Source organism: Synchiropus splendidus, chromosome 9 (genome assembly GCF_027744825.2).
Source record: "Synchiropus splendidus isolate RoL2022-P1 chromosome 9, RoL_Sspl_1.0, whole genome shotgun sequence".
In the NCBI taxonomy this organism is placed as follows: domain Eukaryota; kingdom Metazoa; phylum Chordata; class Actinopteri; order Syngnathiformes; family Callionymidae; genus Synchiropus; species Synchiropus splendidus.
Window position 1 is genome coordinate 13372483 of NC_071342.1, and position 141634 is coordinate 13514116.

At 42.5% G+C, this 141634-nt stretch overlaps 8 protein-coding genes across 19 annotated transcripts in view; 4 read left to right on the forward strand and 4 right to left on the reverse strand.

Annotated features, from left to right (window-relative positions):
• The first annotated feature begins 230 nt into the window (after positions 1 to 230).
• On the forward strand, positions 231 to 11210 carry zgc:172136 (uncharacterized protein LOC566376 homolog). 2 transcript variants are annotated; one of them, XM_053876024.1, is made up of 14 exons: positions 231 to 363; positions 2751 to 2904; positions 2970 to 3060; positions 5833 to 5912; positions 5992 to 6068; positions 6329 to 6524; positions 6917 to 7072; positions 7715 to 7780; positions 8342 to 8410; positions 8916 to 9090; positions 9158 to 9442; positions 9525 to 9647; positions 10112 to 10179; positions 10250 to 11210. In XM_053876024.1, the coding sequence occupies exons 2-14, from the start codon at positions 2824 to 2826 to the stop codon at positions 10523 to 10525; spliced, it is 1743 nt and encodes a 580-aa protein (XP_053731999.1). In that variant the 5' UTR covers positions 231 to 363; positions 2751 to 2823; the 3' UTR covers positions 10526 to 11210. The 2 variants fall into 2 exon arrangements, with proteins under 2 accessions (XP_053731999.1, XP_053732000.1); XM_053876025.1 differs by having other exon boundaries at positions 10115 to 10179.
• Positions 11211 to 11732: 522 nt separating this feature from the next.
• On the forward strand, positions 11733 to 22547 carry tarbp1 (TAR (HIV-1) RNA binding protein 1). 3 transcript variants are annotated; one of them, XM_053874897.1, is made up of 30 exons: positions 11733 to 12687; positions 12763 to 12857; positions 12922 to 12991; positions 13199 to 13347; positions 13672 to 13724; positions 13788 to 13885; positions 13947 to 14082; positions 14146 to 14242; positions 14439 to 14528; positions 14603 to 14738; positions 14797 to 15057; positions 15121 to 15218; positions 15288 to 15440; positions 15528 to 15748; positions 15835 to 16072; positions 16470 to 16658; positions 16940 to 17136; positions 17199 to 17270; positions 17351 to 17471; positions 18085 to 18186; positions 18268 to 18417; positions 18482 to 18568; positions 18636 to 18829; positions 18903 to 18984; positions 19058 to 19229; positions 19587 to 19772; positions 19925 to 20049; positions 20289 to 20425; positions 21375 to 21438; positions 22328 to 22446. In XM_053874897.1, exons 1-29 carry the CDS (start codon positions 11799 to 11801, stop codon positions 21403 to 21405), a joined length of 4629 nt encoding a protein of 1542 aa, XP_053730872.1. In that variant the 5' UTR covers positions 11733 to 11798; the 3' UTR covers positions 21406 to 21438; positions 22328 to 22446. The 3 variants fall into 3 exon arrangements, with proteins under 3 accessions (XP_053730872.1, XP_053730871.1, XP_053730873.1); XM_053874896.1 differs by lacking the exon at positions 21375 to 21438 and having other exon boundaries at positions 22328 to 22547; XM_053874898.1 differs by lacking the exons at positions 21375 to 21438; positions 22328 to 22446 and having other exon boundaries at positions 19925 to 20099.
• Positions 22548 to 22808: 261 nt separating this feature from the next.
• Positions 22809 to 25268, forward strand: LOC128764607 (beta-3 adrenergic receptor). Its single transcript, XM_053874512.1, has 3 exons — positions 22809 to 22987; positions 23739 to 23899; positions 24105 to 25268. Exons 1-3 carry the CDS (start codon positions 22837 to 22839, stop codon positions 25266 to 25268), a joined length of 1476 nt encoding a protein of 491 aa, XP_053730487.1. The 5' UTR covers positions 22809 to 22836.
• Positions 25269 to 25913: 645 nt separating this feature from the next.
• Positions 25914 to 80671, reverse strand: slc35f3b (solute carrier family 35 member F3b). 2 transcript variants are annotated; one of them, XM_053875863.1, is made up of 8 exons: positions 80542 to 80671; positions 78580 to 78794; positions 38338 to 38677; positions 34308 to 34527; positions 29711 to 29836; positions 29232 to 29424; positions 29074 to 29163; positions 25914 to 28514 (listed from the first exon to the last, which is right to left on the reverse strand). In XM_053875863.1, exons 1-8 carry the CDS (start codon positions 80637 to 80639, stop codon positions 28273 to 28275), a joined length of 1524 nt encoding a protein of 507 aa, XP_053731838.1. In that variant the 5' UTR covers positions 80640 to 80671; the 3' UTR covers positions 25914 to 28272. The 2 variants fall into 2 exon arrangements, with proteins under 2 accessions (XP_053731838.1, XP_053731839.1); XM_053875864.1 differs by lacking the exons at positions 78580 to 78794; positions 80542 to 80671 and adding an exon at positions 57002 to 57209.
• A 6848-nt stretch (positions 80672 to 87519) lies between these two features.
• Positions 87520 to 96290, reverse strand: kcnk1b (potassium channel, subfamily K, member 1b). The gene is made up of 3 exons (XM_053874597.1): positions 95784 to 96290; positions 92406 to 92801; positions 87520 to 89086 (listed from the first exon to the last, which is right to left on the reverse strand). The coding sequence occupies exons 1-3, from the start codon at positions 96136 to 96138 to the stop codon at positions 88830 to 88832; spliced, it is 1008 nt and encodes a 335-aa protein (XP_053730572.1). The 5' UTR covers positions 96139 to 96290; the 3' UTR covers positions 87520 to 88829.
• A 1882-nt stretch (positions 96291 to 98172) lies between these two features.
• map3k4 (mitogen-activated protein kinase kinase kinase 4) lies at positions 98173 to 114671 on the forward strand. 4 transcript variants are annotated; one of them, XM_053874591.1, is made up of 27 exons: positions 98173 to 98391; positions 102306 to 102502; positions 103090 to 104501; positions 105547 to 105807; positions 106400 to 106552; positions 106753 to 106910; positions 106988 to 107104; positions 107184 to 107283; positions 107397 to 107480; positions 107890 to 108159; positions 108225 to 108374; positions 108634 to 108795; positions 109052 to 109185; positions 109386 to 109464; positions 109552 to 109630; positions 109899 to 109992; positions 110194 to 110307; positions 110904 to 111004; positions 111077 to 111157; positions 111312 to 111503; positions 111566 to 111636; positions 111704 to 111820; positions 111882 to 112041; positions 112115 to 112237; positions 112347 to 112453; positions 112558 to 112737; positions 113602 to 114670. In XM_053874591.1, exons 1-27 carry the CDS (start codon positions 98360 to 98362, stop codon positions 113620 to 113622), a joined length of 4749 nt encoding a protein of 1582 aa, XP_053730566.1. In that variant the 5' UTR covers positions 98173 to 98359; the 3' UTR covers positions 113623 to 114670. The 4 variants fall into 4 exon arrangements, with proteins under 4 accessions (XP_053730566.1, XP_053730567.1, XP_053730569.1 ...); XM_053874592.1 differs by having other exon boundaries at positions 103093 to 104501; XM_053874593.1 differs by lacking the exon at positions 98173 to 98391 and adding an exon at positions 98503 to 98646 and having other exon boundaries at positions 113602 to 114671.
• agpat4 (1-acylglycerol-3-phosphate O-acyltransferase 4 (lysophosphatidic acid acyltransferase, delta)) lies at positions 111887 to 120966 on the reverse strand. Of its 2 annotated transcripts, none has more exons than XM_053874596.1 (9): positions 120712 to 120966; positions 119312 to 119509; positions 118312 to 118481; positions 118083 to 118244; positions 117863 to 118016; positions 117697 to 117799; positions 116817 to 116892; positions 116336 to 116534; positions 111887 to 116011 (listed from the first exon to the last, which is right to left on the reverse strand). In XM_053874596.1, exons 2-9 carry the CDS (start codon positions 119487 to 119489, stop codon positions 115923 to 115925), a joined length of 1131 nt encoding a protein of 376 aa, XP_053730571.1. In that variant the 5' UTR covers positions 119490 to 119509; positions 120712 to 120966; the 3' UTR covers positions 111887 to 115922. The 2 variants fall into 2 exon arrangements, with proteins under 2 accessions (XP_053730571.1, XP_053730570.1); XM_053874595.1 differs by having other exon boundaries at positions 119312 to 119537; positions 120712 to 120965.
• A 12306-nt stretch (positions 120967 to 133272) lies between these two features.
• Positions 133273 to 141634, reverse strand: part of thbs2a (thrombospondin 2a) — a 13263-nt gene continuing 4901 nt past the window's right edge. The window contains exons 6-24 of one of the 4 annotated variants that reach the window (XR_008415812.1): positions 141551 to 141634; positions 141387 to 141480; positions 141153 to 141323; positions 140203 to 140379; positions 139768 to 139941; positions 139421 to 139548; positions 139167 to 139319; positions 138005 to 138223; positions 137837 to 137944; positions 137609 to 137768; positions 136985 to 137103; positions 136673 to 136907; positions 135973 to 136200; positions 135627 to 135898; positions 135463 to 135560; positions 135135 to 135274; positions 134349 to 134379; positions 133976 to 134099; positions 133273 to 133627 (exon numbers count right to left, since the gene is read on the reverse strand). The exon at positions 141551 to 141634 is cut by the window's right edge and continues 57 nt beyond it. Coding sequence is in view for 2 of the 4 variants with exons in the window: in XM_053875401.1 (XP_053731376.1) it covers positions 134096 to 134099; positions 134349 to 134379; positions 135135 to 135274; positions 135463 to 135560; positions 135627 to 135898; positions 135973 to 136200; positions 136673 to 136907; positions 136985 to 137103; positions 137609 to 137768; positions 137837 to 137944; positions 138005 to 138223; positions 139167 to 139319; positions 139421 to 139548; positions 139768 to 139941; positions 140203 to 140379; positions 141153 to 141323; positions 141387 to 141480; positions 141551 to 141634 (2595 nt within the window). In the remaining 2 variants the exon portion in view is untranslated. Of the gene's footprint in view, positions 134100 to 134348; positions 134380 to 135134; positions 135275 to 135462; positions 135561 to 135626; positions 135899 to 135972; positions 136201 to 136672; positions 136908 to 136984; positions 137104 to 137608; positions 137769 to 137836; positions 137945 to 138004; positions 138224 to 139166; positions 139320 to 139420; positions 139549 to 139767; positions 139942 to 140202; positions 140380 to 141152; positions 141324 to 141386; positions 141481 to 141550 lie in introns of all 4 variants that reach the window. The other 3 variants (XR_008415813.1, XM_053875401.1, XM_053875402.1) reach the window with 3 other exon arrangements.

The following is a 141634-nucleotide window of genomic DNA, read 5'->3' on the forward strand; positions in this document are numbered from 1 at the left end:
GCGAGAGGGAGACAACATCTTAAACAGACGGGGGTGTAAATTCTATAGCATACCGTTAAAAGAACACTACTGCGTGTATATTGTTTGATCTACTTCTAAAACTACAACGTGAAGTATTATAATTCCGATATTTTATAACTTTAATCTATACATTATTGGTTCTTTTCTTAACCAAAATATAACGCGACCCCCTGGATTTCCCCGTAATGGTCCGCTCCACTGTGGTTGAAGTTTCAGCACGCGATGGGAAAGAGGCACTTGGCACTCAATGTCCACGTATTCACCGACTCTTGCTGGATAAATGTGCTTTTAACTAATGTTTAAGGACTCGAACTTGTACATTAACGTCTTTCCCACTTGTCGGTAAGTTTTTACTTCTCTGTGAGAGTGTCGAGGGTTGAAGATGCACTTGTTGCTGTGTACTTTCAACGTCATGTTACGTGTTAAAATTCATTATAAAAGATGGCGCTCTGTTTTTTTTATAAGAATATTCAAGTTTGTTGCACTGCCTAAAATGTTTTTTCTTAATCCCAAATGTTCTGTTTCATTTCTTCCGTGGTGAATTTGCATGAGCTGCTGGCTAACTGAGTGTAATGGGATGTTGTCCCAACAGCCAGCGATGTTCAAGAGCAGGATTAAAACTATTCGAAGGGTATTTGAAGGGCTTTGCAGATGGTTACTCACATGTCAGCCCAGTTTTTCACTTGATCAGCAACAAGGGCTGTTAGAGCTGTTCATTTAAGGCTGGCCAACCACTTTGAAATAGCTTCAGTTGAATAAAAGCACATAACATTACTGTCGTTCTTTAACGTCTTCTTGTTGTGTTGGACTAGATCTAAATATACTTCATGTATCACGTTTTAATAAGCATATGCTGTTCTGTTTCTCTGAGTCTGCACTTCTGATTTAAAGATACTGGTAATTCAGGTTTTTACTTACACCCATCTGCAAGGCCATGTTTGAACATGTCCCTAAAAATCACAGTTGGCTGTTGAAATTTCCTTGACTCACAGCCAGGGTGATCAAGTTCTGACAGTTTTGAACAATGATCCACATTCTTCCTCATGTTTGTGTCTGCAGTTTTGATATTTATCATTTCTAAGTGGTCCAAATTCACGCTACATTTTTTTAATTGACCTCACAAGTAAGTTAAAGTCACTGTTCTACATATGTATTGCATTTCATGCTCTAGTTCGATTCCAACATCGTTGACATGTTTTTGTGTTTTTCTTAACCCGTTATCGTCCAAAAGGAGATTTAAGGGGCTCAGACTTTGCGTGCGGCAATAATTAACCGGATTAATTGATTCTGAGACGTTAATCAGATGAGTCTCGCCCCAGTCGGGGCATCAGGTCAGAGTTTGCTGCACACTTCAGGTCAACCTGGGTGGCATCCTGACTTACTCCACTTCTTAGGGTTCATGGTTCACCTCTTTATGTTGCTGTTTTTATAGGAATTTCCCCTGGAAATATAGCAGTAGAAGCAGAGAAACGGAGACAGATTATCTGACTTATTGTTTCAGTTAATGACTCTCATTCGGATTAGAGAATGATAAATCCATGTGATTTAGGGGCTATTGTCACTTATTTGGTCGCTGTTGTTTACTATGTAATAGTTTATTGGTTGCTTCTTTGCTTCCTTACAGTTATGGCAGTTTGTAATTTCACATTTGTGTCCAAGGAACCAAAATCGATGGATGCAGAGGGATTTCCATAATAATACAGCAACATCATCAAAGTAAAAGTAGCTCATAGCTCCATCTAAACCAATGTGCAAGTGAATGTTCACTGGAAAAACTACCATTTTCAGTGGTAAATATGTCTAGTTCTTGTGTTTGTCAGTTGTCAGATTGCAATTCTAACCTCTGGAATCCTTCTTTCACTTGACAGAGTTATCACTGTTTACAATCTCAGCAGGTGTCTCGAGGCATCATTTGTGTTCCTAAACAAAAGCAACACCCTTTTCATCTACAGAAGCTCACTGTGTATAAATGAGGAGGCACACTTTATTTGGCTGTTATTGTGTGTTATGACGCTCAGAGTTAGGGTGATGGAAGTGCACGGATAGTAAACCAAATGACATGATGTGGTGTGCCACATTTAGTTTTGTCGGCAGGTCTTGATTTGGAGAAGTTATTTCAGGCTTTTAGCTAGGATGGGAGAGTCAGAGGGGTGTCCCATTTACCTGACTCTCGCGACTCACCAGGCGATATTTTATCATCAATAAAATATGGTGGCGCAGAGACAACCATGAGGAAGGCTTAGATAGGTGTGCATTATTTATTTAACTTTTTATTTTCAGTGGCTTAAAATAGGGTGTCCTCAAGGCACCCTGCCTAAAATAGGGAGTCCTCTTTTCAGTGCAAGGCGCCCCTAAGACCCCCTAGCTAAAACACTGTGGGACTGGGGTAAGCCTGGCATTGAGAATGAGGTGATAATAAATGAAGCAGAATGATGTCATATGCAGTATATGATGGTTCAACCTTGAAGTAACAATAGTGACAATAGAATAGACTAATTTGCTTCAGGTTTCTTCATGTAATGATAATAAAATGTATGGCCACAACCTTTAAGCAACATGACCGATCTCTTGCTGTTCTTCAGTTGTATGATACAAGTGCTAGGAAGTATGTCATTTTTGCCCTGATTTGCTCTTCACTTATCTGATGTGAATTCCTTTTCTTTTCAAATTGCTTTTCTGTTTGGTCTATTAATCACTGATCTCATGGTGATGGAATTTGCCTCCTGCAGATTCAGCATGTATGAATAAAAAGCCAACTGCAGTTACAAGAGCGAAGAATTTCTCTGAGTGATCTCACTTCACATGATGTCGGCCTTGGTGAAGCAGGAGAGGACTATCTGTGTCCTCCTGCCCAACAAAGAACAGCTGGATGTCAGCGTCGGGGTGAGTCCACACATTTTCACGTTCCACATTCCCCCGACTTGGATTTCATGTTTCTGTGTCTTCAGCCAAAGGCTACAGGGCAGGACGTTCTAAGTCGTGTGACGGAGCTTCTTGGAATTAAAGAGCTCTATTTCTTCGGCCTCACCGTTGTGAAAGGTGCGTTCACTCCCGTTCACTTCCCATCACTCTTTCAAATCAAAGACATTGCACACTTGTCTAAACAGACGCTGTTGTTATTTCAACACCGTCCCTCCCAGAACATTCTTATTTAATTGACGTTATCTAGTCCAGACGACTTTAATGTTCTTAACGTTAGAGCTTCTCTCACTGCTGACGCTAAATTAATTGCCAATTTGCTTACACCAGTGGGTTTAAATTACATCCATTACAGAATGCAAGTCATCATTTCATTATCATTTGATCATTATAAAGTCTCTTGTGGGCTTGACGAAAGGTTTTCTGACCATAAGAAGTCATTGCGACTCAGCTATTCAATGAAAATTCAGCCACCTTTATTAAACAAAAGTTAGCAATAACATACTAATTTGTCATTTCGTTTTGCATTCTTTCATGGTTTTGGGCATTCTTGTCTTCAGACGGCACCATTCCAAGTAAAACAATTTTAACTGTTAATCTTTTATTTCTTAAACATTTTTAGCAACCGGTTCTACGAGTTTTAATCCTTAACATGCCAATTTGATTACTCATATTGTTGTTATGTTGTTAATTATTGCAATTTATTCCAGGAAAGACTGTTGTCGTTGCTACATGATAAAAATGTGTTGATTTATATTATCAATCTCAACATGAACCAGGTATTTGTCAGCCAGTAATGCTGTCCTTTCAATATAATTTAATATTTTGACTCACCTTTTTGCTCCTGATGTCTCATTCGACACCAACTAGTTTTCGTACGTAACCAGTTGTCATTTTCTGTGGCAGCTCTTCAGCATGTTTATAGTCACCATTTAATTTGAGTAAAAATGTATTTTTATTGTGTGACATAAATGTTTTAAAGGCAAAGAAAAAACTGTTGCTGTTTTCATCCGGAGTGGTAATTAACACGAATGAAATGTCAGAATAGATGAAGTGGATAGAGCAATGAGCTGATACGAAGATGTTCTTGACAAATGCCCACATGATCCTTCCATCCTCCAAACCTTCACTCGCGGTGACACATGAGGAAAGTGAAACACAATCTGCTGCCAATTGTCTTCTTTGGTATCCTTGTTTGGTTGAAGGGATCCCCACAACAGGGCGCCTCAGTATCAAGTTAAGGTGGATATACTACCCTATGAAAGTTACATTTAAATTGCTCATCTTAAGCTGAAATGCACCTTTATTTCCTTATTTGTCTGATCATGACGTCACTTAGCAATACACTTAATATGAAAGGTGCCTTTTTCTTTTTCGTAGATGAATGGTTACACACAAGTTACATTACTTTGTCTGATCAATTGTAGTCCTGTCCAAGGTGGAAGTAAGAACCTTCCCTTAGTTTTTCTGTATCTCATTTATAAGTGAGGGTAAGGGCGGATGGTTGAGCGCTTCAATCTTGAGGTCGCAATATCAGTCACGGCGAAGAAAGAGCTGAGCCAAAAGACACTGCTGTTCTTTTATTGGTTGGTGAATGTTTCCACATATGCTCACTCTTCAGCAGTGTCTAGGGCTTTTAATTGGGACTCTGGGTGGTTGTCCCTTTGTTAGATATTCGTGGTTTGATATGCTGAAGAGAAGAAGTCAGGAGTTTTTTCTGTTGTGAGAGAAGTTGGGCCCTTGTAAATGGAGGAAGTGGCATTTTTCATTCTGTTGGTGATGAAAGCAAAACGTGTCGTCTAAAACGCCATTTTAATAAAATCATTGTGCTTTTCAAATGTACAGCAGAAATGCTTTGATGATTTCAAAATGTATAATCAGAATGTGTAAGAAATAATAAAGCAAATATTTTGCTTCATGGTTTCACCTAAATATCCTCACAGGCCGAAGCTGTTCCAATCGTTCAATCACCGTTTTACTGAAAACAAGGAAATGAAGTCCCCCCCTCCCAGTCTGCTTAAATTATTGCTGTAATCCACTTCAGTCATTGTGCAAAGCTCCTTTCTTTGTGTTCACGTTCTCCTTCCTTTCGAACAAATACGTCGAAATGCCTCGGCAATCTCATGCGGCTCACCTCCTGAACAAGCAGCCTTTGTTTTTGTGGTGTTGGTCCAGCGATCACTTGAGCCTGGATTCCTGCAATATTAACTTCATTAAGCCTGGAATGCACCCGTGCATTCTTCGGCTTCATGAAAAGGAGGAATGGATGGATGCTGGGAAGAGGAGGACTCGAATGGGGGAGGCTCCTAATGACACATGCTCGACACTGAAGCTTTAAGAGTGAGTCAGAAATTGTCCACATTGTTATTTGATTAGGCACAGTTGAACAAGAGATGAGTTCGTATAGATGTAATGAGTAACCAGGGGTGGGAACTTCAACTTAAATTGGCCATGATTGTACACCTCCCATCCATGCCCGGTGACGGGATTAGAAGTGATGTCAGAGTTGGCAATAAATGGCAATTTCTACTCATCATGTAGCAGGAATTCTGCTCTCATCTTCACATCACAGTGTGGAGATTGTGTTTTCTGGGCCTCAATAAAAGACATCACCACGAATGGAAAACCTTTTTCAGTCATCTCAGAACGTACACATCTATTTATTTATGTTCCAAATCTTTGTTCTAACCTAAGCCGTTTGTTTGAAAAAGACATGTCGGCATCGTCAGCTGCTTCCTCGTAGCCTGGTTGGCACATAAAAGAAAAAAAAGCTCTTTTCTTCTCTCACCCTAATTAATCCCATTGTTGGACATATTTCACGCTCGGCTGCATGGTTGTTTTGTTTGCTTCCTAACTGTCTCCTTGTTTCCCTGTCGTCTCCCCTCACCGCAGACAACGAGCACATATTTATAGATCTGGAGGAGAAGTTGACCAAGTACTTCCCAAAGGAATGGAAGCAGGAGTCTGTCAAGGTAGGGAGGGGTTTTAATTCTTTCAAATTGTAATCTACTAAAGACGCATCATTCACAGACACTGCATTTTCTCCTACAGGGATTCCAAAGGAAACCACTGCCCCTTGTGCTTTGCATTAAAGTGCAGTACTACGTGGAGAATGGGAGACTAATTTGGTGAGCACTCATTGAAAAAAAGGCAAATAATGTTTTTGTGTTGCCAGCCTCTCGTCACCTCTCACTTTGAACTTGTTTTTTTCTTGTTTTTAATGCACCAACTTAACTTGTGCTGACATTTTTGTTTCTGTCCTTCCCCATGTTGCTCCTGATCTGATATTACATATTTATCGTCACATTGCTGACTTATCTCTTCTCTTTTTATCAATCACCATCCTCCTCACCTTACACTCTGAAATATTGTGTTGTGTTGGTACCAGTGAAAGGAAGGCACGACGCCTGTACTACTCCGACCTGCGGGAGAGGGTGTTGCGCTCCGAATGCCGTCAGCAGGAGGAGGTGTATTTCCAGCTGGCTGGTTACGCCATGCAGGCGGAGCTAGGTGACCATCAGCTGCCTGTAGGGGAGTCAGAGATGAGCCCTTACTTTGAACCAAAGGAGTATTTCCCTCCCTGGGTACAGTACATTTTTATTGAGAACTTTTGGTTTAGATTTCAACAATCACAAGCTATATAAAAGTTGTCTGCATTTTGCCCAGTTGGTATTGACCAACAGGCCTGTACCTGGTGCTTGCTGACCTCTGTATGGTGTGCATGTCACTTTCTAGGCCTTTATATGTGGACCATTATATGTCCACGACTCCCACCAGGAGCCCAAGAATGCTCCGCAACAATTGATGCTCTTCAAATAGCTCATCGTGGTGTGTTAGAGGAAATTTATTTAAAGTCTGTACACTAATTGTTTCTGGTCTTCCTGGATGGATTTTACTGAATAAATGCATTTAAGTTGAGAGATGATAACTTTGTTTTTTCACATTAGCTCATATACCCTTGCTCACTCTTTAACAGATCATAGCCAAGCGTGGCCTGGACTATCTCCTCTGCCATGGACCAAAGGTGCACCAGGACCTCTGGGGCATGTCCACCCGAGACGCCATCCTCCTCTTCATCAGGGAGTCATGTCGGCTTGAGGACGTGCCGGTGACGTACTACAGGCTGCAAAAGGTCACTTAAAGTGTCAATGTTTTGTTCACTTCTTTAAGACTTTCATAACCACAGATTATTATTCTGACAATAGTCCGTATTCAAAAATCCAAACATATAATGACTTGTGTTTTGATTGACTTCTGAAACAAAAATAGTGCAGAGTGGTAACACCATTCTTCCAAGTCTAATTTGAGTTTGGTTCATTTCTTATGCATAAAGCTGGGCGAAGCCCTTACTTCCTGTCAGAAAGGAACCAATAAAGGAGTCTGTCTCTCTGCTGTTATAATTCAGTTATATCACTAGTACACACACAAAGTAATAGTTAGGTGTTGCAGTGATAAAGTCAGACGTGATAAATCCATTTGAAAAACTCTATTGTGATAATGACCTGTTTACACAGTGCTTCCTTACACAATTATTTCAGCCTCGTTTGGACTGGACGGATGACCAGAATCAATTATGCGGTTGTGTAACTGCCACTATTCAGCTTCAGCATAGTCGCTCGTCCGTGATATTTTTGATGTGGGGCCCATCTCTTATGTAACATGACTTTTAGTTTGTGGAGAGCAGCAGCCAAGTGTCTAAGTGACTCGGGATATGGTGAAGTGGGGAAGAACTGTGTTATCTGCCTGTCTGACATCTCATTACTCACTCGTGCAGGATAAAAAGGAGGAGAGAGGAACGGCGTTGCTCGGGTTGACCCTGCGAGGAATGCAGGTTTATCAGGTATGTGCAAGAGCAAGCGTGTTATTAACGCACGCCATCAACACAGGAGCGTCCGCGAGTGAGTCTGCGTTTGCTCACAGACTGAGAGAAACTCTGAAAGTTGACTTGGATGTGTGAGGAATGTGTGGGATCGTCACCAGCAGCAGAGCATCTGGGGATAGAGGTTGTCTGGAGCGTTCCTCATTTGTTTGATCTGTCCGTCAGGGGCCATCTGGGGGGGGATCAGGAGCTTTAGGCCTGGTGATTCAAGAGCCAGCGGAGCGTGAGATACAAGGAGCTGATGGCTGTGCGTCTGCACTGAATATAGACTGTTGAAAAATAGGATTATGTGTCATCAATATATCTGTTTATGTTCGCCTTTTGAGGACTGTCTCAATTTCACGCATGCACGCACACCAATATATGTTGTCTTAAATGTGTAGTCATCAACACACCTGGTCTGACTTTGTTTAAATTACATGTTCTGTTCTTAGCCTTTTTCCACTCAAGGTTTCCATCAAAACTCTGTAAAAATGTATCAAATTTCAAATTATTAACTCGCCTTTCTTTTTGTGTTTGCAGGAGGTGAATAACATTCGACAGCAACTGTATGACTTTCCATGGTCTAATGTGGGTCGTCTGACGTTCTTGGTAAGGGCTTTGTTCACTTGTGTTGTGATGTTCCTGCACTCCAGAAAATTCACACAATTCATGCTGAATTGTTTTTCATTTTGCAGAACTCTTACTCTCTCCTTATATCTTTATTCAATTTACTGTCACAATGTCCGATTGTCACTTTGTGATGGCAAAAATATGTATACAATAACGCTATTATCGCATGAAATTATAAATAAATAAATGAAAATTGAAGAAAAATAATACAAGTCAATACTAGTGCGCCACGACAGCGCTTTCATAGATGCTTCTTTCCGCTGCACTTGTAGAGGCTACTGTTGCAGGCCTGGTTTGACGATTGTGTCCCGGCTAATGCATCAAAATACAGGTGTATTATTCAATTTGCTTTTGTTTAAAAGCCACATCGACCCATTCAGCACCAGCTTTGTTTACTCCTTAATGAAAAACTTTAATATTAACTATGAAATTTGCCTTTTCTTTCCAGTCAAATAATATGGTTTAATATGCGTTTTCCATTCAGGGTAAGAGATTTGAGATCCAGCCAGATGGCCTGCCCTCAGCCAGGAAGCTTGTTTACTACACCGGCTCATCGTTCCGCTCCCGTCACCTCCTGTTACACCTGAGCAGCAGCCATCGCCTTTACTTGAGCTTGCAGCCGGCCCTGAAGCACTTAAGAAAGCTGGAAGACAGCGAAGGTTGGACAGTTAACGTGTGTCCAGAACCCATGGACTGTATTATTCATCGTCATGTCTTGTGCTTCAGAGAAAAAACGCTACAGGGAATCCTACATCAGCGATGACCTAGACCTGGACCCTCCTGGTAGTGAAAGCAGCCCAGGTTTATCCAGACACTCCACCGGCAGCTCGGGTATCGAAGCTGACGGCCGCCAACACAGCATCTCTACAGAGATGACCTCCATGGAGGAGGAGGTTCACCTACAAGCTGAGAAATGTTTGAGCTCAGCTAGCAGTCACATCAGCTCCAGCACCTCGGGGATTGAAACTGGCAGCAAAACTCGAACAGACGATGAGGAGTGGCAGGAGGAAGGTCAGAGTTGCTTTGTACCTTGATGACTGGACTTTAAAAGCAAAACAGCTGAGCTCTTATTTTTGTCTTTAATTGTGCTCAGAGATGAAGGCTGAAGGAGAAGAAGCAGCAACTGATAAACCTGGTGTGATGTTCCGGCTGGCTGATCTTCTCGATGGAGTATCGGTGGATTGTTCAGAGCTGCCTTCAGAGGAATCATTTACAGGTATATTCATAAGGCATATAAGTGTTTTGCAATTGTAACAATATAAAAAAGTGAAAATACTGTTGTTTTAGGCTTGTTTTTAAGCTAGGAAAACCTAGAAATGTCCTCATAGTCCTCATAACTTGCTCTTGATTGATATAGTTCACTTGTACCTCTGCCAAAGCTATATGCTTATCTGCCTGTTAGCATATTGGTGTCCAGGATCAGCTCTGCAGTCATAAATCGTTTTAAGATTCAACATTCTGTAGTGCTGAAGGAGCTGCTGCATGAGCTCCTATTCTTGATGTGCCTACTGTGTATATTGCGTGAGCTGCTGCCACCTGCTGCCCCAATGGTCTCACTGCGGTCAATGACATATCAAATGCTAAGAAAGGTGTCGAATTGATTAAATAAATGTTACACAAGAATAACTTTGTGTTCTAGTATTCCCATTTGACTTCTATTCAACATTAACTTTCACCCAGCAGCTAACAAAGATTGTCCAGAGAACAGCACTGAAGCCACAAAGGAAAATGAAAATGACTCAAAAGAGGTTTGTCTTTTCTTCTATTTTAATGCACCACATTTCATAGATTAATATTTACTTTTTGAATTCGTCACAGGCACAAGCCAGCGTGGATCGACAGAGCCACAGTCTCGATGATATCCACCTAGTTCCTCCACAAGCTCCTCTGGGCACCGCAGTGCCGGCTGATTCTTCACACAGCTACACGTTTGGCTTCCCAGAGGCCTCCACAAGCACCAAGATCCCATCGGAGAATTCTTTCTTCCCGTTTTTGGACTGCCAAGACAAACCTTCCTTCTATGGTCGCAGGTCAACCAACTGTCTCTCTCTGGACATGTTAGGAGATGAACAGTTCCTGGAATTCATACTTTGAGAAATTCCTTTTTGTGCTCATGGGGTCCTCACCCTTGTGTCAGCTGGTCAGTACTGCATATTTATTGATGTTTATATTGTACATATCCCTCTGCTTTACTGCATTTCTAGATGCCTAAAACATTTCTTTTTTATACCGATGCTGTTTGTTCAGGTGTAATACCAAATATGACCAGTTTGTTTGCTAAACATGCCTCAATTAACCTGATTGTAAGCTGAGAGGAATCGCCACATGAATCCATATACCATCGTTTTATATTCTGTTTTATTTTTGTAACTCGTGTTCTTTCTAGCCTGCTTGAATGGTGCTGCAACTGGTGTGGAATGTTTCTTTTCAGCTGGTAGCACATTCACCCAAAGCTCCCTCATTTTCGACTCACCTCCTGCCTTCACATTCGCTCAGCAAAGTCCTATTTTTGTACCCGCCATGTGTCTAATGACTCTGCAGTACTTTTTTTTCTATGTTACGTAACCTCAGTACAAAAGCGCCTTTCTGTCCGTGTATTCTCTGTCACAAATCATTTACTAAAGTGTAATTAGTATGCAAAACAACCAGTGGTCACTGTGAGCTCATGGAGGGCGGTTATACCCGATTAAACACAGCACTTATGATATTATAAGGTCATTTTGATTCGATTTTTGTCATGTTTTTTTATCTAAAGAATTGTTTCATAGCTAAAATAAATTCTTCACTTCAACGTTTCCTTCATTTTTGAGCTGTTTTAACTGCCCTGTTCTGCTCACTTGCAGGCATATACAAGTTACACAGCAAAAATGCCTCTCATGTTGGCGATGATATGAGCGTATCTTCATCACAAATAAGTGTGAGATGGACAGAGGGATCATGAGGACGCTGAAAGAACTGAACTAAGGAGCAAACCGCACATGTTGCCAAACTCAACGTAGTAGTAAGAACAAGATGGCGGTTATATATATATGGTGGAATTTAGTTTAATTTCGTGGGTTGGAAGACCGCTCACTAAACGGTGGTAAAATTCCCGGCCGAAAGTTTCGATGTCTAAAATATACACATAAAACGCCCCATGTTGACGGACTCAGAACTACCATTGTGAAGTAGGTACTTGTTCATTTATTTTGCACGGTACGAATGTCAGAGGTGTACTTTTTTTTTTGTTTACTCTACCGCAGGCGTCTCATGCTGCACGAACATATCGCGAGATTTTCAGCTGACGTATGCGGAAGTTTACGGTTTGTGTTGTGAGCGTGTGGCACGCTGCACACGCCGGTGTAGTTGCGGACGCTTAGCTGCCAAGATGAACTCCGTGTTAATGAACGCGGTTCTGTCCTTTTCTCCAAACTACGAGCTTTTCTTCGACACTCTGTGCTGGCCGGCTGGAGAGTGGCCAGAGACGGAGAGAGTTGAGGCGCTGACGGTTTTCATCGACGGACTCGGATCAACTCTCCGAGACTCTACTGTGGTGACACCACCGAGAAAATGCGTTCTCGATAAAATAGAGTCGGTAATTTGGTCCCACTGCTTCCCTGTATTTGTTGGAACACCAGCAGGTGGGGAGAGTGGAAGGAGGGAAACTGTCTCGTGTGTCTGCCGGCTGGTGAGCGCGTGTGTCTGGCTGTGCGAAGAGGACGTCGCTGGTCGAGTGGTTCAGACCGCTCTGCCGTCGCTCCAGTCGCTGGAAGACGAAACTCAAAAGCTCAGTGTTGACGTTGCCAGTGATGTTATATCGGCTGTGATACCCCGGATATCAGCGGACAAGCAACTCAAACTAACAACGTTATCATCTGCCCTGTCCTGCGTTAAAGCCCAGCCTGTGTCCAAAAGCACCGCCCAGCTGTTGTTGACGCTCCTGGACAGTTCCAGCGGTGAGATGCTGAGCAGCATCCGCAGACTGGTGCTGGATGACCTGTGTGGCTGGTACTCTGCCGACCAGAGCCCTCTGGTGATAGAAAAGTCACTATTGTGTCTGACTGCCTTGTCAGACCACATGATGAGCCCCTGTGAGTTGACGCCCTCATCCTCTGAGCTGGACCCTCGTTTGCGCCCCCAGTTTTGGAAGGTGGTTCAAGCTGGACTCACTCACAGGGACACCGTGACCCGTAAGAGGGCACTTTATCTGCTTAAAAGGTGTGTTGCCTTGTCAGAGGAGTTAAGAACGGACTGTCCCGTGTCACAGTCGGGAAACGGTATGGCTTCAGTCTGGCATGAGACTTGCAGTTGTGTCTTAGGTGGAGCTAACCTTCATCTTCTAATGTGTTTAGGTTTGATGTTCAGGTGGTCTGTGAAAAGTGGCAAAGTGCTGCGAGAGTTCTGGGAGGACTATGTGCTTGTGATGGAGACATTAGAGGAAACGCAGGTTCAAAATATAGTTTCTTAAATACCAATTAGAATCTCACTAAAATGGCTTCCTTTTCTTGCAGATCCATGTTGTCCGACCAGTTCTGAACCGAATTGATTTATTGATCCAAACAACAGCAAATTCTAGTCAAGGTAAACTTGAGGCGACATTCACGCATGTGAATAAATATGTCTTCACAACTTCTGTCTTCTTCTGTTGGTTGTTGCTTGTGAATATTACTTAAAATAAAGTGCCAAATTATATATTTTTTCAAGTCCATACACATTCAAATTGTCACTCTTCAGTACCATTTAAACTGTAATGCCTCCCATTTGATGTCTCCCATGTTATCTCCACAGGTCCAGGACTTTTCCACCCCTCATGGCTGCTGTGCGTGTATCAACGGATGTTCCACAGCGAGAATAAAACCCTAATGAAAGAAGGAGTCTCTCACCTGCTGGAGCTGCAGGTCCTGCAGCAGCCGGACTTTGCTGCAGCTTTCTCTGAAGTGAGTTTTTATTTTATTTTTTTAAGACTGGGAGCGATTGCGAATTCTAACCTTAATACACTGGTAAATTGTCGAATTATGAAATAACCTCATAGTATACAAGTACAAAGAAACATGGAGTGTAAGAACAGAAAACTGTTGTAAATGTGTGCTAGTAGAGTGAAAACAATCTGTGATTATTGGAAATGTAGAGAGGAAAAGGTAGATAGATAGAAAAAAAAAAATCATAAAAAGACAAGGTTCATGTTTTCATCTTTCAGATGTAAAAGAATATTTTGTGATCAGTTTCTTTTTGAGCCATTACAACAGATCTTTCCTCCGCAGTTTGTCGTCGGGCCATTTCTGGATGTTGTATCGGAGACATCACTCTATTACAGGTTGTATGTTCGTCATTACTTGCATTTTCCAACTTAGGCTTGACAGCATGTCTTTGTTTGCAGATCACCTTCTCAGAGTTTTGGAGACTGCCCGGAGCTCGCAGTCAAACTGCAGCTCTTTCTGCGGAATTTCTTCAGCTACCTTCCTTCTGATCGCAGAGGTACCCCAAATGCAGCGCTGTGCCGCTTTGATCGTATCTCATAGCTGTGTCCCTGTGATAGGTGGTGTCTTACTGCAGATGCTGCGGCAGCTCAGCACCAAACACTGGTATGCTGTTCCCATCCTGTTCATCACTCAGGCTTTATCAATGCTGCCTCCCAGTCCGCTTCTGGATGTCGATGGTCTGGTACCTCTGAGGTGAGGTCTGTTTTTCAGTCAGGTGTGTGGTCCTGCTGTGTTGACGTCTTGTCTGTTGTGTAGAGACATGCTGCAGTGCACCATGTTAAACCATCAAGTCCTGCTGAGAGGAGCTTCCCAGGGCTTCCTTTTGAAGAGCGCCCTCTGTCTCCTGGATGTGGTAGGACACGATGCCCTTTTAAGTGAAATAAATGACATTACTTTGAACATCTACGTGCTGCTGCTGAGATATTATTCTAACATCGCTGAAACACACATTACCTAAATATACAGTCTTACTTTTTAATGTGTGTTGATGTAAAACATCATTGTATTCCAGCTTGGCAAGTTATTCATCACTGTAAATATATATACAGAAATCAGCCACCTTGAACGATGTCTTCACTTTCCTGACTTATTTTCGGGCTGATGAGTCACTGAGCCGAGGAACCAAGCTATGGAGTGAGGTACTGTATGAAGCGACTCTATTATTAGTCTGGAAAGTGTCTTGTTTAATGCTGTGTTTCTGATCTGGCTGTAGCTGTGTGTCTGGCTGTCAGAGAATGAAGGCGGTTTTAAGACGATGAGACAGACTTGTGCTGACACCACAAAGAGCACTGTTCGGAGCTACGTTCAGGAGGAAATTAAAGCTTTTCTCAGAGTTCCTGCCAGCACTGGTATGTCTGAAGATCTTCCTGGTGAGGGAAATTGATTGTTTTTATTTAACGCTCACAGGTCATTCAGAAGGACTGCCGCCCTCCAGAGAGGCTGAGAAGATGGCCAGGTCCATTCTGCTGTGCGCTGACATGGAGAACAGTCTAAGTGGCGCAAATATTGACAGCTTCCTCGAGACAACACTGGCTCCACTGCTGGATACACTCAGTCGAGTGAGCACCAACATCTACTTGCCTCTTCAGAAGAGCGACAAGAGCCTTCAGCTGGTGCTTCGACTCCTCCAGTTTGGACGAACCTCGGGTGGCCACAGTGCCAGTCAAGGTTGGCTGTGAGATTAAGGCTGAAAAATATCGGATTACTGGCTAAAGAAATGTTCTTTTTCAGATGACAAGGTGATGGTTGTCATTGAGAAGCTGGTTTTTAAGTACGAAGAGCCAATGCAGGAGTTTATCTTGAGGCGACTTTGTGGGGAGCTGCAGGAGGTAAAGCCTTTTCTTTAATCCCCATTTGATTCTCTGAGATTCCTCATCCGTCTTCATCTGTGTTCACAGCTGTGTGACTTGAAGCGGGCTGACCTGTACTTGAGTGTCCTCAAAGAGCTGGTCATGTACAGTCCCTCCCAGCGCCACAGTTCCCTTCGACAAACCTGCTTTTCTAAAGTCATCAAGTACAGCCTCCAGGTTTTACAGGAATCAAGCCCGCAAGTATGAAGTCTGATTCCTCTGCCGATTTTTTTTTTTTTTTTTTTTTTTTTTTCTTCTTAGTCTGACCTGTTCGCATGGTTTGTTCAGATGCCATCTATTGCAGATCAAGTTGCTAAATTAGTTGCTATGGCAACAGTGGCTGTGGTTTGTCATCTAATTGAGCAGCAGGGGGATGAGCTGCAATCGGACCTGGTGCCACTTCTCAGTTCTCTCAGAGATTATTTCTACACATCACCATCATCCGCCCCCACACCTCTGGCTCACTTTAATAAAAGTTTGGTGAAGCCCCAGACTGAAGATGAATCCAGGTTAGTAACATCTGCCCTTGAACTTGACTACAAAATTGTAAACTAAAGTTGCTCTTGTCAAAAACAACATTCTGTCTTGTCATCAGTGACTTGGGAGCACAGGGTTCTCTGCTGAAGGACTGGGGCCGGACAGCGTCTTATTTCATGCGAGACCAGTGGGTCTGTCTGAGTTTTCTGCTGAGGGCTCCCGCAGGGTCGCAGTCTGTGTCCAAGTCCTCCGATATGCTGCCAGCTTCTTTGAGCTGCAGTGTGGAGGCGCTGTCTCTCATGTCCAGTGACCTGGTTCTGCCTGTGCTCACCTTCATGGAGACTCTGATACCACAAGTATGTCAATTGTCTCCAGTTTCATACTCCATTGTTTTAAATTGAAGGTGTTATTATGAAACTGCATTGTAATTTTAGTCATGAAACTGAATGTATTTATTTATTGTTTTATATTGAAGGTGTAATTATGAAACCGCATTGTGATTTTAGTCATGAAACTAAATGCATTTATTTATTTTATATTTGATGCAATAACAGTCCAAAACTTTATGATGTTCATTCTGTTATCATTCTTTTCAATTACATTTACTGGTCAACTTCCTGTTTATATTATTCTCACATGTACCAAACTAGTGATCAAAATGGAGTTCTGCATATCTTCAATTGTTGTTAATTTTTTATGATTTTTTTTAGACTCTATGCATTTCTCTCTAACTATATTTCTTCCCACTCTAAGGTTGTGCACATGGAAGAAGCTCTCTGCGTGGAGGCGGTCAGTCGGACCCGGCAGCTGGTGCTGGGCCGGACCTTAAACGCTCAGGACTTCTGGCCGATCCTGAGCGCTTTCATCTCCATGGCCTTCCATCCTCATCTGCTCAAACTTACAGATGCGCAGGCTCCTAAACTAGCGGCTCTCCTGAAGCAGGTACAAAGAAACTTGTCTTATGCCTCAATTGTTATTTATTAATGACTTCTATTATTATTGTTTGTTTATTTATTTATTATTATTATTGTTATTTTGTATTTTTATGATAATTATGATTGGTAATGGGATAATATAATTTTTTTTTATTATTATTACTATTGTTACTATTATAATTTATTTCGTTTCTTCATCATTGCATGATGTGCAATAAATATTGGATGTTGGCCATAAAGCTGTCTAATTCTCATTAAGTTTACATTATTGGCCTCCTGTTTTTGAAGATCACCACTGATCTGATGGAGGTGTCAGAGTCCAAGAACGGAGTGTTCAGTGTGCTGCTTCAACACTGCTGTGAGACATGGATGCCTTCACGTCTAGACCGCGGAGACTTTGACGACAACTTCTCCAGTGTTTTTAATCACGCCGACATGCTTACGGAGGCGTTTGTCTACGGACCAGTGTTCAGGCGAGATCTACGGTAAATATATCAGAGCCAAGTTCTCCTTTTTACCTCCCTTTTCTAACCACAGTCTTCTCAAGGCTCCTCCAAGACGTCCAAGGCTACGTAGAACAGCTGGGTGAAGACTGTGCAGCCAACAGCGTGGTCAAGAGGTGAGCAGTACTTTAGGCGGCCTGTAGATGCCGCTGTTGTCATAAGATTGTTCTCAGTAACAGCGCTGTTTGTTGTGCAGCGATAACAGAGACGATCAGCTGCCTCGCATTTGCTCAGTAGCTTTCCTCAGCCGCCTGGAACCGTCCAACCTGCTGCACCGGCGGCTCATGGAGGATTTAGTCAATGGCCTGTTGAAAAAGGTAAATAGTGCCATCGGAATCATTGACCGCAGATGAATATTTGACACACATCTTTGAATGGAAGTTATAATGCACAAATATAAATAAGAGTCTAGTTGACTTTTTCACAACTACATATCATTCAGGCTCATGGTTTATTAATTTATTTTCATGGCTGTAGAATTGTATAAAATCTGCTGACTTTAGCGAACAGAATTCTACCGTAATTGTAAATACATTTTCCTATGTTGGATAAACCTTTGAGCAGTTAGTGTTGTGGAATCTGTCGGCAGTTACAGGATCATCAATAAAGAGTTTAAACAATGTCACTTAACTCCACAAGGTCCCAGAAGCAAACCAAAATATATTTGAGTCTGTTTCATAAGAACTATATTAGAAATAAGTAGGTTTATGGCCCCCCTGTCCTTGTTACGAGGCCTGCTATGTGTACAATGGAATTCTGTGTCGCGGAGGGAGCATTTTGAGGCGTTTTCATGGGTGACAAGCAAAATTGCATTTTAGCTGCAGTGCAGCCCTAAAACTCTGAACACTATAAATCAGTTGTATTGTGTTCTTTAAAGTATAAAACTGCACATTTAATACTATTTTCATCTCCACACTTTTTTTTTTGAAGGACTCCAACATAACAAAGTCGGTGCATTACCAGTCTTTGCAGCATCGAGTGAAAAACAGAGTGTGGCAGACGCTGCTGCTGCTGCTGCCCAAACTCACCGAGGTGAAATGTCGACCCGCGCGTGTGGAATATAAAACAATACAGTCGTCATGTCAGAAGTGACACTCTTTGTTGATTTTTCAGGAGTTTGTTGCCGAGCTGTTGGACTGTGTTTTGGTCGCTGCGTTCTCCACGAACCATGCGTCCGTCAAGTATCTGATCGAGTGGATGATTATTCTGATCCTGGTCCGCCATCCGCAACACATCGATAAGTTTTGGGACTGTTTCAAAATGGTGATTTTTCCCCTTTTGAAAACGCCGTGAGGAACTGTGTTATAATATGCTGTGCATGTGGCAGGATCATGATCGGAACAAGGCCAGCATCTGCACCTTTCTCTCTGTCCTGGTGCATTTCAACATCATCCTCCCTGCTCTGCCGGATCCAGTAAGGACTGCGAATCCTGCCCTGCTTTTCAACACATCTCACCTGTTTATTCATCTGTGACGTCCAGGACGGACAGCTGGTCAAAGCACTGGACATCATCCTGCAGTTCTGTTTCAACCACAACTTCAGCGTTCGTCTCTATGTGCTGCTGGCCTTGAAGAAGGTGTGGGGCTTGGCGGAGGAAAGAGCCATCAATTTGGCAGGACTGTCCTCTATAATCCAGGCCTGTCTGCTTGAGACGGAGGCGCAGCATTGCACCGGGTGAGGGTCAAGTTCAAACTCCCGGAATAATGAGTCTATTAATTCATGAACACGTCTCCCTTTCATCCCTCAGGAATGCTTCGAAAAACTGGCTCAGAATTCAAGACCACTTCTTTTTTGACACATTTCACCCCATCAGGGATTACAGTGTGGAGGTGTGTAGCCTTTGTGGGTTTCTTTTTTTTTTTTTTCAAGGTGTGTTTTGACTCTCTCGTCTTAACTTCACAGACAATATTCTACACTTTCCCCCGTTTGTCTGGGATGTCTGACGACGAGTGGCTTCCTCCGTGGAAGTTTGAGAAGATGTCCTGCTTTTCTGCGAACCCTGACCTCCCTTTGAGGAACCCGAGCCCTGAACTGCGTCAGCTACCACCTGGAGACTGGATCCAGCAGGACAGAAGTAACATGCTTGGATGTATTTTCGTGAGAAAAAGTTGCCTATAACAGGACTTTGTGTGTCCTGTTTTGTCTGTGAAAGAATGATTCAGCCTTTTCTAAAAATACATTTAGCTTTAGTCAGCACTTGAATCTACAGAAACGTTCTTTGATGTAGGCGTGAATTGGAACCTATGACCCTGCTAAGATCTGAATTTGGCAGACTCTGCATCGGGTTGCGAGCCCTTGACCTTCCCTGAGTTTAACCTAGAGTAATTAGCTTTCACACAACCTTAGTTTTAACAACAATGGAACGTGTTGGCTTCCACTGCATTTATTCATTGAAGATGAGAAGCTATAAACCACAGTCTTGGTCTCACAGGTGAGGAGGATAAGGATGAGCGATGGACCGAGGTTCAGAAGAAGATCGTCCCCTGGAGGCTGGGGATCCAGGAGCAGGACCCCGAGCTGCAGCTGGTCCCTCAGAAGAGATCGGCTCGAGTGGGTAAACTGCATGGAGCCCTGCTGGTGGTCGCCTCGCTCATCGACAAACCCACAAACTTAGGAGGTGAGACATCGCACACTTGTTATGTACATCAGTCTCACCAAAATGGACTGCCAGGAGACGCTCAATGCGAATGTGCTCTCAGAAGTACAAGCTGAAGACTGTCAAATGCTAACCTGAATAGTGAACCGCTCAACTGTTGTTCTCTGTGGCAGGTCTGTGCAGGACATGCGAGATCTTCGGTGCCAGTGCTCTGGTGCTGGACAGCCTCCGCCACATCAACGATAAACACTTCCAGTCCCTGAGCGTCTCGTCCGAGCTGTGGCTTCCTCTGCATGAGGTGAAGTCTCCTCCTCCTGGATGAGAACTTCAAAAGAAAAAAGACAATGGGTGCAGAAGTAACTTAACAAAAGTCAATATTTTACCACTGCGTTTAATAAGTGAGTGTAGCTGATGCAACATTCATGAGCTCATGGGTTCAGCTGGTGCGCTGTGTTAACTTGACTGATGTTGTTCGGATCAACCTCTTGGTTGATCTGTGGTTCATTTTATTGCAAATAAGAAAAGATTTGCTGACAGGTGAAGCCGGTGGAGCTGACTGAGTTCCTCCGGCTGAAGAAGAGAGAAGGCTACTGCATCGTCGGAGTGGAGCAGACCGCCAACAGTCAGAGCCTCCAAGACTTCCAGTTTCCAGAGAAAAGCCTGCTGCTGCTCGGGTACGTCCGACCACCGTCCCAGTTTCTCCCTTGAGCAGCCCTCCAGTGTCTCTCGCACGTCCGTGAAGCTGTGAGCTGACAGGGTTATTTCATTATGTCTCACCTGTTTAGCCCGTCGCCCCGCGGGACGCGCTCCTCTCCTTTGCGCCTCGTGTCGGGGCATGCTGCGCTGTAATTATCTCCCCCTGCGGAGGAACCGGTGGCAAATATGATGCCCTAGTCAGTACGAACAGGATGATGCCACACGCAGGAAATCATTGTTTCAGCTTGGGGATGATGAAACGTCAAATATTTTCATTATGCTACAGTGATTGTCAGATTGGTTTGTGTTTTCCATCCCCAGTTGCTTATCGAAGGCTATTTAATAAGCCGCTGTTAGTCGATCATTTATGTCAAACTACAGAAGTATTGAGCTGTTATTTGTTCATCATTAGACTATGTATTTATATATTTAAAAGCCACTCCTTAAGTAACACAATGGTTATATGGAGTGGCCAGATTTAAAAGAAGAAAAAAAAAAGACACTGTTCATTGTCAAAAGCTGCAGATCGCAAATCACTAGCCAAGAGAGTTTTTTTGTTTTTTATTTTTACAACTTTCTACATTGTACATACATACTGAAGACATCAAATATGTGACTCAGGACATATGGTATTATGTAGCAAAGAAAAAAATGTTGTGTGTAAGTCTTTATGTGTCATATTTTAGATGACTCGAAGTAGCCTCCTTTAGCTTTGTTGGCCACGCTGCAAACCTTCGCCCTTCTTTATAAGCTTCATGATGTAGTCACCTGTTGGAAAACCAGGTGACTTCATCATGAAGCCCATCGCGAGAAAGTCAAGAGTGAGCAAAGTGGTCATCAAAAAAAGTCATCTAAACTATAAAGCATGTTTTGAGTGATGACACACTTCTTTGTTTACTGCTTAATTCCATATGTGTTCAATCATAGGTCTGATGTCTTCAGTGAGAAGCTACAATAGCAGTGGAAATTGAGAAAACGCATTGAATGAGAGGTGCCTCCAAACTTCCTCCTGTACTGAATAGTTTGTGTAATTTGAGGGACAGTGATTTTCTATCCAGCAGGGCCCCACAGGGTTTGGTTGTAGTTGGAGCAATGCATGTGCAGATATACACTACTGCTGCTCATCAACAGTGAGATCCATTTGCTACAGTCTCAGACAGAGAGAACGGTCTGTTATTGACAGACGGCGAACCTGAACTGCATCATCTACCTTTTATTCCCAGCACTTTCACCGTGTGGTATGAGACCCACCGCCGTCCACTATGCCACCCCACACAGCGTGACTCCATCCGCCCTGGAAGTGCTCCTGCAGCTGCTTCAGCACTGGCAGTGTCCTGTTTGGTTTAACCCCACTCAGTCACAGAGGTGTGAGCACCGTCAGCCGACACGCAGCGCGTGCAAGCAGCGCGTGCAAGCCTGAATCCCAAGCGCTCTCACAGCTGCGCTCCCCTCGGCACAGCGGGGCCCGCCTCTAATCTCCCGCCATTATCTCAGCCACTCGCACTCCAGATAAATGTAGCTCATCGACTGTTGCGCGGAATCTCTCATTACCTCCCCGTGTTTGCTGGAGCTCAAGGAACACTTGACTGATAACACCACGGCTCTTTAGCCATTCACAAGGAGTCCTTCTGATTTGAGGACCTTTTGGAAATGGAGGAGCCTCTCGAGCTTCAAGTGCTCCTTGTATCAAGTTGACTGAATTTTTTTAAATGTGGTTTAAACCGGAACCTAACTTAATCGTACAGATGAGGATGACCTTGAGGACTTAACCTTGAGGACATATAATGTGACTTCAGTTGGGACAAAGGTGCAGGAGCCAGTGAGATTGGGTTCATCACACTCTCATGAGCAGAACTGACTCGCCGTGTTCCTCTCGGCAGAAATGAAAGAGAAGGAATCCCAGCCAACCTTCTCCAGCTGTTGGACGTCTGCGTGGAGATTCCTCAACAAGGGATCATCCGCTCGCTCAACGTTCACGTGAGCGCGGCCCTGCTGATCTGGGAATACACACGGCAGCATCTCATCACGGGGCAGAGTGAAGCCTGCACGAAACAGCCATGAAAACACCACAGACTCTGCTTTTTTATCATCCTCAGATGTTCTGGATATGTGAATAATGTATTCTTTTTTCTTAAATAATTGTGTATTTTAATTGGTTTAATTCATGTACAATAAATACAGTTTTTAATTACTTGACTGAATTGGCAGAGTTGACAACGTTGTCAAGCTTCTCATGAATAAAGAGGCTTTAGTTTCCCTCCCTTCTCCACTCCCCTCCGAAGGAAACAGTGGTGGTTCACCTGGCAACCAGATGGGAATCGGCTGGAGGACATGATGTCTCTCTGCTCTTGTTTACCCGTGGATTTTGCTTGAACTGTGGCCACGCGACATGGATATCCACCGGATGGAATCAGGGTCACGCGCACAGGCGACGGCTGTCACCACGAACCTGACAGCGGGAAGCGACATGGACGTGTCCCCGCAGACGCGGCTGCTGCTGGAGGTGCTCATGGTGCTGATGTGTCTGGGGGCCGTGACAGGTGAGTTTGTATTTTGAAGAGTCAGTTTTAATCTAAATACTTTGGTGTGAATTAATTTCACTCGTCTCCTGAAAACACATTTCCTATCAGTGAGCTATTAACTCGGCAGTAGTTCAACAAAATTTCAGATGCCACTTGCAGAGCTGGACCTTTGATTAGGCAAACTAAGCTTTTGTTGATGCCTCTTGATGCTGTAAGAGTCACGATCAGTCACTTAAACCAAGTAGTACGTTCACCTTGGTATAAATTTTCATTGACAAAATCATGCCTTTGTACACTAACTGTTGGCTTTAATGCTCAAATATGCAAGTGTTAATTCTGTCAGTGCAGCATCAGGTTTCAGTGTAGTAACACTTCCTACTGCCATTGTGCAAACTATTTAAACCCTTGCTGGTAGATTTACCTTACAACCCTGTGGAGCTTTGTTATTCTGCTGAAACCTTGTTTGTTTGACACTTTTTACTGAAGTACAGTTGACCACTAATTGAAAAAGCTTTGGCAAATGAGAAAACAGAGACAGATATTTAATCCTCAAATAAACCTGAGGGACGTGTATTTGTACTCTATATGACAAGAATCTATGTATCATCTCATCACTCTTACCAAGTTCCCCCTTCGGTCCATTTAGCAGCCGCCTCTGAGTCGGCACTTTGCAAAGCTGAGAGTTCAAAAAGCTCAAAGGGAACATTAATTCACTCGGTGGCAGTCTTTCAGTGCGACCTGCTGAACGCTGATGTGCGTGTTTGTGTAGGCAACACACTGGTGATCGTCATCATTGCTGCGACCAAGAGCCTCCGCTCTGTCACTTCAGTGCTGATCATGAACTTGGCCGTCAGTGATCTACTGGTGGGCGTCGCAGTCATGCCTTTCGTGGCCTTGTCCCTCCTGAACAACGGGTGGTGGACATGCAAGGTAAGTGAATTTTCTTTGCAAAGGAATCCCATCACTTTCAACTTGTGTGTGATATTGTGTATTCCTCTTTTTTATTCTTTTATTTTAGGTCTTTTTTAAATGCTGTTTTTATTGCACAGTATTAGTGTGTTGTTTCTTTGTCGGTGAAGGAAGAGCCCTGTTCTGTGTGTGTGAAAAGAACCCTGAAAACTCTCCTCTGTGATAGGAACTTTGTCTGTATGTGGGCTACACCTCCACCGTCTACTGTACGGCCTCAGTGCTAACACTAGCTGCCATCGCCCTCGACCGATACCACTCCATCATGGACTGCCTGCGATACAGCTCCCGCTGCACCCTGTGGAGAACCTCCAGCGTGGTCTTGTGGATCTGGCTTCAGGCTCTGGCCACCAGTTGCCCTCCTCTGTTGAGCTGGAGCTCAGTCAGCTTCGTGGTGCCCATGTACAGCTGCGCGGTGAACTGGGCCGTCAGTCCCAGCTACACAGCTTCCATGGTCACCGTCTCTTACTTCCTGCCGGCTGCAGTTATCCTCTTCTGCTACGTGAGGATTATCAAAGTGGCGCGCGGCCATGCCAGGAGGATTCACACCCTGGAGGATTCTGCCCGGCAGAGCAGGCATAGATGCTTTCCAGCAGCTTCTTCTCAGCGCCAGGGCGTCCCATCGAAGCTGGTCTTTCATGTCAGCGGACGCTTTGTTTCTGATACCAGGGAGGATTCTTCAATGGAGCAGAGTAACCCTTCACCAAGACCTCTCCATGCCGTCCAGTCTCCAGTGCAGAGCTCCCAGCAGCACCACCATGGACTGCTGCGCCTTTTTCTGGTCATTGTCTCTTTCTTCTTGTGTTGGACACCTTACATTGGCGTTGCTTTGGTTCAGGCCGCAGAGAGCGCCCTCTCCGCTCCATCCGGCCTCATACCTTCGTCTGTTGTGACCTACTCTTACTGGCTGTTGCTGCTGAACTCCGACATCAACCCACTACTTTACGCTCTGCTCAGTAAACGTTTCCAGGGTGCTCTACGGGCAATGATGCTAAAGCTGAGGGCCGGCCTCGGGGGTCAGGTGGGGGCGGACCAGGGCGACCACGACGACGACCCCTGTACGCTGACTCTGACCAATCCAGGTCCTCCATCCACCTCAGAGAGCTTCATCAGTGACGATCGGAGGAGCTGCTCGCCAATGTGTACTGATGCTAGTTGTAAGTTTAGTTGTACAGAAAATTCTGTCTCAACAAGGCTGGACCTGGACTTCCTGCGGGTTCCCCCTCGGGCACAAGAGGGCAGCAGACTACCTTTCTCCGCTCTTACAAAAGCTCGAAGGGCTACTTTTTATTTTGGGAACATCACTGTCAGAGTGGAGCATGATATCTGTTAAATGTTCCCACACAATCCCTGCTCAATGATGACTCAAAAGTAGCATTACAGGTGGGTTACACTATTCTTCCCTTTAATATTGTATTACATAGAACCCCCTTCACATCCTAAATGCAACCAGTTAATAAAACGCTATTACGCAAAAATAAATTTCCAAAGCCATTTTTTTGAACCTACAGCACTGGAAAAGCACCGTCCAATCATTTTAACTGACCCGTTCAAAATGAGTCCTGCCCCTCCATCTCTACTTCAGCCTTAATACAATGGACTATTTGCACACGGTGTGTTGACAGATTTTCCAAAACATCAGGAAACTTCAAATGAAGACTTGAATGGCACTTTCTACCGCATGAGCAAAAAACGATCGACGGCAAGCAGGTTGCCAAGCACATATTCCACTTCCTTGTTACTAATACTGTAATACACGTGGTATAAACACAGAATCCTTCATTTGAAGTTTCATTAACTTATGAAAAAGTGTTGAAAAATCACATCGTGACTGCTGGATATGTCGTCATCGTCATTGACAGTGGAGGCGCTGAATATTCATTATATTCCAATTGCTCATAGAAATAAAGACACAGTGAACATATTCAAAAGAAGTCTTTTATATAGTACATGTGATTACACTTGAAGACAGCTCGACTCTTAGAAATCCCTCAGCACGCTGGTCGTGTTTCTTCCTCAAACGTGATAATCATATGTTGCATCTTAGTGTAAAAATTCTTCATTCCTTACAAAGGTTTACAAATATGTCTAGCAATAATTCCAGAGGAATACAATATCATCATTTATTGTCATAAAAAATGACAATGGGAAAACAGTGCTCATGTACTGCAAAAGAAAGAAAAGGCAGTGAAGTGAATCTTGTTTACTCGGATGTGCGCCTCTGTTTTCGACAGCAGCCAAATGCGGAAATATAAAAAAATATATTGCAATGTGTGGTGAGATTGTAAAAAGCGTCAGTCCGGGTGAGCGGTGGAGGAATCGTAGTAAAGAGTCTCTGCGGTGGCACTGTAAGAGAAGCGGGCAGATGTGGTGGAGTGATGGTTTTACATTCACAACAAGGCAACGTTTCCTCCAGCTGCATAACAAAGCACCGGCCGTTTCAGCTGTCGCCGCTTCGCTTGAAAAATGTTTTTGAAATTCCTTTATTTTATGGAAAAAGACCACTTATTGTCACACCAGTTTTCATTTGTGGTTGGCTGCTTTAGTCAAGAGGAAAAGGATTAGCTTGAAATTGATTCATCTTAAACTGCTAGCATCGAATCTGAGGGGCTGTGTCTTGTTTTCAAATACTAAACTGTACGTTTATTGTACCTGATCGGCCCAGTAATTTAAGAGTCTAACATCCACACTACAACATGTTTTGTCTTCAGGTTTGATCCTGAAAAAAGTGGTCCATGTTCCCTTTGAACACTAAAACACGGCAACTGGACACATGTTGGAAGTAGCTTACAGATGTAATCAGGATCAGCTCCTCTATCTCTGAAACCATGGTGGACTGGGTTGGAGTTTAGATCCATCACCAAGTAGAGAAGTTTAAATATTATGTGGTTTTGTACAAAGAATTTAGCAGGAGTGCATCGGCCAAGTCCAAGACCATCAAATATTGAGTATTTTCTCTTAAGGGTGATGCACATGTTGATGTGTCAGGTGTGAAATTGAAGCACGTTTCGTGGCGTTTCCTGCACTGTAGGCCGCAGGTCACATAAAACAAAGATGGAGGTTAGGGATGGGGTGGACTCCCCTTCACTCTGGATAGCAGAGTCATGTATTCAAAGGCGAGCTTCTGCATCACCATTGGACACAAAAGTCCACTTCAGAATCGTTGATATTTGACTTTTTATAAGTGAGAATGTGGTCTTTATGATAGAGCTGAGCCAAAAGGCAACACTCTCAACATATCCACAAATAACTCTACCGTCCAACCCATCACCTATCACCGCTGGAAACCGACTGAAAGTGCACAGAGACACAGCGTGTCTGGACTCTCCTTTTAAGACAAGGACCTTGGTTTAGATCCACTGATCCTCTCCAATGAAAGAAACCAGTTGAGGCCGCATTCCATCACAATTCTTCATGGACGCTTCCCTAGTGAGGTGAACCAGGCAAATAGAAGGAAAATCCAGAACATACTTTGTCTCTGTGGATTTGACAAAGACCTCCCACAAATCAATTCCTGATGATACACTCCGAGTCCACGTGCTACTACCACTGGTATGGGCCAACCTCCCAACTCTTCCTCTGCTATGTTGAAATGTTTCAAAGGATACTTGGACACAGAACAGAAGTAGTGTGGACGTAGAGGGGTTGTTATTCCACCGTGTGACTCTGTGTTAATAGAGTCCATAGTTAAGCGAGACTGCAATCTTTGGAGGGGCAATTAAGTGTGGTCAAAAAAGACCTGACCTGTCGCCGGCTGGAGTCATGCTCCGGAAATGAGTGTAGCTCAGATTGATCCTCAGCGGTCGAGACAGGTCCCCTCATCAGCGGAGCACATTGGGGTCGACAGCTCCAGCACATCCAAGGTGTGAGACACAGCTATGTACAGTGATGCACACAGATATTTGTCATGACACCTGAGAGACACCGCGGTGGCGCTCGTGGTTCAGCCATACAGCATTTTTAGGCATTTTTCTTTGGATCTTAAAGCGTGTAAAAGCAGATTTTTTGTTGTTGTTTTTTTGAAGTCCACAGGGTGTTCGGCCCTTCAAAAGGAGGAGATCGTGATCAGATAGCAGATGGTGCGAATGGCGGAGTGAATGAATCAGTTCTACCTGATATATTTTGAAGGGATTACAATTGTTGAGTCCATGCACCGACTGAGATAAACTCTGAATGGAATGGACAAAATCAAACGTGGTGTAAAATCTTCCCTCCAGATTGAGAAAATCAATCATGAGGCAGTTCAAGAGACTTTTACTTCCTCCTTTCTACGATGGATCCAGCCAAGGCGATCGAACCCTCCTTGTGTTCGTACTTGTAATTGCATGGTAGGGAAGTCAGTGCGCAAAGGTTGACATGGAGGTCCTGGATCTCCCCCTCCAGTTCAGCCCAGTACTGGCTCCTGCCTCGCTGCTGCCCTCTGCTGGTTCGTCACGTTTGCGTAGCTTCGTGCTCAGCTGGATGATGCACTGGTCCCAGTCCTCTGGAAGCAGCAGCATAAGGAATCCCAGGCAGATGATGAAAACAGCGATGAGGCGCACGGTGTTGAAGTTGATCTCGCACGTGTGGAGGTCCACCACTGTGGACGGAGGATGAAATGTTTGATGAGAGAACCAGGAAAAAAGGTTAGTCACCAGTCCATAGTTGGACTCCTATATCACTTATCACTCCCACGTTTATAGTTTGAAGAGGCATCTGTTTACCTTTTTTGTGCGTTTCAATTATATTACACTTATTTTTATTCTTATTGTAAAAATGAAAACATGGTTAGAGGTGGAACAATGTCATGGGAAGAGTGGTAAAATATTGCGTAGACTTCTCCAATCATGTTTTAAATCGAGCATGACGGTAACTTAAAATGTGGTTATTGGTTTTATCACTTTAAATTACACTCAGACCTTGAAACCCCCTTTCAGAGCCTATATGACGGTGTCGTTTTGATTTAAGGTGATGGTGCAACGCTCAAGGTGGTTCATGAGGTCAAGCTAGCCTGTCGATTTATAAACGTCTGACAGTTACCCTGCAAGCAAGCAAGAATGAAGTGTAGCGGTCAGCAGTGTTCACAGTGCGCAGCTCATTTGTTGCTTTGTGTGGATGCTGTGTTACTCTGTCACGGATGAAACGGCAAAGACACTTACTGGCATTAACAGGGACACTTAAGACGATGCCAAGCGAGATCAGTGTCGGGTATGTTATCGCAATGCCGAAATTCACCAGAATGTTGAAAGCTGCAAGAGAGCACATGGGTGTTGTCACACGGCTACAGTTTTAAGTCTGAAGTTTCCGGTTGTCGTACCAAATAACAGTCCAGCGACCCCACAGAGGTAGAGCCAGGGGATGTCTTCCATCGAGCCGATGTACTCCACGCCGGTGAAGTACAGGATGACCGGCACGAAGCAGAGGAATATGAAGTTGGCGCTGCCCACGATGCTCAGAAAGAGCGCAGCCTCTCCGAATTTGGCACTGCCGAGGACCATCTTGAAGAGGACCTGATGAGAAGGAGAAGACAAACGCACCTTCAGAATGTGTCGACTGTGCTTGTATGAGTTTCAGCTGGTGGTCACACCGGACAGCAGGAAACCACAGCCTGTCATTGTTGAGAAGGTTTATCCTGCTACCTTCTGAGCTCGAAGTCACAAACACACACTGACATGACAGTGACAGGGAATTTCATTTCCTCAAAAGGTGACAAGAGTCGGGAATCACCCGATCATCGGCGCTGTTCACCTGATGAAGTGACACCATCCATCACCGTGGTCAGTTACAAACAATTACCTTGTAAAGCGCTGACATGGACGCAGAGGCGACCACTAACGTGATGCCGATGACCGAGTGGCTGTGGAATCCGTCAGCGTAGGTCATCATCACGATGCCTGCAATGGCCAAGATAGCCGCCACTATCTGCGGGGGGAGAGAGAGAGGGGCATCAGCAGGAGAGTGCGGGGAGGGGGGGATCACACACTCGCAGAGAGGTGGTAAACAACAACAGTGTTAAACTGCTGCAGCAGGATTTCCCTCTTATTTTCTCAGCGCAGACTCAGATCTGTGATCATCTGCCTCTGTCTTTCACCAGTCATTCATAGATAATAGGATAACACGCTGGATACATGGTTTCATTTTGAGATTAGAAGAGAGGAACCCAAAGCAATCATCCCAGATTTTTGCCGATGGTTAAGAAATCCATTCACTCAGTCACACCAAACTGTGATCGGAGAAGCCGGAGCCAAGAAAGCGCTTTAGACTGGGGTGTTCCCAGGACAGCCAGGGATGACTGAGGATATGTGTTTGAGAGGAGGTTTTAATGGCAAGTGACTAGGGATGCGCCAAAACCTTCCTTTTTAATGTCCAAAAGGAGTACTGTGCCAGTGCTCGCATTTGAGTACTCACCGATACAGAGTACTTATGCCATTACACGTAAACTTACTTTGAGTTTTTTTCCATAAATATTGTTATTTGAACAACATTCCTCAGTATGTTTTTCTTGTACATGAGTGACGTTCAAGAACTGCGTGCCACCGTAAAGTGGTAACATTGGCCATTTTATGAGTATGAGTAATCGAAGCCCAGTATCGGACCGATACTGTTATCGGTGCGGCCCCACAAGTTACCATAGAATAATGGCGGTCTGAACGAAAGCAGCCCAGATGTCATGTCAAGTTGGGACACAACTGTGCTCCATCTCCATATTGTGATCGGTGGCGGCTGAAAATAAATCAAATTCAGAATATAAAGTGCCAACTCCTTTTCTCCTTTGTGCTGTTTTGCTTTAGTTTAGTAAAGGAGAACTGTTTGGTCAGCAAATCAATTGAGGAGTAGCAGCTTCATGAAACAACCCAATCAGATAACACCCACACATGAGGATATACATGTCATATTTTACAGCTTCCTCTACACTTCAGCAGGCACATGTACTGTCTGGTTGATGGCCTTACATTGATTTCAATTACACAGTTAACACATACTCTTTCATCGCCTCCCCCACCTCTCCTCGAGACGACACAAACCATCTGTCATCCTGCACGCTCACATTGTCATCCTCGAGCGTCTCGCGCAAACACTGCCGTGATAGGTTTCATTTCACAGTCCTGGCTGCCTCTTGAAGTCATGGGAGTCGTGCGTGCGCCCAACAGCCAGGGATGGGAGAGTCCAGCTGGGCGGATTAGCTGCATTAGGAGGTGTCAGGAAGATAAATGAGCTGTATGTTTGTGCATGGCCGGAGCCCTGCAGCACCTTTGCCAAGATGATTCACTGTGCACTGCGGGCAGTCTGTCAGTCACGGCTGCCCCGTGCTCCGTTACTGAATGTTGGCACTGTCAGGGATCAGTACTTCATTAGAACCTTTCACAATAATATGGCCGTCTGATGGATCCTGTTTGGACCCCCCACGAATGTAGCCTCAAAATATCTGATCTCTGAAACACTAATCCAAGATGACAACATTCATTCTTAGCTGAAAAAAAAAAAAAAAAAAAAAAAAAAAAAATATATATATATATATATATATATATATATATATATATATATATATATATATATATATATATATATATATAGTATTAGCCACAAGAAGGCACATTTTTCAATTTTGATTTGGTATATTACTGAATCAAATGATGGTCCCACACATACATTTAAACAACAGAATATTGTTTATTTTGCATCAGTTTGGCAATAGCACAATAAATCACGATGGTGGCTATATTCAAGTTTTTATGTCACTTTATTTAAACTAAAGCTCTTTTAATGTCTGGAAAATATTTGTATAATAATTTCAATTTTATAAGAATTTCAAGTACATTCAGAGTAGTGGAAACCCTGGCCATTGTGTAGCGAAAAACATCCCTGAACAAAAGCAAACAGATGCTTTTGTTTGCCTTTGTTCAGGGATTCCTCCATGTTTGTTGTTGTTGTTATCATCCTAGCTGCCACGTGTCTTGTGCATCAGTGGACCAGGAACTCCTGCACTTAAAAAGGTTCCCTGTTGTGTGGAGAGCAAACAGTTTTATTATTATTAATATTTCATATATATATATATATATATATATATATATATATATATATATATATATATATATATATATATATATATATATATATATATATATATATATATATATTTCTTATAACATCTAACATATAACATCTTTCTGCAAATTGCCACATTGCTCAGTGTGAAGTGCCACTTTATTCATCGTGTTTTCCTCACACAGTGCAAACTTGCAGTATGTTGGCTTTAAAACTTTTTCATTCATCATTATATTTTGTTTTTTAATATATTTACTTCTCAAAATGACCAATTATATTTTTTGCTCTTTATCCTCTGTTACTGTGTGTTGTGTGTTTGTCCATGGGTCGCTCCGTGCGGTTTAAACCTGGCAGTTCCAGTTCCTTTTTTCGTATTTTTCAAAGGCGGGTTGTGGTCTCCCTGCTGACACGGTTCTTTCGACACACCTGCAGTAACCACTGGGAGCCAGAACGCCAACCTTCCACACACTCTGGGGCTAATTTACTCAAGTTTTTGCTCACACAAAAGCGTGCAGTGATTAATGAAGTGAGCACACAATGGTCAGACATCACTCTGGTATTGTGTAACCATTTCTGTTCAACTCCAGTTATATAACTCTTTTCTTCTCTCTGCTTTTTAATAAAAGCCCATCCAACTGTAACTGGTACCAGATCAGGAAACAAGAAGAGAGCGGTAAGCGAGGTTTGTCACAGCAGACCTCTCTTGGGGCATTTCATCAGCAATAATGGTGGTGGGAGAACAGGGCAGCGCCGGAGAAAGATGGGGCGACTGTATGAAAGTGAAAAAAAGGGGGGGAAATCCATTCTGCAAACGGATCAGTGCAGAAATGGAACCATCCGAACCGTGCAAAGCAGCCTCTCAAATCCTTCCAGCTCGGCTTCACTCAGACAAAGCCAGCAGGCAGACACCCACCGAGGCGCTCGGAAATGACACTGTGATCATTGAACACATCAGACAGGTGACTCGACACAGTTGTTTCTTCGTATAAAAAAACAAACAAAAAAAAAACATTTATTTTTAGTTCTTTATTTAGACTCCTCCGAGCTAGAATTAAATAAACCTCCAGAGAAGTAGTTTCTCTTTCTCTCCCCAAAAATAATGGTGCAAGATAGAATCAAAATAAAGCCTGAATATATAATATATCTTATTTTTTTATGATTTGTATGTTCAATAAACAAGGCACTTGACAGCTGAGGGCAATCACCTGAATCACCCACTGGGCTTTTGGAGATCATATGACCATCATTCAGCTTGTTTTCTCGCTCCATTGAATCATACTTCTCCTCATAACCCACCTCCACCCCAGACCCTCAGCAAGTCACTGCATCTTGGTGAAGACCAATTGGATGTCACTGATGCCCACCATGAATAGTGTAATCCATCCTGAAGTAGTTTTGTGTGTTGTTGAAAGCACTGAAATGTACTGTCAAACCAGAGGTATCACAAGTGTAGCATGTTTCTAAAACTGACAGAGCTGCTTTGGTAAATGAAGAACCAGTGAGGAAGTGGATAACTACTTAAAACAGTATTTTATTCCACGACTGTGATGCACGCTTGTGTTTGACTCTGGAGCATTAACAGTTTGAGCACATCGCCCCGGATGGAAAGACGAGATGATGAAGTAAATTGCTCAGAAGCGGTGAGGTGGTGAAAATTGAGTATTTTTGAGAGATAGAAGTTCCACACAGAAGATTCCTGAGCGTCTCAAAAGCCATGGAAGAAAAATGACTCTCTGGTGCAGCAGCAGCAGCAGCTCCACCATCTCTTTTAAGCTCATTTAAATGCAGTCGTACAGACCGTCACAGAGGAGTAAACCACTTTGAAATATTTTATATATGAGTGGATACGTGTGCCACCAGGAGAATGAATTAGCATAACCAATATGACATGACCAGCCACAGATCATCACTGCCTACTGCTCAATTTCTTCAATTTAATGGGTCACCAGCTAATATAATGAGACCTTTCGCTCTTCGCTGCTGAGCGTTTAAGAGTTTCCATCTGTAGTTGGAAATTGGATTTACGAGATCAGTAGATTCATGTAAATGTATGGTGAAAAAAATCGGTTGGTTTTAAAAACGCGCTGCTTATGGGTAACACCAAACCCCTCACCACAAGGTCTTTTTGGATTGACTTTTTGTCTGTTCTTTGTGTTGTTCTTGAAGTGTGTCTTACGTTGTATATAACATCCTAGTCACCAAATCTCCAAATTCAATCGCCCCAAGTGAGTACAAATGTCTTTTTCTAACTCCCCGCGATGGTTTTGCTCGACTGAACCCGTTGTAGAGGACAAATTCCTCTCAGCGTGAGCATGAAAAAGCACACGCTCAAGCAAACGCTACTCACCCGGACCCCCATGAAGCGGTCTCTGAGTACAATCCAGGAGAGCAGGAAGACGAAGGCCTTGTTACAACAGAAGAGAGCCGACGCATCTGTTGTGTTGATCTTCCTGAGGGCCTGCAGGTACAGGTAGTTGGTGAGGATCCACAGCAGGCCAAAGGGGGCTACCTTGGTGAAAAACACCCTAGGGGTCAGTCCATCGTCCCCAAAAAATCTACAACACTCCCTGCGCAGAGATAACAAACACACTGTTATTCAGAAGGCAGCGCCGTCAAACCTCGCGACTGCAACTCCAACCCTTCAAATAAATCGCGGTAAAGCGTTTTATCAGCCTTGACATTTTGACATTTAATGTTTGCACAGCTCTGGTGCTACGCCGTATTCCCTGAAAGCATCTGGCAGGAGAAGTGATGCATCAGCATAAGGAGCGTGCAAGCAGGTAGCACATTTGGCTGCGCCCTGCGGAGCAGCAGAGTTTCGAATCTGAGCTGGGAGCTGAGTTTGCACTAAACACAAAGCGCTCGACGCTTGTTTGTGATGGGAGAGTTCGGATATTTCATTAAAACTGTTTCACCTTCACTTTGCCAACACAAGGTGGGATCGTGGGGGTGGATGGAGGATAATTTTCCACAGCATATTCTCACTCTGAAGGCGTATTGACGCTGGTTAAGTCGACTTCTGTATCCAATGTCGACAGATAGGTCTTTCAATTGAGTTTCCCCTCCAGCTGCATTTCTTGATATATACTGACATGGTACCTTGTGTGACCTTGAGTTGCACTCAGGGCACCGAAGCCTGTGATCACAGGTGCTATATATACCAAGTGACATGAAACCTGACTGGCAGACCACGGCAAACACGCTGGCTGCGCTGAGAAATGCAAAAAGCAAGGATTCTTAACCTTTTTGATCTCTGGGCCCAACTTTTCCATAGCAAAACTGTCCGGGGCCCATTCAAGGAATAGAACTGATTCATTACTCTTCATTTCATTTGTATTCAATAACCATATTGAATCTACTTACACATGAACAAACCAAAACCTTGTGAAATGACATGAAACCCTGTTCATCGTTGCAAAGATATTTATATGTCAACGAAAGGTCCAACCAGCAGCAGATGCAGGTGCAAGTCATATTCACAAAATTTACTAAAGAAAAAATACAGTTGATCCAAACTGTTGAGACGTACATGTCATGAATGCAATTCTGAGTAAAATAAAAATATAATCATCAAAATATCATGAAATAAGATTTTTTTTTTTCAAAATATAAAATAAAGAAGATTTAAGTAAAGTGTAAATGGAAGCATCACCACCAAATTAATTTTAAAAACTGCTTTTATGAACAGTATTTACAGTGAGGGGGCGCTATCACTTTATATTTCTTTTCTTTTGAAGAATTTCTTCATTGTTGGTAACTGACAAATTTGCAGCTGTCAAGTCAACTCAATGACTCACCACAGCCACCACATGTAGCAAGTGTTATTCAGTCTCACTGCCCTCATGTAAAACAATACTTTTAGTTTTAATTTCAAATCTTTCTCCCTGATGACTGGGTTTTTGTGTTATCTCTAAAGGGACAGTACAGATCTCTTGTATCCATATTGTATTTTCTTTCTTGTGGTCACAACGCGAAGTCCCTGGTGAGAATAGGAGCATAGATGGAGAGCCAAAATGGCTCTTGGGAACCAGTGAAACCCTTTATGTGACCTGACCATTTGTACATGAGGGCATCCCCATCATCAAGCGCATGTAAAATCGGAATTGTACAGTTGAGCATGGATGCCTTCATACACCTGACTTAAAGAAAGTGTACAAGACTGCAGTCCGGACACAATTTAAAGTACAACATGAACGAATGATTTCAATCTCCTCCAGTACATTGCAAACATGTTACATGACAAGTAACATGACATTTGAATAACTATTACGTCATACGGCTTCTTAGTTCCAGTTCAGTCAGTATTTCTTCTTACATTATACAGAGATTGAAAAGGAGCAAAGTGAAGAACAGTTCTTGTAATTTCCGCCCCTTATTTCCATTTACCCTTTTTTTTGGAACAGTGGTTGTGTGTAGCTGTGTGTAAACTTGTGTCTGTGTGAGCTCATTTTTATTCAGAGGGTTTTGTCTTACTGTCAGTCTATTTTTGTTTGTTCACACATTGGTTCTGTCCGCGTTGTCTGTGTGTGTACTATGAACGCGCTGATAACCCAGCATTATCACGAGGCACAACACAAGACCAGCGATAGCATCAAATCACTTCTCTTTGGGCAGGTCAGGTGGACGTACTGTAGGGTGCAATCTTTACTCATTTTAATACGTCTTCTCAGCAGCGCAGTGTTTATTTTGGGTGAAAGCCTCTTTGTAGCGCTACAAATGACTCCACTGCTCCGGCGACAGCAGCCTGATAAAAGCAGCGGCAGAGAGGAGAACAACGTCACCAATCATCCGCCACGCCTTCACGCTCACCGCCCTCTTTGTCTCTCCTCACTTCAGTAACGCAGCAGGTAGCAGAGATAAGAGATTTTCTGCTGACCGTGATGAATGCACAACTTCAACCCTGAAAGCTGCTCGAGCAGAAACGTGGGACTGTGGCAGCCGTGAAAATGGGCTGCTTGATTTCTCAATGTTAGCTTGACCTCTGGCGCCATCCTTGGTCCAAGAACAGTGGTCTCTGTGTTAGACGCATGACATGGTTTTGAACGCAGGATTACAAAGCGTCTATTTGTAGTACTACGTCATAACTGTCAGAATACCAACTGACTCCAGGTCCATTCCAAATTCCAGAATGTGAGGTCAAGTCACTATTCTTTACTAGACGCCACATCAATGAGCCCACTTTTTATAGGGAGGTCTCTATGCATGAAGGTAACAAGAGGCAATGAAACGACATATAAATACTTGAACTGCCGTGGGACGCAGCAAAGAGACGATGGAGATGTGGTTGAAGGAGTTGTATGAATAACATCATATTTGAAGGACAGTTCCTCAAGTGAAGCTCCCGGTTGATAATGCGTGTGTTATCAAAGGACCTGATTCTACAGTACACTATGTTTTTGTACAGTACAGTAGGTATTTGTGCTGCTTTTTTCCACAGGTTCAAGGTCAGGTCAGGATATTTGCTTTGCATTAGAATGGGCCATTAGTCACAGTGGCTGTCCTTCGTTTTACTGTCCATGTCACACAATTCTTCACTTCAACTACAGGGTGCGCTGGTTTAGCAGGGAGTGTATTGCACAGATATATTGTCAATGACAATGTGGCGCTGTCAATTTTCAGAGTAAAACAATGCGTAAACTTTGGATTGCATTTACACTGGAATGTCAACATTACACGTAAACCAGCTGCAGGGCCACAAAACAATCTGGCTTGATACTTGGAAACACGATCAAATAAAGGGCCAACACGTGAGTCTTGGGTCGTACTGGATAAGTAGCCCTTTGCTGGTTTACTGTTCCCTTTGAATGCCCACAGTGCACCACCTATTGCCTCATGGCGTCAGTGAAACTGAGGGAAGCCTGAAACTGTAGTGGCTACTGATATGCTCTTACTCTGTAGTGTGATATGAGAGATTATAGTTGCATGAAAATAATAGTAATTTCCATTTTTGGACCTGCACAAACTGTGAAGCGAATGGCGGAACTAAAGTTTACCACAAGGAGATTTAAAAAAAAACGCCTATGTGATGGGGGAAATACTAGTTGAGTAGAGTGTACTTCCTTGTGGGTGAAGGAAACATGTGGTGAACCAAAAGTTTAGCAGACCAGCTGACTGCAGTGTGAGGCGATTTTCTACAGGGGTCAAAGCCACATCCTGGGAATTCCTCATGTCAGAGGTAGGATGGTTGTGTGGCGTCACGAGGAGCCTAAACAGTGTGAATGGCCAACATGACACCAAGAGATCATGATGGATGAGGCGCAAGGATACCTATCGTAGATGTGTAGGTCTCGGACGGCACATACGAACGTGAGAAACACGTAAGAAATTTGGAAAAAATCCCACCACAAACATCAGGATGCAAAAAGTGTGTTTCTCACCTGAATCTCTGCCTGGGGGTTTGTCTCTCCGGACTCTTGCACAAGTGGCCGATGTAGTAAAGCGGAAAGAAGAGACAGTTCCAGGTGGTGGCGAACCAGGTGAGAGTGAAGGGGGCGTCAAATTGTTTAAAGGTCAATTTGGCCAGCTGCGTGGAGCCCGCCCAGGACGAGCACACGCACATCACCATGGCCACACCCCACAGCGCCTTCCGCACTTGTACGGTTGTTATTCGGACGCAGCAGTGGATCCTCCGTTTGCTGGTGCTCGGCTCTGCTCCTGCACCCACGGCCGCCTGGGCATCAACAGCGCCCGCCACATTCTCCCTGGTGCGGTCTTCTCCTGCAGGAATAAACAGAAGACATTAAGTTAAAGAAAGTGCAGTTGCAAGACACGCTAGACATTATGCCGTTTTTTTTTAACCACAGATTTTCTCTTTCACAGTCACTCAGGAAAAAGAAAAATAGAAAAATATATTTATCAGCTATTTATTGCATCCATTTAATGTATCTGTTCATGAAAACATATCCAACCACTTACTATCATTATATTTTTTATATTATCTTATTTATTAAACACTCGTGAATAGAATTAATTTAAACCACAGATGGAAATTATTTTTAAAAAATGATAATAGTTGAGCTAAATCTAATTATTTATTGGATTTATTATTTTGTGGGTGTGTTTCAATGTCAAAAATTCAAATTATATTTTTTTACGAAAAAAAAAATGTAATAGGGTTTTCATTATTTACCACTTGCAGTAACACTCTTGTTTTTACATACTGCATCTATATTATTTGAAATAAGATTATTTGTCTAAACTCATCACCAGCATTTGATCCAAACATAAAAATATTAACATCTTTTTTTTTTTTCCCATTGGCATCGATTGTTATACTGGTAAAACATTTGCCCGTCTATACACGACATACACACACAACAGTACTGACCCGAGCCATTTAGGTATTCCAGCCAGTCTCGCTCACTTTATTTATGAGTCTGCTCTCTCTGTGTTGTTACACAAACACAAATCGATCAGATGTAAACGAAAGTGGCAGAGGACGAGGTCAGAGGAGGACAAATCTGATGGTCGATGCATGACGAACGCGACTTAACCCCGTCGCTGATAACTGCGTTTGAACGCGATAGCGTAAACAGAACTACTTTACATTCACTTGCGATACGCATATCTGTTTTCTCGTTGCTTGATGTGGCAAATCTATGAGACGTAACTCCTTTAAAGTGCAGTAGCAAGACACACGAGACATCGTGCAGTTTTTTACCACAGGTTTTCTGCCTTTCACAGTCACTCAGGGTTTCATCATTAACTCTGACAAATGCTTGTATAAATATGGAAACTGAAAAAAAAAATCAGTTTAACGCCCACGTACTGCTTTTAAAATCCACATCCAGAATCCTTCCTTAATTCTCCTGACACAACAAACTTCCCACTCTAGCCTGAATAACAATAACCCGCAAATTCATCCAAATTCATATCCGTGCCGCTCATAACAAGAATGATTCAAGTTTGCCCTTTGATAAATCTTGTCTGGACGATGAAACATAAAAAAATTCCACTTTTCAGTGACGGTGGATGTGTGTGTTACCAGGAGAGGAACATGTCTGACAGTAAAAAGGGTGCGTTTAGAGGGTAATGGTGTGCTGCCGGGTCTTTTTCCACTTTTATCTGCACCATATACAGTGACCAGAATACAGATTGTCCTTCACAGGAGCTGAAATAACAAGTTGGAGCTGGGACAACCAGGATTTGTTATTATGCAGCAGACAATGCAGTCAGGAGAGATAGAATTGTGTTGCATTGACGTCTGCGTACAAACGTGAGGTGTGAAATAAAAGGACAGCAGCTGCCTGGTGTGTATTCCAGCTAAAAGGGAGAGCGTTTATCAAAGCGCTGAAGTGCTTCGCTCCTCTTGAAAGAGTGACTCCTGACCTTGCCAGGTGGTTTCATCATATCACAGATTAACTGCTTGATGACGATCGCCTTGGATGCTAATGCGCCGCGTTCCCGCGAGGCTCCGAGCTGCTGAGGATACACACCCAGTTTGTGTGTGGAGTCAGAGGGAGGGATGCAATTAACGCTGCATTATATGGAAGTTTTGAATTTGCAAAAATCAACCGACAACTCATCAGCGCCGAGGCTCATCTACGAGCACTTGAGTCAGAAGCAATGTTGTCTGAGGAGCGTGAGTGGTCCATCTTCAGGTCCCTCCAATTTTGTTCCTTCAAACATTTCCACACCAACACGTCCATCATTAAATACCCATGTTTTCTATGTGACTAGTGATTTGATTCTTCATAACCTTCTTAAATTGTAACCCAAACCAGAACGGAGGATGTATTTTTAGTGGTTTAAGTGGATCAGCAACATGTTTCTCTATGTATTTCATAAATTATTTTATTATTAGTTTACTTATTTATCAATTTCCAGTATATTTCTGTTTACATCTAGGTTCTTACCATTATTATCTTAAGTCATTTTTAGTGTCAGTGGTAACATTACAATAATATACATTTAACATTATCTTATAATATTTATCAGCTATTTATTGCATCCATTTAATTTATTTCTATATGACGACATATCCAAACATTTATTAAAAATAATTTTTATATTATTTTGTTTTTAAAACATTTGGAAATAAAGTTGTTTTAAACTACAGAAGGATATAATTTTTCCAAAATATTTATTATAATAATAATTAATTTAATAACTAAAGTATATTATTTATTGGATACATTTATTATATTCGTGGATGTGTTTCAATGTAAAAAAAAATCTGTTATGAATTTTATTTTTCATATGAAAAAACTAAGAGGGTTTTCATTATTTATCGCTTGCAGTAATGCTTATTTTAAATAAGATCATTTGTATAAACTCATCAGTAGTATTTGATCCAACCATAAAACTATTTATATGTATTTTTCTTTTATTTATTTTTTACCATTGGCAGTGATTGTTATTTTAGAATACTCCTTAAATATTTAATGAGCATTCTATATGTTATGGATGTCTCTATAGTAGTATTTAAATGTCCATGGACTCCTTGTGTTCACTAAAAAGGAGCAAATATTGTCCAACTAAGTCGATATATATTTATTTCGACTGTTGAATAGAAGAATCAATCAGCGACCAAAAGGTGACAACACAAATAGCTGTCTATAAATGTCCGGATCACAAGGGTAAGAATTGAGTTTCTCTATTCTGAGCTTGAGGCTTCTCCCTCTCAAGGTCATCTCTTGTTTACACTGCTCAGTTCTTGTCCTTCCTGGGCCTCCGTCCCACACCCCGCTGTCCTGACCACCGTCTCAGAGCTGATGCGAGGTTTAATCTTCCAAATGCAGTAATGGCCAAAGCCAATCACACGCCAACACGCAGCGGGGCGCCAGGCTCACCATTTCCAGTCAGGCCCCGTGTCGACACACTTGTGTGATGCCAACATTAGTGATATTGCTGCCACACACATCTTCAGAAGACTTCATTGATTCATTAAAGCAGCGGAGACATCAATGCATATTCAATTGTTGCGCTGCGGAACATTAGCACCATGAATTAAGAAGAAGGATCTGCTGCGAGACTCCGCCTGACAATGACGGATGTTGCCGGATCAACCTTGGCCACTGCTGGCGAACAGTGCGCCGCAATAGTGAACTCATCAGCGGGAGAGTCTGGTCAGCAAAGTGGCTGCAAGAGATAGAAACGCACCTTCTAATGACATTTGAAGGCATCATTAGCATGAAGGAAACACCCAGGAAGAGGCTCCATCTACAGCAGAGATTAACTGGAACCTTATCACTTTGTTATCAAAAGCTTCTGTCAAGGTCAGAAAGTGACACCCATGTAAAAGGTAATGGAACTGTCTCACCTGTCGACGCCCCAGTGTTGTGATAGATTCGGTGGTTCATCGACAACAAACGCCCTCTAAAAACTAAAACATGAACATGTCCCACAGGCGCATGATGCACTGCAACAGTTGAAGGTCTTTTAATAGTGAACGTATAAAGCGCAGATCTACAGTATATGAACATCACTTCTACAGTATGTGTGGACTCATTTGCTCTACATGTAACAATGACGTTGCCTCATGTGCGTACTTCGATACCTCCAGAGATATGGATATGAACACTTGAAGACAAGACAGTCGGGTTTTGGCTGCAGACTTGATCCCGGGTGGAGAGCTGCATCGTCCAAAAACAACTTTGCAAACTCCCTGACCACTGAGGTGTGTAGCCGGCGCTGCAAGAACGGGAGAGCAGCGCAACGGTCCGGGACTTGTGATGTGTCCGGGTGTTTGATAACGCATGTGTTTTCGCCTTTATTAGGCTGATTAACACCTGATTTTATTGATAGACAGATTTGCTTGAATGAATAATGCCGCGCTCAACAGTAACTGTTTTCACTGCTGTGATCCTGCAGCTGTCTGCATGAGGACAGCGAAGAGGAAAGATGCTGATTTGTTCCAAGTTACTGAAGATTACCAGACTATTCATCGATAATTTCTGGAGTCTGGATTTGTGCTTAAATGATCAAAATCTTCTCAATCGTCAGTAATCTCTCTCACTGTGTTCAACGTGTTGTGAGAGCAGCGTGATTCAGTCAAGACGCTCCGCGTTACGCAGCTTGTTTCCGCTATTTCCTTGTCAAAAAAAAAACATGACAACACTCTTTCATGTTTAGTTTTGGCTGTGAAATACCACACTCTGTTACAGCCGTGGCGGAACTCCGTCTAGTTAATATCTGAGGTGACAATGACTCGTAATGCTAAGAATTGACATAGAAATAGGGTGGTCAAGCTGATGGTGGTAAATAGGTTGTCGCTCGGCTGATGACGACTTCCTTGAGACCTGCTTTGTCGTGGGTCACAAACCAGCTATTTGGCGCAGAGCACCGCCAGCTGAGGAGGAAAAAAAGGGACATCATCTAAGCGTGGAGGTTGCACAGCAGGGGGCGAACTGGACTCAGGCCACAGAACCTGCAGTGTGAAACCACCCTAAGATGCATGAGGATAAGTGAGTTGTGTGGTGATTACTGAAGAACACAACACCCTGTGTTGTGTAGCCCCATGGAGCTAATAGTGGAATGTCTCGGCTTTCAAATGCACATTGGAATCCCTCAACCAGAAGTTATGAGCTTTACTTTTTACTGAAAAACAAGAAACAGATTCCTGGAATGGAGCAATGGGCCAATGGAAGGAAGGGATAGCAAACAATAAAATATTATATTCTAGTTTATAGATCACAATATATTGTTTTCTATAAAAGTTCGGGTCATTGTCAAGGACAAGGTTACTCTTTCTGTAACGTCATGTTCATCCTGCATGTGTTGCACCATTTCTTTCTAGTTTCCGCACAAAAAGTGGCTTGATCTCCTACCGCACCCTGTCATTCTTCCGCTCCCTGGTTTTTGCTGGTATTACCGGACTTGTGGCTTGTGGCCAGAAGTGATGCAAGCAGATTATTTTACACCCCTGCCAACTTTTTCCTCTGATTTGTCTGCAGTGTCACTTTAGTTTCATTTTCCGGAGCACAAATTTCAAGAGAAGCATTTTTCTTTCAGTCCCATTGCTACATCAGAAAATCGCTTTCCCAGGATTCCTCCATCTCCATGCTTCCCTGCCTCCCCGGTCTGCCGTATTCCTGTCAGACTCCTCCTGCAGTCTCTGCAGTGCAGATCTCTCCTGCTGATAGCTGCAAATCCCAAATGTGCCAGCAGCGTCTTGCTTGACTGAACTCTACAAGGCCACTCCGAGCCGAGACGGCACCACTGACATGGCGCGTCCCGTCCTCCCCTCACCGACCTCCCATCTTTTATCCTCATATTTGATCTGATGTCATGTTTGTAACACCACACAGGTTGAGATTGGTCATCCAAGATGAAGAACAGGAAGCTGTTGGCATCACCTAATGGGAAGCAAAGTGCACTGCAGCGCTCCGCCTCAGCGAGCGTAAACAGATCAATCATCGATACACATTTGCGAGCAACTGTTTTTGTCTTATCATCCGGCTTAAGCTGTAAGACAATTCAAAACTGGCAGCACAGCAAGCACAGCGCCTGTTAGTCTCCACCAAGGTTTGTATACAAGGGAAATCGATTGTTGCACATACATAACACAAGGGAGCGCCGCTGAGAAAACATTCCGTGCATGAATTCCCATAACCTCCAAAGTGGAGAGGTCACTGGAGCCACCGTGTTTTCCTCTAATACTCTTGTATTGCACAAATCTGAAGGGGAGTCCCATGTTTGACTGGGTTGAAAATACTGCTACAAAGAAAATGCCTTTATATCTTTTACCCCAGTCTTGATCCATGATGAGATGACATCCAGTGGTGAGGAGTGAGGGCTGGTCAAACCGACTGGTTTACAGAAGCTTAAAAGGTCAATGCTGATTCTGATAAAGACTCATTGTCCACTCATCACGGACATGACGTACAGGGCGACCCAGCCGACAGTGGAGTTTTTATTCCCTTCTATAAGACATGAAATCCTGGGGATCATTCTGTACGCTCCTTTAAATCAGATCTCCTCTCCCAACTTCAGACAACTCTTCAAATATTATTGATAGCAATGAGCTCAATAGGCCTGCGGGTGGCAGCGGTGTGCAGGAAGTCGCTGAGCAAGAAAGGTAGCAAAAACTCCTTCAGAAGATTTGTGGATCCAGATCCTTGAAATCAATATTTCTCACATATTTCAATGAAACCTGCGCATTTGTTTTGTGAACACTTCAGAGCCACGGTGGGAAAAAAGGCTGCCTTGCTGCATTATTGGAAGACAACATATTTAAACAGCTCATCGACTTCCCCCCTAGAACGTGCGTGCGTGAGTGACGGATTAATGATGCTCACACTTTACTTTCGTCTCAGACACCAAAATTTATGATCCTAGTTTGCAAGTGATTGATTACTATCCTTCAGCTCGGATGGAAAATGAAGCGGAAGAGACTGGAGTGAATCAAGGGTGCGGTCCAGCGCTTGTGTCTTAGCTTTCGACGGTAATTCCTCGAGTAGAAAAGACAGACAGGAAGACAGACAGCCATCACTGTCATTGTTATCTCTCTACCTGACAGACATCAGAGTCTTACTCGTGTGAGACGCTCGGGTCTGGCTGGACTATCAATCCTTCTACTCTGTGTGTGAGTCCGTCCCACTCAATAACACCGCGTCCAGACAGAGGAAAATCACACCCTGCTGGTTTCACCAGCTGATATCTGGGACCACAAGGGCTCACAGCACACAGACCCAAGAGGGCAGACAAGGGCGGTACGCCTGTTACTGATCCCCTCCCCACCACCACACGCTGTAATTCCCCATATGGTTTCTCCTTCAACCTCAAAGGACGATGAAGTCACTTCCTCGCCGAGTGTTGAACTTGTTTGTCACTTCCACTGACCTGCCCAGGTGGTTCAACAGATGCCCATGATTTAAGGCAACAGGGCGACACTGGCTCAATGGTAAGTGACAAGGTGCAACTGTGTGCAAAACACCAAGGAAAACCCTTGCAGCAGAGAAAGGCTATTACTCATTCCTGCCAGTTGACGCAGTGTCGCCTTCACACTCTAAATTGGTCTTTTTATAAAAGTGATACAGTGGGATGGAGCTGCAGTTAAACACGCTGGCAGGTTTCCAAACACTCCATGTGGCCAATCAATATTTAAAAGATTGAAAACAGCGTCGCAGCGTGCGTGCAGGATGAGCGGACATGTCCTTTGTGCACCTTTGTGTTAAAGAAGGCCAGCGGCAAGGAAAAGTGGCCATCAAATATGATACAATATGTCCTAACTCAGCATATGAGACTTTTAAACAGAGCTGGTTCTACCATTGGCTTGATGCCACTTGAGCTTCTCACTGCATATACTCCCTTCCCGTCTCTGGGTCATTGGTGTCCCCAGAAAGTAGCGAGGAGGGCATGGCCATAGATGTGACAGTGGTCCTGTCTACAGCCAAAATTATTTCGTTCCAGTCTGGAGGGGAAAAGGGAGTTAAAACATGATCCATGGGACTGTGTTCTTCAAACGCCAGTGGAACATTTTCCCCAGAAGGACAAAGGTTCCACATCTCTCAAACTCTGTCAAAGCAGAGACAAACTCTTCAATCTCTGGTGTGAAAACACTTTTAAATCCTCGAATTCAATTGATGGATGACAAACTGAAGTCAGCTAGTCCCATAAACATTCCAGATTATGGAATGACATCAGTATATATTGACCGAGGTTGACAATGACCATGTCTATTTGCTGTAGTTCCTAAAGAAAAAGCGCCAAAGGGAAGATGCCCGACCCAGACTGGTGTTGTGGGTGTCCTTTGGTGAAGGGTAATGATGGGCCACTTAACACTGGAAGAGTATTTTACCACGCAAGGGCACTCATTATCACTTCATTTTCAAATGTAATTCTCAGTAGTTCCGGAACTAATGCCAAAGCTTTGTGCAAAGCTGTAATAAAATAAGGTCGGCCTTGCATGTAAAGACGACCCTCATTACTCGACTGATGGAGGAGATTAAATGTGAGTCAACCAACAGAGGGTTCAGGAGTGGAACTCTTACTTGAAATTTTATGACAACCTTCTTCTTTTGGGTTTAGCTGCGTGTTTAAAGCTACCAGCTGCACCCACCTGATCCTGAGGTAAGTCCTCATGATGCGCCCTCGTTCAATATGGCATCAGCCATACATCATTTCTCATCCACTCATTCCGGAACGTGCCAAAGAGGCGCTAACCAAACCTGATGATCGAACGGTTGGATGGGTGTAATGGCCATACTGGGGTCATTTTAAGGATTAATGTTGCGCAACTTCAGCAGAGTATGTGCCCTTCCCACCACGCAGGCAGCCCTCAGTGATCAGGACTACAACTGCAGCCAAGTCAACTGAACCAACCGAAAGTCTCTACACAGACTCCCAATGGATGCCCACTTCAGATCCACCGTTGCATGCCTTTTGGACCCATGTCCAGAAAACCTCCATCCACCTGCTCTGCTCATAATCCACCAGCGGAGGATCATTTCAAAAGAAACAATGGTAGAGTTTTATAGCAGAGATTCTTAACCATAGGGCTGGGGTACATGGTGGGGCCGCGAGCACCTCGTAGTGGGCCGCTAGAAGTTTTTTTGTTTCACACCTTCGGGCCGTGAGACACTCAGTTTTAATACATTAGCCACGTATGGTGGTTACCAACTATGGAGAAGTTCTTGAACAGTAAAAATAAAGAATAAGAAAAACAGCAAAAACTGTTCATGAAGCAGTTTTTATTTTATGGCGATACTTTCATTTACACTTCACTTCTTGTTTAGAGTTTAAAAATATATATATATATTATTTCTATTTCATGATATTTAAACATGGTTTTATTCTATTTATTTTATTTAGATTAGTATTCAGTTTTTCCAATTTTCTCGACAGTTTGTGTCAAGTGTCATTTTTTTTCTTTTTTTCTTTAGTAAATTTGATGAACACGACTGCACCTGCACCTGGTTCTGCTGCTGGTTGGACTTTTCGATGACAAATATCTTTGCGATGATCACATGGTTTCATGTCATTTCACAAGGTTTTTGTTCTATTCTTGTCAGTAGACTAAACATGGTTATTGATCACAAATGAAATCAAGAGTCATGAATCAGTTGTATTCCTTGAATGGGCCACGGGTCCATTTGTTCTGGGAAAAGTGGGCCCTGACATCAGAAAGGTTAAGAACCCCTGTTTTAGAGGAAGGGGGTGGAAGCAAGACTGTTACTGTATACAATAGAAATAGTGACTGCATGGTTCAAGACTGAAACAGGTCGCTGCCAAACAGACACGAGGTCTTGACGTCTACCTTCACACTCTTTGCCACAGTTGTTGCAATAACAGGTTTGTGGATTAGCATGAGTTTATTTTTGGTTTTCAGTTAAACACTTCCACTTCCTGCTTCCCGAAAAGAAAGCGTTCAGATCAACGTCGACATCTGAAGACGATTGCACGCAGCTACTACTTTGCAAGCTTTAGCTCCCTGAGGACACAGTTGCTGTTTTGGAGGCGCCTTCTTCATACAAAGCACACAAATGAGACGTGCACCTCAGTATCTCACTCTGACTGAACTCCTGCACTACAGTGTTTTACAATCTCTACTGAAAAACAAACAATAAATTCTTTTTATATTCAATTCCAAACAATGCCTTTCAAATTTTGTTAGCAGAGAGTCCGCTCTTAACATGATGAAAGCTCAGCTAGTGTGCATTCAACACACGAGGATGAGATTCACCCGCTTTTACGAGAATTTAACCCTTCATCCGCCATCATGAAAGTCAACATTGTTCAACAGCAGAAGGACATGAGGGGGAGCACAACCCAGACATGCAACTACTGGGTACATGACTTTCCTTTTTTTTTTTCAACATGGTATACAAGACGTGATGGTGGCATCCATGCATCCACCACCAACTACATACATCAGTGCTTTTCCTGAACAACCGCTCACCGCAAAGTCACCTTTCAAGCTGGGCCATTTGCGCTGCTTAAATAATTCATTGTACTGAAAGAAGATGACAGAAATCTTTAATTGACCTAAAGCATACGGTCCTCTCATATTCTCGCTCTTCTGAAGCAACTCTCACGGTTTCCCTTCTTACATCATATGTGTCCACGAGCGATCATCTAAAATTCTATGTTCTGCAAAGCCAACTGTTTGACTTGGCACCACGCGTGTCCCGGTACATACCAGACCATCAAATATTGACAAGCGCTCTTCCCAGTAAAGAACTGCAGAGACTAGTGAACTGCGCTTGAAACATTTACTCGCTTTTAATTCAAATGATGATGATGATGATGAGCTTCCTCATATCTGATGACGCAGCAGAGTTCGGTCCATCACTTTTCCTCACTCATGAACAAGTCACCCAAAATATTTTTAGGCTGGACAGAACATTTCGCTCTTTTCTGACGTATTTAAGATGCAGTTGCTTAGCAATTCTGAAACTCACATGAGGATAAGATTCAAGGACAGTTTTTCAACAGCTTTCAAAAGAAAAACATTTGGTAAAACTGAAGGTACATCAGGATCCGCCCCCGAACAGGAGCTTTTTCCCAGCATTAGGAGAGATTAGGAGAACGGTGGAGCACATCAGGTAGGGTTCTCCTCAATGCGGTAAAAGATTTGCATTAGCATTAATACCTGAAGGGATCTACAGGACTAAGGCAACCGATTTACATGTAAAGTTAATGTAGGGGCTTGCAAAAATGTCACGTTTGAAACATGTTTAGACCGACACTTGTACCAAGTGACACATTTCAGGCAACACTGAAGTGGAAAAATCCCAACTTCGCCATCACGAGTCCAGATATTATGGTGCTGTGGGGGACCAAAGTGGAAGAGAAGCTGACCTTAGTGGTTGTTGCTGTTACTCACATGTCACCGGGCTGATGGTGGCTCTGAAAGATGTGACGCTGTCCAAATGTTTTTTAGCTTAGAGCTGCAATTGTTGACTTTCCAGGGCTTTAGACAAGCCCCTAGAAGACTGACCTGATCCTATTTGAAACAGGAATTCAGAGAAGCAGGGAAGTTGCTTTGATCGCTGGAAGCCACTCGGGGCGACTAGAGTCAGATGGCCGTCCCTTTCGCAGTACAACATTAGACTTGCTCAGCTGTGACAAAGACAAGAAGACCAACCACTGTAAATACTTTGAGCACAAGTTCCATTGTTCTATTTCAGCAAACTAAAAGCAAACGTTTAGATTTTCGCTGCTGCGACTTCTTCGTGCCTCCTGTGCATGTAGGAGTTCTGAGCATTACTGCCGCCTCCTGCCGGATTGAGCTCAATAGCAGTGTAGCTTAACATAAAATCTAGTCCGAATGAAGTCATAAAGGCAGCCAGGGATGAAGGTTTTGTTTGAAGATGGGGAGAAAATAATCGGCCTGATGTTCCTGCTTGACACATTTCTAGTGACTGGAATTCCCTGAAGATATGATCAGTAGAAACACATGTCAAAATCAATGGCCGTCATCTTTGAACTGCCGGACGTGTCGCCACAAGAAAGCGGATTTGCGACGGTGAGAGGATATAAACAGACTCTAAAGAGAGGGGTGTGTTACCATCCTGAAGCAGCCGTGTCCTCACTTAAGATTTGATATCTAAATAATGTATGAGCTGGTGTGAGAGGCAGTTTTGTGATGTAACAACCAAGGCTGTGTTCAAAACCAAATCAGCTTAAATGGTTAATAAGAAGAGTTTTTGTTTGTCAATATACCACTCAATTACTGAAATTGCCTATAAAATTGAGTGGGCCCTGGTGGATACTTGACATTTTGACCTTGCGGAGAGTGATTATTTTTGACCGAAACCAAAGGTCTTGGCAGAGAAATCCATTTATTCATTTTTTTTTTCTACAAAATACAAAACCACTTTCAAATATTTTAGCATTTGACTCCTAATGTGTTCTGGTGACTTTCTGTTGCCTTTCTCATGTAACACCTGTCTCCCATCTGTAGGTAACAACTGGTGGGTGTGGCTCAAGGCACAGACAAAAATCAGCCCCGCACTGCACTTCAGCAGGGTTCAAGCTCCATCACCACCTTGCCACAATATTGCTTTGCCTCCCAGTGACAGTTTGTATTTCTGGTGTTTATCAACTCCGCCTCTGTCCTTTGTCTGACCTCCGGTTGGAGCTCTTACCTCTGACACCTCTACATGTGGCGACGCTTCTGTTTTTTTTCTATTGTCTTAGGAAAGCTTGATAAATTTTACTGCATATTTGAACCACTTTCCCCCAAGGATCACAGTTTTCGGAGTCCTGCCCTTCTTGCACTGTCACATTAGATTAGACTGTTTCAATTTCACCAGAATTACATGAAGAGTGAACATAGGGAAAAAATGATACAGGGAGTAACAACAACTTGCTTAAAATTTCCATTTTATTTTAAGTCACATAAATCAGACAAATAGAAAAAAATGATGTTTGAAAAAATATAACAAACATAATATCAAATGGAAAAAATAAAGAATATAAATGAGCTTTAGTGGGCAACACAGGAAATGTCAGGGGAACCTATTATTAGAATTGTTTTAGCCACATCATGAGCATTTTCTCAACCAAAACAATAAGAAGAACTACATGAAGTGGTAGTAGGAGAACAAGCTAGTTAGCATGGCCGCTAAAGCCAACAGAAACACATATGGGGAAAACCCAGCAAAAAACCACGAGCCAGATCACATTCAGATGCCGTACTCCTCAAGATACCACAGCATCCACCAACCAGCATGCCAGAGCGGGAAAACACATTAAACATAAGAACATCATGTCCTATTACACTTGGTGCCCACGAATCAGGGCTAACACGCATCAGCCTACACCGTCAAGAGGACTTCAAATCGTAGCTGGACTTCAAAAAAAGAGGAATACATCCTCTCTTGTTCGCGTGTAGCAGAAACTCAGCCGTCTTGGTTACATAAGAAGCGTTGATCCGTCGCTTCTCTTTTCTGCGCAACTGCAGACATAAGAATCTAAACACCTTAAATACCTCTTCTCATGTTTAAGAATTGACAATTCAGCCTCGACAACACATTATTCATCTCCTCCCTTTCTTCCAGAATCCCACTGCTTCTCACTTGAACATTAAATATTCCGAGTGCAGTCAACACTAATACGCTTAAAATCATTGTGGCAAACTTGAACTCATCACAGAGACTGAACACATGTGGGACAAATGCAGACAGCCGTGTCGGTGTATAAAGCAGAGCTATTATTCAATATTTACACAGTCGGCCTGCTTGTGAAAGCCATAAATAATGAAGCAGCTTCAGGTATTTTTCTTGTTTGGGACCAACCAGGAGTAAACTTAGTCAGCAGTGCAGTTTGGCACACTAAACAGGTCAGGCCTCTTTTGCCCCCTTCTGTCGCTCTAGTCGCCACGGTCAAATACAAAAGGTTACTTTGCCCCAAAAAGAAACTATGAATCAAACGTTGCACACCGTCAGCACCATTGTGGAGGTTAATGCAGCATTCAAGCTCTGACTGGAGCTCCTGTGTCAAACACTCAGATTTCCTCCTAAATTCCCCCAAAACAATTACAAATAAATGAATTGCTGTACAAGTTGAGTGCTTTAGTAAAAATGGCCACGTTCCAATCCAAGCTGGGTGGCTTTTTAAGCGATTAAAATGGGCCCATCATTTTTATTTAAGACCCTACTAAATGCAGCCAGTGCTGTTGCAAGTCTACAGCATAAATCATGAACAGTCTTTTCCTCCTACGAGTGTTTCGATCGAAGACGATAAATCAGCATTTTTTAAAAAAGGGTCATGACACTATGGTTTGTCAGGTCATTTTCATCATACAGTCAGAGAAGTGTTTCTGCTGGGTCCTTGGATACAAAGGCCCCTTACACTTTAAAGCTATAACGCTGTCATATAAAGTCAGGAGCAATGGTGCAATTAAGCTGAAAAAAAACCTAGAATGGTTTAAATGAGTTGAGAGGAAACGTGTGGTATTTGCAAAAAGCAATACACGTTACACCAGTAATTCACTTTGTATCGATTGCATTGGTTTCATTGGGTGTCCAACTACTCGCTCTATTGATTGCTACAAAAAAAGAAGTGAAAAATCTATTTAAATGGGACCATTTATTCCCCAGGTTAATACATGGAGGCAAAAAAGACACAGAGCAGATGGTCACATATAAACTTGGGTGGTGCACCGCCACGGCTCATAGAAGAACCACTCATCAGAAAAAACAATCTCTTTTTAAAGGTGGAATCTCATGTGAACAAGTGTTTTAAAACAAACAGATGACACATAAGACATCATGGAAGTGGACATTTTTCCAGGGTTAATCGTGGAAATATCCTCAAAGAAACTTCAAAATGACTGACGTCCGTTGCTCAGGGAACTCAAGTCACGCATTCCACCCAAACACACTATGAAGAGACGGACCAGGTGAGGAGGACTGCAGATTGGAGACAGATTTCCTTCTCATGATTTAAAACTAGTGTTTTTACAATCACCAATTCAATAAATGACATTCCCTTCTGTTTCTCCATGACTTGTTGACTGTTCCCTTCTGTTTTTTTTATTTCAGTTTTGACAAAATCCTGGCAGAAACCTTGTATTAATATTATTACTGTCCAAGATTTTTATTTCATTTTCGATGAGAACACAGAAACAATGGCTTTCTTCGAGCAGCTCCAAACGGTCGAGCGCTGGCGACTAGTCAGCGCCAAGATATCGAACAGTTAGCCAGACAATGTGGAATATCTCAACTTCGCAACTCATCCGTAGGCAACTAGTAGTTTCCTTCTGTTCATAAAACCCTTTAAAGAAGTACTGAACCTGAGGACAGAAAATTGTTTAATAGAAAGTCACTTATAATATGCATATATTCTCACAAACGTGTCTCCTTTAATTCAAATCAGTTAGGAACGCTGACTGCTCCCACTGTTATATTCACAAGGTGTCAGAACCTCCAAGCCTGAGAAGCCAAGCCTCAAGCTATGTTCTCTAGCAACCCTGAAACAATGTGGAACAAGCCAAAGCAAATGCGGCAGTCCTTCTAAAGACGTGTTATGCTGACAGGTATAAGGTACCTTAACACATTTGCTTCTTAACTTAAAAAGATTTGTGTAAAAAAAGCAACCGAAAAAACATTGATTGATGTTCTTCAGTAGCTCACCACATACCAGGCCAAGAACACTCAATCCCAGCGGATATTGGGCAAAAGCAGGGAATAGAAAACACGCCAGAGATTCATAGAAACGCTAAATCCCTCACATTTGTATGGGCGACTCACTAATGAGCCTAAGTACATATTTTGGATTGTTCTGAGAGACGATGTGAATTCACCACAGTCCCAAGAGGGATTTAAAGCCAGAAGCTTGTCTGAGAGACCAACTAAAAAGGATCATTTAAAAGCAAAACATTCCATTAAGAGACTCACTGCCACGGAGTGTTACTCTGAGTACACAACTGTGGGCTGTTAGTCATCGTGAAAGGAAAAGACTCTCCCTTAAATGCTAAGATTAGGATCACCTATACATCCATGCTGCTGGATCCTCATCTTCATACTGAGTTGTACTGTACATTCAGGACAACACAAGATAAGTACTTCAACCACAGAAAGGCCCACACATCCTGCTCCACTATACCCTCCTCCCGAACATGCCCCTTCATTCTACATTAAAATGTCGAATATATATATATTTTTTTTTTCTAACCCAAGCCGACAAATGGGTTCTGACTTCCGCTTGTGAGTAGAAACAGATTTGTTATAAATAAATGCTTCATTAATATTTAAAAAAAAGGATAGCGTTTTCTGCCAAGAGCTCAAAAGCACAATCGAATCGGAAGCTATTTTCTGCGCATTCATGCCATCCGCTGACCGAGTCACTCAGTCGAACACGGCGCGAAGTCATGTGTTAAAAAATGCATAGCATCACCAGAGAGTTACGCGGCAGAATGGATGCTGACACTTAGTGTTTTATGATTCACGGCTGGTGTTTGAGAAGGACCTAATAGGAACGACTCAGGATAGGCAGTTATAGTTCCACACAGAACCACATTTTTGCTTCAAAAACAATTGCTTTTGGATTTTTTAAATCATCAACAACAATAATCAAGTACGGCAGGAACATATAACCAAGTAGGCTTGGAGAAAAGGCCATGTTATGCCTTCAAATTCCCATTATATCTAAGTCAAATTTATTTCATCTTCAAGAGGTAACTGTAACCGTGCTACATACAGTACGTGTGTCAACCAGAAGGTCCGGGGGCTCATCATTTTCCATGGAATCCTGAAAGTTGCTTAGGAAAACATGCATCTCCCACAAAGCATGTTGATTTTGCGACCCAGAAATGAACTTTTAATCTCAGTTTTTCAGCTATTCAGAGAGTTTAACCTATTTATCTAAAATTTAGAGACAACCTCTTGGTGTCATTGAATGAACCGCAGACTTTCTCAGTGATGAGACGACCTTCATTTGACCTTCAGTTAGTAATTCGAAGAAAAAACATAGAAAGGTTCAAATGTATTAAATTGTCTTTTGTATAACACTTGAATTCAGGTACGAGTTAATACTTCCTCCGTGTGAGCTCCACACCTGCTGCTCAATGTGGCACACAGGAATAATTTAGCCGAATCCAAATTAGTCAAAACATACCTGGGAACTGATCCTCGCTGTGTGAGAGGTCGGGGGATGAGCAACTGTAATATACATGCTCCAACACTTTGCCCAGTGGATTAAACCTTGCAGTGGGTGGTCGTAAAGTTTTGGTATTTTCCACTGACTTGGCTCGCAGGTTTATTAAGTTGCTGGGAATCTGCCCCACCCCGACACTCTCACAGGAAAAGGGATTTTAAAAAGTAAAATTAAGACGCACAATTCAAAGGTCAGAAATAAAACAAATATTCTCTTGAATACTAGTCGCTACTACTGTATATACAGCTGGGAATACTTGTTGCGACGGTGGGAATTGAGTTATTTATTATGCATTATATTCATTTTCCTCCGTGAATTTATTTTTAAAGGAGCAAGCAGATCTACTGTCAGTGTTGACTGTCAAGAAATCAACAAACAACATTGATGCCAGTCTCCACATGCATCTGTAGCACTGAGGTTCGGTGTTCTGACACAGCACTTAAATCAGATGGATGCATGAGATGGAGTACCATCTTGTGGTGGGCAGGAATGCTGCCATGACTGCAGAAATAAAATTCCTTTTTCAATTAACCAGGTTACAACTACGTAATACCTCACAAAATACCTAAAATATATAACCACAGAATTCAAGTGAATCAGATCCATATTCTACCCTCATAAAGCACACATTAAAAAGAAGAAAAAATGCCACTTATCTGACGACTGGGTGGCAAAAAGCTGAAGTATAATGTAAGTATAATGAGGTGCTCCCAGGTCACCTTAGATGTATGACCTCTGTGGTGCTTAGAACAACCTCCTCAAGAGGTGTTGAGGGGAGCCACCTCCGAAGACTTGTAGGAGGGCCAGCAGCTCTACTTTGAGCCTCTGATAGATGACCAAAGACTGAGGCCACCGAATACAGTACAAACTTTGAATAAAAATAAAATAAAATAAACTCTATTAACCCAATACAATATATGTTCTGAATAAAAAAATAGAATTATCCAGAACCAAAAAATACATGCCTTTATTTTACCATTCAAGTCCCTCAACCACTGCAGTATACAAAACAAAACAAAAAAGCCAAATAAATGTTCCCTCCCTAAGAGCTTCAAATATCAAAGCATTGAACTGATATCTCCAATGTTATTTCATATCTATGATTACAGTGGGTAGACGTGTCTCTTGTTAAACTGACGGTGAGATGTAGAGCGGTGCGCTGGGTGGTTGGAGGGGAAATCCCTGCTGCAATAACAACTTCAAGATCCAGGCAGAGCAGCAGTAAATTTAGCTCAAACCTCATCGCAGCAGTGTCGGTAAAAACCATCCACAAATCGAAGTTATTTCATGATCGCAGTGGGAAACGTGCGGCACAATTGTGACGAAAGAGTTCTTGTTATTGCAGCAGGGTTATTACATAAGAGACGGAAAACGCAGGATATTGTGACTAAATCATAGATGGTCATGAATATGGATGATCCACCTGCCTGTTCTAAAGTTGGCAGGCTTCAACGAGAGGGCGCGCTGCGGCGCTGGATCAATAGTTGGTCCTCCTACCTTCCACTTTGGTGAGGGTGAGCACCGGACTGTTGCAGGCGGACAGCGGGGCGACCCTGGCCGAGTGCTTCTTCATGACGATGAGCTCGGGTGGGCTGAGCTCCGAGCCGCTGCGACTACATCCCTGAAGCCTGTTTGGTGCAGACCCCTGTCCTCCTAGTTGGGACCCCTGGACGTTCCGGGAGTCCTGCTCTCCATCCGGCTCCGGTCCGACTACTGCTCTGTCTCCCTCTTCTCCCCCCCACCCCGCCCTCTCCTGGTCTCTCCTCACGCACAGTTGGACTATTTGCTGCAATTCGCCAACGTCACACAAAGCGAGCCCCCCACACCCACAGTCCCGAGAGTTCTCCCTCAGACCCCCGTGGGTGGCTGGGTGGCGTGTCGTCTGCAGTCAGCTGTGGAATGTGACAACAGCATCTTTATTTGCCACGTTAAAATGAATCATCCCAAACCAGTCTTTCAATGTTTTCATCATTCATCATATCACGCTTCCACATAGACGCAATTGTATTTACATTTATATGTAGAGTGCGAATGAAAATATGTATTTATTAGACTTGTTAGTTTTATTTTCGATTTCAAAACTTGTCTTTTATTTATTCTCATTTTATTTTTCAACAATATAATTAAGAATTATTATGTTAATGGACATTAATTCACAAAAACAAGTCAGTTAAAAACGAGTAAATGTAGACTGAAATACATTTAAAATGTGTTGTTTATTTACTTATTCATGTATTAATTTATTTCATATTGTTTGTTGATATCATTATACTATACATAAAGCACTAGAAAAAAATTAAGAGACCACTGCAAAAATTTCTATAAACAGGTAGGTATTTAAGTAAAATGAACATTTTTTTTTTTTGTTTGTTTCATTTTACAATGAAACAAAAATGGTGAGGATGAAGGACCACCAAATCAAGACCTTGTCATGGTAAGACCAAGCTCCGGACCTGAAACCTCTGGAAACATGAGTTTTGTGACGTTTTAAAGTTAATATGACCATGTTTTCTTTGCATTATTAGATGTCTGAAAACATTGCACCTTTTTTGTTATTCTGTCCATTTGTCATTTTTTGCAAATTAATACTCTAAATGTCAATATTTCTATTTGGAATTTGGAAGAAATCTTGTCAGTAGATTCTAAAATGAAACAAAATGTCACCGACAGATAGTAAAATCTGTGGTCTCGTAATTTTTTTTTCCAATATTTCATAATATACATAGTCTTCTTTTATTGTTTGTTCAATTTACTTATTAACAAAACTACCACTTTAATGAAGAAGCCAATTCAGTTCAAACAAATGTGAGCCACCTTTAGTTTTATTTTTGATGTGATTGGATGCACTGTTATTACATCACGCACATAGCAGGGCGTCCAGTCATAGAGGTAGAGAAATGGGTGTTAGAAAGCACTGCAATTGCATATATAATGGCCAAGTAAATATGTTGCATTATTGACTTTTGGTTTGAGATTTTCCTTTGTGGAGGAGTTCAAGGATCTGGGGGTCTTGCTTAAGAGTGAGGGGAGGACAAAGGGTGAGATCAAAAGAGACAAAAGATACAGTCTTCTGCAGTAAAAAAGAAGCTGAGCCGAGAGACAAAGGTCAGGAGCGCTGGGCTTTAAAAAATGTAAAAAAAAAAGAAGTAAAGTATGACTTTCCACACTCATCATGTCTCTGTCTGACTCATGGTCTACATATAAAAATGGTTTTCCCTTATAACTGAGTCTGTCTTGTTAAAACTTCAGCGCCACTGACTGACATCACGTCCATTCCTTCAGTCTTTGTTTGACTTTGACAAAGTCATTCCAGTTCACACTGCACTGAGAAAAGCTTTGAGGTGGTAAAATGCTTGCTGCGGACTCTGATGCCCAGCGTCCGGGGATTCACTGTATATGTTGAGCCTGGCAGCAGGAAGTGGAGCCTGAAACCTATGAACTGAGGGCTTCTTCCAGAAGATGCAGCTGGTCAACGAACGCTGCCCTTCATATGAGTTCTGTCTGGTCCTTTCACGTCTCACTGCGTGGGAAGCCATAATGCATGTGGGGCGTAGATCTCATATGTGTCGGGCGCATAGATTGAGCTGCCAGGTATTGATCGAAGAATGCCTCCGCCGTCCCTCTGACCTCGCCTTTAATGTCTTTAACCGAGCCGGCACTAGCTTTGCATGTGGAAGCGAACGGCATTGAATAATTCACTGCTTAGACTCACACTCCAGCTAGAATACCCTGCCTAACTAGGACAGGGAAACACTCCCTCTGGTGTCCCTCTGCTCCCCGAGACTGAATATGGATCTGAGCAGGACGGAGAAAATGGCTGTCGGGCCAGAAATCACTGTACTAACAGCTACACGCTGTGTTTTGAGGGATAAACACCGTAAATATGTCTGCTGGAAATGATCCCCCATGTTTTGTGCGTCCCACGTGGGCTCTGCAGCAACAGCCAGCATTATTTAGGAACCCTACAGTCTGGATTTACTGGCTTAGTATGTTCAGAACATGAGCATCCAGCTGGGTTAATTGAGAGAAACAGAAAAGCTGGAGGAAATAGGTGGAGCGGGTGAGATGATTAAAAGATCGGAGTCAGTGAGTCATAGACTTTTATCCAGGAATGCAGGGGAGGATCAATCCCCTCCATGCACACACACTGTATATGAATAGAGATTAGCGTCTTAGAGCATCGGTGAAGTACAAAAACATACACTCCTTCGGGGTTCCAGCTTGAGCGTGGGCTCCTTTCCTACCAAAAGACTGATGGGAGAAGACGATTATAGGGTCTTTGTATTTGTGTTCAGCGCGAGTGTGCTGAGATTTTTATTATTATTATTTTAAACACGTCCCTGAATCTGGGTCCCAGCAAAAAACACACCGACTGAACAGGTGCACTTAAGAAGCAGAGAGTACAGGAAACAAAAGTGGGGTCAAGCGATCAGAATGATGGAGGAGGTGAAGAATGAAGCGAGGCAGAGTGAGACTGAACGGTAAGTGGTACTTCACTCTAAATGGGATGTAAGCGGCAAAAGCGACTGATTTACATGAAAAGACAACGCAAACTGTTGCACCGCGATATGGAAGCAGGTGCAACATGTTTGGGGCGACTGGTTCACAACTTTTCAGGCAACATTTGCGTTGAATAATCCGGTCTAAAATTGCACGGTTTTAACCAGTCAGAGCAAAGATTTTATGGTGCGTTCCAGTGGTGCTCAGCCATGGGACATTCCCTGCTGACTTCATGTATGATTTCCCAGTTGGAAGGTGAGATAATTCTCACCACCCCGAGTATGCAATCCAAGATGGCTTCCCCAATTTTTTTTTTTTTTTTGAATCAATGAAATACGTCAATAGAAACAAACACATTCCACACATTCATGTTCCCTCTTCACTGTAAAAAAGTCTTTTCAACATTGACTGAACTAAAAAATTTAAATTCCAACCTTTTAACAGTAAAATACATGTCGGACATGTAATACATTACATAGCAAGGCCCTGTGTTCCCTTGTGGTTAGCAGTGTGGTCACAGGAGAGGAGCTCCATGGTGAGTATTTTGGATTATAATATTCTCAGGAAATTCACGATGCCGAAAAGTATCATAATTTTAATACTGCTCTTGTTTTACAGGAGGTTGATCCTGAAGTTCGGCCTTCCAAATGGAGTCGCTGCAGGCATCCTCTTTGTCCTAGAGGACTGTATTGCACCTACTGCATCAGCAAAGGTACAGAACATATCTATGATTTTGGAGGAGACCATTGTCCTGGAGGATGTGCCAGATCTTCCATTAGCACTTGGATACCTTTTTGGATTGCTGTATGCTCTCAATATCTCATATGCAAAAGCCCTCAAGTACGCTTTAGAGACATTTCAATATGTCTTCATGGAAAATCCTCATGATAGTACACAGCATGTGCGGTTGCTGCGGAGGAAACTTCTTCTTTAAAGCAATGGAGTTGGCAAATTGAATCTGTTCTTCTTAACCTTTCGTCTCACCATTGTCATAATTTTCTTTTCTTTTTTCTTTTTTTAAATCTTTATTCTACCATGTAAATGATGCCTATATGCCTGTGCTGGTTAACAACTTAGCGCATGTGTCATGTTGGGACATTATTTTCTTTCTTTTTTTTTTTTAATTTAAATATTCATCGTTGTATATTATTAAGCACGTGCTTCTCTTGACAGTTTTTTTGCACAGCAAAATAAAAGTGTGGAAATGCAGATTTGGAAATTTGTATTTATTAGAATCCAGGTAACTAAAATGCATAATGCAAAATATATTAACAGTTAATTTTGCTCATTAAATGAATCATGCTATTGAGCAAATAAATATAGTGTATAGATTATATACTGTATTATATATAGTATATTGGCAAAATGAAGAGTTAATAGCAATTCACAGAACAGCAGAAATGCAATTGGTACAGCAATGCACTTGAACTTGAAAAGGTCAAAAATGTTACTGCAAAGGGTTGCCTTGAAAATTTAAGTCTCAATGTATCATTTTTTTTACATTGTCGTATCATCATGACATATGCATAGTGGGACAATTCCCAACAAGAAAAAGTGAAATTGAAGAGAAGCTGACAGCATTTACAGCTTGTCAAGTGCCTCTGAAGGATCTGTTGGAGTCGGAAAATCTTCATTTGCTGGATAAACATCCACAGGAGACGACAGTCCACTATTCTGCATCTCTGCCCCGCCATGTTGAGTTTCCACATCCTGCAGACCTGCCTCCCCAGCAGGTTGCAAGTGTATAGTATAAGTACTTTAAGAGTGAAATTCAGGTTTTATAGGTCAGGTGGGCGCCATGTTTCATCTTCAGGGGCCAACCTTGAAGCAGCGACCGTGGTTTCCTCACATTTATTCATGGTTCTGACTTAGACGTACAATGAAAAGAAACACAGCTATTTTTCTTTTTTTACTCAAAGGTACCCTGTTTGGTGATCAGAAAATACGAGGTGTTTTTCCAGAATAGTTTGTGACGAAGCCATATGACCGACGAAGATGGAGATGGATATACCAGGGAAGGGGAGAAGAGGAGGACAACCACTGAGGTTTGTGGATGTGACACTTCTGAAGACAGAAGTGATGATGGAGGGCTTGCTGCGGCAACCCCTGATAGGAAATGGTCATCACTCACGTCAGTAGCCACTAAACAAACACATTTTGTCACCAAATGTGTCTATAGAAATTGAACGCTCGCTCCAGTCTGAGGCGAAGAGCCGTCCAAAAACAGCGATTCGTGATTTAAGTCAAATCAATCCCTTGTCCAACACCAGTAACAACTGCTTAAATGAAAGTCTTACACTGCTGGAATGGATCCTGAGCTCTGGAGACACTTGCACTTACAGCAGATTGTGCATTAGTCTTTAAACCCTGCGAAAACATCGGATATGAATCCTTTATTTCTGTAACTGTCCCAGAGATCTAGCCAGTGGGAATCTCAGCATCTTCACGTTTGATGAATATAAATGAGAACAGATGAGGCCCATTTTTTTTAGTAGCAAAGATTTTACAGCACCATTTGACAGAACACCCTGCAGGGCCGAAGGCTACGTGTGGAAATCTGCATGTGTTATCAGCCTTTAAAATGCAGCCGAATGAGAAATAAAACCCCCACTACAGCTGATGAACTGGTTTTCATTTTGGCATCATATGAGACACCTACTCAGTTAGCCACTTTATTTTAAGCTTCTTCCTCTTGTCTACATTTATTTTCATGATACAATTGTAATATTTATTGTGTTTTTATGTGTTAATTCTTCAACCAAGAGTCAGAATTGTCTCTTAAAAATCAAGTTCTACCCAGCAGAGGCTCAGAGAGCCAAAGTTCCCAACTGCCTTGAGAAACAGCAGCCTTCATTAAATCTATAAATATTTATGTCGCTGTTTAATTTCTTCTAGTCTTTCTCATTAAAGTTCATTTAGTGTGTGTTTGTGCAATAAGGATGCTTATGTGTAAACTGCTTTAGGATCCATTTATTTTAATACACCAATGAATATTTATTTACAGTGAATATTGTCTTTGCTTCTGTCTGAGTTTTATTTTTTGAAATGCAACGCTTATAAACAAGAATGTCATTTTTAAGTTTGGAATATTGAACCGCATAAGGAAGACAGGAAGCAAAGCCTGAGCGTGTTGTTTATAGTTGCGTGGTGAAGGTCAAATCACATTCTGAGTCGAACAACTAATCTGATGACACAAGCATCTGGGACGACTTTAATACAGAGAACAAAAGCCATGAATCAGCGTCGTCTCTGAACAACCTGCTTGATAATAGGTGATACCTAGCAGTGGCTAAGATAACTTTGTTATAGACCGGGAAATACACAATTCAGTTTGATGCAGTGGAGTAGAATCAAAGTCTGGTTCAGGGTGGGAGGTCAACCTCTCTTGTCTTATTGGTTTGTCAGTGCTGCCTTAGACTTGCACCAAATAGTGAAGAAGAAATATTCATTGATCTATAATATTCTTCAACAACAACCTTTTTTTTTTTTTACGGACGTTAGCTAAACAAGCATGAAATAAAACATCACCAGCGTAACAACATAGACACACACATTTACAAAGTAGAAATGGGGTGCAAATATGAGGACTGGATGAATACCGAGGTTATTCCAGTCGGATCCAAGTTCGATCTGTGAGTGGGTTGATCTTCCCTAGTAGCGCGACAGGAGCGGCGCTGTTATCGCAAGGGTTTGGAGAGCTAAGCAGAGACGACATCTGGACTCGCTTTTTCCTTGACAACAAAGATCACATGACCATCGCTATATCCTGGACAGCAAAAGTCTCTGGGAAAAACCTTATCAATTTATCGTGCTAAAGTGAGTCAGTGTTTTACCAGGTTAACCTTCATGGTATTTACAGACTGTTAGCGATGGGTCTGCTAACCAGGAACATGTGCGATAAGTCTCATAAGAATAGGTTAAAAAAAGAATAAACGATAACCCGATCCCTCCTTATTGATCTTTACAGATGCGTCTACGACAGGAGTGGGCAATCCGCTCCTCAAAGGATTGGTGGTGCAGGTTTTTGTCCCAACCGATCGAACACACACTGTTTCACCAGTGCGGTTTCAGCTGAAGCAAACTGCTTATAACTTACAGTGGTATCTCGGTTCTCGACCACAATCCGTTCCAGACGGCCGTTCGAGAAGCGATTTGTTCGAAATCTGAATCGATTTTTCCCATCACAATGAATGGAAAAAGAAATAATGCGTTCCAAGCCTTAAAATAGGCTTTTGTAGGAGTGAATGTAGAGTGTGTGCTGCAGGTGCGCTGTTCCTCTATGTGTGTGGCCGCTGCATGTGGGAGGGGTTGCCGAGTGAGTGACGTCTCTCCAGAAGTGAAGAGGTGCCCGGTGTGTGTCCAGCTCTGAATGTGCGCTTCTGTGCAGTTTGGCTGTGACAAAGTCATAAACCAAGTAACGCTCTGTCCCAGACTCGCCTCATCCCTGTCCCAGCTCCAGCCCACAACAGGACATCAAACCCTGGAGTGAGCGCTCCAGCCTCGGAGGTGTGGAGAGCGAGCACCTCCCCTGTGACACTCTAATACGGTCCAGTGTGGAGACAGGAAAGGTTTTACACCCCAATATGAAGAAAAAACAGTCAGTAAACGGGACACGTCTGCATACAGAGGCTGCGTTACACACAATAACAGAGCATGTCGTGGGTCAGCTGATCGGTCCGCGCATGTTTTTTCCGGCTTTTTTCGTGGGTGTTCGAGTTCTGGATTTTTGTTCGAAATCCGAAGCAAAAAAATCTCAAAATCTTTGTTGGAAAAAAACGGGCCATTCGAAAACCGAGGTACTACATTACTTCCTACTCTTGCTGTCCAGCAGGGGGCGATCTGAAAAGCCTCATGTTTATTTACTAGAGATTCATCTTATGTTTGATGTGATAATTATGTTTGTGTTCCCTTGTGTTGACGTCTTCTCTTTTAATTATTAACCAAAGAATATTTTAATCAGTGTGATATGAAAACCAGCCCAAGCATATTTTCATTTTCATTCCATGACTGCCTTGATGTTTGTTTACCTTTATTTTCAGCGCTGAGTAAGCAGTGGTTATGCGGATTTTTCCATTAGATAATAGAAACTAACTCACAGACAATAAAAGAGAGTGACATATTACAGTCAGTCCTCAGCACATATCAGACGAATGACTGGAAACTTCAGGGATACATTGTTGACTAGTCCAAATTGACTCGATTTAAAGCTACTTCAGGTGGTCATAATGTTTTGGCTGAATGGCGTATGAAGTGTTGACAGTCCAGGGAGGAAACTTTACCTTGTTTATCTAGTCTGGTATCAATGTGAAGGCCTGCAGACAGACAGACAGTCTGAGCTGCTTCTTGAATCAGAGAGGAAAATGTGAGTCACCAGATTTATATTCTCCTCTTCCTCTGTCCTAAAAGCCTGTCCGGGTTTCCTCCGAGGAGGAGGAGGGCAGGGGGGAGGCAGGGATAAAAAAAGATGTCAGACAGACTGCTGCTTTACAGATAAGTGATATGGGACTCTTCCTCCTAATTTCAAGTGCAGCCAATAAAGTCCAGGAGCCTCCATTAGGCGGCGCCAGCTTGTAAATCCCAGTCGCAGCGCTTGGAATCACATTCTGACCTGGTGCTAATCCTTGATAAAAGACTGTTTTTGTATTTACATGCCGCGTGAGAAATCGGTGGCAGGTCTCTCAGGTCCAATTCGCTCGCAGTTCCAAACAATAGCGAAACAATGTGGCGCTTATCTGTGGCAACACAAACGCAGTCGCACAAACAAGACAGGAGAATTTATGGAACTGTAATTGCTTTGGACCTGAATCCGAAAGCCATTCTGCCTCAGTATCAGGATTCAGCCGCACATTGGCGGGATAAACAGGCGCAGTACGAGTTGTCTCAGAAAATAAAATGCAATGGTGACATCCACCGGTATTCTTCGGTATTTCTTCTTTACGACTTCATCCGAAAAAAATTACAAAACAAAAAAGAAATACGATATAAATAAAGTAAAATTTATTGTTTATTTATAAAGGTATACATATTTATAAACAGTATATTTATACATTTATATCTTTATAAATAAATTATATAAATAAACTAATATTCAATCAAATAAAAATAAAAATACAACAAATGTATATATATATAATCATATAAATATAATAATAAAGTTTTATAAGTTCAGTGTAAAAGACCAGTGAAATGACAACATGGCTGTAAAAAATAAATAAATAAATAAACATCCATGTCATTATATGATACAACACTGAAGAAATACAACAATCTCCTTGAAAACAGATGTTAAGTGAGTAAATGGCGGGAAAACAATACAACGATTTAAAGTATTGAAATGGCATCAAACTATTAACACAGAATTACTTTCAAACCACAATTTCTCAGAACCAAAAAGCAAGGTACAGTTTCTACAGATATGTGATATGTGATACAGATATCATGCATGATGTAATATCACAGCTAAAAATAACACCTAAATGGTGAGCAAAGTGCACCGCGTGCTGTTTTGCGCCTGAGAAAATTCCACTTGCTGAAATGGCTGCAATTATCGCCACACAATTTTACAGGCTTTTATCTGCCGTTGGTTTTCATCACGGGTCATGATCATGACCAACCTTGAGCCTCTCTCTTTGAAACCCACTGTGATCATTTGCATAGGATCATTTCTAAGGTGGTTTCTCATCTCATCTACAGTCTCTAAACCATGCAGTGGTCTGTTCAAGACACACAGTTATGGGAGTATATCAGTGCCATGGGGATATTAAATGGTTGGATTTATCATTTCAAATTTTCATTTCTTTACCTTTTTTTTTTTAATAATTGCATTGAGTAGTCTGTGTATTGGACGGCTGAATCTGTTTTTATTGAATACATTAATTCAGTAATTTCTATAATGACAGGTTGATTTTTTTAAATAATTGAATAATTTCCAAAATGATTTTTTTTTTTTTACATATTTAGTTTCACATTCAAATTCCAATGATTCAAAGATGAATATTTTAAAGTTAAACCAAGTTTCATAGCTCAGAACTCAGTTGATCTTGTCTGTTATACCAACAATTTTATGTTGAATTTTAAAGGTAGCGGATTTGAAAAAAAAGAATATAAAAAAAAATGATATATATATATATATATATATATATATATATATATATATATATATATATATATATATATATATATATATATATATATATAAAATCAACGTTTGACTATACAAATGATTGAATTGAATTATTTAAAAAATAGTTCGATGTTTAAAAAAACATTTTATTGAAAAATTCTATGTTTAAATATTTGAAATGTTAATAAATTCAACCATCCAATATCCTGATATACGCCCAGACACAGTCCCACCATGCGCCTGCAAGGGGCAGTGTGAGACCACGTTTGTAACATTATTTTTGGCGCGCCACAACATGAGAAGGCGATAATAGAAAACTTTTACGAGAAATTCAGTATAAATTTATCAACTTTCTGCCGAACACTTGATGATGACTTTGGTGTTCATCAGTGACTGAAGTCCAGAACAAGCTCCCTGTGATTCAGGAACATAAAAGGAGTGATTTCTCTATTTATCCAGCAGAAGCGACAGATCCAGCAGCCCACTGCAAGAACTAAGAGCCACCCACTGGAAGCTTGGGCTGCCAAGCTACTTTCATAAAATGTCATTAATGAACACATTTAATTGGGAAAAGTAAGCAGAGCAAACTCTCTTTGGTGTCGATGTTGTAGCAAAAGAAAAAAAAGATGAATTTCATCAGCTTCAGATCTTCTTATCCTTGAAGCGTTGAAGACAGAATCCAGTCAGCACTGATCAAGCTTGTTTGTGATCACCAGCAAACCAAACTGCAGCAGCAGCAGCAGGTGTTTGGAGACGCTTCAAACAGCAGCAGCAGGTGTGGATGTGAGTTGCTTTAAATTCACACACTCCTCTAGTTCCACCTCTGGGTCCACCCTGGAACAGCTAATGCGCGGAGAGAGCAGTGGACGACTGTAGTCCTTCTGCCACCATGCAATCTATCATTCCATTAGCAGGAGAGTTTTATTCTAAGTGGAGGTGAAGTGGCACGCTTCATTTCACGCTGTAATTACGCTGGATTCCCACTGAAAGAGAAATTTCAGATCATTTTCATACCGTGAAATGAAAGCAATACTCTTTGAAACTGTACCGTGATTCAGGCAATTGACCAGCGCACGCTGCACTGACTTGAGAATTGAAATAAAATCTGCTCCATTTCCCGGAATTTATAAGATAATAGGGCTGCCATAGATTTGAGGGATTCACAACTTTTTCTGTTTGAAAAATGGCTTCAGGTGGGCTTATGTGCCTCATATCAATTTTTAAATACACAATACACTTTTGTCACTTCAAATTTCTCCTCAAATGAAAGTTACACTGATGGAAGTGTCCAATGTTAAGTGACATTTATCAATGTCACTTGTACAAATGCAATAAAAACACAGCCATTTTTTGAACAGGTGTTAACAATTTTATGATTTTATTTAGTTTCAGTTTCAATTTATCAGATATATCCAGGATATATTTCTTAATAAATAACAATAATAATAATAATAAGAAGAAGACATTTCCATAAAAACCATGAAGAAAACGCCATCAATGAAAAAAGCCACGTTCATAAAAGACATGAGACTAAAAAGGAAATTTTCAGAGACTAACTCAGGTTCACAACACACAGCCATGCAGCCATACATGCGTTGTAATAGTCCAGAGGAGATTGTGGAGTTCTCAGTTTAATCACATTGGAAGCCAAGCCTGTTCCCCTGCCTTTAATAAACACACTCAATAAGCGTGTTGAGGTGGATGTAGAGCATCAAAGCCCCGGGGGGGAGGAGAAGAGGTCAAGAGCCCCCTGGTTCCTTCTGCAGCCCCCCTGTTGGATCTCACTCACATCCTCACATCGCATGATCTCCTGACCCACGTGCAGTTGTCTGTGAACAAGGGGGTCGGGGTTCTAATCGTGACTTGTAGTGACACGCTGGCGGGTCGTGCAGGAGTGGACTGGAATTTCATCTCTTCTGATTTAATCCTCGAATTAAAATCTAACAATCACACACTCTAACGTCGGCTTCTCTCTGAGGAGGAGGCTCCTGTGACAGCAATTTTTTGAGGACTAAAGAACTATTACGCACGTCTTTAATGCCTTGCTCATCAACACAATGAAGCGCCGCACCGCTAAGCCGTCTTGATCTGAGACTGTCAGGATGCGAGGAGACTTGTCCTCAGGGGAGTTCCCTCTGTGCTATTGATCACTATTTATGAAATTCACAGAGCAGAGAAGAGGCAGGGACACGGTCGGGTGCACTCGCCCGTGGCATTTGCATTCCACAGAAGATGAACTGCTTGTGATCACGCTGTCATTAGAGCTGGTTCTGTGAGCTCACCAATCATCCATGCCATGGAGGAAGAGACCGAGACACTCCACGTAACAAGGCGTTTGTGAGTGTAATGGACGGCCTGTTTACATAACCGCAGCGATAATCTAACACAGATGATTGTCGTCATCTGTCCACACAACCTTCACTTGAATCTGAAATTACATTTTGAAGGCTTCTCCAAGTGGAATATTAGATAACTGTGTCCAGAATGGAACACAATCACAGAGCTATTTTTATCTCCTTGACACATCAATAGCAGTCTTGTCGCTGGCTTCTATAGAATGTGGTGCCAGCGCCGGCTTACTATCATCTGGAAATAGATTCATCTTCTTACTTTCATTTCTGCTCTTCTCTTAAAATCCCCCTTTTTCCCATAGCAAGACTCTTTTTCTAGCAAGCCTCTGGCTTGTTCTTTGAAGGATCTTGTCGTATACAGTCGCCTCATAATATGGAGTGAAAAATGCATAACCATGATGCCAGATGACAGGAGGACATTCATGATTTAGACCTCACCTAGTTCCGCCATGCGAGCTGCCCACCATCACTTTTGTCCGACACCCACAAGCCACTCATCCGTCCAACAGAGAATTGGTGTAGATGATAGGGTTCAGCAATATGTACACCCTCTAAATTGTATTTGAATTTCACAATAATACTTTCTTTTTGTCCCTACAAAAGTGACATGAAAGATCTGCTTGAGGTCAGTGGTTCTTGAGAGCATGTTTCGTCCGGTGAACGGTGATCCCATCGACTGGTTTACTCTCTTTGGGTCCATATTATCTCATACGCACATATGTATTCTTTTATACAGTGGTACCTCGGTTTTTGAACGTTCCGCAATTCTAACAAATCGGAGTTCGAACAAAAATTTCGAGATTTTTTTGCTTCAGATTTCGAACGAAAATCCAGAACTTGAACGCCTGCGAAAAAAGCTCGACACCTCCGAGGCTGGAGCGCTCACTCCAGGGTTTGATGTCCTGTTGTGGGCTGGAGCTCGGACAGGGATGAGGCGAGTCTGGGACAGAGCGTGACTTGGTTTATGACTTTGTCACAGCCAAACTGCACAGAAGCGCACATTCAGAGCTGGACACGCACCGGGCACCTCTTCACTTCTGGAGAGACGTCACTCACTCGACAACCCCTCCCACATGCAGCGGCCACACACATAGAGGAACAGCGCAGCAGAGACTCTACATTCACTCCTACGAAATCCTGTTTTAAGGCTTGGAACGCATTATTTCTTTTTCCATTCATTGTAATGGGAAAAATGGATTCAGATTTCAAACAATTCACTTCTCGAACGGCCTTCTGGAACGGATTGTGGTCGAGAACCGAGGTACCACTGTATATAGAAAAATAGGTGATTCCCCGCCCCCCAAAAAATTCAAAACATTTTATAATACGGTCTTCATGATTATTTGAATTGTTGCAATGTGCTCAACTCTTCAAAAAGTACTTGAACTTAAAATTGTTATACGTAGTAAAAAAGTTCTAAACAGCATGGTGTAAACAGAGAGGACTCATTAGATTCCACCTGTTTCCTCTCTTCACAAAGAGGTGTCTGGAGGTTGGGCCAAACTTTTGGTGGTGTTGTTATTTTGCTGTTATTAAGAGGAGAGCGTGCCATGGGATGATGTCATCAGAGAGTGTCTCTCAACATCACAGTCAACAAGTGATCGTGGACAGATTGCAATTCTTTGATCCCCCAAATACTGCATGTCTCACTTCATCGTCCATCGCCATTTTTTGGACCACGTCATACATATGCGACGTGATATCCATTCCAGTCATTTATCCAAAAAACCTCTTTTCATAGCCAGAAGTCATAATTTCCTGTTATTAATACGCAGACAAATCCACCTCCTTCAAGCAAATGTTTCTCCTTTTTTTTTTATGTTTCCATTCATATTTATTTTTGCTGTCAGTGAAAATTCCAATGACAATAAGTGGATGCAAACCACATTGTGGTGAGGGGCTGGTGGTAACCCTCACCCTAACTCTTACCCTTCAAGGCCACCAGATGACACTCTCAGCTCTACCATCTTCGGCTATTTCAATGAAACTTCCCTTCATGTTTAAACCCTCTTGAGCTCTGAAAATGCTCCAAGACACGTCGATGCATCTCACTACTCATTGGAGACCAAGAGGTGTAGCACAACAGCATCTAGTGAAAGTCAGCTTAAAAGAGCTGCTGGGTGGAGAGCTGCACTCTCCTTGTGCTTCTTACTTTTCGACTCTCTATCATCCACTTTGACCAGGTGTTGTAGAGTTATTTTAGCACTACAGAACAAATGTGCCACCTTCATGAATGGACATTTGGTGTTGAGCCGTACATGGTTCTATGTGGTTAAGTAGATGAACAATACACAGTGACACACACCGCCTCACGTGTTCCATCTTTGTAATCCATTCTGTGTAATGATATTCCAATTCGCAGTGATGAATCAGTCAAAGCAAGGGCTGTTAACCAGACAAGCTGATGGATGGAATTGCCAATGTTCGCAGTTCCCAACATCAGTCACACGTTGTGCAACACAGTGAATTTGTCATCAAATGAAAACAATCATGTCAGATATGGATGGCTTCAGAACTCATGAAGCTGTTATGCCCTGCCTCCATCTTACCTTGAGTATAAATCACATGTTAAACAACCGTAGCTGCTGGTTTATTGGCTTTAAATTTGGGTCGGGCAGTGCGGCACCCTTCCACTGAGGAAGCATAAAAACTGTAATGTTTTGAAAAGCACAGCTCCTTGGACCATCTCTGGTCATATTTGGAGATTTTGTGGATCCATATTTATGCATTCTAACTGTCAGTGTGGCATACGCTTCAAAAAACACCTCTTTTCTCACCTGTACATCATCGTCAAAGGTACAAAAACAGCTCTAAAACATTCATTTGTCTTCAGAAAATGGCTCCTTTATTCTCGATTTTTGTAGCACCAAACTTCCATGTTGGCGGATTCATGGAAAAAAAAATCTTATGTTTTGTGCTTGATATTCATTGAAGCTGAACAGTACACTTTCAGATCTGTCTCAACTAGCTATGAATACAGTGGCATCATCCAGACCGGACATTATTCCGTCGACTTCACAGGATCCTGCCACACAATCAAACATAATTACAACCGTCTTTTTCAATCTTCATAATCAGCGACATCAGTTGAACCCGCCTCACAGGAAAATCAAGTGTTCATCACTGGTGATGAGTGAGTTCAAACAAGTATCCTTCACCATTAAGTCACTCTCTGAGCAACATCATTCACTGCAGTGAGGAAGAGGAAACGTGGATGGATGGTCAATTATATTTCACGGTGCAGTCAATGTCTCTAAATAACTTGATAAATCGCAGGAAGTGGGATCAATGAATGTGCGTCTGATTTCAGCAGGGAACCTTTCTTCATCTAACAAAACAATTATCACACCCACGAGCACAAACATCTACCTATGTTGTGTCAGACTGATTTGTGCAGCCAACTTCTGTCTCAACGCCAAACTCTCCACTTGTGATATTGAAACTGCGGATGAAATATTCATCAGCCTTGTTGCGTGTGGCATAATATTGTTTTGCTTTACGCTGCGTTAGAAGCTAAAAGATTGTTTTTCTTGAAAAATGTCTCTTCCTCAAAGTGCGGCCCGGGGGCCACGTGTGGTCATGTGGCGGTAAATTTCCAGCCCAGTGTGTTAAACTGCCTGCAAAAGGTGTTGCATAGTTTTCAATTCTGACAGTTTCTGACAGTGATCTGTTCTGGACAGCAATGACTTCTTACTTCTTCTTATTCATTGTAAAAACAACTTCTTTTTTTTTCATTTAAATTCTTATTCTCTTATTTTATATTAAACATTCTTTTTACACCACTGAGCACTTTCTTGTTCAAGTTTTTTATTTAATGTTATTTACAGATGTGTTATGTATTACAGTCTCAGTATACCTACACAATATGATTTTTTTCATGTGTTTTTATTATTTTCTGTACTTCATTCTCTGATACAGATTCATTTATATTAACAATATTTAAACAAGAAATAATATAATAAAATAATAATATGAGTTGCAGTAACTGGATTTAAATTAATTTTATACCTGTATTTATTTTTTTTGTAACACGCTCAAATGATTATCACTATAGTTTCATAAAAGAAGCAACTTTACTCCACCGTTATTAACTCCTCTGCACATCGCCAGCATCCTATCAAGTGTGGCCCCACTGGGGATTTAATTACCCTTCCCTGGTCCATAGTGTTTTACAGCAATAAAAAAAGATGCTAAAAAAGAAAAGTTCTTCAAGTCAAATAACCGCTTCATGGCTAAAAAGCCACCAAAACTCAGCACAATGACCTAAAGCCCTGTAGGTCCCACCGGGACATAGGAAACCCGCAGAATCAGGTCACATACTTCACCAACTTTAATATTTAAAACGCTGTTTGCTGCTGTTGCTGAGAAATAATTGGGTCAACTGACGATAAAAGTCAATAATGATGTAATGAAAACGGGACCCGACACAGGCGACTTCTGCATTGGTGGCGAGCCTTTCTTATTTTGGCTATTACTCTCCTCTCCTTCCTCAGAGACTGAACCTCGCGTCCGTCCCAATTACAATGAAACAGAAACATTTACTTGGAAAACACGGCCAAGTTTTTCACCCATTGTTTGTGTATGATAGAGCCTCAAGCCGCTATGTTGGATTTTCTATCAACACATCCGCATAAGTCGTCCAATTCTCCTCACAATCTCATTTGCACCTTTATTCTCTCTGCACCTCTCCTGCCAGATCTTGCACTAGAAGGTGCAAATCTTAATTATAGCCCAATGGAGAGACGCCTCAGATGCTGTTAGTAATGTAATTAAAAAGTGAGGATGAGATTGCGCAGACTTATAAAACTCAGTGTAGATTTACATTTGCCATCGCGAGTTTATCAGTGAAATAAAGATGTCTAAACTGTCCACGAAGAATTCCTCATATGGGCTGCAGCTTTCCAGCAAATATTGTTTCCAGCCCAGTGAATCCGGCTATTTCCCCCTCAGCGTCAAACCTCCACGCCTCGAAATCTGTTCCACTTAAGATGACACTGAGACTCCAGCAGATAACAGAGAGAACACCCAGGTCTTTGTAAAAAAGACCTCAGTACCAGCGGTCCTCATGGTTCAAGACCACTGGAGCAGGTGTGATGATCTGCGTAACACTGTCAATTATAGATGCGGTGTTATGCAACTGAGGCTGCATCGACAGTGGTCGCCGAAAGAAACACATTTGTTCCGATGACTTGGTGAAATTTTTAGGGCAGAAGGCATATGCACTTAACCCACAGTGTTTTTGAAACAGGCAACATGGGCCCAGGGTAGTTCTTTTTTTGGCTCTGGCCCATATACACGAGTAGTCTGACGCATAGGGTTCGCTCATTGACGTTATCATGACTTTCTTTATCACAATAAATCTTTATTGATTTGATATTTAGCGAGCTATACATATTTAAGTGCTTATGAGCCCCACAGAATGACTAGGGAGACCAAATTTGGCCCCCAGACTTCGTGTTTGATCCATGTTGCCTAATGTGATAAAAACAAATCCTGAAGCAGCATGTGATTTCTGAATTTCTATGCTGTACTTCCTTACAAAAATACTGCAATACCATCAAAACATGGCCACTTACATATTCCATTAACATAAAATATTTAATATGAGGGGATGTCCAACTCCTTTGGGGGTAGATTTTCATAGTGTGCGGTATGTTGTGCTTATCACTGCAACATGTAGCAGAGCATTAAAAAATGCATGGATGAAGACGGAGGAGGCGAACTCAAACTGCAGTGTTATAAACACTGCAACAAGAGCTCAACACTCGAATTTCTTCAGTGATTCTGCTTTACAATGTCAGGTAGTTGGAGAGACAAAGACATGGAGTCACATGAACAGTGTTCCGTGAGCCGTCCACAGATGGCAGCCAGCAGGTCACGTGATCTGGGTCATGCTGAGTGAATATATTTACGGATGAAATGACTTGAACTGAATTGTAATATGTATAATGATTAAGAAGGAGTGTCTGCTACACTGCACAGCACTGCTGTGGTCTGTTGAACTATTATGACTGGTTACAATGAAAGTTTCAGAAATAGCTGATGTTGAAACACCACATGAACGCAGCATTGTTCCTGGGATCTCATTGGAGTTCAACGACCAAATCGTAAAATGGACAGACACTTGTTGCAACTCAAACTCCTCACACCCGAGCGACTTCCCATTGTCTCTCAAGGTGAGTTAAAAAGTACAGGTAACATCCGACCTACGACCTGCTCGACTTGTGTCCATCCGTACTTACGACCACGGCCAGCAGATGCTTTTTTTTTTTAATTCAATCTCTGGCACCGCAGCACGTAGCAGCCCTGCATCGTGTACGACAGTTACGCGAAAGTCACTTGAAGCCCTCTGAAGCAGCTGAATACTTTCACTGCTCCAACATATCAGCGCGACAGTTTGCCAGACATAAATGCACTTCAAGTACATTCAAGTACATCAAGTACACACAAGTAAGACAGATTCCAAGAGCAAGATGTTGCAAGAGTTGAATCTGTCTTCTCTCGATATTATCAGGCCAAACTTCCCTTCCTTTGTTTAGGAAAACGCTTGACAACATCTCCCTGGACGTCTTCCTTAAACGGGGCGAAACATATGCTGCACTTTATTGTACTGTTGTCACGGGAGTAGAAAACTGACAACAAAGCAACAGAGTGGAAAAACGTATGTTTTCAGTCCCTGGATAACATCATGAATAAGGGCAGTTTTTTCATTATTGCAGCTTGAGCTTCTGCTTAGCTTCTTACAGAATTGTGTCAGCCTTGCACCTAGTCTCGATACATCTCTGCAAGCGTGAGCACGGATCTGCATAACAACGTTCTCTTCGCACTCCAGCTGAGTTGAAAGGAAGTCAGACGGTCGGCCGACATACCTCGCCCGTCCCTAGCAGCTGTCCTCTTAGCGGCACGAGTGGAAGCTCGCGAAGGCTGGTCGTGTCACACCAACCTGCTCCTCAGTGCGTCTCGCCGTGCTCAAACCATCAGCTGAAAATAGATTCCAACCTCATTTCATGCCTGGTGAAGCTCCAGATTTGCACCAGCGGGGGAGGCTACATTTGTGATGGATGGTGAGAGTGAATTTGAAGAAAGGCAAAGTCTGTTTGTCTTACACCTGTTTTACCTCTCAGTGGACCTACTCTGAACCCGGCCCTGTCAAAACAATACTCCAAACTGGTGACAAGTCACAACCATTCTGGAGGGAACTACGGAGCCTCTTACACATGAACAAAACCAACTGAAAGCAGGAGTCGTTGGCACCTACTCTCACCCTTACCCTCACTGTCCCCTTCTGCTGTACTGATAGGCCCTGCTCACCAGGCACGTTACAACCAAAAATGGGGAAATATTTCCGCTGTTAAAAGATTTTTAATCTCAATTAATCGCACAAAAGCTAAGTTAACTCACCTACAGGTACATTTAATCAAGTGGCCAATAAGTTTACTGTCACAACAAACAAGCTGTATATATATATGGCCACTCTTGTTTTGGTGTATATATATATATATATATATATATATATATATATATATATATATATATATATATATATATATATATATATACACATAAAATCATAAAATCTTAATCCATATTTAAATTACAGTTTTTGTTGTCTTGAAAATATTTGTATAAGAATTTGAATTTTATAAGAATTTCAAGTACATTCAGAGTAGTGGAAGCCCTGGCCATTGTGTAGCGAAAAACCTCCCAGGACAAAAGCAAACAGATGCTTTTGTTTGCTTTTGTTCAGGGATTCCTCCATGTTTGTTGTTGTTGTTATCATCCTAGCTGCCACGTGTCTTGTGCATCAGTGGGATCAGTGGACCAGGAACTCCTGCACTTACAAAGGTCATAAATATAAATAAAAAATAATGCTGTTTTGTTTTATTTTATTTCCCAGATTAATATTTTAAAAGTTCAATAACCACAAAGCGGTTGACCTTTTCGTTTTGCACTAAAAGGAAACCAAAAACTCACTCACTTCATTAATGGTTGCAGATGTTTTGTTTTGCTGCAGCTTGCGCGGTGTATTAAAAATTTTACTGACTGCCTCAAACCTTTCTTCCGTTATTAAAAAAAGTTATATAAGATATTAAACACAGATATTGTTCTTTCATAAGTGGGTGACCGGCGATTGGCCAGACAACTGCAATCACTGCAGAAACCGAAAATGCCACAGCTACTTCCCTGGAAGCCTTTTATCTGAACAAACCCAACCTGTTTCATGCACTGTAAAATTAATCTATTTATCCACGCACAATTTCCGGATCAAAATGAGTCTTGTCCTGGTGGAGAACCACAAGCTCATCTCACATTTAAATCCACTCACCTTGTTTCCTTCAATATACGACCTGCAGTCTGAGTTGTCAAACTCTATCCAGTCGGATACGTTCCCTTCCTGTCAGTCAACTCTCTCTCCCAATTTAAAAGGCGGAAGGTTAAATTGTGAACTGGGGTTGTTTGACGCTGCATTTCCACAGGAGATTGCACCCTCGAATGAAACTTCAAGAACACAGCATTTTCAATTTCAGCAGAATGGAGCGGCAAGACAATCTAAATATGGACGCTTGTTTGTCCCGGCCTGACATCAGAATCCATCCCAACGTTCAATCCGTGGCTAAGACTTTACAGTGAATGCTACTAACGGTGGAGTGATGCAACTCTTCTGAAGCAATAGGGAGGGGAAAAGCGAGAAGATAAAAGCCGTGTGAGCGACCTCAGCTTTATATTTTCTTCAAAGAACAGACTGCTCTGAGCAACGCTCTCCTACCGTCTGAGCTTCAGTCAGCAAATGAGTTTCTGTCGATGGCAACCAAGTGCAACAATGACGCTATAGAAATGTCATCATTTGCACTGATACACATCTATTCGCTGGGGTTAAATAAACTTTAGAATCTGGGATCCGCAGTGGTGGTGAAGCCTCAAAACTCCACTCAGAAATACTGTTTCACACCCACCTATGAGCCAAAAGGTCTGTTGCTACGTTCTGTGAAAGTGAATCACCAGCAGCAATATGAACTTTGTATGCCAACCTTTACCTCTGAATCACCAGCAGCCTGGTCAAAAATCAACAAGTTATAAAAAGGGAAAGCAGCAGGACTCACTTTTGTAGCTGGCACTCCAGGGCTGGTATCCATAGTAGCCGGTGATGCGCAGTATTCTCTCCTCTATAGACGCACTATTGATGTCCTCCACTGAGCGAGACGACTTGAGGTCCTCCTTAATGGCCTCGTCCACCACCAGGTACTTGAGCTGTCTGAGCTGTGGGCTGATGTCCGAAAGCCTTCTGGGGCTCACGTCGGGCGACTTGCGCATCCCGCTGGGAGGAGAGAACAAGGGGTGACGCGGATTAGATGACAAGACCTGCCGGCGAACGAGCCTAAATTCTGGAGATGACTGTATTAGACTGGAGAGCTCGCTTGTTTTACAGCCGAGGGCCCCCGTTGCTCCTTGCTGGTACAGTAAAGAAATCTTCATCCTCCGCTGCTCCTGCCTCCAAAGTGTGAAAGACACTGAAGCAAACTGACTGGTGTTGTGCCGGAAAACTGTGTACCGTGCTTCTGGCTGACGGGATTTGTAAACTGATAAATGGATCTGAGGTGGTTTGTAAAGATGGAGAGGACACATTTACGTCACGTCGAGCCTAATCAGAAGTCAATTTTGCCACATCAGATTTCAATATTACAGCAGTGGAACTGTATTAAATATATTTGTGTGTCGCACAAACTGGCCTTGTGAACTGAAATACAGTGAGTCGATTTTGTGACCACAATATGTGCTGACTACTGTGTGGTTGCTATTTCAGGGCAGCCTGAAACCCAGCTCTTCTAGTGGAATACCAGGTAATGATGGGTTTTTGAGGTTTTGTGAAACAGTGTCCTAATGTTCAGAGGCCACTAGATGCCACTGTCTGCTGTATAATGCTTGGAATTGATCATGCTACGCCAAGAGCACCACCTACTGAGCTCTGTTTCATCAACCCATCACTTATGTGAGGCATTCGCAGTGCAACCAAAAACATAGTCCAGCCTTCTTGTAACTCAATGGGTCACCAACATCGATTCAACCAATACATAACTACAAATAAGTAATACTGTTTTCTCTCTGTCTGCAAACATAACATCTTGTGATGTAACTGCAGCAACAAAGGTCAACAAACACCAGCGCGCTCTACATTGATATCAACAAATATTGGTTCATGTAAACAAAGGTCTTGTTTTTATTTGAACCATGGCGTTCTGGAAGTGATGACTTAAGATTGTCAGAGGATGAAGTTTCTGAAGGTGAAGGATCAGAGATGGACAGCTCCAGAACCCTGTACAGTGATATAAAAATCTAAAGATCAAATTGAAGTGTGTGTCTTACTCTTCAGAGGGTCAGCAGTTCAAAACATCCAGTGTATTTGAATAAACAGAGGGATTTGCTCTTCTAAAGGTAACTTTTCTACTCTGCTATTTTGATAGGCTGGTATCATTGCATGCCATTTGTTTACATTGGAAAAGTGCACAAGGCAAAAAGGCAAACCTTTAGTCCAATAGGTTCTGCATCTGCATATCTGACCCACAGGTTCTTCATGGCCAATAATGCAATACTGATCTGTCTTTCCACCTCACACTTTACCTTGCCCTCGCTTGAGATCAAAGAGTCAGGGACAAAGTGGGGCTGTAAAGTGGAGCTGATTTTCATACCAGCAGCGTCACGTTTAGCTGTAAATCTGTCCATCATGAGCTGACGGTCTCAGTCTGTGGGAACCAAATGCATCACATAATCTGCAAGAGTGAAAGCCCTCACCAGTTGAGAAAGGAACTGGTGACACAACATATAAACAAAAAAAATCAAGTCATATTTGCACAAATTAGAATACAAAAAAATCATAAACGGTAAAAGGAGATTTAAAATATTTTTTTAAAAAATCAGTGCGCTAAAACATTTAATTTAGGGAATCAACAATGATTTGTGTGTAACATTAAAAGCTGAGTTTAAGTCGGTTTTTACTGAAATATTTTAATCCAAGTGCAACAAGTTTTACCTTTCTAACTCGCAAAAAAACCAAACACAAGTCTTACATGGGCATCAAAGTGGTCGGGGGTCCGAGGTAGCACATGCAGTCCCGGTGTGGCCGTCCAACCCGGTCCCACACTGTCCCCTCTCCATCCCCGTACATCCTCAAGCCACCGGTCCGGCCGTTACAGTGATTCCAAGTGCAGCCGAGACTGCAAGCGATCCATGGTCCTGCTCCTCCTCTCGACTGCCTACATATGCCTGCTGACTCCAACTCTGACTCCAGTTAAACAGCGCGAAGATGCTGGACACTGTCAACCAGCGTCACCTACTGGTGGGAAGCTGATCTGAGCGTTTTCCTCTATTTTCACTCAAGAATCTTGCCTTATCATTATTTTGTTTCTTACTCTAGTTGAACATCCAACTGGGAATATATGAATAACTGCATTAATATAATATATAAAATAAGAATTTCATTGTTTGTTTGGTTTTGTTTTTCTATATCTTCTTATATCTATCATGTAGATCTGATACTGACTGGTTCTGACTGAAGGATACCATGTACTGAAGGAAGAGTGGAAATACAATCCCCCCACATGGTCCCCAAATTCACAAAACATCCTCACTAGTCCTTTTCTCTGCGTGTAAACAGCACATATCCTCTCTGTCCAGGGACTGAGCTGTAAACGATTATGTTAGAGAGACACCAGCTGACTCCCTTTGGAAAAAAAAGAGCCACAGATCTGACCATCTGATGTCGAAATGTCAACCCTCTTTATTTAACAATCTGACTGAAGTCTTCATTAAAATTGAATCACCTGAAATCCGTCTTCATTGCTGAAGAAGGTGAAATTGGATGCATGGGATCTGAAATCCTTTGGCTCGTCTGTCATTTTATTTATTTATTATTAGTATCCTCTGGTACAGATTCATATACACTCAGCGAGTGCAGACTCTGCCAAGCAGCTCATGTGCACCCATATTGATGTGTATTTACTTTACTGTACATTAGTCCAAAAAAGGTGTTAGACATTCCATGCATTCCACGATGTGCCAATGGAAGGACTACTGCATATTCATTGGATGATGTGATGGTTTAGTTAGTGTTTTTTTAACAAAGAAAGCAAAACAAGCAAAATCATTTGTCTTTGTTCTTGTGCCATGCAGCCACACCTTTTGAAACATATTTTTCCATCAATGTTTCTTCTTAATATGCAAGTGTATCCCGAAACCTTTTCCCGCCACTGGATAGTTTGATGCATTTTTTCATATTTGGAAAGATTTGAGGCTTCGCATGTTATTTCATTATGATATTCCTTATCTCAGCATTTCCTGAAATATCTTTGAAACACATCCATCTGATTTATTTTACTGGTCCGCACAGCGGCTTCCTCCCTTACTACATTCGATCCCGCCTTCAATTGAGCACAGAAAAATTCTGTAATAATTACATATAAACATTATATTATTATTGCCATTAACATCATATTTTATATTATTACTTTTAATTGTTACAACAATTCTGTCATATTTAAATAAATGCATCCTATGTTCTTTTAAATTGGTGATATTCATTTTAAATGTTGTCCTCTGCAATAAATATATCACTATTCATAAAACCAATTTAGAAAGGGAAATGTAGTCAACGTTTATTCTGATGGCTAGTTTTGTTTGTTTCTTTCATCCAACCTTATCCTTTCCTTCTGACAATAATCCTTCACATCGGCTTTAAAAAAATCAGAGTCATTTAATACTTAAAAAAAAAGAAGAGAGAGGCTTCAATTTTGTGGAAATATTTTTTACATAATGAGTGAATTGGATGGTTAATAGCGTGGCTTTGCATCATGTTGTGAATTAGCTTGGCTCTAATGCAACCGCTAAAGCTGGCGTGCCACTAGCTTTGTAGCACGTTGAAATACTTTACAAACTGCTGCAGTTTGAAATCATGTTCAATGTCATGAGCTTCACAGCTCAATAGGTTTTTGAATTGGCAGCTTTCTAAAATAAGTGTTGCAGGAAGATAGAAGTCGAGGTCAGGCTTACCTTGAGTGAGCCGTATGGTGTCCCCCACAGGTCTCAGGTCTGTGGTTTCCTCGCTGCATTGCATCTGCATTCTGGGATATCCAGACTGCAGAGAGCAGCACATTGACGGGTTTTTGAAGACGGGTCCCTCATCGATCACTGACAAACCACACCTCGTACGGTGGAGGGGAACCTGTGCTTACCCCAGCAAAAAAAAAAAGTGGACTCAAGTCAACAACCTTCCGTCAAAAGTCTCAGGAGGAGGAGATCAAGTTCACTGTGCAGCTCAGCCAAAGTCAAATCAATAATCACAGTTGGATGTGACTGAGGCAAGAGAATAGCAAGCGACCGCCATGATCCCTGACAAACCTGGCAGCCAGGGAGGTTGTTAAAGGTTGGCATAAATGTGGGGGTCCTGTGTTAACCAACACAGAAGTCATATTTACATATATATTAAAAATATATATTTGTGATCAAGCAAGAACATTGATCTCACGCCTTCATTTATATATATGTTTTATTAAATATTATCATTTTCTTTTTGCAAAATTTATCATGACTGATGTACAAAATGCCCTCCCTCCCCACAAAATTTAAAAAAAGCACTTTGCCAATATATAGTTTAAATAAATGAGTAAATCACAAGTATTATTATGAAAAAAAAATCCAAAAAAACTCTCAGTATTAAAATGATAGAGTATAATATATTCTGCATCATGCAGGAGCAGTGATGAGTAATGCATTTAATAAAATCATTATTGTCATGAAATTAATGGCTAAATACATAATAGCAGACTTTAATCTTTAATATAATATAATATAATATAATAAAGATTTTACTGTCAAATCAATGCTTACTTTTCCTGTATACTATTTCCACATATAACTGTAATACACATTTAAATTGGATTGTATTGTAAGATAGATATTGTATTGGAAGATAGCCAGCGACCAGCGACTGAGATGTCAGAACACCACACACCTCACTTATCTCTTGTGTCCAGTTCCACAGAGTTTCAGTTTTGATGCTGCTTCGCTGCATCAATATTTAATGCCGCTCTCAGCCTGGATACAGTGTGAGAGGCTGCAGCTGATTGGCTCCAGAGATGCTCAGATAAACCCTGGCATTATTTCCTGCGCTGCTTTTATACTGTACTCATTGAAGGAAACGGTTGCCCCTTAGTTTCAAAGCCTCAAAATCCTGAAAATTCCTTTCTCTGTCATGAACACGACCCGTTTGCAGTTAAGCCAAAAACAACCTTTTGTGAAAACAAGACCCTGTTGTCACAAGATCCAGTGGGATTTCTTCAGGCGGCATTTGTTATTCAGCAGCAATGATTGTTAAGGTTGACACACAGCTGGAGTGCAGATGGCAGAATATGGATGAGAGGCCCTGCGGGGGGGTGTAATGTGTTCACATCATGAACCATTTCACAAACCAGACACCGATCCAAGAAGCAGAGAAGTCAAAGCAGAGAACCTATGTTCCTGCTTTGACTTGGGGCTGACTTTTACCCATCAACTTGATGAAGATACGTTGTTCTGATTTGGTTCCTTCTTGCAATAAAACTATAACACAAAGAATAATATTTATACTATTTTTTAAGATGGAAAGAAACGTTAAGAAATAATAATAAAAATAATAATAACAATATCTTTGAAACACTGCGCCGGATCACAGTGAGAACTTCTTGACTGTCTTATTATTATTTACGAGGATGTGAGCAAATACTGCAGTTGCGCTGAAGGTTATTAAAAAGGGATTGCGTGCTTCCCACCAGCACACACTCCATCATTCATATTTTCATTACATTGAAACGCTAGCTTTGGAAGCTAAATCCTCCAAAGATGTCAGGACTGACTGTGTTGGATCCACTCCGGTGAAGACTTTGCCTGTAATTGGTCACACTGTTTGATCACTAAAGACAATTTAGAACCAATTACAGTTTGCTTACGCAGCGCCTCAGAAGTAAAGTGGCTTTCAGTCACTTGTTTACTGGCGTCTTCCTTACTTTGTTGCTATCAATGCCCCTCTTTAAAAACACTCCCTTGCTTTATGGAAATAGGAACCGTCGTGGGAAATAACTGGGAGGCCAGTTGTACACGCTGCAGACACTTTTCTGCAGAATAGATCCAGGACTGAAGAAGCTCGAGAGTTTGCCTGCAGCGCTCAATTACCATCCTTCGCTCCTCGCTGCTTCTGCTCCTGTCAGTTTTTCCTCACATTATATGCAGGACAGAGTTAACTGGAGCAGCCAGCTAATCTATGGGTACAACACAAACACCCACGTATAAATGATAGATTGAACACACAGAGGTGAGAAATACCACTGAATTTTTAAGAAACAGTTGTCGCAGCTGCATTTTTTTTATAAGGGTTATTCTTTTTCTAACAAGTGCATTTTCATTCAGAGATAAAAGTGACTGACAACATGGTGTCACAGCCATTATTATTGATTTATTCATTCATAGAATAACAATGGCACATTTATTTATACAACACCGATCAGGAATGCTGTTCAACCTGTGGCTGCAGTCTCACCGCTCAAACAAATCCCATGATGCACTGCAACAATCTGTTGCAGCAAGAGCTTACATCAAACTCATATCCAGATGAATCATGGTTTTAACATACACTTGTTGTTGTTCACCGCCATGAGGGAGACATCTGACTGAGGCCCATTGCAATAACTACAGGTCGATATTATACTATAAGTATACGGTTAAATTAGGGCGAAAAAAACGTATAGTATTTTGAATCAGATTGTAGCAATACGATTATGATTCTAAGCAGAAATTTTTTTTATCATTGTTTAATTTTTTACTTGTCGTAGATGCCATGATCTTCTGTCACTGAGGAACACCAAAAATTCAATTAAAATACAAATTAAAAAATGCTTTTATCCTCCTCTTTAGTGGCATATTGATAAAGCTTCATGAAACCGTCATAAGTTTCAGGTGACCTCACCTTTTAAACCAAGAGCGCCTCCTATTGAGCACTGAAAATGATGACACTGATTCACCTATAACTGCTTGTGAAAGTGAAATCAACAGTTGCACTTTTCCCATTCATTTGGGATAGATTAGCCAAACGCATAAATCGAACCTCAAGATTTCTGTGTGTTCACACTCATAAATACTCACAGCACGGCAGACGCCATGTTCATTATGTTGCAGGTGAACACAGCTTCTATGTGGAGCTGACAAAGAATCTGTCTCAATTCATCCTGCCATTGTTTTTCATTGAAAGGAATTATAAATGGAATAAACTAAAAGGTGAGATTCACTCCTTTAAAACGATGAACAAGGAATGGAAAGGAACAAGTGACTGCTTACTGCTGATACATCATTACTGTGTTTATCTCTTTTCAAGACTTGGTTTCATTTTGTTGACTTAAGTTTACAGTTCACTACATAGACAAAGCCTTAAAAACCTTACTCTATTGAGACCGATTTCTGTATTTCCACTGCACTTTATATAATGGATTATTGTAGTCATGGCAAAGTGTTGCGGTTGCAAAGTGAGCCAAACAAAACAGATCGACTTAAACTCATAAGCTGTGTTCATATATTATGCTGCATAATAGATTCTCTTGAATTTATGCTGCAAGAGCTTCATATAAGCGGCAGCAAACAGGAGCGGTTGCTGGTGGAACTGCTCGTGCTGGAGGCCTCCTGTGTTCCCACAGTCCCAGTGTGTGTACGTTGCAAGATATAAATAGAGTTGCTTCACCATCAGAAAGCAGTGCTCTGGGGCAGATGCCAGCGGTAGGTTCAGCTCGACTAAACCAACAACCCTGTCCTGAGAAGCCATGACACCTCGGAACCTCTTGCACACACGAGGTCCTGGTTGCACCATTTTTCCTTGATGTACAAACCGAATCTGATGAAATGTTGTTTGTCAATGCTCAGAGGAGCAGAATATATGAATTCACATACAGTTGAAAAGGAATTTGAGGTGTGCAGCTATTCTGTTTGTTTTAATATCCTTTAACTCGCCTGACTTTAACAGTGAGTTTGAACTGTCACGCACTTGTACCAACAGTTGGCTGTGACTCAGTGCAACACTGCAACATGGATGCTGCTGCTCATTGGCAAAAGGTTACTGCAGCATTTTATCTTGAAGAAACCTTCTGATCTGTATCCAAACCTTCTCATCCATCTCATCTCGTCTGTCTAGTAAATCACAGGTAAATCACAGAAAACATCAGCCTGCTGAACTGCACTGAATCATCTCATCTAAATATTACACAAGATGTGAAATATTTGGAATGCTCAGGCTATAGTTGTTAGGTTTATTATTATTATTATTTAAATTGTATTTAAAATATATTTTACAATTTTGACCATTGTCACACGTTACTGAATAAAAAACGTTATGAAATATTTCACATAATAATTATGTCATTAATAATTTTATATGCATATTATTTTTTTCTGTTTTCACTTTAAAAAAGTTCTTACAAATTTCAAAAAGGAAAGTAAAAAAAAGTTAAAATAAGACGTTATTCTTCATCCTATTCCATGCATATAAAAAATGAACCATGAAATGTATTTATTTAAATTTTATTAAGAATAGAAGAATATATTTTGAAGATATATGTACACTTTTCTTTCTAAACCGTTACTTTATCCTTCTTCCCATTAGTTCCAGTTCTTCACTTCTTCACTTTTATTGCATGAATCCAGCTGCCTCCTTCCTTTCATATTGTGAATTTGCAGCCACAAACGTGCATCCAGAGACACTCACTCCATCTTCATTCAGCTGAACAAGACAGGCAACATCTATACATATATCAAACTCATGTTTGATGAGAAATAAAGCAGCAGGCTCAAATTAGAGTATTGCTTTTCCCCCAATGAAAAATATATAACTGTTTCAATACATTGCTCAGGTTTTGAAATATTGCATGCATACGTGCACGCACTTATTGTAAACCCAACCCTTACTGTATACCCAACATGGTGGATGTTCAAGGCCTCAAATGATAAAATAGAAACAAAGAAAAACACACATCCGAGCAGTTATTAAACCACCACTTTATTTAAGACACAATGATACTATACAGCGCACAATTTTTCAATGAATGAAATGATTTTGCCACACGGACAGAGTAGCACACCAACTAACGCTCAGGAACAACGTGCAGTGTGCACAAATTCAGTCCCATGCAGAACAAATACTTAAATAGTGTAAATAAATAACATCAGTGTTTTTGCCTTCATCGTCGGAGGCAACACAGGCACTCGAGACACATTTGAAGACAGACTGCGGCGAGTTGAAGGATGAGGGGAGTGATGACAAGGATGACAGGTTTCTCTAATAGAGTGTCTGCTAACAACAGTCAGAGGGAAAACATCGCATGACGGAATCTAAAATGTCTCATTAGAGATGACAAATACAGTGTTTATGCTTCACAGTTCACCCGCACAGACTGTTTTCAGTAAACATGACACCATCTGCTGAGCGACGAGGAGCCGCTCCGCTCTCTCTTCAGGCCACACAACAACACAACCATTTTAGCTGAGCTTCAACTGTGTCTGAGATGAGACATAAAATGTGATCCCATGCAAGGATTTAGCATTAAGAGGAACAGAAGAGCCATCAACTTATCAACACCATGTTTCCTGTCTCCCTCCTCTGGGAAAAAAAAATACATTCAAATACAGTAAAATTGCTCGCAGCAATTCTCAAGCCTTTTCAGGTCGGATATTTAAAGTAACATCTGCAGTGACTGAAAACAGTGTCAGAGGAATGTCCCTGTGTTTCAGTAGCGCAGACCGGCCTCTGCACATGTGCAAATAAAACAGCCGTTTCAATAGAATCCCTTCTGATGCACAGCTTTACAGTCAAATCTGTCGCCCACGAGAAACAACATCATGACACGACACGGCTCCTTAAGTACAAATGAATAGTCAAGCTCTTATCCGGAATGTGAGCAAATAATTCAGTTTTAAAACTCCTATGGTTTTCCCTTATAAACTATTTAAAGTGTATTTATCACCTTGAGGTATAAGAAGCATTTTAGAGACCGCATTAAAGCGTCTGGACCATGTGATGTGCGCTACCTAAAATGAAACTTGATAAATATTATCACTAAATATTAACACTGATTAATTCCTATCATGAAAGACCTCGGTCTCAAACAAAATGAATTAAAATCCTCTGTCCCTTTTCCTAGATCTTGAAAGACTCGATCAGTATTTTGTGAATGATTCAAATTATTCTATTTTATCGCAGCAAACTAAAGGGGGCTGAAACGATGCCTAAAAATTCTTGACAGTGAGGGCGATCCCTTTTTATTTTCCATCTTCCCTCACTGCCCTCCGGCTACTGGATCATGGGGTCGTCGCTGGGGCTGGACAGGCTTGTGACGCTGACAAACAGCTGGCTCTTGTCCTCGTGCTGGACCAGGGACATGTCAGACACGGTGCTGAAAGCCAGTTGGTCGTGGTCCAGGATGGCCAGTTGGTCGTTGGCCTTCTCCTTCTTCAGGTAGAACATCTTCCTCAGCTGCTTCAGCTGCTGCAGCTCACAGAAGGTCTCCAGCACCACCAGCATGGCGATCAGGCCCATTATTAAGTAGACTGAGGAGACAGAGAGGAAAGCCACTTGCAGTTAAACATAAGGACACTAGAGGGCGGTGTTTGCTAAACTACGGTAGTGGCAGTTTAGTTCCCACAGCCCGAAAGAGAACCTTTTTTAGGAAAGGAGAATTTTAATATTTAACTTTGAGGCAGCATTGAAAAATCAGTAGACACAACAGGCGCACTTGACCAGCACTTTGACAAAAAAAAGGTTATTACACGGATGTTACATTGTAAGAGCAAAATAATTATGCAGAGAAGGTCACAGAAACATCTGTTCCACATGGCAAATGCAGTAGTAGCTAGTAGTAGCTATCTGGCTATCTATTTAAATATAAATAAATAAATAAATAGGAAACGTATACGCAGTTATGTACGTGTAAATCATATAGTCATGGGCAAAAATATGTCAATAATTGTAAGGAAAACTTATAATAATACATAAAAAACATATAGGCCTAATATTTAGAGTTTAACCAGTAAGGAATTAAAATTAATGACTAAGTCGTGTGTCAGATGCTAGCAACATTTCATCAGTACCAGGAAATATACCATTATGTGTACAATAAAGATTCCACAAAACAGACCCACATCAATCACTAATGTTCATAGTGACAGTTTAAATATACCATTGGTCTATTTTAAGGTGGGGCTTGTTGGCATTTAGTATCCTGGAATAGGAAAATGAACAGCTGATGACACGAGTCAACAGAAAGTCCACTCTGCAAACACAGTATTAAAACATCTTTGTTCAGATCAAGTCCGACAATTTGACTGCGCTTTTCTTTCCATAAGAAGCTATGACTAAGAGCCGGGGAGTAAAAGACGCACAGCAACATTCTGTCCTCCAAATTGACGTACGATTTGACGTGTACTAACACACGCCCACGCGTGACAGGTGACACTTCAGTGGAGCGTTACGGAACATGACACACGCCTACAGCTTGGCAGATGTTCACAATCTCAGCCTTTTTATTCAAACTCATTATAGACTACAGAAAGCTCACGTCGATTCATGAATCATGATATCATTCGAAAGCTTGTCTGTCAACATCTATTAGCCTGAATAAATGACACAATATCAATATCAATGCCACCCTTCTGGCTGTAACTGACGCAGTCGGTGTGAAGTATTGTCTGTTATGGATGGGAGCCCATCAGCTCATTGTCATACCTGATGAACTACTTGAGCCCAAGGTTCCAGATCATCCACAGACCTACCCTCATAAATGGGCATCTTTGTTGTTCATGTGTCTTTTATTATTCGTGCTGCTCAAGCTATTTTTTTCCGTCATCTTTATGTGCTAGTGTTGACTGCCATGAGTCGTCTGTTCTACCTTGTTCATCCTCTCCTACTTCAGGGGTGCGTTCTGACCACCGTGTTACTTCCTATTTCTGTTTTTAAACTACATTTCTTCATGACCGGCATGTGTATTGTGTGAAGTACTGTTGTGTTTGTAGTATTTTTGTTCTATTCATAAGCATTAACTGCAGTGTTTTGAACTTAATTTCCATTGTTTACTTTATTGATTCAGTTTGTTTTGTTCCAGATTTCCTCCCTTAGTTATGTTTCAGTGTGTTTTACTTTTAGTACAGTGACACCCTTACTTCTCCTTGCTGAGAGATCTTTTGCTTTTTCCATGTTTCTCTGTTTCCAGTCTCCACTCACACTTGAGTCTAATCAAGCTGAGTCTCATGACATTTAGAGGATAGATGGGGGTGTCTGCAAGACCATGATGTTTGCTGATGATATAGTGTTTTGTTGTGACAGTAAGGGAGAGGTGAAGCACTGAACCAGAGAGAAGAGGTATGAAATGTATGTGTCAATGAGTGGGAGGAGTAAAAGTGATGTTGTTGAGGGATGTGTAAGAGCAGGGGTTTCCCAAACCAGTCCCCAAAGACCTGATAGGTGGGGCTGTGTGTGATAGGTGGTCTGGAACAAAAGCCCTGCACCACCCAGCCCTTTGAGGCCCCTGAGTTAGAGAAACTAGACCATTCACTAGGGATGGGCGATATGGACTAAAAAAGTAAAATGTAAATGCGGCGATCACGATAATTATCACGATGAATACTTTACTGAGCCGTCTGTCTGTGGTATCTCATGTCTCTTAACAGCTGACTTTAACTATGGACCAGTATGGACATATTTTCTTGATGCGAAGAAATATGAGAAATAATGTGAATAAATGATCATCTAGTCATATTCTACGATCAAAATCATTATACAAAATGTCAGTCCTTTGTTGTCTTGTGTGATGAAAAAACGTTTTACAATTCTCTCTCCTAAAATGGTTGTTTTTCATTGCCTTATTGAGGATTTCACTAATATCTCGACCGCTTTAGAATTTGTTGATGGTCCCTAACTGATGTTGGGTCGTAGCACTAGCGCTGCCTGTGAGAGTGTGTGTGTCCGTCATCCGTGAACCCTAAACACGGAAGAGGACCTTCTCCGCCAACACCGGAGCGGAGGTCCGTCCAATATCCAACAATTTTCACTGCAGTGTTTTGTCGAGGTGCCAGCGCAGCGGGAGACCTGCATATGTTGATATGAACCAAGGCAGACGACCGGATCAGAAAACTTTTAGGCTCCATCTAATAAAATAAACACGGCTCCAGAGACTCAGAGTCGACCAGTGTCATTATCAAAGCTTCTCTGTATTAAAAATAACTTAAAAAAAAAATCTTATTATATATTTAAATATTAAAAATAAAACTACGATCGTGAACCAAAGTCCACCACACTCTCCACAACAGTCATGCGTCAGTGTTGTGGCTGTCAAACGCTGTGGAGTTGGAAAGCGCGTTGTGTCGTCGCGGTCTCGTCATGTTCCCGTGTGCAAGTCCAATGCAGCGAGTGAGCCACGTGATTATCGAATTTATCTTGAGATGCAGAATTATCATCGTGGAGATTGGGTTTGGCGGTATGATAATTTATCACCCAACCCTACCATTCACAATACTGGACTGGGATCCAGGCAGGTGAACTTTTCTGCTTGATATATGTGTAGTGTTTCTCACTGTAATTTTATTAGTCTTTTATTATGATGTTGCTGGAAGACTTGATGAGTATACATGTAGTTCGAGTGAAGAACACATTTCCATAAAGCATTCCTTTCAGCCAGAACGACAAAATAACATTGTCATTTTGCATCTATTTTCCAATATCGTGACTCCACTGTCAAGCAAATGAAGTTAGCGCAACTTAGAAGCAGGAAAAACAGCCATAAAAACAGACCTTTTTATCCAATAAATACGTTGGAGTATCGCCTGACCCCAAATGTAAGTGCTGTGTGGATGCAGCAGACAATACGAAACTCACCTGTGATTCCCACTTTATAGAGCTCCCTGAATTTCTGATTGGCAGACTCGCCGGGTACGTAGTCGCCCAAGCCGATGGTGCTGAGGGAAATGAAGCAGAAGTAGAACGACTCCAAAAAGTTCCAGTTGTCCTCCAGCGCTGAAAAGATGGCCCCGGGGATGAGGAAGAAAAAGGAGACAGCCAGCATGGCGAGGACGGAGGCGTGGACGATGGCGACTAGGGGTTTGGAAAAACCCCACTGAGTGTGGAAGTATGAGATAGGCCTGTGAGTGCTGTAGACCATGATCCTTTGCACCACGGCAGTCAGGAAGAGGAGGGTGAATGGTATGCCGATCACCGAGTAGATGATGCAGAACGCTTTGCCGAGGTCTGACAGGGGAGCTGTGTGGCCATAACCTGAGAGAAAGAAACAGTCATAAATACAGCAAAAAATAAGCTGTTTTAAAATGCTAAATTGTGCTTCAGTTTAGACTCTAGAGCATGTGTTATTTCTTACCGCCCAAAATGCTACTATGAAGACTGCTCCGACTTTCAAGCAAGTACATGTAAATGAAAAACCACATTACCTATGACCTCAGACACATTCCACAACTCGCCCAGAACCTAAACTTCACAGGAAAACAAAACTGCCATTGTTTTTTCACTTCCTATTTCGTTGAAGTCAACTAAAGCTGTAAAACAGCAACTAACTAATAAATCGAACAATGGTCACAGTATAATAAAATAATTATAGACAGTCCCAAAATGTTATGTGGAATAATGTGGAATAAAACTCTAAAATTAAGTGGCTTTCTCATTTAACAAAGATTTCATTATATTGAAGCATATTAAATAAATTTTCAAAACAATTTGTTGTATTTCATTTTCATCTTCGTAGCTTCACATTTTCCAAGTGCAATGACCTCACATGAAAGTCTTGGTAGTTCAGTGATATGATCGTATGTTGTGATCAATGCAGTTTTTTTAAAGGAACTGTAGGAACACGGAAGTAATAGAAATGATCTTTAGAATGTCTCGTAACTTCCGAGCTATCCCATTTCCTGACATGATGTGATGCATTAAAATGCTCTCTCATTGCAATTATGTCTCTGAATCCAGCGCTTTACAAACTAAAGAACATTTTTGTTGACACCTCAGTTACTAGATTTCCTGCTGAGATATAAGACGCTCGGAAAGATTTTGCAACATTTCCAGTTTTGCATTCAGTTTAGACTTTAGAATTATTTGATTATTATTTCAATTATTTCAATAATGATAATATTTTTATGATCCCAGACAACTCAATTTCACACAAGTAATATCACTCTAAAGTCACATTTGAGCAGCGAGGGCTGGTAGAGATAAAAAACCAAAAACCCATAAGGCGCAGATGTTATCAAGACTGTTCAGCTACTCACAAAGCTGGAGGAAGCTCAGAAGAAGACACTATCAACAAATCAGCACATGTTGAAACCTCATAGATAAGTGCAGCTCTCCGGCTGAATATGGAGTAAAGTTCTTCAAGTAGTTAGGCAGACATATGCAGTATTACAAAAGCAAAGGTGCTGACATTTCACTCCTAGATTTGAGATCTGTAGTTGCAGGAACCTTTTATGTTTGCTCAATTTCTTCTAAGAGTCTACAACTGAACCTGCTTATTCATTCATTCCACCAAGTGTGTGTTCTTCAAACAAAATTGTTCATTTTAATATCATGTGAAAGATTTAACTGCCAGACTAAACTTTGCCTGAACTCACATTGAAGTGAGTGCTAGGTAGAATCACATATATGGGTCATGTAACAAGATGTTTATGATTGGACCGGGGTGGCAGGTTCTGTGTACTCAACTGGGCTTGGGAGAGTTAGATAAGGCTCGGCCATAAAAAGAGGAGGGAGACACTTTCCAGAGGTTACAAGTCCATTTTGGTGCACACAATGATAACCAGTGAACTTCAATGGACGGTTTTGGTTAAAGCAAGACGATGAAATTCTACTTCAAAGCAAATTATAATTGAAGCCTAACTAGCGTCCCGTAAATCCAGGTGAGAACCCTAAATAAATCGTCCTGGGTCACCTCTACAGGTTAAGTACTGAAGCATCAGTCTACTCTCCAGTTTTTTATTGGCCACTTTTTGTATGATCTGCATGAAAATCTACAAATGCCTGAAGGTACCAGTTGGGCGCACATTGATTTCTTCTTTCGTGGAATAACCGCTACGAGCTAGACTTTATTTTGTAGAATGTATGTCTGTTTCTGGTTAAGTCAACACAAACATAGTTGAATTTTAAAGCCACACATAGGATTCGTCGCCCTTGAGTCACTTGCAGTAAAACAAACTTTGGCTCTTGCAAAGTTCTCATGTTTGCTCTACAAGCTTCAGTCAATGTCCCAAATTTAAGTGATTCTCAATGTGCTAACTATAAACCTGAGCATTTTTAGTGGATCATTGTACTGTAAATGTATTGTATGCTTTGCAATTTTAAGAGTTAGTTTAACACAGCGGACAGCAACCTGTGGCTCTCGTGGCGCTCTTGTTGGCGTGTTTGTTCGACAAACATTTTATGTTTTTGTGTGGTTCTCTATTGAACTTATACATTTGGTGACTTTAGATTCACCTTTAATTGGTGCATGTAGTTAACAGGGAAGTAAAGTACAGTCATTGACTGTAATCCCCCCCTTAGTCCTGCCGTTCTTCTTCTTTTTTTCTTAGAAATGTTTTTGCATAAGTCAAACACGGCCCGGAGCGTCTCTCTCTGTTGGTCGGTCAGGAAAACAACTGCAGGGACGATCCTGCCATCAGCATACGCTTGACTCAAGGACGAAGCCATTCAGCTTAACTTTAATTTACTCTTCTTCAGGAGATGAAGTGACGGCATCTTCTTTCTACTCAGCTTCTTACTCCAATTTACAATTAACAACACACGTGAAGAGAAATAGCCTGCATTTATAAAAGAAAATAAGAGCTGCATTGATGATATTTCAAGTCCGATTGTAGAGCAATAAAACAGCATTAAAATCAACTGAGGATGCATAAATATTCAGCATTATTTGCCCATACTTCAATTAAAAAATGTACTATGATGTCTTTTTTTGAAGCCCAGATTTTTGTGAATCAAGTTTATTAAAACATATTCACGTTGACTCACACGTTGTATACAATTTCAAATATTTCTAATAAACCAATAAGTGAATGTCACATTCTGTTTTTGTGAAAGATACAATGTTGGATAAGATTTCTTGTTTTCACCACACCATAGAGTGTGGGCAGAGAAAACCAGTGGAAACACTAGAGAATACGACCACAGCAAACAAACGAGTGGGCTTCATTTCACCATGTCTTACACATAGAAAGCAATACATGAAAACAGCCTCGGTCCTGTCAGCTAGCCTCCACTCACCTGTGGTGGAGAGGACGGTGCTGGCGAAGAACAGGGACGAGGTGAAGTCCCAGTTCCAGTTGGCGGAGTCGTTATTCAGCACGGACACGCCGTAATTACTGGCGTCAAGCGCCTTCTTGAGGAACCGTTCCAGTCGCTCCTCGGTGAGACAGTCGTTCTCCTGGAGAAACTGTTTCTTCATGGCCCTCAGCTCCTGGCGCAGAACGTCTTCATAAGGGAGCTCGACGGACGAGAACACCACCGCGCCGAACACGAGATAAAGGACGTACCCGAGGACCAGCGACACAAAGAACCACGTCGATTTGTGGTTCTGTATTAAGCGAAAACACGAGCTACTGGCCAGAGACTGGAGCATTGTGATAACAAATAAACCTATAGATTTGGATAAAGAGAGGCCGATCCAGAGAGGATGGACAGGGCCACCTGACGCCTGAGAGAGAGGACAACACAATAAGGATGTGGTCTGCGTGAAACCTGCTCCGGCACTTGGTGCGTTCACGTCAGTGGGAAATATTCACCGCGACCAGGAAACGAGAAATAGAAACTATTATTGGGACAAAAGGCGCGGGTGTGGCGTGGCGCGGGGTAAACAATGAGACTCAGATGTGTGAAACTATTTTAGCGGAAACTGAAATTGTATTGAGTTCCTCTATTGGCATCGGAGCGATGAGCGCTCCGTGTTTGTTTAAACACCAACCAACAAACAAAAACAGTGATCCGACTCAATGTGTCCTTATGACGCTAATGTTGTTAAAAGTGATGATAGTGGATGCAAAAAAGATGACCATTCCGGTCCGTGACGCTGCAGTGAGAGCGCCATGCGATGTCGCCCTAACAAGGGCCGCTTGACCGCTGAGAAGTCTGTTGGATTCTGGATGCCACGTCCCGGAATAGGTTTCATTGATCGGGTCCAGCACTCCAGCACGTTATAAGGGACCATCAGGGAGCCTTATGTCTTGTCTTAATGTATTTATTATTGATATTTTATTCATATATTTACAATATTCCATCAACAGTGAGCAGAAAATGAGTCCAGTTAGGTCCACAGTTATTGCAAACTGTCAGGGGACATGAGTTTTTTTGCGGACAGACCCTTTTGCTGCATGATGTGACTTAGAATATTTAATATTAATAATGAATTCATATTTATAATTGCACTCATTAGATTATTCTAATGTTTCCACCAGTGTGTCGCATGTCCCTCAACAGTTTTGCAAAAAAAATGTACTCATTGCTTGAAAACATATTGGAAATAGTGTTGGAAGGTTGAACAAAAATATGGTAAGGTTTACTTGGTCATACTTACTAAATGCTGGCTTTGGTGCAAGTTAGTTGGTGGGCTCGAGTTGTCTCACCTAATGCATATGAACTGGTGAGCAATAGACGACATTGACTGACATAATGAAATGCTCAGTCTCTCCTACGTTCTTGTGAATAGCAAGTGAAACTATATTTAGCTGTAACAGACAGCAGATTATTATTATTATTGATAACAACAACAATAATATAATAATGACGAGTATTATTATTATTATTATCGACAATACTAATAATAATAATAAAGGCAGTCTTATCAAATAATAATGACATGACTAGCACGTATAGTATGACGTGATATCAAAACAATTAGCTCGATATATTGTGCACTGCAGGAAGAAACTCACTGGAGGGCGCAGTCCTCCTTTCACTTTCTTCGGCAGGCTGCTCTAATGGGTTCGATGAGTTCAAGGTTCAGCTTCTTGTCTTGTCACATTGAGAGCTTAGGTTTTGTTTTCAGTTTGACGGTCAGCCTTCACTACTTCATAAACTTGTATGTAAAACATGTATTGTCGCATTTAAATAGTGCTAACTTGTTGTAATTTGATGTTAAGAATCAAGATGCAATTCACACACATTTGCGTCCACATCACTCAAACTTACAAACATATGTATTTTGCAGGCTAATTAAAAAAACAAAACAAACACTGTTTCAAAGTTTACAATTTATGTTTTATGGCACAGCTGCGTCATTAATATCATATAATATCACCATTGTTTGCGGTATATTTTTAACATTTCATTTGAAGAAATTAATACCGCAGTCTTTGAAATGTAGCAAATATATATATTTAAAACTGCGCTATGTATTTTCTGTAAACGTAATGTATTTGGAATAACATTCGTGCACAAATTATGTCTCATGATTGTTAATAAGTACGAATGTCATTATTGTATTTTGGTCAAAACTTTATGAAAAAATGTTGCAAAAAAAGTCGATGAAGTCACATATTGTATATATACCATTTAATGCCAATGTTTTTTAAGTTTCGAACAAAAAGAGAAACCGTGTACACAGATGACCCATCCGGGTTGCCGTAGTAATGCAATCGCCTGCTGTGGCACTCCTCAATGAGCTTTGGAAAGATGGCGACAGCGTTTGCACAACCGAGAGTCTACTGTGCCGGCGGACCGAAAGTGCTTCTTATGGAATAACATCCGCCGTTTTTGCAAAGATTTAATGGTGCAAAGTATGTCTAACGGTGCTTAGACATGTTTCAGCCCATGCACGGTCGGGATTAAAAAGCCACTGCCTCGTTATGGAGCCTCCGGATCGCAACAAGCCCAGCAGGTATGAAACGGTCTACCATCAGGACCCAGCGCTTGCCAAATAAAGAGCTGAACGTGACACTGCTGTTTGCTGGATAGGAGAGCTCGCACATCCCGTTGCGCTGCACTTCCTGTCAAATAGTGAGACGCGCGCAGTTAATGCATTTGCAACACTGGACTTGCAAACTTTTCGGAGCAGCACATTTACATCATTTTGCACGCTCGCTCGGGTTTTGCTCCGCTTGCAAAGGCGACAGAATGCTGTCTGAATGATAAGGTAGGATCATTGACTATTATTACATGCTAGCTAGCAGCGGCTGCTAACCGTTAGTGTATTGTTCACAAGTTTACCAACAATGGTTTGCTGCGGCGAGGACGAGAGTGTAGAAGGTTGCACATTTTCAAGTTATTAACCACTAGCTTATGTTTCTTATCGACTGTACAATTTTGCTGTTAGTTACGTTTTAAAAGCGCAAACTTGTCTTGCAGTAGTTAGCATGTTGCTTATGTCCAAGAATACACGTCGCTTGTGTTGTGGTTTTATTCAGAACTAGGAACTGTTGTGCAAAAGACGAGTTCTTTTCCTTCATGCATTCAGCTGTATACCACATGAGACCGTTTCGCTGTGCTCATCAGCGATGTATACTTTCTCCTGCGCTGTCGTAGTTGTGCACCGCGTATGTTTGTACAGCGAACTAATGTTATATTTGCGCCCCTTCTCATCAGAATACCACAGTTGTTTCAGGAATTTGCTGTTGTGTCTTTCACCGTCCCTGCCTTCGGTTGTTTCTCTGCTGAACCAGCTTATCACTGTGGGTTACCACTAACTTAAAAACAAGTGCAGTTTATGCAATAGTTCCGAGAAAGTCAATGACAGTCTTACTGATTTTTGGTGCCTGTTGATGTTTACTTCTTGTTGTCTTGTCTTATTTAATTCTTGAAATAAGATTATATGTATATTCATTAATGTGTGATAAACAATTGCATGTTATGCAGCCTAAAGGACAGAATTTAATTCTACAGTCAAGTTTACGGCAGGACTTCTCCCACTGATCAATAAGGTGATTTCAGTTCTGATAGGAAAGTCTAATGCGAGTTTGTGCATTGATAGTCTGAGGGAATTGGTTTCAGCACAGAAGGCTTGATCATATCTTGTTCCAATGTCACTGTGAAGACATTGTGGCTCCTAAATGTTCCAGTGATTTCAGGATGTGGTGTACTGTTTGTGTTCACTGTATAGCCGCCTGGAGCCTGTAGAGTCGCTTGCAGCTTGAGATTGTTAATGACCGAGCTTTGCCAGGAGCACAGCTTGTTGAATGCAGATAGACCGTCCTTAGTTCGTCCTCAGCTGTCTTTCAATTTCTGCCCACACCTGATTGAGAGCAATGTGTTGTTCTCACATTCTGGTCTCATTTCTGTTTTCTCCTTTTTTTAAAAAATACAAGGGCCTCTTTGTCTCAGCAGAGCCATGGTGATGGTCTTTAAGTGTCAGCAGGAAATGGGATAAAAATCATCTTGCATTCCCAGTGTAAGGCTCATTGCTGCGTTTGTTCTTAAAAGATGAAGTCAAGTAAAGACTTACAGTCTCATCTGAAAGGTGGAGCAGATGACTGCACTGTGCTTGTGGTGAAACTGAGCTGAGGTGACAAAACATGTAATTTAAACAGTTTACTTGTGGTGCAGTCTGCAAACATTGTCGACATTTGGATTATGAGTGGACCAGAGTTTGCCCTGACTGTCGTGCATGAAGTGGTTTTCCTTCAGAAGTGTTCTGTTACTTTATAAATGCAGTGTTTGCGTTTTGTGGCATGTTTTGCACAAGGACACCCTTCTGTTGTAGATAGTTATGTATGCTTTACATATTTGCATGAAGGAGAGTCTGGGAGGTCACATTGTTCCAGGAATGGGTGGGGCCAAGTTCTTTGTGTTTGCTGTTTTCTATGGTACATTTCTGCCCTGCGTGTTTCAGCAGGGATTGACTGAAACTCACAGATGCATGAGACTGTTCATGACCCTGATGCTTTATCATACTAGTGCCAAATGGTAATATGTGCATGACTAAAAAAGAGAAAAGTGTGCTCTTTCAAACCCGGTCAACTTCTCCTCCTCTTTCCTCAGTGTGAATGAAAATCCCCTTTAGTTTGGGCATTGTGAGCAAGCGTGCTCAGTAACCAGCTGTGGGCTATTCAGCTGAGGGCCTCATGGGCCACGTGTCACCACTATACAATAGCGTGCCCCTTCTTGGTACAATAGTGTGGGTGGCTGGATGTCAAAGGTCAGCCCCCATTCTGACTCTGGCTAACCTTACTATCGCTGCTGCAGTCGCCGTTCAGAAAAGACTCTCGAATTTGTGCTGTTTATTATGCACTAAGTGTTTCTGCCTGGAGCCTTTCGCATTCCTCTGCCCTTTATTGGAGTCCCAATGAGCCATAAGATGAGCCATTGAGAGCAGCCAGACGCCATCTGCAGTGATAATTTACTCCTGCAGATCAGTCAGAGACGGCTGGAGACCTTTGTGCAGCTACGGCGCAGTGCAAGGGCCTGTAAGTTTGTTTTGTTTCAAGAAATCACACCATTTAACTGTGCACTGTAACATGTCTCATAGCAACAAAACATATGCACAACAATGATGGCGTCATTGGTTCCTCTGCTTGTCATTCCAGAGTGATTAAGTCATCCTGTTCCGCATAGAGAGAAGTGTCTTTTTAAAAATGGGTGTCGTTCCTTCTCACATGCTTGGACTATTTTTGCCCTTAGACATCAGCTCGTGCTCAAGAATGTTTACAAATGTGAGCACTGTATGATCATAGGTATGATATGTGCTGCTGAGGGTATGTCTGTCTTCAAGCTGCCTCAGCGAGCTTTTGCAGGAGCCCATTAATATTTGCTTTGCGTGTGAGCCTCCCACGTGAAATACGTGTCTCATTGTTGTGAATGCAAGGGTAGTTACTGTGTGCGTGTGCTGATGCTTTGAAACAATTCATGCTCATCAAGTGTCCTTTTATGCAGCTATTTTTCTGCCTTCTCACCGCAGTTCTTTGATGAGGTCTTGCAGAGTCTTTTTGATGATGACGTGTTCAGCTCGTGCACAACTCAAAGGATGTGCTGCAGCAGGTGTCTGTCTGCCGTTCCTCAGCTGCTCCCGAGGGACTGAGCGCCAGTGTGTTTTGGGGGATAGAGACAGATTGTGCTACATGGCAGATGGGCATTTGCTGTCTGAATTTTTTGCCTCAGCAAGTGATTTTTTTTTTTGGGCTGAATCCCTCCCTCTTGGTAAAAGTGGTCCAGACACTTTCAATTTCGCAAGGGCATACGGGCACGTGCAGGGCATGCCTCTTTGTCAGATGATCGATGGAGCAACACATGGAGACCCCCTGCCCCACATAAAGAATCAAGTTTAATGCCCCCCACCTCTTCTTGCTCTTTGTTTTTGTTGGGAGGGTCAGGCCAACCAACCTCTCCTTTTAATCCTATTAAAAAACCCTCAGAAAGGCATTAGGTAACAAAGCAGTGACATTGTAATCTGCAAAGGCGTACTTCTTGAACTATTTTTCTTCACTTGTCTTTTGTCAAACTAGGAAGTGTAAAGCATTTTAATCTTTGTATGCAGGACTGAAAAAATGTTTTTGTATTGCCAATGTGGGAAGAATTGTCAGCCATTTTATTTAAGAGCAGACACTTGGTATTTCTGACTTTCTTACTGATTTGTTATTTTGCTAAATAAACCATTGAGTGTACGAACACCTGGGTCTGAAAGACTGTGGTCGTACAGACACTGTTGCTGCTGTGGCGTTGCTAATTAACTGGGTTATTTCTGGATATTTTCTGCAGCTGAAGTGTGCTCAGACATTCTCAAAGATGTGTTGTTTTTGCTTTGTAACCACCATTGTGGAACGAAAATACAGTCTTTGTCTATTATTTGTCCTCTCTACACAGGCGGGAGAACAGGGTGGAGGATGAATCGCAACCGAATTGCGATTTGGATGAATCCTGGGACTCTCCCAGTGACGATGAAGAAGAGGTTGCGTATGGTGCATCGCCTCCAAATACCCCCCGTCAGATGAAGCGCATGTCGAGCAAGCATCAAAAAAACAGCCAAACAAAGGGTTCTGGTCGATCACCAAACAGTAAAGGTAAGCTCTTCTTCAACCGCCCAGAATGAGTTGAAATGATTTGCCATTTAAAATGTAAAAAACAGAAGATTTGCGGCAATAATTCGACGGTATATATGACCATACTTAATTGAGTGGTCAAAGCACTGTTCTGTAAAATAGTGAGAGATTATTTTGACTGTCTTATGATGTTCTCTGGTGGCTGCAGGCATTGTGGTGTAAACGTGACAGCTGCATAGTGACAAACTTTGTAAGAATTTAGTGGCAATCTCCACCTGTTTATGACTAAGGTTTATAATTTGAGCGTGAATCTCTTTCAAAATTAATAGCGTTTTTTTTTTAAACCTGTTGATCATATGTTATGTCCATAAGCCTTTATTAAAATGTGAAACTATATTTCCTACTCAGCCAAAGGAGCCTCTCCTGTTATTTATAGTCTCAGTTGGTTGAAGATTTTTTGCTCACATTTTTAACGTATTTTTGGAATGTTACCCGCAAAGTGCTGCATAACAAACACGTGAAAGGTTAAACATGCAATAAAGTTTGTGTATTGTCAGTAACTCAATAAATGGTATGAAGATTGTACTGAATGGTGTTATGTGTTTCAGCAGACTTCAGCTCTTCTGCACTGAAAGAGTTTACCCGACCTATGGAAACACCAGAGGAACACAGCTACAGACTGGGCAAGAAACAGAGATCGACCCAGCGGACTACAGAGAGAGACCACAAAAACACCTTTGAGGGCTCATTCATGCTGGATCCGCTTTCTAAAAGTCCCTTCGGCGCCCTCAACATGGATCCCAGGAAGCATTACTTGAGCTTGGGCTGCAGCAGTTGCAAGCTTCCTGTCTCGATGCCTCACATGCGGACCCATCGGCAAAGCTCGAGGACAGACTGTCCTGCAGACCGCCTTAAGTTCTTTGAAACACTCAGACTGTTGCTCAAGCTCACGTCTATGTCCTCCAAGAGGAAGGAGAAAGAGCAGAGAGGCCCGGAGAACATGGCCTTTATGGGTCATAATAACGAAGTTATTTGGTTGGAGCTGCAAGCGTGGCACGCTCGCCGCTCCACCAGCGATCAGGACCTTTATCTTTTCACAGCACGCCAAGCCATCCCCGATATTATTGAGGAGGTGCTGCAATTTAAAGTGAACTATGATAGCCTTCGACTGGCCTCAAGTTCAGGGCCACAAGTATCTCATTGCGACTGTCCAAATGTAGAGAATACTGGACTTGAGAATCCACCTGCTGTAGTGGAGACGAACCACTGTGCGGTAGATCCCTGGTGCTTCAGTGCTGCCTCCATGACTGGACTGAATGCTGCAGAACCTCTGGGTTCCAGCACAGAGTGCAGGGAACATCTACAGCGGCAGAGGCTGGCGTTTGAGCAGGTCAAACGGGTAATGGAGACGCTGGAGTCTGTGGAAGCACTGTACCCCTCTTTGCAAGCCCTGCAAAAGGACTACGACAAGTACGCAGCTCGGGACTTCCAGGGCAGAGTGCAGGCGCTCTGTCTGTGGCTAAACATCACCCAGGACCTCAACCAGAAGCTGCGCGTAATGGCCACTGTTTTGGGGATCCATGACCTGTCTCGTATAGGTTGGCCTGTGTTTGAGATCCCCTCACCACGCTGCTCCCGGGGAAATGAAGAAGATGAGACTGAAGACGAGGAGGAGGAGAATGATTCGACCGCCACCTTCACTGCTGAGAGTGACGGTGAGAACAGGGAGGATGAAGACGGAGCGGAACTTGCGACGGAAGGAGAACTGTCCACCACTCTGACTCCTAAATTTGCCCGACTGTTGTCAGAGGAAGAGTTTCTTCCGACCGCCACGGCTGGAAGTGCAGAGGCGCCTGGAGGACGAGGCGTTTTCTGTCCCACAGCTATCTACAGACCATTTGTGGACAAAGCCCTGAAGCAGATGGGACTGCGTAAACTGATCCTCAGACTGCACAAAGTGATGGACCGGTCCCTTCAGAGGTCCCGTGCGGCTCTGCTCTGCCACACTCCTGCTTCGGAGGTATGTAACTCATTGCCTACATAAACCTTTACTACAAGGGTGTTGCATAAGCAGAAGTGATGATGATGCAGATGCAGATGCGTGTCTAGGGTGGTATTTACACTTGGCACCTTGCCCCCAAAATATATCAGTGTGTCAATACAGATTTGATTTTTTTTTCTCATCTATACATACGTAAAGCTTTATAGTGCATCTATTTAACAATTCTCATACCCTTTTCCTCACGTTCCCTATTTTCCCCAACAGTGACGTCTTCGTGGTTTAAAATTTGAATGCATAAAATAAAGGCTGTGGTGTAGCTAGTATACAGCTGCACAATTCCATGTTTAGTTTTAACTTTCGCCTGACTGGCATGGCTCCCTGTTCTAATTAAAAATACCTGTTCACTCTTTCTGTGGAAATTGTTTTCGATGCCAAAGTCTGTGTTGCTGTCTTCAGTTTTGCGTCCTCATTTTACTGGTCATTTCTCTCCTTGATTCTTTTACAGATGTGGGTATCGGTGTGTAATTTGTCGTATAATTCATGTACAGCATAGATTCATTAATTGAGTTAAATTAAACGTTAAGCAATGTTGCTTGTTTTGGAATGTGTTGCCAATGAAGCTCCAGGAAGAGCCGAAGTATTCCTGCGTAGGAAATGTGGTTGTTAATTTATCAGCCAGTAGAATCAGTACAGTTATAGGCGATGAATTGTCTGCTTCAGCTTAGTTCAAGAGAGTGAACTATTTTGCCCTTCTCAAAATGTTGCAGGAATGTCAAGACTTTAAGGATTGTTGCTGCGATGAATGTGATTATGACACTGGGTGGCTGTGTAGGAAGGAATGTGAAGGAGACTGGCGCTTGCAGCTGAATAGTGACTCGACAAAAAGATTTAACTGCACCCCTTGCTTTGTGTAATTTTGGGGCTTGGTCATTGTGTCAGCAAATTGCTGTGTGGTGCAACTGCTGTAGATGATTCTTCCCATAATATTTGGCAATAGAAATAATGCCACATTTCCTTTATTAAAACTGTTTGAAATTTTGAAATTTCTTTTCTTCACTTGCAGTTTGCAGACTTCCCAGACCCTATGTTGTACAGCGACTACTTGCCGGAACTGTCTCGGCACGTCTCCTGCAGTGGTCACACTCCCCCTGAACTGGGAGCCGATCAGGTCTCGTGGGAGGATCTCCTGGACATGGACCTTCCATCGTTCAGACCAGCGTTCCTTGTGCTCTGCAGAGTCCTGCTCAATGTCATCCACGAATGCCTTAAACTTCGACTTGAACAGCGGCCTGCCGGAGAACCGTCTCTGCTCAGCATCAAACAGGCAAGAAGCTTGGGCAGCGCTCAGTTTACAAGCTGCAACTGTTGCAGTGCATTATGGGTCCAGGAGTGGTGGGAGAGCTTTTTAACTATTATATCAGATGTTGTAAAGTGATGTTCTAGGATTATATCTGGTCTTTTTTATGTATTTGATGAAACCGAATAATAGCATAATAATAGCAAGGAGGTCATTCTATTAAGAGTTTGTAGCCTGACATAAATGAAGCTGAAAATCCCAGGTTCAGCAGTCACACCCGGAACATGACACCAGTCGCACACGATGACTAACTCTTATTGACACCTACGGAAATAACAATTTCTATGCACGCAGGTTTCTCAGTCGTTGGAGGAAACGGGAGTGTCAGATCAGATTAGTTCAAGTCAAATCCAAATAAGATTTCCTGTTGCATTGTTTGATTAAACCTGTACTAAGCTCAAAAACACGTTATACATGGTTTGAAAGCATAAGTCACCTGTTGATCCGGCTACCGTTGAATGCCATAAAAAAAAAAAAAAAAAAAAAAAAAAAAAATATATATATATATATATATATATATATATATATATATATCTTTGACTTCTTGTGTCTTCTGCAGTTGGTGCGCGAGTGTAAGGAGGTTCTCAAAGGTGGCCTCCTCATGAAGCAGTACTATCAGTTCATGCTTCGCGGCGTAGTGACTGACGCCCAGGGTCTGCAGACAAACGCCAACATCGATGAGTTTGAGGAGGATCTTCACAAGATGCTTGAGGTAAACTGTTGTAAAATTCTGCTCCAAATCTCAAGAAAAGTACTGTGGTTTTCTTGCGTCTCACTTGGTCCTTTCGAATGACAACAAGGCAATCGTGTATTCTTAGTATTACTCAGTGCGGTGACATTGAGTTTGTTGTTGATGATATAAACAAAACTTTTACGTCAAGCTCACAATAGATTTATCGATGGTTTGTGCAGGTGTACTTTGACTACATGCACAGCTGGATCCAGATGCTGCAGCAGCTGCCACAAGCTTCTCACAGTCTGAAGAACCTGCTGGAGGAGGAGTGGAATTTCACCAAGGTCATCACACCGTACATCAGAGGAGGGGAAGCCCAGTCTGGGAAACTTTTTTGGTCAGTAGTTTCGCTATTATGTCTCATGTCACCTTCTCACCTCAAGTTCTCTCTCATTCTAAAATGTTTCTGTGCAGTGACATAGCAGGAATGTTGCTTAAGTCCACGGGGGAATTCCTGGATGCTGGCTTGCAGAAGAGTGGGAATGAATTCTGGGAAAGTTCCGACGACAGCACCGTGTCGGATGAGATTAGGTGAGATAGCAAGCCAAATGAATGCTCAGTGTTTAATGTGATAGTATTATTATAAAATGTGACTTTTTGCTCATAAAAGGCGCTCCGTGATAGAAACCAGTCGATCACTGAAAGAGCTGTTTCATGAGGCAAGGGAGCGAGCATCAAAGGCGCTAGGCTTTGCCAAAATGCTTCGAAAGGTGAGACAGTGTACTAAATAAAACCCACAAGAGCAGCATCCTTGACCCCATTTGTGCTGCAGCTTGGTTTAGGACTGCTTGTTCTCATGCACGTCACTTGTTTCCCTCTGCAGGACCTGGAAGTTGCTGCTGATTTCACCATCACAAACGGAGTGACTGGTCTCCTTGAAGCGCTGAAGAAGAGACACTATGTAAAGGTCTGTCTTGGCAGTTCAATTGCGCTCACAGTGGGCAGAAACACTGTCACTGCCTTCAAACCCCTGAACCCCTCTGGCTACATACATGTTTAAAAGAACTGTAACGGTTCACAATTCTCACCCAAAAGTACAATTTCTGGACTTGATAAGGCATCATCAGTCAATCAAAGCTCCCTTGACTCTAAGGACAGCTGATATCATCAGCCTTTAGAGTCTACTGCAGTGGAGGTTGCAGAATATTGCATGGGTTATGAGCAGTTTCGGGTAACCCACCATCACCATGTTCACATCTCATGACCCAGAAAGTGTAACTGGGACATGCGGAATGCCAACTGAGAATATTCTGCTCTTCTTTTCTCTTGGTTGTTTTTTGTCTCTGGTGCTGTTTTGACTCTTAATTTGTCTTCAGGTTCAGATTCCAGGCCTGGAAGAGTTGCAAGTTTTCGTCCCCTGCGGCTTAAAGGATCAGCGACCACTAATTCTGCAGCTACTCAACGCGGCAGCAGGAAACGACTGCTCCAAAGAGCCTGATGAAATAGTGGAGGATGATGCCTACCTTCTCATGAGCAAGCACGAAGCTGAAGATTCTGCAACTGATTCAGACTGGGCTGGGTGGGATGGAGAGCTTCTCAAACTGGTTCCCCAGATGGAAACCGTCGACACTCTTAGGGCGATGAAGGTTTGTTTCTCAATCACCTGGGTGTGTGGTTGCATGAGGTTTGACTAAACGCCTGCTGTTCTCAGGTGGCAAACATGCTGCTGATAGTGATGCAGTCGGCTCATCTGGTGGCTCAGCGAAAGGCTTTCCAGCAGTCCATGGATGATGTTCTCACTCTCAGTCGGGAGCAAACCTCCAGCCAGCCCCTGATTGCAAGTGCTCTGGAAGAACTGAAGGTAAACAATTGAAAATAAATTGTTTTCTCACAGAGTCAGATTAGGACCATACTTTGCCTAAGTAACCTCAGAGTCACAGCCACAGAGATGTAAAAGTGAAAGCAGCATAGCAAATGTAAAAGAAGATTCACGTTTTAGCAAGTGCTGCGAAAAATTGCACACAGCATTTAATTGAAAACCAAACATTTGTCAATGTGACATTTCAAATGTTATACTTCTCATGCTCACATTCGTTCTTAATTATCATCTTGCTCCGTAGAATGAGGCGCTGCAGCTCTGCATAAAGATCAACACAGCCATCGACAGAGTGGAGTACATGTTCACCACGGAGTTCGAGGCTGAAGTGGAGGAGTCGGAGTCGGTCACGCTGCAGCAGTACTACCGAGAGGCCATGATCCAGGGCTACAACTTTGCATTCGAGGTGGGAGCTTGAGTGGTAAAAAAGTCGGACGCATCAAGTCCTCAGAGACTCCATTTAATTTCTGTTGTGCTACAATAATTACACATATCTAGTGTTAGTACATGTGTGAGTGCTGACGTGTTCGGGGTCACCATTTCTTGCCTCAGTGAGCGGCGGCCGACTGCTGCCCCTGCAACCTTTTAAATGGAATTATCTCTAGAACAAATGCTGATCTGTCCAAACATGATCCGCTCAACCTCTCCTCTCCTCTCATCAGTACCACAAAGAGGTGGTGCGTCTGATGTCCGGGGAGTTCAGGCAGAGAATCGGTGAACGTTACATCGCTTTCGCTCGCAAGTGGATGACGTACGTCCTCACCAAGTGCGAGAGCGGCAGAGGCACTAAGCCCAGGTAAGATATCGCTTCACCCAAGTGACAAATGAAGCAGCGTGTCAAAGAAATGAGATGAAAGAATTGTCCATAAAGATGTAATAACAGTGATGTGTGCAACACTGAATGCATTATTTTACAGAGTGGTTTGATGCATGCTTTTCAACTGTAAATGTGTTGACTATTCAGAAACACTCTCAGCAACTGTTGTTCCTCTGCAGGTGGGCGACTCAGGGTTTTGATTTTCTTCAGGCCATTGAACCTGGCTTCATCTCAGCACTACCAGAGGATGACTTCCTGGTAAATATTCTGTTTTCTTCCTCATCTTCTGTGCTGCTGCCAAACAAGACTTGGAACAGTGAATGTATGGTTCTTTTTTTTCATCAGAATTTACAAGCGCTGATGAACGAATGTATTGGACATGTGATTGGAAAACCTCATAGTCCTGTTACTGGTCTGTACATCGGTAAGATGCCCGACTTTTTAAGGTTTATAATGTAATAAATTAATTTGAAGAAAACTATGTTTTAAGAAGAAACTCAATGTTTAAGGAAAGAAAGCTCCTTGGGAGAAATTCATGCTCTAAATTCTGCAATTAAATCAAACTAAAGAAAACAGTGAAATTTGAAAAGAGTTTATCATAATATTTTCACAAGTTCTCTTTTTTAAAACATTATTTGATAGGCATTTGAACGTTTCTGTGCATTAAATTCATTGTTTTGGTTACTCTCTAGCTCCGAGAAACAGCCCTCGTCCTGTCAAAGTCCCTCGCTGTCATAGCGACCCGTCAAATTCCAATCTTTTCATCCCGAATGCTGAAGGTTTCAGGTTTGTGCCCACATCTCGCCGAGCCTTTCCACTTGATCTCCTGCATGGCTTACCCTTTCTCTTCTGAGTGTGTCGCTACTAAGTTTGGTTCAAGCTTCTGTGTGTTTTGAGTGTGTCTGTCCCGTCACCAAACACTCGCGTCTAAAATCAACGCACTAAAAAAAAAAAGCCATGCCTGGCTCCTTCCTTCTCACCACGCAGCTCTCGAAGTCTCCCCTGTGACCTCCGGAATCAACTGTTACCTAACGGCCCTCGGGCTGTCCCTCAGGGCCCTGAGCACACCAAAGCAGCCAGCAGCAACCCCAATGAAGTCAGGTAGAAAAGTTATCTGATCTGAAAAGACTTGAGCTTCATTATAAAAAGAAAACAGTGTAACTGCAATATGTATTTTTTTTATTGGAAGACAGTATTAGCAGTTTGATTTTCCGTGTGATGTATGACAATTGTTTTCATTCGACTTCTTCGTGTTGATGTCAGTGTGGCTGATTTACTGTGCACAGTGAACTGTGTCAGCTAAATAAGTAGTATCATAAATTTATCAACTTGTAACTCTAAATATTTTAATGAGCAACATGCAGAACACATGCCTAATATAAATAATAAAAGCAGTCTAATTCAGACATGAATAAAGTACGAAAGCAAGTGTTTGAGCAAGATATTTACGAGGACACATTCACTTTATTTCATCTATCATTCTTGTTTAGTGGGCTGATATGTTTTTTAGTGTTATGAAATGTAGCTCTGCTTCAGCTCAGCTGCTGGTGGTTCCTGCTGCTGGTAGATTTCTGGCTTCTCCCTGCTACCGTGTGAATCGTTGGTATTGACTGCATGCCAAACTTAACTTGAACTGAGGGTACCGTCGGACTCGTGGCTCGGCTTGAAGTTGAGTTGCCTCATCTGTCACCTTACAGGGGTTCCAGTTACCACGAGAACGACCGCCTGTCTTCAGTGGCAGCCGAGTTGCACTTCAAGTCCCTCAGTCGACACTCAAGTCCGACCGAGGACAGAGAAGGTGCGTGGGGTTCTCACCAGTCTTCTTTTTCCGTCGTCTTCAGACGTGATATATGTTGTGGTTTCTCTTTAGAGCCGTCGTATCCTAAAGGTGACCCTAACACTGCCACACGCAGGAGTTGGGAGCTGCGGAACTACATCAGCCAATCCAAGGGTGAGTGTATAAGTTGAAGAAAAAAAAAATATATATATAATCATAGATCAAACATGTGAACATGTCACCGTGCCTGCACTCTCTTCTTCACCTCCTGTCACTACTCCGGACAAGCAGCAGTGACCTCACCATATTTCCCTCTGTCTCCCATCAGACATGGCTGCCAGACAAAGCCCCATGGAAGCCGTCCGTCGATCCATCCGGAAGTTTGAGGACAAGCGCTACGGCATGATGAAGCAGCGCAACATCATCGGTCAAGTGTGTCACACGCCAAAGTCCTATGACAACGTCATGCACGTGGGGCTCAGAAAAGTGACTTTCAAGTGGCAGAGAGGCAACAAGATCGGTGAGGCTGGAGCTTCTCTGCGTCCGGTGCGATCAGGGCTTGATGTCGTGGTGTTTGTGCAGGCGAAGGCCAGTATGGGAAAGTCTACACCTGCATCAACGTGGACACTGGAGAGCTGATGGCCATGAAGGAGGTTGGGTCTGGAACAGGAGGTGTCAGATGTGTGCCGTTTTGTTTACCATGGTGTTTGTACTGGCCAGATTCGGTTCCAGCCCAACGATCACAAGACCATCAAAGAGACTGCAGACGAGCTGAAAATATTTGAAGGCATTAAGCACCCGAACTTGGTGCGGTACTTCGGCGTGGAGCTCCACCGGGTAAGACTTCTGCTGAAAGTCCAAGTGGTGGCAAGGGATTGAGTTTCACCGTCGCCTCCAGGAGGAGATGTACATCTTCATGGAGTACTGCGACGAGGGGACCCTGGAGGAGGTGTCCAGGCTGGGGCTGCAGGAGCACGTGATTCGGCTGTACAGCAAGCAGATCACGACCGCCATCAACGTCCTGCACGAGCACGGCATCGTCCATCGAGACATCAAGGGTGAGGCTCCGGACAGTTCTTGGTTTTAAACACACGCCCGTCTCACTTGAAACTCTTGTATCATTCACGCCAGGAGCAAATATCTTCCTGACCTCTTCAGGCCTCATTAAACTGGGCGACTTTGGCTGCTCGGTGAAGTTGAGGAACAACACTCACACCATGCCCGGAGAGGTCAACAGTACACTGGGAACCGCAGGTACGGCAACTGGACCGAGACATGTTTTCATGGATGATCTCATGAGGTCGGGTGAATGTTGTGTTTTGGACTGGAGGGTTTGTCATATTTTCTGCGTGCGGTCTTCCAGCATACATGGCACCTGAGGTCATCACACGAGCCAAGGGTGAGGGCCACGGCAGAGCGGCCGACATCTGGAGCCTGGGCTGCGTCCTCATTGAGATGGTGACCGGGAAGGTAAATGTGTTTGTCGTGTCATTCCTGATGTGTGGTGCTTGTCAACTAGTATTGAAGCAACAGAGTGAAACGAGCTTCATCTCTGTCACCCCGACCCTCCACAGAGGCCTTGGCACGAGTACGAACACAACTTTCAAATTATGTACAAAGTGGGAATGGGCCACAAACCTCCGATACCAGAGAAGCTGAGCACAGAAGGGAAGGATTTCTTGGGTCACTGTCTGGAGAGCGAGCCCAAACGACGCTGGACCGCGAGCATGTTGCTCGACCACCCTTTTGTCAAGGTGAGATGGCGTCTCTCTGATTCTGTTATTTTACACAAGAGCAACAGGAATGTGTTTAGCGCCACCATCTGATCATGCGTTTTCTGACTTTCCCATCTGATCACCGGACGACTCCAATGAGCTGTTTCATATCTGTAAAGGGAGCTTGAGAGATGCTTAGAAGCAGGTTTCCAGCGCCCCCTTGTGTCAGATGAAAGGATAAAGATAAACAATCCGGACAGATTCTTTGACTGAGCGTGAATCCAGTCCAGGCAGTGCGGAGCGGGAGGGGCAGCGGAGGGAGACACCTCAGGGACTGTCGAATATCCATCATGCAACTGACTTTGCCGCTTCGTTTAGGTATCCGTGTGGCCACTAGGGGTCGCGGTAAGTGGCAGTGAGAGGGGAAAATGGATGGAATGTAAAAGAGTGGGTGGGAGAGAGCCATTCAGTGGCGTCACTGGTCAAATTTTAGCTAAAAATAGCCACCCACGGTGCCTGTCCCACATCAGTCATCGCTCATTACAGTGGATCATCTGCACTGTTGTTGACAGTGTTTTGCCACTGCTGCCTAAATTGTTTTTTGTAAACTGCATTTTCATACATTAATATTTACCAGAAGCCTCTCTAGATTTTCTGTGGTCAACAGTTGGTTTCAGAAACAGATGTGGTCATGAGCTTTCCTGCCAGCAGGTGTCTCCCTCTCGTCTGTCTGTGACCAGATGAGGCAAAAGGAGTGAGTTTGGCTAAGATTTTGTGTATACAGCGACCTCCAGGAGAGAGTCTCATCATCTCCAGGACAAGCCTGGTCTTATTTTTGATGTCCAGTTCCTTGTTGCCGGGTCGGCGAACTTGGTTCTCACCTGATCCGTTTTTGTGTCACAGGTTTGTACGGATGAAGAGTAAAGCAGCTCTTCAGGGTTCACAAAAGGACGCACTACTGTACACGCGGATGGACAAGAAAAACAGAACTGTGGAGGTGGAGAAGGTTAGACTGAAGGCACATGGAGTTAAACTGAGGAACTCATCATTTCAGATGACCTTGAAGGGTCACGTCTTTATGCACCGGCCGACTGATGGGCGACGACTGTAGATATTGTATGGATAATATTTGGCTTTAATTCTTGTATAAACAATATTGTAAAGTAATTATCGCCATGTTTGTTCTGACTGGGACGAAACCTCTGAAAAGTCATAGAGGAATACTTTTTATAAAGAGGGTTGGGGGCGGGGGGGTTAACCTATGGCACTTTTAAACTGTTGACTGGAGGGGGCAGTTGATAGAGAAGTGGGGGGTCGGTCAGTTAACCCTCACAGAATGGAAGGAAAAACGTGTTTAACCTTTTATGAATTAAAAACCATCCGAATATTCAAATTAATTTATCTCATGTCGTTTGGCGAGAGTTCAGCGCAAGGAAGGATCTTGTTTGTCTGTCGTTTCTTTTAATGCTATTTTATTTGCCTTCGTTGAGAAGAGCGTGTCGAGTGGAAGCAAGTTAAGTTAGCTCAAGTGGAGAAACTATGTGGGGGACTGGGGTCCCCCCTCGCTGCTGAACACCACACAAACATCCACCACGCACTCTGACTCACAACAAACAGAACTGGTCCTCTGCTGCTCTGACAGTGTTGTATGTACAAAAAATATTAATAAATCAATCTTTTAAAAGAGCTCACTGTGTTGGATCTTTTGGAAATTGCAACTGTTGTTTTCCGGAACATGTCATTCTGTAAGCCAAATGTTCCAATGCAGAACAAAAGTCACAAATGAAATTGCCTCAAGATATTTCAAAGAGCATGATGTCTATTGCTCCTTCAATGATCAACCGATCTAACTGAAATGTACATTTAAGTCCTCAAATGTTTTAATCTCTTGCCTTGAGTCAGTGTTTGCACCTCTGTACTTCAGCTTAAATGTCCTCTGAAAGTCTTAAACTCAAGTATAACCAGCCATTAGCTTTCATCATGGTTCTCTATCCCCAAAAGTCAGAATTTCAAGACAGATGGTCAAGCACTTGGAGAATATTGACCATGATCATCAAAACTAAAGGCTCTCTAAATATATATATTTATTAACAGTCCTATTCTCAGGAGAAAAAAACTTCCTTACAGCTGTGCCTAAATCCCTGAAATGAATTCTTTCTCACCTTCAAACTTGCCAAATGTGATCATGTTCCTCACTTACAAAAGTAGTTTTCCTTTACTGATACATTTAGTCTGATACTATCTTAAATGTGAACATAAATCTTGAAATATTTTCTGATCAAGAAGCTGTCAAATATCTAAAGGCATACTGCTCCTTTCATGTTTACTTTGATCCACAAAGGCAGGTTTTGCTCAATGCATATTTTGCTGAACACTCAACTCAAACACAAATGTGTATGTAGCATTCTTTGTGTTATTAGTATTCCATCAGGCTTCTACTTATTTTGACACGTAATGTTGTATTTCCAGCTGCTTCGAGACAATGAAAATAAATGCTGAAAAGCAGTTTTTATTTCCTCATATTGTCTCTGTTGTCAGCTCTTATTTTGACCCTCAAATGCGTGTCAAGACAAATCACCTCTTCTGGAACAAATTCTTGACTCTCAAACGTGTGGTTAAACCTAAAATGACTGGTGACTCTATTGTAAATATGTTTTTATTTGCATAGACAAATCCTTAAATGTCTATTTTAATGTGTTAATATACTGAAATCTTTTGCTGAATCTGAATACAATTCTGAATTCCTTCAAATATAAATGTAAGTTTCCAAACTGTTAAGCGATGCTAAACCATGAATTGCCGATGAGTGACGCTGTCGCTTCATGTTATTTCTTCATACAAAATGTTCCAACAGAAGTGAGTTTTTTATGCGCTTGTAAAGTTGTACTGCAAGTGGGAGATGTTACACAAGATGAATGGATTCTACTGGAACTCAACTGTATGACTGACAGACGATTAAAAAAGAGCAGCACTGTGAAATAGTAAAAACTGAAAGCTGTCACTTTGCTGAAAACATGACGTGGTGTCCGATCACGTTGGAACGGAACCAAGTCAGAACCCACTTCCTGCTACAGATGACATGCACCGCGTTCCTTCCTGTTCTCTGAGCCCAGCTCTGCTCATCCATCCTCCCACATTGTTTATGCGATGCGTCCCGGAGCATGTCTCCACTCGTTGCTGCAGGTCCGCAGCTGCACCAGACTCTGGCGAGCCGTCGTCACGCTTCACTTGTTTGAAGGAGCTCTGTTGTTCCCGTAACTCGACGATCTGTTGATTTCAGTCTGCCCGATCATCCAACCGATGCCGACCGAACCTGTGAAGAGGAAGAACCTCATGAGACGGCGCATTGTGCCATATTGAATTGCTCGTAATATCAGTGACATTTATTTTTATTGGGCTGCAGTTAATGGATGATGATGTTTGTCAATGACGTAGTGATTTGTGGAGAGAGTGAGGCCATGCTGAAAAACGAAGCTCAGGCATTGCCATGGAAAACACTGACTGAAACATGTCTGGGGTGATGTTGACCAGAAGCCAAACTTACATCGCAGCCCGTCATATCTGCGGCTGGGTGGAACATTTTTAGGGAGAAACAGCAGGTTCAGTGAATGTGTTTCTGGGCGGGTCTGGAATGTACCTGCCATGCAGAGAGCCAGGGAGGCCACGATGGTCGTCAGCGACCCAGAGCTGAAGAGGTAGGACAGCACCAGGCCCAGAGGGTAGAGGAGCAGGCTCGACCAGAACAACCAGTTGATCAGGGACCAGGGTCTGCGGGGAGGACTGGTGGCGGGCCCGGGGAACCGTCCTGTCTGCAGGTACTGATCCTGGAAGCTGTCCTGGGAGCACAGTGAGCGTGAAGGGATGAGTTTGGCGCAAACACGCACCAGATCTACACAGCATTCCACTCCTCCAGTTCAATTCAACCACACAGAGAACGCTCCGCTCGTGGTTTGCTCCGGATGCCTCAATCTTGTGACTGTGAGGTTCCCAGATTAGCAACAGCAGTTCCCGGTGTGTAAGTGCGATGGATGAATTATCCTCAAAGGCTGGAGACGCTTTCCTCTTATCAACCACCAGGCCTCGCGTTGCTTCTTCAATAATCATAAAAGAATAAGAACCTTTTCCTGGTAGAGTTTATGAAGCCAAGCTGCACATTCAGCCTCATCTTCAGGGATCAGCTCGAGCGGGATTCTCCTGTGAGACAAGATGGAGGCCTCACTTTTCCATTATGACATAATAATGTGGAGAATTACCAAAATAAAACCTTGGATATATGCAACAAGGAATGCATCAATGAACAGACAAAACACAATTAGATTAAATGTAAAATGTGAAAATTATTTCATAACAATGTCATTCAAATGTTGAATTGAATTCTTTGATATTCAATGTCCCTCGAGAAGTTATACTGTGACACTCTTTATACCGTGACTTTTCTCTTTAATACTGATTTATAACTTTGTATTGAATCAATTTTAAAAAATGAACATTTTAAATAATAAATAAATAAATATTAATAAATGCCACAAATTATGTCTAATCTAATCTAAATCACTGTTTAAAATTGTTGGGGGAAAACATTAAAGTTAACAAAAATGAAGGCAAATATTAATAATAAATAAATATAAAAAATAGGAATGAGATCCAGTAAGCGCTGCTTATCAAATGATCCCACAAAAATAAAAATTAAAAACAAAAAAAAGAAAATTCAATTCTGTACGTATATTAAACCGAAACAAAAATTATATTAAAATCCAATGAATTTCAATGGTATAAATGTTTTAAAAAATAATAATAAAAAAAAAATAAATGCAATAATAGGCAATATAAAGACAAATTCTTGAAGAACAAAAATCTGCTGTGTGTATGTCTTTTCTCACCGAGGAACGATTAAAGTGCATCTTTATCTGGGCTCACATGAAACTTAACACTAAACTGCCTGAAGGATTCCTACAGCTGCAGCGTGACAGTGAGAAAAAGCAGCCGTCGGAACTCTACCTGACGTATAGATCTGCATGATATTTCTTGCCGTTGAGAATTCCGCGCAGAGTCGGCGCTTCCTTGTCCCTGAAGTTGAGTGTGGAGTCGTAGACAGCGGCCACTGCAGGAAGGAAGCAGCAGGTCAGCTGACAGCAGCAGATATATGAGAGAGAGAACACATCACCTGTTCCTCGGAGGTTCTGGACGGTGAGCCAGAACCCTTTGGTTCTGGGCAGGAGATGGTGCTTGAGTTTGGGCAGACCTTTGCTCTCGGCCACCTGCATGCTGACCTCGTGCTTCTTCTGGGTGAAGCGGGTTCCTTCGCAGAAGAGCAAGAACTACCGGCACAAATCGCAGAGTTAAATACCGTCAAATACAGAGGGTTTCTGAAGGCTGCCACTCACCCAGAAGTTCACCGGATAGTCCCGCAGGTTCTGGAGACTCCGAGCCACCGTCACTTTGTCCTCCTCCCAGTGTCGCTTGCAAAAAACTATCTCCAGGAAGTACCACATCCAACCGATGACGGGCACGTAAGCTAGCTCCTTTTTCGCCATAACTTTGGAACTCTGGAAAATAGGCACCTCAGTACAATCGCTAAAATTCGGATAATTCTACTGAAGCATTAGGCCTCACCCCGAGAACCCCGAACCTCTCACAGAAGGTCCAGCCGCACAGGAAGTCGATCTCATAACTGTGGTTGAGAAGCACGATCGCATTTTCCTTTCCATAGAGCGGGTAACTTTCTGGGTCGGTGTACAGGGTGCATTCGGTCCCGGACCACCACTCCAGAGCCGCCACCATCTCTGAGGGCCACACAAGTTCGGAAAAACTATGTAGCGCAAAACGTCACTGATCGTCACTGTGTTTAATATTAAATAGTTTATTGATTAATATTTGAAATTTTTCATGGCTATCATTATCGGAATTATGACCTACTAAACTCTCATAATACGCATATATATATGATAATTTGTGAGTGCAGTTTCACCCAGCACCCTGTAACGCTTATATATTCACTGTTAATAGGTGACATCAGTCCTGCATGAACCGTCAAAAGTCAACTTATTTTATTTATAGTTAAAAATATGTATTTAACAATAAACAAAAAAGGTGGATTTATTATTATTATTATTATTATTATTTACTACTTTTTTCACATAATGTGATGTCTGAAACTGTGTTGACCTCTTTTTTATTTTCAATTTTTATTTTTTTTATTGTAATGTGGAAGCAGCCCAGGTTGAGTAAATGTGCTAAAATGATATGATGGAATGACAGCGATCGAGCCGCATGGCCTGCAGCAGTTAAATAAAGAAAAGAAGCCAGTGAAGAGTTCTAAGTAAACATTGTGGGCACTGCGAACTGTACAAGCGAGATAGAGGCTGTTTTATATTGACAGAGAGCTCGGTCTTGTCAAACAGTTTGCCGTTGAGTGCAGGCGTGTTTAAATTGCAAACACTTGAACAGGGACCGAATGAAAGAGGGCGTGGAGGCGTGACCTCGCACTTGTCCCAGCTCCATCCAAACCCTGAATAGCTGAGCTGCAATATTATTTCTCTTCTTTTATGACCCCAGAGTGATAAGCACGCGGTGACGCCCGCTCGTAAACTACCCCGGCGTGTCTCGAACTCACGGCTGGCGATGCAGTAGGCCAGTCCGCAGTTGACCCGGCGAGCCAGGGGCTTACTGAGCAGCCAGAGGGGCAGCAGGCAGAACTGCAGCAGGTTGATGATGAGGCCGCTGAACAGGAACACGTAGCACATGATCAGGTGGCCCAGGACCTGCGACTTGAGCAGCTGCAGGAGGCCCATCCTTCTGCAACACGACCAACCTGTCGGTGGGGATCAGAGAGAGAAGATCTGCAAGCAGCGCAACATAATGTTAGCCTTTGATTTGAGCTGTCTCTGCAGCTGAATGGAGTCTTTCAGTGGGTTTCGCCGGCCTGCTGCAGGACAACAGTTGGCTTGTGAACCAGCATGTGACTTTCTCCTTGACTGGCAACATGCAAATGCACAGTAACCAGCTGCAGACTGCAACTTGTGCACTAAAGTTATACGTGATTTTTGATCAGTTAAGGGCAGGCAGGTGGCTGGTTTGTCCTCTACCTTCATGGTGGAGCTGCTGCTGCTGCTTCACATCCTCCTCGCTGAGTGGCTGCACTTAAGCAATGCATAACCAGTTACACAGTTTTATTGCCACCTGTTACTATGAAGCTGACCTTTGTGGCCATGAAATGTAAAATTATTTACATCAATAATGTAGCAAAAACATACAGTTATGTTTTCATTTGTTTAATTAGAAAGAACTTCATTATGATACACACCTGGGTGAGTTCATGAGCTTTTCAGCCATGACAAAATTACACAAAAACTAGCTCGAACATCGATGATTCAGGTGTGTTTTCCATGATACTACAAACTACAGCTGCAGTAGAGAGGTGTTTCCACCGCACCAGCAAAGAAACAGTCAGTCCTCAACACAGAAATCTGTTATTAGTTTATGGAAAAACAGCTGCAAGAGGTTTTCCATTCAAGTTTCGGTTAAGCCAAGAATCCCTCCTCTCTGTAAGTGGTGACAAAAACTTGTTTATTCATTCGCCATCAACTGCAGAAGATGTTTTACCATTTGTTTTAGGATATTGAGGCGTTCATGGGTGTGAACTCCCCTGCAGACCCTCAGAAACTGCCCCAAACCCTCTTCATTTCGTGGCTTTATATACTTTAGTGAGGTTGCTTCTGTGACTTTCGCCACCTACTTTTCATTTGCAGTCTTATTTTTCTGCAGAGAACCATGGTGTCCGATTTAAACGTGTCAGCAGTTGAAGTTGTCAAACGTAGCCAGGTAAGTTAAAGTTGATTCAGCCTTATGTTTGACAGCTCTGCACTGCAGTCAGGATGGATCATAAATAATTAAAGGTTAAGAAATGATAATAATGTGTGTAAGCCATCTATACGTGTGACGAATTAAACATGTAATGTGCCACAGATGACAGTTAAGTTACAACTATTCTGAAAGTTTGAAGTCAAAACTTACCTGATATGAACTGAACGGCGGACCATGTGCTGACACGCAGTAGAGACCGGAGACTTCCGTACAGTCCGATTTACGGTTCAGCTGAACCTTCGCGTTCATAGAGCGCCTGAGACAACACGCAGAAAGTTGGCAGCGCCTGAACACACCCATCTGTGACTCACACCCTGAAGATGGAGGAACTGGTTACAAAGATCGTCTCTTTGTCCACAGGCGCGCTCCAGAGCGCACAAACTGATTTAATTTCGGCCTTAAACGCCAACAATGTGAACACCTTGATGTTGAATTAGGTTGTAAAATATAGAGGTTTAACATTAAGTATTTAAATCTAAAACAAAAAGTGACGGATAGACACATCCGAGTTCTGAAGAAAGGAAGGAAGGAGTGGGACGTCCCAGCAAAAAAAGCAGTGACACGCACGCGCAGCGCGACACCTATTCATTTATCGCACAGGACGGTTGTAACGTGTTTATGGAAACATTCACGGTCTCCATTTCCGCAACAACGCAGACACACGCTTTCAAATAGTCGATGGCAAGTAGAATGACACCATCTGCCGGAGAGAGTACATAATTACACTGCTATAAGCTGCTAAACATCTTTATTTAAAATAATTATAATATTGGTAGTTATCTGGTTAAATGTTTATGAATTCAAACGACATCAAACAATGTAAAATTATGGATATTATTGTGTTACACTGTACATTTTTTTCCCTTTTTTGCGTGTTTTTGCATATTAAATGAAATTCTCATCACTTTTTGACAAATTTCCCATCAATATTATGTTGTTCTATTTTGCAATAATAATAATAATAACAAGTATTATTATTATTATTATTATTATCTTCAGACGTTTCCATATATGCAGTAACTGTCATGAACGCTAGAGGGAGCTAGACTCTTGCTTTTCCACGTGAGCTGTGACTCAGGCCATCTGCCACTGAGTCAGTTTGTCCGCATATAAAGCAGGTTTTTGGTCATAAAACCCTTCCTGTGTAGACTTCAGAGGTAGCTCAGAAATAAAGTGAACCGTCGCCTTCTTGAATACGCAAATTTGAAAGCAGCTCGAGTTTTTAGATAGTTGTGGATAGTATAGTGATGAAGACCACGTAGCAACATTCTAGCTACATTTTAACGTCGTCGCTCAGTCGAAAACAAAACCAACCCATTTGTTTGGTGGAATTCAGTGGAAAGGTGAAAAGGGTCAAGTTACTTCCTATGTTGTCAAAAGTTTCAGTTTACAAGTCCCATGATGCCTTGGGGGTCTTGTCCTTTACAAGCAAATAACCCTGAGGAGGAAAAAGTCAGTCGTCAAAGAAAGTCGAACCTCAGGGGACAAAAATGTATTACAATCATTTTTAGTTTGCAGCTCCAATCAGTCACAACTTTCCAATTATTTCACTCAAGATGATCATTTTTTTCAGTCTTTCCTTCTTTTCTTTCGCTCAACGTTATGTACAGATACAGAAAAAAAGCCTTCTACATTCAGTCCGTCTGTAATTCTGCACCTTTCCACAAAGTTAACAGATACGGGACCAAACACAGCAGTACCATTGGAAACCGTTGGGGGCAGTGTTGCTGTTAACTACCTGATATGTAGCTCTAATGAGACACAAAGAAGGCAGAACATGGCAGAAATTCTCCGTCCTCCAGTCGCGATATATTTAACAGCCTCACCGAACACCGGCTCCGACAACACTGTCTCCGTTTTCCTCTTTTGCTCAACCGCTACATTGTCAATGCTTCTTCCACAGTCGCCATGTTTGTTTTGGACTTTGTTGTTGTCATTAACTTTTGACTCCCCCTGGTGGATATATTGGCGAATAGCAATAGCAACAGCCATACCATGACACAACACAGTAACATTGTTTGAATTGCACATACAAGTAACATTCGACTTACGACCGGGATCAGTTCCGACCAACCGATCATAAGTTGGATTGGACATAAGTCGAATGCCATTCAAAATAGCCGACGCGAGCGTTATAGGTGCTACTGTAGTGGTAGATCGCTGTGAGAAGCTGGGATACTGTGCTGCCATAGCTGTCGTACATGATGCCGACTGACTGCCATAATTGTCGTACGTGTTGCCGGGCTGATACGGTGCCAGACACTGAATAAAAAAAAAAATCTGCTCGCCGTGGTCGTAAGTACGGGTGGTCGTAAGTCGAGCAGGTCTTAAGTCGGATGTTACTTGTGTACTATTTCGGACGCAAGGGAGCATAATTGAGCCTGTCAGAAGTTCCCATCCTCTGCCTTTACATCTCTCAATCATCCTCTCTAGTCATTTCCTTGGTTCCCTTCCTCTTCACCTTTTACCTTGAATCTCCATCAAGGTAAAAGGTGAAGAGACATTCTGCCTCCATTCTCCTGCCACGGATCTCCCCTTCAGTCAAATACTCCCGATCCACTATACCTGCACTCTCCTCTTCACTTCCCTTGTTCTTTTTTTTTGTCCATCACTCTGGTTATTTGGGTCAGAGAAACTGATAGAAATGTAGCTGGAGAAACAAATTTGTTTGGGGAAACCAACTGACGTCTGTCTCCACCGTACCTTAGGAACACCCCAATTTCCAAAGTGGTGAAGGGTGGTTCGAACAAAAACGTGTCTATAGCTGCTCCCATTTTACAGTGCATCACCTTAAAGCTCTTAAGAGGTGAAATATCATCATGAGGTCAAAACTCGATACAAGCCATTCGTCATCGGGTCCATGTGACAGAAGGAGTGATGGAAAGCACAACAACAGCTCGTTGTTGTGCCCTGCTGGGAGAACGCTCCAGCGGCTGCTTCACAGGAAGCAATCAAAGCAGCCGCAGAGGCCTCCACAAGGAGCAGGCGGAGGATGGAAACTCCAGCTCAGCATTCCCTACGCTGCCTTCAAAACGTTCACACCAAACTGACCCGGAGCTGCTGCCAGCCTGCGCCACGCCGCGGAGCCCTCAGTGGGAGAAGACGTGGGCAAGCAAAGCCTCCCCAGGTTTCCTGTTTCACTCAGGAGATTTGAGAATCATTATTGTCTGACTCTGCCATGCCAAAAGGGCTTCCAACTCAAGGCAGGTGTCATTGCTGTGATTGCGCTCCAACTTCACTGGACTTTTGACGTCAGTAACTATTGCTCCTCATCAGCCTGATGACTTGCATCTGCGGCTACTTACCCCCCACCACACGTGCGTCGGAGCTCAACTCTCTACAACTCTTTGTGTCTGGTTGGACTCAAGACAACCGGCCTGCTGAGTCCGTGCACTTCGGCTTTGATCCAGTTGAACCTCCTCACAGTGAAAAACCCATAAAATTACTCTTCCCATGCTTTGTCTCCCTGTCTTGTTAGATGAGAGTTTTAAATGGACAAAATATCTGCTTCAGTGTCAGAGTGTGGCTTGAAACATGAACCTGAAAGATCATTGAAAACATCCAGAGACAATGTCAAAGTCTAATGCAGTGGTCCCCAACCCCCGGGCTGATACCGTTCCATAGATCAATTGATACCAGGCCGCACAAGGAATAATTCATTATTTCCGTTTTATGTGTTATCTGAGACTGAATGATCTTTTATTTTGAAAAAAAAAAATGTAACCCACAAGCTCGCAAAATGAGTCAGAAACAGCCACCTTTCTTTGCAAAGAGGAAAAGGCTCAGGGAAGAGACAGGAGTCCACGACTTCCATGAAGAAAACATACAATAGCAGGAGTTGTACTTGAAATATGGGTTTATCATAGTCGGTGATTCACACAAACATGCAGAGGCCTTATCTGACGCTTCAAAGTGGCAACTTCTAACCCCCCGGGCCACGGTCAAATGGTCAAGCGTAGACCGGTCCGCGGTGATAAAAAGGTTTGGACGTCTGTTCTAACAGACCAAAGCCTCGGTGAAGTCAACCAGGATTCTTCATGTTATCAAAAATACCTCCCCCGCCCACCTATACTTAACATTCCAGATTAAAAAAAAGTTATGGCTGGTATTTTTAGTGGAGACTGAATTGGGTCAGTGGACCAGTCCAAAGCCAACAGCCTTCAGCCAGAAGGCACTTTTTTTTTTTTTTTTCTTTTCAGCTTTGGCAATGTTGAAGTGATCTGAAAGAGCTATGATTCTGAAGAATGCACAAAGGATCAAGTGGTGTTTGATTTAATAGCTATTCATGCGTCAGGAGATTCTTCTGACTATTAAAAAAAAAAATCTGTCTGGCACAAATAATCACAGGAATTAACCGATCAGAGTTATTTGTCTTTTAACTTGGACTGAAAAACCAGGTCAATTCTTTATTATTCTATTATTATCTGTTATTATTTAAGTCTCATAAAAGCACACTGATGTCTTATGAGTGTAGTATTCATAAGAAGATGATATGAATGTTCATGATCACGAATGACAACTTATAACAAGTATTATTATTTATGATATAAATAAGGTGCAGAATTTGAAAGAATATTTCTTTTCATGTGTGGGATTAACAAACGTCATCTTATCAAATGTAATATTGTACTGTGAGGGTTAGGGTCAGGGTTAAGGTCACTTGAGTCTTTATAACTGGATTAAGTTCTTCAACTTCTAATATTTTATGAATCATAAGTTACCATACATGATTATGAAAATCCATAACATCTTCTACAAAGCCTTTTAAATGCATTATGATGTCTTTTGAATTCAGTAATTTTGCATTATAGATGAGCGTGAAATTGAACTTGTGTGCATTAAAACCATGTTTATGAAAAGTAAAATCTTCACTGAAGCAACTGGGAGTTAGGTTCACATGAAGAACCAGAGCGTCTGCATGAAAATCCCATAGTAAATTCAGTTCTTATCATCTGGTTGCACAAGTCTTTTGAAAATAGCTTAAAAAAACATGGCAAAAGTATATCTATTTACATAGCTAAAATAAATGAAGGATGATAAGGAAATCAGATGTTTCTAGTTCGAACACCTTCAAGGGCATTTTATCCATCCACCATCTTCTGTCATACAACTCAACGGTCCCCAACTGATCGGACTATTGGAGCCACCATCACCTTAAATCATCCAAATGTCTAAAACTGTGATTCATTCAAGCACTTTAAGCAGAGCAGCTGCTTTCTAATGAGATGTAGATACGGTACATAAATCGAAACAAGATTGGACTTGACAGAGCCGTTGCATAACTTTATGTTCAGATTGGAAAACTACCATCAAGCCAGCATAAATTAGGCGAACCATTAAAATGGAAACATCTCCATGAAGTCTTTTCTACTGCAGGAAGAGAACGGTGCTGAATCCAAGGTAATTTCTGATGACTCTGCAGGTTGGAAAGTAATGGAAGGAGACAACGTGCTCAGATTCTCTGCATGTCAAGCGTGTTGGAAAAAAATAAAAATTAAAAAGCGTCCGTCAGAAAGAGTGACAACATGGCCCCGGGCCTGAACTTGAGTTGACACTATGTATATGTGCAGTAATGAGATCCTGCTGTATTCACTGTCCGTCTCTTCTGCAGGGGTCTTGGCTCTGCAGCGCCATCCATCACACCAAGCAACAGCAGACACATGCCGCTGTAGACGAAACTCTGGGAGGCTTACTGGAGACACCTGCTTTTCGGCTTTCATGGGGCCGGAGCGCTCAGCCGGACCGAAGAGATTGAAATCAGGGTTTGGACTGATTTGATGCAGTGTCATCGCCGAGATGATGGGCGACAGGACGCTTACGCAATCTCACATCCTCCTCTTCAACTCTGACTCCGGTGCCTTCTGACCGATGAAGGAAAAAGTCATGCTGGGAATGCAATTCTTAGCTCTCACCGGTTTTGTCGAGTCAGCAGAGTGTTTTGATATGTATATCCGGAGTGGGGAAATGGAAAATCAAGAGGCTGGCTACCGATTTAATTTGAACTAAAATGACATTCTGATATCAATAAACACAGAAATTTGTGTTACCATTTACAGAACGTATTTCGTATTTAGAACGTATTTTGGTCTCTCAAAAAATTACCAGTATATTCACATTTTGATACTCAAAGCTTCATTTTCTAGAGACAAACAAGGTGGAAATAAGTGATTTTTTGACAAAATATGACTGGTTGTTGGTATTGGTTTTGGCAACAGAAAAAGTTCAGCAAAAAGTTGCTGAACTGATCACACAGTTGTTACCCAACTGTGGGTAACAACAAAGGCCGTTTGTGCCACTTAAATCTGCAAAACTGTGAAATGAGCAAAGCAGCTCAAAGCATGAAGTGGTACCTCAGTTCTCGACCACAATCTGTTCCAGACGGCCGTTCGAGAAGTGATTTGTTCGAAATCTGAATCGATTTTTCCCATTACAATGAATGGAAAAAGCAATAATGCGTTCCAAGCCTTAAAAGAGGCTTTTGTAGGAGTGAATGTAGAGTGTCTGCTGCAGGTGGCTGTTCCTCTATGTGTGTGGCCGCTGCATGTGGGAGGGGTTGCCGAGTGAGTGACGTCTCTCCAGAAGTGAAGAGGTGCCCGGTGCGTGTCCAGCTCTGAATGTGCGCTTCTGTGCAGTTTGGCTGTGACAAAGTCATAAACCAAGTCACGCTCTGTCCCAGACTCGCCTCATCCCTGTCCCAGCTCCAGCCGACAACAGGACATCAAACCCTGGAGTGAGCGCTCCAGCCTCGGAGGTGTGGAGAGCGAGCACCTCCCCTGTGGCACTCTACCACGGTCCAGTGTGGAGACAGGAAAGGTTTTACACCTCAATATGAAGAAGAAACAGTCAGTTAATGTAGCTAACAGGACACGTCTGCATACAGAGGCTGCGTTATACACAATAACAAAGCGCGTCGTGGGTCAGCTGATCAGTCCGCGCACGTTATGTTTTTCCGGCCTTTTTCGGGAGCGTTCAAGTTCTGGATTTTCGTTTCAAATCAGAAGCAAAAAAATCTAGAAATTTTTGTTTGAACTCCGATTTGTTCGAAGTCCGAGACATCCGAAAACCAAGGTACCACTGTACAGGGAATGCAGTGAGTGTCCAAGGAGACACTTGCGGCACCCTGCAAGCAGGCTGCTGTAGATGCTATAGATGACGGGCAGTTCCCCTTGTTTACAGGAAACCTTAAGGGGTGAATGTTAAATGCAGCTCTAGGTTTGAAGTTGCATGTTTGAATCCAGGACTGAAAGCATTGAAAAAAAAAAAGGAACAAGTGCAGCTTAAGACATGTTTTGTGTTATTTAATGCATGTGGACAGTGGTTTGTGCTGTCGTCTCCCAGCAAGACGGTTGTTGGTTCAAGTCAAGCTTGACAAGGTTGAAGATTCCTATTCAGCTTGAGGCAACTCTGGGAGTGAGCCTTTTCCTGTTCTTTTTTGGATTTCCTACAGGTACTCTGGTTTCCTCCCACAGTCCAAAAATTCAGTTAACCTCTTGCTGCGAAAGCTTGTCCCTTGACTGTATTACCCGAACGACAGTGAAACACGCTCCCCTCCCTTCTTCAGCGGTGGAAACAAGTGATCACACCGTATCCTTTTACATCTCTGATGGCTTTTTCAGCCATGTTGCTCTCTGCTGTAATGGAACATCCACTCATGAAAGTACACATGGCGAGCTGTTTAAGGATATCAGACATTCCTCTTCTCAACCCGACACTGGAAAATCTGTCAACGGCGTTTTCCACCCTCCGTTCCAAAGCATATAGTGTTTGAAGATATACAAATAAAAAGGTACATTAAACATAGTTGTTTTACTGACTGTTAGGGAGACTTCCATTTGTTGCGTCACGCGCTGTTGTGTTGTTAAGTGATTCACTTAAGAGATTCCCTTCGCCAGGTGGACTAAATCAAAGTGGCGTGTCCCTCCAAAACTGGTGAGGGTTTAGTGCGGCCTCGCTGCAGTTTAGGTATAAGTGCGATGACAAGTGTTCCGAGTGTAGTTCGGAGATCTTCTGGGAATGGGAATGTCCTACTGGAAGAGGAACCACTGGTAACTGGGGTTGGGCGATATGGAGAAAAAAAAGCTATCGCGATAAATGTTGTAATTTCGACAATAATTATCACGATAAATATATTCCCATTCTATTCCATGTGTTGTACACTGAAGTCTCTCTTGAAACTGTTTCATGATTAAACTTGTTCGTGGAGTCTGTCTCCAACATCATTATTTGTTTATGTTTAAATATAATAGTTAACCAAGTGTAGAGATGAGAAATTGAACGTTTCACGTCTCTGGTAGAAGCCACTCGTGTCTGACAGACTGCTCTGCCAGCTTTATTTAGGGGTTAAATTGAGCCGTCTGTCTGCTGTAGCTCATGTCTCTTAACAGTTGACTTGAACTATGGACACATTTCCTCGATGCTATTGAAGAAATATTAGAAATCATGAGAAGAAATGATCATTTAGTCTATTCTCCAAATCATTATACAAACTGTCAGACCTTTGTCATATGTGATGAAAAACCTTGTCACAATTCTCTCTCCTAAAACGGTTATTTTCCATGCCTTATTGAGGATTTCACTGATACTTTGACTGCTTTAGAATTTGTTGATGGTCCCTAACTGATAGCGGGTCGTAGCACTAGCGCTGCCTGTGAGAGTGTTCCCGCAATCAGTGAACCCTAATGGGCAGAGGACCTTCGCCGCCAACACCGGAGCGGAGCTCCGTCCAATATCCAACTATTTTCACCACGGTGTTTCGCCGAGGCGCCAGCGCAGCGGGAGACCTGCATGTGTTGATATGAACTAAGGTAGACGACTGCGTCAGAGAACCTGTGAGGACCACTCCATCTAATAAAATAAACACGGATCCAGAGACTCAATGTCATTATAAAGGTTCTCTGTATCAAAAATAAGTTTAAAACTACGATCGTGAACCAAAGTCCACCACACTCCACAACTGACACACGGCGGGTGTCGGCTGTCAAACTCCGAGGAGCGCCGTCGCGGTCTCGTCACGTTCACGTGTGTAAGTCCAATGAGCCGCGAATTTATCGTGAGATGCAGAATTGTCATCATGGAGAATGTGTTTGGCGGTATATTGTGTACGATAAGTTATCGCCCATCCCTACTGGTAACCCCAAGAGAACATCCCAAACCTCTCTGCATTTCCCTAGAAAACCAAGAGAATGTCCACTGGATGACCCAACGTAATAGCACTGGATCGGTCACTGGATTTTTCAAGATTTATACAAAAGCTTTTATCAACACCCCGTCTGAAGGGAACAGAAACATATTTGTGACAATTTCAGTTTCCCATTGATTGTTATTTCAGGTGCAGGTGGTGTGTAACGTGCCGTCTGGACTCTGTTAGAGTGTTTATGTGAGCCAAAAGGCTCTGGCGCATGCCTCTTGTGGACAGCGCACGCAGAGAGTCTGTCGCAACCTCCCGCTCCTCCGCTTTCAACTTGATGCCATGTTCGTCCGCGGCGTATTGCCAGTCCTGTGATCTTCACCGGCATGTTGTTAAAATCAAATTATTTTCCTTTCAGAGTGATTCAGTTTCACTTTGACCTTAATTTGATCCAGAGAGTTGCCTGCAGCAGGTGGAGGCCTGGTCTCCTCGCACAAGGACATAGTCGCACTTAGTCACGTCATCCAAATCGACTTTGAAATATATATGAAAACGTTCACATTGTCTTTTTTGTTTGTGGAACATTCTGCTTTCATGGTGTATGGCTGAGCTATTTAAGCTCGTGGACAACAAAAAAAAAAGTCTTCTCATTGAGTCATTCCTCAAGGATTGATCCTCCTTCACTTGATCTGACTTTATTTATGCACGTCGAATAAATCAAACTCCATGAGGCCAGGAGCCTTCTACAATGGGTGGCTTTCTCTGTGCAAGGTCACCACAAGGTCAACCTCGCAACTAGATTTAATTATCCCAAATGCATTCCATCGAACATAGAAGACAGTGACACCTCAGTTACAGCTTTGTGTGTACATCGAATGTGGATACATTTTTGTACTTTTGAATTGTCAGCCATTCCTAGTCGCACTGGAGGGACGCTGGTGTTTTCTGTTGACAAGGTTTCATAAAACAGCGCCCTAATTTTCCGAGGCCACTGGAAGGTTGCTGTCTAGCCTTTAGATTTTAACTATTTCAATGAAACGTCACATTGTTTTTCAACCAAGATCACCTCCTACGGAGTGATTTGGTGCTTTGTTTTTGGCATTAGTCACTGCGCTAGCTGTAGTGGTGATGATCTCTAAACAATGGTGTGTAAAGCGTGCAGACAGGACGGTGCATGTCAGCTGGTTTAGGCTGATGAGGAAGTAGAGCTTTGGCTGCGAGTGATTTTAACGTCCAGGTGTGAAGTTATTATGGAGTTTAATGGTGTGGCAACAAGCTCCTGCTTCATGTGGGAGATGCTCCTGGCGGGAGATGATGGATTCCTCCTGACCAATCACAGCAGAGTGGGTGTGGCTGGTGAGCTCAGCTCGGCGAAACAAAGACAAAAGACATTGAAAAGCAAAAATCTGATTTACGTGAGCTGTAGCTGCTCATTTGAAGAGGCTTGATTTGGAAGTGCAGCACGCTCCCTTATTGTTCACCCCCGGCAGAGGTCTCTTTTTCATCGTCCTTCATTGCATTCACAGCGATGATGGAAAAACCCAAATATTACATTGAGTGTCCCATGTCCAATGTGTATCCAGGAATATTTAGCGGCAAAAGCCAGCTGCATCGCATGATGGTATTTCTCACCAGCATGACTGAACCTGGAGTTCTGATAGAAAGACTTGCATCCACATCTGACCAGAGTGTTCTGAGTGATCCTCTGTAAAAAGTGACAGCCAGGTGCTGAGCTACACGTCTGAGCCTCCCAGACAAACACCACACTTTCCTGACATCCCGGCAGAAGCGACACTCCATTTGTCAGGCGCACTGATCGACTGAGTTTGAGTGAGGTGTTGAAAATGTTTACTGCAAGATAAACACCAGCCTCAGCAGAAAATACTGGTTTACTGTGTCACACATTGACATCCTCTGGCAGGCTTCTATGAAGTATCCTGGATCCTGCTCTGGGCTTCAAACCAAGCCACGGCGCCAAACCCACAGAGCCAGTCTTTGGTGTGTGCCACGTGGACTGTTCCGAAATGCTTTCTTAGCCACAGAGCAAGACTTCCCCGTTTTCCCCAGTGGCACATTATTCCTGGCTTCACCTACATATCGACTTAACTCTATATTAACTGCAGTTAGGAAGGGTGATTTGAGGCTTAAGGGAAGACACGTCAATCTATCAAGGATCTCTTCTTAAATCTATCAGCTGTATATTTCCATGACCTTTCCCAATAAATGTTGGCTCTCCCTCTCATATTAAATTTGCCATACAGAAGTCTGAATATATCAAACTGACTGAGTGGGGAGTCAGGGCACCGTGACCTACATTTTGCACCCCGGTATTATCCAAAATCATGGGCGGTAAGTGTTGACTGAGACAGAGAACTTCTATTTTTGTGTCCGAGTCTCTATTTGCTCTATGTTACTACAGGCACAAAAACGTCTCATTCATCTTCAGTGGCCGTTCCTTTAAGACGCTAGTTAAACACACAGCGACCACCACTGTAGCATATCACTCAGAGCATGGCGCTAGCTTTGCATACTTTATATTGACCATTGGTCAAACGCTGTGTAGTCGTAATGGAAAACTGGACATCAGAGGAAGCCATGAGCTAAATGTTCATTCACAAAACTTGGAGGATTGACGGAAGGCCAATACCAGTGTAGACATGGCGTTGAGCTGTGTAACAACAAACTTGAACTTATTGATGGGTAAATGAATGAATGACGCAGTATTGAAGGGTTGATGAGGTTTCATGAAACAGTGGCCTGATTGTCTGAGGCCACCAGATGGCACTGTCTGCTGTAAAGGGCTTCGATTTGAACAACCAATTCAATGAAATTTCACATCATTTCTAAACCAAGAGCGCCATCTAGTGGCCTATGGAAATCAGGACACTGTTTCATCAACACTGCATACTGTTTCATGATACCTCATGTACCCATGACTACTTGAACGGCTTCTGAGTCTGTCTGTCTCAAGTGACAAAAGTGACATCAATAAGTGATGCCATGCTGACATCTTTTAGTGCCGTGTCATGGGAATCTCTAGGCATATGACCATAGAGCGTCTAATTTCTGTTTTATTATTCCTGTTTTCAAGACGTGCTGTCTGAGGTTCTAAATGCTGGGAGGATGTGTGGAGCCACACAGCACTGCTCATATGCCACTAGCATGTCATGGACAACCCTCCAGCCACTACCCACAATGCACCTGCACACTTAACTGACAAACCAAAATTTGCTCACGTACATCGATTTTTATTTATTGTTTCTGTTCCATACACAGCATATTTGTATTTAACCTTGAGTTAAATACGAATAATGACCATAAGTAGAAGCTAAAGCTTTTGTTTTTGTAGTAGTTTGTCAAACATTTTTTAAGGGGCAGAAATGGAGTTTGTAGCTCTCCAACACTGCACAATACTCAAGCTATTGCTTTGGTGTGCTGTGTTGCTTAGGGCGACTTTAATGGACCCTAAAATGTGTGGACACAATAACATGCATGTTGTCTCATCCAGAATAAAGTTACATAGCTCACCTATTCATGGTCGATGCTTGAAGACATTCAGAGTGTTTGACATAAAAGTCATTTATTTATATAAAGCCACAATATCACAAATGTATATCTTCACATGTATGTAAATCATTTACAGTTTGTGCAATACAAATATAAAAAAAGCAGAAGAAATACATGAATGCTTTTAAAACACTGACAATAACATTCAAACATCTGTAACATATTTATAGACGAATCCAGTCCACACTGTCTGTGGGTAAAGAGTAATAAGTCTTAAAAGTAATGCTACTTTTACAATTCATAAAACCAAATATATGCTGGAGAAGAATGTGTGTGAGGAACTAAACTGTCTTTTTCACAGAGGAACGGAAAACAAAACCAGTTTACGTATCTAGATGTCAGTGTACACAAATAAATAATTATTTACAAATTCTAGCACAAAAAAGAGAGAAAAAAAAGCAGCATTAATAATTTACACAAGAAAGTATAATACAGTCTAAGTATAAACATCTCTGGCACGTGACTGAAATGTGTCCTTAAATTCTTCATTCAACAAAATACACATTCAGTATAAACAAATGATGGAATTGAATATTGTTAACTCGGTGAAACGCTTCAGTTCAGCTGTGTTGCAAGGCAAAATAAATGGGTTCAGGCTCAAAAAAGGTAGGAAATGGAAGAACAAATGTAGTATATAGATATATATCATATGCAAGTGGTCCTTTAAATGTGAAAGTCGATTATTGGTAGTCTAGTACTTCTAAAATCATCCATTCTCACCAGTCCTTCTCGTCCACAATTGGATCAGACATTCTTTGGTATCCAGTGGTGACATCATTTTGTTGGGAAAGAGTCATTAAAAAGTGTTTGATGGGTTTCCGTCCAGTTCACGTGAGTCAGTTATCTGCAAAAAGAAAAGTAGAATGACACTCCACTTAGGTCTTTGTTAGTGAAACTTGTGCACGGACGGAGTTGAAAATGTGATCAAGAAAATGCTGCAGGCAAAGTTTCCACTCTGTGGCGCTCAACACAAATATTTGAAGACCTTGGAAAGAGACACAAGGTCTTTCACAATGCATTTGAGGCATTGTACAAGCTGAACTCAGCGTGACAGCTTCAGCCAACACACAACATAGAACAACCTTACTGTTACCTTATGAACACCGTTGGCAACTCCGGCTTATCTGGGTGTTGAAAAAGATGCTTCAAGTGAATCCTCTATCAAAGTCTAGACTGTGTACACTTTACACAATAACACACACACCTTCATCTGAAGGTTTTTTTCATGAAGCAAACTTTTTTTTAAAATAAATGAATCGAAGGACAAAATATTACGATGACACATGCTCTGTGTAATGTGTTCAAGTGTCTAATGTTTCAAATTTTTGTGAAATTTTGTATTTCATAAGGCAGCAATGCAAGATTTTCTGATCCCCATTTCTGCTGAAATAACAAGTGAATCTGTGTTTATATGTATTTGAATCAATAAAATAAGATTGCTATTATTATTATTTATCTGCTTTTGTTTTATGTGATTTTTTAAATAATATTCTTTCTTAATATGAAATTCTTTTTAGTGACCAAAGATGAGGAAATAAGATCCTACACTTGATAGTCCAGTTCTTTTTCAGTGCGCTTCTGTGTCATATAAATCAGTGTTTGAAAATTTTTTATTGTATTGTATTTTATTTATTGTATTGACTTTATCTCATTATAATATGGCTAAAATTCCAACAATTTTCAAGAGATCTGAATCAAGAATGAGATAATAATATCCATAACCTCAATATGTGACTGAAAATAACAAAACAAATTATTATACAGAAATTATTTTCATATTTTCCCCCCTCCTTCTTCTTCTTTATCAGCCAGTTAAAAAAAAAAGCATTTCGCCATATAGACGCCATGCCACCCTTTAGGTCCCCGACAAGTTTCTTACCTCTACATTCATACTTGAGGTCAGAGAAGAAGACCAGCTCTTGCGAGAATACAAACAATCCTAGGCGACCTCCAGCAAACGTCTTGTCATAAACTGGGCCAGAGTCTGCCATGATCTGTTTCCCCTCGTAGACCACAACTCTGTCAATACCACAGAACATATTAGATATGACATAGACATTTACCAGCACCAAAGACAGTTTACTTCTTATTATTAAACATCTTCTAGAACCCATGCTAGAACCAGCTTATATCCCAACTCCGGGTCACTTGAAGTTGGTCCCAAACTTTGAGTGTTGATCATGCTAGCAATGATAACATTGTGTTACCTGATGAACCCAGTCTTCGGTCTGTGGATCAGGTGCCACCTGTAGGCTGTGTAGTCCTTCCAGCCAATGTTTTTAGGGTCATGCCACAAGGTCCGGACCTTTAACGTGAAGCAGACTGGTGAATACCTTCTGCAATAATCACTATTGGATTTGTTTCTGCCCACCTGGCCAGGGGTGTTGCCGGTGTGCCACAGAGCATTTCTGAGGCTTTCTCCAGTGCCGGTGGTGGAGTTGACAACCTTGAGTGAAACCCCAGAAATGCCAAACGCCTTGGATGGCTTGTCCTCCCAGTAGGTTTGTGTGATCTGCTTCCACATGACGACATAGAAACGTCCACTCGACTGGTACCCGAAGACGAAGCCGGCGTAGTCGTCGTCTCTGTCTGTGTTCACGTACATGGTGCCGCTGAAGTCTACTGCGCTGAACTCATCAAAGCCTGTTGGGAAAATAATTCACGATTATTGGTTCTTAGTGTGACAAAGCCACTTGACACATATCGTTGCTGCTCACCAACTGCGATGCCAGGGTCAGAGTTAGCAGTCTGGACAAGCTCCTTCCCCTGATGTCTGACCACCCAGTTGGGATCAATTTGCGTGGTTCCCTTCGGGTCCAGGTGAACCATCTGGAACTTGCGGAAGTCTGTGATACTAATAGCATTGTTCTCCGGGCATACATCAAAGATATCCGGGATGTTGTCGTTGTCAAAGTCGTCTTTGCAGGCGTCTCCTCTTCCATCGCCTGTGGAAGTGTTCACAAAAATAACCCACTTTGAATTGTTTTTTTTTTTATTTTATTAAATCTACACGGGCCTGGGAGTGCCGTCGTATTGCTGCTTCTGGATACAAGTTCTCATCGGAAAGAATGAAAAATATCAATCCCCCTGTGTAACGGACAAATATTCTTTGGCCAGGATCACATGGCCAAATCAGTTTTCATGCTGTGACAACTTCCACTGATACTTGTAAGTATCAGGAGTCTGAAGTCCATTATGCCCAGAGTTCAAGCCAGGATCTTGCAGAGGAGCGGATGCCAGTAGCTAATGTAGGTCAGCATGAAGTAAGCTGTTTTCTGTCATCCACTTTGTTATAGCAAACACAAAGAGGAACAAGCAACAGTATGAACAAAGAAAAAGCACTAGGGAATACTACTTTAATTCCAAATCTAGAGCGGACTGTTCCGAGCACGCACGTGAAAAGCTTTAAAATCTCACCATCGACGTCCAGCTGGTCGGGGTTTGGCGTGAGCCTGCAGTTGTCTTTATCGTCAGGAACGCCGTCATTGTCGTCATCGTAGTCGCACGCGTCTCCTTTGCCGTCCTTGTCGTGGTCGGCTTGGTTGGCGTTGGCTACGTACGGGCAGTTGTCCAGGTTGTTTTGATGGCCGTCCTCATCGATGTCCTGGTTGTTGTCACATTGATCTCCAACCAGGTCATTATCCGTGTCGGTCTGTTGCAGAGAAAGCAGTAGGTAAAGAAATCCCCCCGTGATGACCCCAACCCCAGCTCTAAATACAGTGCAGTCACCTGGAGAGGGTTGTGTAGCATTGGGCAGTTGTCACACTGGTCACCAACTCCATCCATGTCAGTGTCCTTCTGGTCGGTGTTGTACACCAGAGGACAGTTGTCATTTTCATTCATTATATCTGCAACAGAGTAAAAGAAGTGTTGAGAGTCTTGGAATGGAAGGCAGTTGTACCAAGCAAAAACATACTGGGATTTACTCCAAAACATTTGAAATGAAGTCCAGAGGGGCTGACAAATGAGTGATTGGCGGTGGAGTGTCAAAAGTATATCCCGAGGGCCATTTTCAGCCCTTGATCAGGATCCACCCGACCCACGAGATTCTTAAAATCACAGCTTCAAAATGCGCATCTGTTTTATTTCACTAGCTCAAAAGGAAATTCCAAGTTGTGGGACAAATTGTGACATGGGTATTTACAAGAGCGTCTGTGTTCAATGGTTCTGTTTTGGATAGGTTACGGTTTTCACTCAACCGCAATCAAAACTGCAACCCTTATCCAAACTGCATGCCATGAGTTGCAGTTGAACCACAAACAAAAGCACCTCATCCAATCTGGCCTTCTAGACCCCCTGGCCGAGTACGTCACTGGGGCTCACTATCGTGAAGTTAAGTAAGAGTTTCTTTACCATCTCCATCAATGTCCACAGCACAAGCGTCCCCTTCCCCATTGTGGTCGGTGTCTATCTGGTCAGGGTTATGCTCATAGGGACAGTTGTCACAGCGGTCACCGACGTCATCCTTGTCAAAGTCAAATTGACGGGGGTTGTATAGAAGGGGGCAGTTGTCCTGAAGAAGATAGACAATGTTAGAAAAGCCATGATACACACTCATGATGTCCACTTAAAGTAGCGTACCCGCTCATCAAGAATGCTGTCATTGTCATCATCTTTGTCGCATGCGTCTCCTTGACCGTCTTTGTCGAAATCCTCCTGTCCAGAATTGGGCAAGCTGGGACAGTTGTCCTGCCAAAACAGGCTGTTAGTCTTCCAATTTGACCTTCAAGTCACAGTCTCCGGTGATACCTTCTTGCAGTGATAGGTGGCATTAGCACCGCACACAAGGTTGTGATTGGGCCAGCCATCCAAGTCCGAGTCTTCCCCACAGAGGAAGCCGTCACCAGCGTACCCTGTCCTGCACTCGCACTTGTACATGGGATCACTGAAATGGCTGATGTAAATACACTCGGCGTATTTGTTGCAGTTGTGGGTTTTGTCCTTGCAGGGATTCTCAGGCTCACACACCTGAGGAAAAGAAGGAAAAAACATTGATTTACCAAAGACTTGTCGTGGAATAAATGGTAGTTTGTGAACCAGGCGAAACCATAACAAGGACATTATGGGCAAAGCCTCCGTGTGAAGCCTTTCTGAGCGCTGCTGATTTGACATGATCCCACTTAATCCCACAACGGCCCACCATTTCCCCTTTATTACCGCTCTAGGTATTCACAGCTGTCACTCATTAACACAGGCAAATTTGTAGCTATACACTGGAAGGCTTTGAGGACAGAGAATGACTGCGGGACACGGCTTTGATCAGAACCGTGGATCATTTGAATGCCATCAGTGAACGCATCTGGTTCGTGAAATAAATGAATAAAACTAGGACATTGAAGCCATCGATTGCCAAACCAGTCCATGAGGAATGTTACGTAAGTATTGGTGGAGCAAAAGGAAACGTAATGTTCTGGATGAATAAATGACATAATGCTCTGCTGTCATGCTGCTGTGGGTCAAATCAAAGATTATTTCAGAGGTATTGACTTACATTGTGAAAATGGTCAAGTTAGATCTGCAACAAATAGATCACCTCCAAGCTCCCAATCTTTTCTTATGGCTATTCTGAGCTGCAATGGGCAAAGTTAAGAGGTACCAGCATCCCGTTCCCCAGTGACCTGCTACCGAGAGGTTCCCAACTTCCTAGGTCTGCTTTGATGCCTCACACCAACAGCAGAAGCCCAGGAATCCAAGAAGCATCCAAATCTGATGTGTTCGCCAGGTATTTACCTTGAGCCCCTCACAGACTGAGTTTATCAACCAATCCACGGGTGTTACCCAGCAGAGAAACTCAAGATGGCACCTTGTTTTTAGTCACTCCCAAAATGCTTGTGAAGTGGGTAACAGCCCTTAAAAAGAGAGCTCAGCTCTTGATGCAGCAAGCTTCATAAAAGTGGTGGCTCTGACTCACCTGTTTGTTCTTCTTGGCAGCCTCCACCCCCATACCAAAGGGTTGAGTCCCCTTGTAGCGCTTAGGACAAGGCAGACAGTGGAAACCTGGATCAGTGTTGACGCAGCGCTGCATTCCATTGACTTTGTAGCAGACATCAGACACCATGTCACACTGCGGGTGGAGGGTGAGTAGAGCAGAAGCAGAAAATCCAAACAATTTAATGCGTAAAAAGAAAAAGAAATCTATTTGATCAGACAAACCGGAAAGTGTACCTCATTAATGTCTTCACAGTTGGTTCCATTGCCCCGGAAACCCACAGGACACGGTCCACATTCCCAGGATCCATCCGCAGAACTGCTGCAATCCACTCCAGCGAAGCAAGGGTTCGACAGGCAGCCATCTGCAAGGCATTAGGCAACAAAAAACAAGCAGCGTTCATTCACTAAATATCACTGGGAATTATCTGTTTTGGCCTCAAAGAACGCCAATATTATCTGCACTGATTTTATCAAGACCAGGATTCCACGTGAGGAAGGAGTTTTTCAGCCAGGCTCCATTGACACGGTAACAATTTACAGCAATGATAATATCGAGTTGAACTGGGGACACAATGGCTCACCGATAGGGCAGTCTTTTTTGTTGCAGCTGTCACTGTCCGAGGCCTCGCCCATGCACTTCTTGCCGCCATATTGAGGTTGAGGGCTATTGCACTCCCTCACACGACTTTTGATTCCACCTCCACATGTTGCTGAGCAGGTTGCCCACGGTGACCAAGGACCCCAACCTCCGTCAACTTCACAGAATAAGCAGAAAGTTTATACTCCAAATTTCAGTCTCTAGATAAAAAAAGGACTTTCTTATTCAGCAAAAGCAGTGCCAGAGGCTTAAAAGAAAAAAAAAACAAAAACAGACTGAGCTGATTTGGGTCAACATTTCCTGTCGGACTGAAGGCCAGTCAAAAACACATGGGGAATGTTGCCTGAGGAGGCACGAAGATGTCTGGCTCTGCAGATTCTTCCTTTAAGAATTCTCCCTTCGGGAGTGAAGTACTAACTTGGGCATGGCTGGGCAGTGCACCGTTGAGTCTCTCTTCCGTTTCCTGCACAGTCTTTGCCTCCAAGCTGAGGCACTGGAGCGTTGCAGTGTCGTATTCTGGTGATCTGGCCTTCACCACACGTCACAGAGCACGACGACCAAGGCGACCACAAACTCCATCCTCCGTCTTGGCGAACTGGCATTGAAGCAAAAACATTTCCGTGAAAGAACACCAAATCACATATGTCATGTATTATCCTCTCCACCGCGATCGGCAAAAGTCCAAAAAAAAAAAATGGCTGCCAGATTCGGTACATGTAAACATCATGTCAAGGTTCTTACTGTGGCTTCAACGGTTTCTGTATTTATTCCACAGTCATTATGCAGTCACTCCCATAAGTGCAGTTGAACTTCAGCTGCAAACAATAGAGCGTCCCTCCATCCATCACACTCAAATTTGTCAGCTTTATCCGCCCAAATGCAAAACAAATGACATTAATCCTCTTTTGTAACTACATCACGCCAATGTTCATTAATATCTCACGGTGAGTCATTGCACGGCGGAACACCCTTAAGAGCTGAGATTTATTTGCAAATAAGTTTCACAGACCACACCCCAGTGCGTTTAGCGTTTGAATCAGGCGCCCTCAGATTGAAACGTTTACGACAGATTCATAAAAGTTTGAAGTCATAGATGTGCACAGCGGAGTGTCCCCTCTTGAGCATGACTCAGTCTTTCCACACTGTGCCACTCCTTCTGGTCTGCCACAGTGATGTTTGTCCACGACCCTTCTAGCATGGTTCATATACCATACAGATCTCAAAAGACTTCAGTTAAATATGTGTAAATTGTTAAATACTAAGGGATGCATGCAATAAGGTAAACAGATAATCTAAACAGTACTGGACTAAGGAGTGACCCCTGTGGACCCCCATTGTCATAAGTCGCCAAAAAGCTTCTGATCTTACCACGACTGTCACATTTGCCCAGGCTGCACTTGCGAGTCTGGATTGAAGGTCCGGTACATGGGTTGCTGGTTGCATCACATGACCGCCCCCTCTGCTGGGTTCCTGATCCACATGTGACTGTGCACTCTGTCCACTCCGACCAAGGTGACCACCCGTCCTCGCTATCTTTAGCTACGACGAAAAGATCATTAGTGTTTTTGCAGTTCCGTGAGCAGAATTTCCGTTACAACTTACGCATGCACACTGGACAGCACTCCGCGTCTATGAAGGTGGGGTTTGCACAGGCCACTGGAGGGCAGGTAATTTGGTGACACACTATCTTGGATTCCTACAAAACAATCATACTGACCACTAAGCTTTTTGTTTTCAAAGCAAACTTCTGTAAGAAAGCACTGTACCTGGCAGGTACACTTTGTGCAGCTGTCGACGATCCAGTCCTCCTTATCGTCAAACAGTCGCCCGTCTTGCCAGCACATATTTTT

Excerpts from the sequence above, each read along its gene's own strand:
- agpat4 (XM_053874596.1), bottom strand. The coding sequence starts at position 119,489 with ATGGGCCTCCTGCAGCTGCTCAAGTCGCAGGTCCTGGGCCACCTGATC. Across the intron at positions 118,482-119,311 it reads GGCCTACTGCATCGCCAGCC|AGATGGTGGCGGCTCTGGAG; the intron begins GTGAGTTCGAGA and ends TGTGGCCCTCAG. Across the intron at positions 116,535-116,816 it reads ATAAACTCTACCAGGAAAAG|GACAGCTTCCAGGATCAGTA; the intron begins GTTCTTATTCTT and ends CTGTGCTCCCAG.
- slc35f3b (XM_053875863.1), bottom strand. The coding sequence starts at position 80,639 with ATGTACGGGGATGGAGAGGGGACAGTGTGGGACCGGGTTGGACGGCCA. Across the intron at positions 38,678-78,579 it reads CTGGAGTGCCAGCTACAAAA|GAGAAGACCGCACCAGGGAG; the intron begins GTGAGTCCTGCT and ends TTATTCCTGCAG. Across the intron at positions 29,425-29,710 it reads CCATGTCAGCGCTTTACAAG|GTCCTCTTCAAGATGGTCCT; the intron begins GTAATTGTTTGT and ends CCTTCTCATCAG.
- zgc:172136 (XM_053876024.1), top strand. The coding sequence starts at position 2,824 with ATGATGTCGGCCTTGGTGAAGCAGGAGAGGACTATCTGTGTCCTCCTG. Across the intron at positions 3,061-5,832 it reads CGGCCTCACCGTTGTGAAAG|ACAACGAGCACATATTTATA; the intron begins GTGCGTTCACTC and ends CCCTCACCGCAG. Across the intron at positions 6,525-6,916 it reads AGGAGTATTTCCCTCCCTGG|ATCATAGCCAAGCGTGGCCT; the intron begins GTACAGTACATT and ends ACTCTTTAACAG.
- map3k4 (XM_053874591.1), top strand. The coding sequence starts at position 98,360 with ATGGAGCCTCCGGATCGCAACAAGCCCAGCAG. Across the intron at positions 109,186-109,385 it reads GGCAGAGGCACTAAGCCCAG|GTGGGCGACTCAGGGTTTTG; the intron begins GTAAGATATCGC and ends GTTCCTCTGCAG. Across the intron at positions 109,465-109,551 it reads TACCAGAGGATGACTTCCTG|AATTTACAAGCGCTGATGAA; the intron begins GTAAATATTCTG and ends TTTTTTCATCAG.
- kcnk1b (XM_053874597.1), bottom strand. The coding sequence starts at position 96,138 with ATGCTCCAGTCTCTGGCCAGTAGCTCGTGTTTTCGCTTAATACAGAAC. Across the intron at positions 92,802-95,783 it reads CACCGTCCTCTCCACCACAG|GTTATGGCCACACAGCTCCC; the intron begins GTGAGTGGAGGC and ends TCTTTCTCTCAG. Across the intron at positions 89,087-92,405 it reads CTATAAAGTGGGAATCACAG|TCTACTTAATAATGGGCCTG; the intron begins GTGAGTTTCGTA and ends CTGTCTCCTCAG.
- LOC128764607 (XM_053874512.1), top strand. The coding sequence starts at position 22,837 with ATGGATATCCACCGGATGGAATCAGGGTCACGCGCACAGGCGACGGCT. Across the intron at positions 22,988-23,738 it reads GTGTCTGGGGGCCGTGACAG|GCAACACACTGGTGATCGTC; the intron begins GTGAGTTTGTAT and ends GTGTTTGTGTAG. Across the intron at positions 23,900-24,104 it reads ACGGGTGGTGGACATGCAAG|GAACTTTGTCTGTATGTGGG; the intron begins GTAAGTGAATTT and ends CCTCTGTGATAG.
- tarbp1 (XM_053874896.1), top strand. The coding sequence starts at position 11,799 with ATGAACTCCGTGTTAATGAACGCGGTTCTGTCCTTTTCTCCAAACTAC. Across the intron at positions 14,739-14,796 it reads CAGAGTTCCTGCCAGCACTG|GTCATTCAGAAGGACTGCCG; the intron begins GTATGTCTGAAG and ends TAACGCTCACAG. Across the intron at positions 16,659-16,939 it reads TAGCGGCTCTCCTGAAGCAG|ATCACCACTGATCTGATGGA; the intron begins GTACAAAGAAAC and ends CTGTTTTTGAAG.